Source organism: Actinia tenebrosa, unplaced genomic scaffold (genome assembly GCF_029948245.1).
Source record: "Actinia tenebrosa isolate PJP-AT-01 unplaced genomic scaffold, QUT_ActTen_1.0 PGA_scaffold17__23_contigs__length_9995812, whole genome shotgun sequence".
Classification (NCBI taxonomy): domain Eukaryota; kingdom Metazoa; phylum Cnidaria; class Anthozoa; order Actiniaria; family Actiniidae; genus Actinia; species Actinia tenebrosa.
Window position 1 is genome coordinate 3165029 of NW_028292577.1, and position 137682 is coordinate 3302710.

At 38.5% G+C, this 137682-nt stretch overlaps 4 protein-coding genes, 2 long non-coding RNA genes and 3 pseudogenes across 9 annotated transcripts; 5 read left to right on the forward strand and 4 right to left on the reverse strand.

Annotated features, from left to right (window-relative positions):
* Positions 1–9591: 9591 nt before the first annotated feature.
* Positions 9592–46188, forward strand: LOC116286589 (phosphoribosyl pyrophosphate synthase-associated protein 2). The gene is made up of 11 exons (XM_031693146.2): positions 9592–9991; positions 23291–23343; positions 28824–28890; positions 31901–31986; positions 32074–32169; positions 33256–33371; positions 35042–35097; positions 39147–39322; positions 44129–44199; positions 44295–44441; positions 45517–46188. The coding sequence occupies exons 1-11, from the start codon at positions 9915–9917 to the stop codon at positions 45673–45675; spliced, it is 1104 nt and encodes a 367-aa protein (XP_031549006.1). The 5' UTR covers positions 9592–9914; the 3' UTR covers positions 45676–46188.
* On the forward strand, positions 12362–13207 carry LOC148910228 (uncharacterized; annotated as a pseudogene).
* Positions 13345–14827, forward strand: LOC148910229 (uncharacterized). The gene is made up of 5 exons (XM_089031967.1): positions 13345–13495; positions 13781–14032; positions 14115–14286; positions 14393–14541; positions 14619–14827. Exons 1-5 carry the CDS (start codon positions 13360–13362, stop codon positions 14825–14827), a joined length of 918 nt encoding a protein of 305 aa, XP_088888093.1. The 5' UTR covers positions 13345–13359.
* On the reverse strand, positions 18189–21463 carry LOC148910230 (uncharacterized; annotated as a pseudogene).
* Positions 24569–25921, forward strand: LOC148910231 (uncharacterized; annotated as a pseudogene).
* Positions 29472–37214, reverse strand: LOC148910232 (uncharacterized). Its single transcript, XR_016120062.1, has 2 exons — positions 36616–37214; positions 29472–31155 (listed from the first exon to the last, which is right to left on the reverse strand). It is a non-coding gene; the product is annotated as an uncharacterized LOC148910232 (long non-coding RNA).
* Positions 46189–47837: 1649 nt separating the features above from the next.
* On the reverse strand, positions 47838–121308 carry LOC116286786 (putative RNA-binding protein Luc7-like 1). 3 transcript variants are annotated; one of them, XM_089031566.1, is made up of 12 exons: positions 121128–121308; positions 120573–120626; positions 113255–113349; positions 106559–106678; positions 103263–103367; positions 84089–84152; positions 83771–83850; positions 79447–79550; positions 76596–76668; positions 75630–75841; positions 48530–48571; positions 47838–48126 (listed from the first exon to the last, which is right to left on the reverse strand). In XM_089031566.1, exons 3-12 carry the CDS (start codon positions 113288–113290, stop codon positions 47907–47909), a joined length of 1056 nt encoding a protein of 351 aa, XP_088887692.1. In that variant the 5' UTR covers positions 113291–113349; positions 120573–120626; positions 121128–121308; the 3' UTR covers positions 47838–47906. The 3 variants fall into 3 exon arrangements, with proteins under 3 accessions (XP_088887692.1, XP_088887691.1, XP_088887690.1); XM_089031565.1 differs by having other exon boundaries at positions 120563–120626; XM_089031564.1 differs by lacking the exon at positions 120573–120626.
* On the forward strand, positions 51590–57056 carry LOC148910233 (uncharacterized). 2 transcript variants are annotated; one of them, XM_089031562.1, is made up of 7 exons: positions 51590–52603; positions 52746–52961; positions 53107–53252; positions 53521–54561; positions 54657–55650; positions 55725–55905; positions 55984–57056. In XM_089031562.1, the coding sequence occupies exons 1-7, from the start codon at positions 52411–52413 to the stop codon at positions 56531–56533; spliced, it is 3321 nt and encodes a 1106-aa protein (XP_088887688.1). In that variant the 5' UTR covers positions 51590–52410; the 3' UTR covers positions 56534–57056. The 2 variants fall into 2 exon arrangements, with proteins under 2 accessions (XP_088887688.1, XP_088887689.1); XM_089031563.1 differs by having other exon boundaries at positions 52468–52951.
* A 12339-nt stretch (positions 121309–133647) lies between the features above and the next one.
* On the reverse strand, positions 133648–136366 carry LOC148910234 (uncharacterized). Its single transcript, XR_016120047.1, has 3 exons — positions 136293–136366; positions 134446–134495; positions 133648–134223 (listed from the first exon to the last, which is right to left on the reverse strand). It is a non-coding gene; the product is annotated as an uncharacterized LOC148910234 (long non-coding RNA).
* Between the last annotated feature and the right edge of the window lie 1316 nt (positions 136367–137682).

Here is a 137682-nt window from a genome sequence, read left to right on the forward strand (position 1 = left end):
GCCACTTCATTGACTTTATCACAAGTGCACATATTGTACAGGACCTCCCATTCGGTAAAAGGAAGTCAAAGCTATCGTCCAGTGAAGAAATAGTTGTTCCCAATGTCATTAGGACTGTCATCCCGGCACAAATTATTCAGCAGTACGAATTGTTTTGTAGCGAAGAAGGCTTCAAGCCCATGCGACGTAGTACCCTCTACAGAATATTGGATGTGTGTTCTGCTTCAATAAGGAAATCTCTCCAAGGTTTAGATTATTTTGGAGCGCAGGGTGCCAGAGCGTTTGAAGACCTAGAGCAAGTTGTCGATTGCCTTGGAGATAGCAACGGACTGGGTTTGTCTTGGACAAAGGCAAAGAAAGAGCAATTAAAGGAAGCCAAGAGATACCTGAAGGGTGATTACAAGGTATGTCAAGAAATATATTATAATACAAACTTTTCTAATAGCCTAGTTATCTGTAGATACTTTGGGTGGGGTTTGACAGAATAAAAACAAGCAATATTTTATTGATGTTTTCATGACTAATAAACTATGTATTTTATTGTGTTTCTAATTGAATAGTATGAGAATTATCTCGTCTCCTTGCGCAATTTCACTATTCTCTGACATTTGTTCATGCAGTCGTTTTTTTCTCCTTTAGGGTTCATCTTCTTGCCAACTTTTCCCAGGGTTCCAAAGATTCTATATAAGAAATTAAGGTTCTTTATCTAATTTAAGGTTCACGTGTCCAAACGTTCCACGGTTCCAGACCACTGTCGTGTGTACGCTTTAAGTGATCCCAATGATAAGCATTACAAAGGCACGTGTGACCATACCCACAACGCAAGTTGCGATCGTTGTTCTCTTCTGGAGTCGGTCATTACAGAGATTGAAGAGAATTTGAAAGTTGTCGATTGCTTGGAAGATGAAAGGCAAGAAATGTCCTTCCTGTTCTCACAGGCAAAGCAGGATATACATGCCTGGAAATCTCATCTTCTTCGTTCTATCAATCAGGATGAATGTAGACTGGACATACTCAGAGACCTGGATCATTCTTCAGTGTTATTAGTCTCTGACTGGGCGATGAAATATATTCCTCGTAAATTTCGCGAAAGTCAGTCGGATTGCTTCGCCAAACGAGGTATTTCGTGGCACCTAGCCGTAGCTATTAGAAAGAAGGATGGAGTGATGGAGATGATGACATTTGCGCATGTATTCGAGAAGTCTATTTCCCAAGATAGCTGCGCAGTACTGTCCGTTCTGAACGATGTATTCAGACAGCTCAAAGAAATAATGCCAGAACTAAAAAACGTTCATCTGAGGCAGGACAATGCTGCCTGCTACCACAGTGCACAGACCCTTATTACCGTCCCTGAAGTCGCTAAATACAATGATGTAGAAATATCACGAATTGACTTTTCGGATCCACAGGGTGGAAAGGGCTTGTGTGACCGTAAGGCGGCCACGATTAAGTCACACATGGCGCGGTATTTAATTGCTGGACACGACCTTGAAACAGCTTTTCAAATGAAAGAGGCCATGGACTCGTCTGGCGGCGTGCAGGGGGTAAGTACAACAGTGTGTAGTCAACCTACAAACCGATTGAAGAAAGTCAACAAGTTGGAAAAAATCAGTTACATCAACAACATTCAGTTTAGCAAGACAGGACTCAAGGTTTGGAGAGCGTATAACAATGGCCTTGGGAACGAATTGCCTTGGAAGAAATTCGACATACCTGATGAAGGTGAACTACCAACAGTCGAGAGTAGGGTGTGCGGCAATGCGAAATTTGTACCCGTTAAATCCAGGAAAGCAAATTGCAAACAGCCAAAGAGTGGCACAACTAACAATTCTGACAGCAGTTCATCAGAATCCACTGAGCCCAATGACGCATGCCAAGAACCTGGTTTGTTTACTTGTCCTGAAGAAGGATGCATAAAATCGTATGTGAGGTATTCATCCCTTCAGACGCACATGGAATGCGGAAAGCACAAACGCTGTTTAGAACAGGAAACCCTTTATGACAAGGCTATCAAAGAGTACGCAACCAAGCTAGAAAGTGGTGCAAGTCAAGTTCCCGTTATTCATCAGCAAGGTACCAGCTCACATTCATCGCCATCATCTGCTCTTAAAATGGGTTGGCCGCTGAAATCTACACGTAAGCGTAAGAGATTCTCTGACAAGCAAAAAGAGTACCTTAATGCTAAGTTTCTGATAGGAGAGGCCACTGGGAAGAAAGTTGACCCATCTGATGTGTCTAGAGAAATAAGAACTGCAAAAGACATTAACGGAATGAGCTTATTTGATAGTGGCGAGTTTTTGTCTACGCAACAGCTCCGTAGTTATTTTTCCCGCATGGCTGCGAAGCGTAGTACTGTGCCGGATGAATTAGAAAGTGACGATGAAGAGGATGCCGACTTGGAAAATGAGTTACACCATGAACCCCAAGACCAGGTTCTGGCCGACATCAGTGTTCAACACTCACACCCAATTATGCATGATTCCAGTAATATTTGTGAAATGGTAATGAGCTCCAAGATCAACTCGCTTTCAATAGCCAAGTTGCAGGACATTTGTGAAGCCCTTGGCCTTTACACATCAGACATTGTTGTCAGGAGAAAGAAGCCTTACGTAGACATGCTTACCAATTTGGTCAAGGGTTGTGATTGCAACCAATAGCTAGATGATAGACCCTTCGAAATCGTAAAATATCAAGTCATGTTCCTTGATTGAAGGCTCCTTTTTCTGTGTCTAAATATTCACAAATACTAAAGGCAAAGCAACTTCAATAAATAAGAACGCTTTGACAGCCCACAGGACTCTCACTTGAACACATGATCATTCTGTATAAAAATGAGGCTAACCTTCCAGTTTTTATTTTCCGTATTTCTACTCAGCCGTTTTTCTTCTTAATAATGGAGTCACTATAAAACTGGTACTGACACTGTAAATGGTATGAAGGCAACGCCAAGAACAATTTTTGATATTTTCAAGAACTCACTTTTAGATAATTTGAGGTATTTGACCGTTCATCCATGGAATTCTGTGTATATTGGCATCGCAAAACATATGGATTATTTCGCAACCCTCCCAACCCCCCCCCCCCCCCCCCCCCCCGGCCGGTTCTGTATTTTGTATTATATATACTAGAGGAAAAAATTGAATGCGCAATATAGTGTTCTATGTTTTACTATGAATTCAAGAAAAAAAAGCAAATTGGTGTTGTACAGAACAGTTTTTTTTATTTAAAAGCATAGATTATCGGGCTTCAGATTCCTAGACTCGACATCATTGCGGAAAATAAAAATGATTATAATAATACAGATTATGTATTCCTGGGTCGATTATCTTCATTTCATAACTTTCATAGCAAGTGGGGAAAGTATATTAAACTGCTTAATTCCCAGTAGTGTCTCACGGAATTTCTCAGCTAAATTTGCATACCAGTATTTAGTTTCAAACTTTGGATATAACCTGTAACTTTTTACCATATATTTTGCAGGTCTTTCATTCATTGGGTGATATATAACTCAAATGGAAGTTTCTACGTGATCTTCGAAAGGAATTAAATAATAGCACGGCAAATAACAGTGTAAATAGCAATAGTAATGACAGTACTGTCACGGCCTGTCACGCAATATTAGAACTCATGACCGATTCCTAAAAATACGCCAAACTCAGCACTGGATTACAAAGCACGCTTGCATTTGCCCAGAAATATTTTTATATATTTAAAATCTAGTACCCTTCTGGGTTTTATTTCTAAAATTTCTTGAATTTTGAGCAAAAGGCAGTGTGACAAAAACATTTTCTAGTGTACCTCCATATTTCGTTTTGAATTTGGTAGCGTTTTCTAACGCCTTCTTTCCAAAGCAAAGATTATCCCAATTTAACTGAAATTCACGAAATACATTCACAAAGAGTCGAGTGTTTCAATGGTATAAAATAGAGGTTTGTAAGTTTCTTTTCCGAGTCACACGAGGCCGTTGAATATAGACGTTTTTGAAGGTGATTTTTTTGCGTCCACATCTAATTTCAGTTTTTTATTTTTACAAACCAACCCCACAGCATTTCTCACCTAACCATGGGTTACAAATGGTGAAAGTTTGAGCGATTTTGAATTTTTGAGCCTTGCCACAAATTTTCGATTTTGTTTGATTTTTAGGGAGACGCGCTTTTAAATACTTACACACACTTACACACACACTTACGCACACTTACACACACTTACACACACATACACACACTTACACACACTTACACACACTTACACACACTTACACACACTTACACACACTTACACACACTTACACACACTTACCACACTTACACACACTTACACACACTTACACACACACTTACACACACTTACACACACTTACACACTTACACACACTTACACACACTTACAACACACTTACACACACTTACACACACTTACACACACTACACACACTTACACACACTTACACACACTTACACACACTTACACACACTTACACACACTTACACACACTTACACACACTTACACACACTTACACACACTTACACACACTTACACACACTTACCACACTACACACACTTACACACACTTACACACACTTACACCACTTACACACACTTACACACACTTACACACACTTACACACACTTACGACACACGTACACACACTTACACACACTTACACACCACTTACACACACTTACAACACACATTACACACACTTACACCACTACAAACAACTTACACACACTTACACACACTACACACTTACACACACTTACACACACTTACACACACTTACACACACTTACACACACTTACACACACTTACACACACTTACCACCACTTACACACACTTACACACCCTTACACACACCTTACACACACTTACACACACTTACACAACACTACACACTTACACACACTTACACACACTTACCATACACACTTACACACACTTACACACACTTACACACACTTACACACGACTTAACAACCACACCTTACACACACTTACACCACTTACACACACTTACACACACTTACACAACCCTTACAACACACTTACACACCTTACACAACACTTACACACACTTACATACCACTTACACACACTTACACACACTTACACACACTTACACACACTTACACACACTTACACACACTTACACACACTTACACACACTTACACACACTTACACACACTTACACACCTTACACACACTTACACACACTTACACACACTTACACACCCTTACACACCCTTACACACCCTTACACACACTTACACACACTACACACACTTACACACACTTACACACACTTACCACACTTACAACACCACTTACACACACTTACACACACTTACACACACTTACACACCTTACACACACTTACACACACTTACACACACTTACCTACACACCTTACACACACTTACACCTACACCACTTACACACACTTACACACACTTACACACACTTACACACACTTACACACACTTACACACACTTACACACACTTACACACACTTACACACACTTACACACACTTACACACACTTACACACACTTACACACACACACACTTACACACACTTACACACACACACAAAAAAACACACTTACACACACTTAACACACACTTATACACAAAAAAAAAACTTACACCACACTTACACACACTGACACAACAACTTACACACACGTAACACACACTTACACACAACTTACACACACTTACAGCACAACTTACACACACTTACCACACTTACACACACTTACACACACTTAACACACACTTACAACACAAGCTTACACAAACTACCACACTTACACAACACTTACACACACTTAAAAACACACACTTACACACACTTACAATCACACTTACACACACTTTAACACACACTTACAAACACCACTTACACACACTTACACACACACTTACAACAATTACAACACACTTACACACTTACACACACACTTACAACACACACTTACACACACTTACACACACGTACAACCACTTACACACACTTACACACACTTACACACACATTACACACACTTACACACACTTACACACACTTACCACACTTAACACACACTTACACACACTTACACACACTTACACACCTACATCACCTGAACACACTTACACACACTTACACACACTTAACCACACTTACACACACTACACACACTTACACACCTTACACACACTTACACACACTTACACACACTTACAACACACTTACATCACCTTACACACACTTACACACACTACAACACACTTACACACACTTACACACACTTTACACACACTTACCCACCCTTCAAACACACACTTACACACACTTACACACACATTACACACTTACACACACTTACACACACTTACACACACTTACAACACACTTACACACACTTACACACACTTACACACACTTACACACAATTACACACACACTTACACACACTTACACACACTTACACACACTTACACACACTTACACACACTTACACACACACACTTACACACACTTACACACACTTACACACACTTACACACACTTACACACACTTACGCACACTTACGCACACTTACACACACTTACGCACACTTACGTACACTTACACACACTTACACACACTTACACACACTTACACACGTTTACACACCTTTAAACACGCTTAAACACATGCACACACACTAACATAAACGCATAGACGGATACCTACGCATACACACTTTCACACACATACAGAAACAATTACACACACTTAGACACACATTCACACACACTTACAAACGCTTACACAAGGACACATACGTCTACACACGTTTATACGTACATATATACAAACTTTTAAAATACTTACACACACCTACACAAACTTACACACAGTTACACTCATCCAAACACACATACACACACAAGAATACACACTTACGTACGGTTACATACGCATACAGACATACACACACATACATTAACACTTACACACACTTATGCATACTTACACACACTTACACACACGTACACACACTTGCACACATTTACATACACTTACACACACATATAGACAAACCCTTAAAGTGCTTATAAGCCTTTGCACAATATTTTCAGAATTGATTCTTTAGATAGTGGATAGTTGATTGTGAAAATATTTCGTCATTTGAATGTCAGGTCTTTAAGATACGAAGGTTTATATTCCCAATATGTTAATGATACTTAAGAGGCAATGTTTACAAGAATCGAACAAATAGTGGCAAGGGTCAAAAAATCAAATTCGCTCTTCTTTTAAAGTTAGATAGGCCATTATTAGATATTAATCCCTGGGTAGTTGGTTTTCGAAAATATTATTTTATTTTGGAGAAAACGGCCACAGAAGAGATCCGACCGAAACCCAAGCTAGAGACGCTCAAGAGGAGTGAAAATGGACAAACTTTGAACAGAGCGCGCGTAAAAAATAAACCATCTATGAGAATTTTCGAACTTTCTTCTTAATGTATCACCCTTTTTTGTTCATTGGACTGGATTTCAAACTTATTGGGAAAGGGACGAATTTTTGGCGAGGGAAAATAGAAGGCCTGTGTTTACATATGCTAATTAGTTGCCTCATAAGAAAAAACGATTTAACTATGGGCAAGTTCTCTGATTGAAATAATATTTTTGCTGCAAGTTGAGGAAGAATAGACCTTTTCAAAACTTGAATTTGGTTGAAATACATGCGAAAATCACCGACGCACACTTACAAACATTTACACACAATTAAACAAGCCTACGCACCCTTACACAATTTTACTCAGTTATACACAAATAAACACACATACACAAACACTTAAAGAAACTTACACATACTTATATACGCATGCACCCGCATGCATACACACACACATACACAAAATTACACACTATTACATACACTTACCCACACTTACACACACGTACCAAACTTACACACACTTACACACACTCACACACACTCACACACACTTACACAAATTAACACAAAGTTATACACACTTACACAAACTTAGACACAGTTACAATCACCCAAACACACATACGCACACACCAACACACACTTAAGAACGGTTACATACGGATACAGACATACACACACACATACATAAATAGTTACACACGCTTATGCATACTTACACACACTTACACACACTACACACACTACACACACTTACGCACACTTGCACACACTTACATACACTTACACACGCATATAGACAAACACTTAAACCCAATTACACACACCCAAACGAACACACACTTACGCACGGTTACATACGCATACAGACATACACACACACATACACAAACACTTACACACACTTATGCATACTTACACACACTTACACATACTTACACACACTTAATTTGTGACCCTTATTACATTTGGGTCCAGTTTTTACATTTGTGCCTTCTACAAGCCCACTTCCCCCTATTAATTTTAGAAACCCCATCCTGATAATTAATTCCAGCACGTAAGTAGGAAAGAAAGACAGAAAGAACGAAGTAAAATAAATAAAAGGTCAGCGGTTAACTCCAGTTAGCCGTATACAACTGGACCGCATACCACCGGTCAACGCTAAGCCGCATGCGGTTCATATACGATCCATCAGCCGCATTCCATGCTCATACCGTTCACGCTCAGTCTTATACGGTTCACGCTCAGCCGTATACGGTTTGACCGCTCAGCCGCATACGGTTTGAACGCTGAGCCGTATACGGTCCACGCTCAGCCGCATACGGCTGATACGGTTTGCCTATAAACGTGAGAGATCCTTACAAAACTGGGTCGACACAGACCCGATCACGGTTCAATTGGCCTTACGATCGACACGCGACCGGAGAATAACTTTAGCCGAGCTCAGGGTCGGCACGCGACCGAACAATAAATTTAGCCGAAGCAATGTTGTATAGGGAAGCTTCGGCGACTATTGTACGGAAAAACCAAGGAAAAAAATGTCTAGGCACTGACTGGTACAGCGAACCTGAGCAAATGAGGCCGAAATCTTAGATTTTCTCGCTTAAATAGGCAACTGCCGACACGGGAGCATTCATAATGCTTCTCACCTAGGAATCACACCCAGAAAGTCATGATAACATACCGCGCGTACTCGTTTCATAACCGCTTCAGGGGTGAAAATAGCCATGTGTACCTATGGATACTGATGGATAGTGATTGGATGGATAGCCATGGATACTGATGGATACTTATGTATACCTACGTATACCTATGAATACCTATGTATACCTACAAATACCTATGGATAGCCACGTATGCTGATGGATACCTATGAATAGTCATGGATAGAAATGGATACTGATGGATACTATGGATACTGATGTATACTGATGGATGCTTGTTTGTAGCTATGGATAGTCATGGATAGTAATGGATACTGATGAAAACTATGGATACTGATGTATACTGATGGATTCTGATGTATGGCTTTGGATAGTCACGGATAGCTATGGAAACTGAAGTATAGCTATGGATAGTTATGGATAACAATGGATACTGATGTATAGCTATGGATAGACATGTATAGCAATGGATACTGATGGATACCAGACCTATGGATACCTATGATGGATAAGTATCCAAAAGTATCCAGGTCCATCCCTGGCTATGTTAAACAGTTGACTACAATTACTGATCTCTGATATAATAGGCCGATTACATGGCATGTTAATATGAAGTATATACCCTTGCACGTGGTACAAATTCATTAAGTAGATTTGGGCTTCTGATACAAGCACATTTACTATTAAACAATCTATTGATTTAGGTCTTTAGGTTGATTCACTTAAATAGTAGGTGGTATACGATATCCGAGACCAAATAGGCTAGGGTTGTTTGGCAAAGAATCGTGTGTTTTGTAGAAGTAGGAAACCAAAAATGGCGGACCCTACTCAAGTTGGTCTAATTGTGTTTTCCCTGAACTCAGCTCAAGATTTATCAGAAAAGATAGCAAGGTAAGCACATTATTAACTTAGTAATTTAACAAATTGGCATTAGTTTTTTTGCGTCAACGTTGTCAAAGTAGTGTTAGGTCCACAACTTATTTTTACGAATATTTGCAGCCAATTCATTCAGAATCGCTATGTTGAAAGAATTTGGAATATGCAAATTAGCTTATATTCTGTACTTTAATATTGACTGAGTGGGAGGGCCGTATGGGAAAATATTTGGCTCGACTTGATGCTGTATGGACCTCGCGCACATACAAATGACAGACAGCCAAATATTATCATGTACACCCCGACCTAACTCAGTCAATAAGCATTTTATCATATGTCCCTAAATAAAAAAGATATTTTAAAGTGCCACTACGATGGAATTTACGAACTTTGATATTTTTACATTTTCTGAAACTTTAAGATGTATTGAATACCTAAAGTTACTGTTTTTTGTCATATTTGAGCAATAAAGTTGATTAATGCGACAAAATAAGTACTTCTTCTTTCGCCGCCATTAATTTAGAATGTTCCTGGCAGAGAGAGGCATGGTAACTAATGTATCAGCGGATATGACGTCAGTTACTCAACACAAATCTTCACATGGCTACTTCATCGTATATAAACACAGCAAATGTCAAAGTTTATATCCGAGTTTTTATTCAATTTTTATCGTTTAAAATATAATTACAGGAAGTTGGTGTGTGGTGCAACATTGCAGCAACACCGCTAAGCAATCCAAAGGAATTTCTTTGCATTCAAGTCCATTAGTGAGGTCTCTGCGTGATCAATGGCTGCGCTTCGTCAGGGCCCGTCGCGCGCGAATTTCAACCCAACAGGAAGGTTTAATATTTGCTCAGATCATTTCGAAATGAATTGTTTTGAAAGAAAAATGCATCTTGAAGGTTATCCGCGTTGGTTCCTACCATTTGGAAAAGAGGCGAAAAACCGATGGACGCTCGTTCACGACACAAGGTGAGAGTTTCGATTTTCCCGCAATTTTACGAACATGATTCGTGCTCTTTAAAAGATAGTAAATGTTCTGAGTATATGTGCTGTCCACAAAGAACTCTAAATATATGTATATATTCAAAGAACTTATAATTATTTAATTTAAAATTCACAAAGAATAATAAAATTGTTTTGGCCTTAAGATTTTGAAAGAAATAATGGAGGAGAACAAGGAGCAATCGATGTCAAGAGACAGCTTGGTAAGCAAGTTATACAAATATTATTTTCATAGAGCTCATAGTGCTCCATATTTAATTTTGAAAACCAAAAATGTAATGCAGGATTGTTTTTAGAGCTCAAGCCAAGTTTCAGATGACACTGATGTTGATGTTGATCCTGGTGCAAGGTCTGATCATGAAATGGCAACATTGTTTATTGACACTTCAACAGCTGACTGTGGCTTTCCATCATGTGTTAGTATATTTTTGAACTTCTATGAGAAATATTTCATGAATTAAAACACAGGAAAAATTTGTCCATTCCTTCATAATCAATCATTCAATATATATATATATATTTTTGCATCCCTTTTTGCAACTTTTTGCAACATTTTGTGGGAGTACTGTATTTTATTTCAGTGTTTCTCAGCTCCTGAGTACTGACCTGATAGAATACAAGCTAAACTAAAATTATATCTATTTCTTTCTTTTCTTTCTTTTTTATTTCCTCCATTTTTTGTGGTTGTTTGGACTTAAAGGAAACATCAGCTATGTCACTGGGCATTGAAGTTTCAAAAGAAAGGGAAGATTGTCAGCCTGAACAGGATACAAGTTGTGTGAGTAAAGTCACTCTGTGTTTCTCAGCTCCTGAGTATTGACCTAGTATTACAAGAGTAAAATTAAATTTATAATTTGGCTTTTTATGGACTTATAGGAAACACCCATGTCAATTCCCCTTGAAGGATCATCAGAAAAAGGAAATACTAATCAGCCTGAACTTGAAACATGTGTGAGTAAAGTGACTCAGGGTTTGTCTCTGTTATTTTAAGAGTATATTTTAAAATTAAAAACTGTTACATTAAATGTCTATCAGTTTATCTAGGTGCTTTAATTTGTTGGTGTCATTTCTTATAGATCTCATCAAACAGGTTACCAACAAACCCATGTCAAGGATGTGAACGGTTAAGAAAAGAAAAAAAAACAACTTGAGAGACAAATATGCACATTAAAAGCCAAACTGTCAAGTAATCAAGAGGAATGGGTGAAGACTTTCGGCAATCTTACTGGTATCTATTCTTATGCACATTCTCATTTCTGCATTTCAGCAAGTGAATCATAAACTTAATCATCCTTTATTTTATTCTCTCATAATTTATAGAAAATAAGCAAGACAAATCAATCCAAACTGAGAGACTAGACTTTCAAGATTCCAGTCCAGATGATCTTGTTTCAGAGTACACCAGCTATGATGATGATGATGATGATGATGATGATGATGATGATGATGATGAAGATGATGAAGAGGAAAAACCGGATTCAACCCCTGATACGCAGTATGAAGATCCCCTCTGGCATCCCACAGAAGCAGAAGAGCTCGAAGCATCATCCACTGATGACTGTCATATAGGGAGTACACGGCAAAAAAGGTATTTGAACACAGAAAACAATCAAAACAGTCATTACAAACATTGTCTAACTCTGGCTTTTTTTCAACTATGCAGGATAGATCATGAAGGAAAAAACATAAGAGATGAACCAAAGGGGATAGTTTTTCTTTCAAGGCTCTTACTTTTGTTCCAGACCTGCCACATGTGCTCCTTTCCCAATCCAAAAGTTACTGTTTCACAGATTGGTACTAAGATTTTGATTACGTCTAGCTGCTCAAAGTGCAAGAATGACCACATCTGGAACAGTCAACCAACCCTCCTTGGAAAGTTTCCAGAAGGAAATATTTTGTTTAGTTTCCCCATTCTGTGTGCTGGAGCATCAATCAACAAAGTTTTGCTGGTATTTCAGCACATGGGACTTCTAATATATCATTACCCTTCCTACTACTACCACCAGAGGCATCTCCTAGTTCCTGCCATAGTCATGTTTTGGAGGACTTATCAAGCCAAAATCCTATCAACACTGAAAGACAAGGAAGTAGTTATTGCTGGAGACGGAAGGCACGACAGCATGGGGCATTCAGCAAAATATGGCACATACACTGTATACCATATTTTGCTGCACCATTGGCCTTATTAATGTTCACATTGTACTTTTGCAGGTGCATATGACATAACACATTTTAAGAAATTACATATATGTATCTTATCAATAACAATGATTTGTACTACGTCTTTTGCTTTTTATTAGGCAAACCAATGTGGAAGCTCCTCCAATATAGAATTTCAAGGAAATCAAAAAGCATTAACAATCTTGCTGGTCACTGATATGATAATTAAGATCTTCATATCTGATAGGCATAAGTCAATTGCTAAGTGGATGAGGGTTGAATGCCCAAAGAAATGCAAAGACCTTGGAAAACCAATAATAGACCATTTTTATGATCTGTGGCACATTGGCAAAAGTAAGTCTGACAAAGCTTACATATGTTTCTCAAGAGAATAGAACAACAATTGGTATACTAATTATAAATCAAAAGGACATCTTGAGGATATGGACCACTAGATCCAAGATTTTGTAGGGGTCATGCAAATTGATACATATTGATTCATTATATCAATATTTAAATATATTTCTAATACATATAATATATTTCTATTACATATAATATTTTTTTTAATACATATAATATATTTCTAATACATATAATATATTTCTAATACATATAATTTTTTTCTTGTTGTACTAGAAATACAAAAGATTTTGATACGACTGAATAAGGAAAAAGGCTGTGAAACCATTGGGAGATGGAGAAAAGCCTGTGTACGCCATTTTTACTGGGCAGTGACATCAACAACACCTAAGCATGGTGATGTTATTATTGCCAAATTTAATTCCTTTCTGTATCATATCATAAATGTTCATAAGGACATTCCGAATAAGCTATTCAACAAGTGTGCACATGGTGTGATCAATACTCCACGCTTATGGCTAACTAAAGGTATTACTTGTCTTTAATACACTGCCTTAATGGCTTAAAGTAATTACCAACAGCAAAAATTAAATAATTATCTTTATGTCAGGTTCTGAAGCCTACTGGAAACTATGTGATGCTCTGAGTAAAACCTCACTTGTAAAAGCCATCAAACAAGCCTCACCAGTTGAACAGACCAGTTCTTTGGAAGGATACCACTCAGTAATTAACCAGTTTGCACCCAAAATGCTGGCATTTTCATATTTGGGCATGCTTAGCAGGTTAGACACAGGGCAATTTAATTTAAATGTTTGTGCTAAAAGTACAGTTAGCATGTTTATGTACTAAGTAATTATATGTAATGGCATTTTTACATTCTATTCCCAGGACTATTCTATCTGCTCTTCACTTTAATTATAACACCAATAGGGACAGCAAAGTAGATGTCAATGGACAGGCAAAACTCACAGTCCAGTATCCTAAATTCAAAGGTGTAGATGCAACTGTTCGAGAGCTGAAAGTGACACAAAATTATGGTAACAAAATTGGTTTTGAAAATATTAATGATCTCCACAATACTTACTCTATGTTTTTAATTATATACTTCTAATAGATTATGTTGCTGAAATATATGAAACTTTGATAAGTACGCCAAGAACAGAGCTAAAACAAATATCAACAGAATTAAAAAATGATGTCCCAGAATCTCTGCAAAGTATGTTAATCGAAAAACAAGAAAAAGAAGAAGCAAAGCAGAAATATTTATCCAGGAAACAAAAGGAAACTACTATTTGTCCTCCAACATGTTCAGGTGCCCAATGAATACTGTTACAAACTTTATTTCATAAAATTATAATTTAAAAGTAAGAATTGTTCAGTTCAGAAAATATGCAAGTCCCATCTTTTCTGGTCTATCAGATTCACATCACTACACTTAACAATTCATTGAAAAAGTTGTAAAAAAACAATAAAATATTTCAATTTTCAATCCCTTAAGCAAGTGTGCATGCTGATGAGATCCTTGATGCTTATATTCAAAAATATCTTTTACTTTTGACAGAAACTGAACTGCAATCACTGTTATCCAAAGCTGGTACTAGTGGCAAACAACAAAAGGCACTGCAGTGTAGGAAGTGTGGCAAGCCACTGAAAGGCCACAAGAAATTAAGGACAGTGCAACAATTCTACATAATAATAAAGTTTATTTATATAGCGCTCATATCCATGAGCATGTCCAAGGCGCTTTACAACAGGAATATATGCATATATTATATATATATGTATTTACAATATTTACAATGCTACGTATTTAAAATATTAATAAGTAAATCTAATTATAAAAGGAAAAACTTATCTTAAAAGCCTAAAGGCAATATGCATAAAAGCAGGAAATGAATCAAACAAAAGAGATCTAAATATATTTCCTATTATTAAGGAATAAAGTAAATAAATAAGGTTTAAGCTTACTTTTAAAGGAAGCAACAGTAGTACAAGAGCGAATCTCAAAAGGGAGCCTATTCCATAATCTGGGAGCAGCAAAGGAAAATGACCTGAAACCATACGTAGTACGCCTAGCTTTAGGTTCAACCAGAAGTTTGTTGGAGATAGATCGGAGAGCATAAGAAGAAGAACGATAGCACAGAAGATCAGACAGATATGTTGGGGCAAGGCCATGTAAGGCCTTGTAGGTCAGCAACAGCATCTTGAAAATTACTCTGTAGTATACTGGCAACCAGTGCAGGTCAACCAACACAGGAGTGATGTGGTCAAATTTCCTGGTGAAGGTGACAACACGAGCAGCAGAGTTCTGAATGCATTGCAGCCTCTCCACGACATATTTAGGAAGTCCATAAAGTAGAGCATTACAGTAGTCTAGTTTAGAAGAAATAAGAGCATGGATAACCGACTGAGCCGCATGAGAGGTTAAGTATTTCCTGATAGTTGACAGATTCCTCAAATGAAAGTAAGATGATTTACAGATATTGTTAACTTGGAGCTCCCCGGTCATACATAGGTCAAAAACAACTCCAAGATTAACGGCTGACATACAAGGGACAATGGTGTCGCCACAGAGAAGAATTTCCCTCAAGGAAGGACGATCTTGAAATCTAGAGTGGATGCACATAAGTTCAGTCTTATTATGGTTTAACTTTAAGCCATTGGAAAGCATGCACCTAGAGATGTCGGTTAGACATTCCTCTAACGATTGTCTAGATTGCACAAGTTTGTCATTGCCCTTAAAAGATATATAGAGCTGAGAATCATCAGCATAGAAATGATAGTTAAGATTGTGTCACTTAACAATGTCAGCCAGTGGAGAGGTGTAAAGCAAGTAAAGAATAGGGCCCAGTACGGAGCCTTGCGGAACTCCAACATCGAGATTAACAAGGCAGGATGAGCAGTCATTGATATCAACAAATTGCTTCCTGTAAGAAAGGTAGGATCTAAACCAGCTTAACACAACATCACCAATTCCAAACCGATAAGCAAGTCTATCAAGTAGAGTATCATGAACAACTGTGTCAAAGGCAGCTGACATATCAAGGAAAATAAGAATAACACAGTTGCCAGCATCAACTGATTGAAGAATGTCGTTATAGACACACACCAAAGCAGTCTCAGTGCTGTGCATAGCTTTATAAGCCGACTGGAATGAATCGTGAAGATTATGGTCCATTAGATAACTGTTTAACTGAGATGCAACAGCCTTTTCAATTAGTTTAGAGATAAACGGTAGATTAGAAACAGGACGGAAATTGGAAAAATCATCATGGTCTGCATTTGGCTTTTTGAGAATAGGTGTAAGTTTAGCAATTTTCAGAGAATCAGGAAACACACCTTGGGAAAGAGAGAGGTTGATAATATTTGTGAAAACTGGTATTAGAAGATCAAGACACTCCATCAGGAGAGAGGCAGGTATTGGGTCAAGGCTACATGACTTCGCAGTAGACCCAACCAAGCGTGAGACATCGTCAGGGCTTAAAGCTTCAAAACATCGAAAAGTAGAGGAGCAAGTAACAGTCTCTAGTTGCAACTGAGTTTGACCAGATAGAGTTTTAGAAATACCCAGTTTGATGCGTTCTATCTTATCAGAGAAGAACGGAATGAAAGAGTTAGCCAGACATGTGTCATCAGAACTAGGTGGATACTGTAAGTTCTGCTTCGGCTGAAGTAGGTTAGAGACGATCTTGAAGAGAGAGCGCTGGTCATTCTCGTTATCAGCGATCACACTGCTGAAATACTGTTGTTTGGATAAAAACAACATTCTATTGACAACTACGCATTGCCCAGAAAAACGCTCCTTGTCAGAAGCAAGTCCAGTCGACCTCCAACGACGCTCATACCTTCGTCTCAATTTCTTCTGAGAATCAATCTCAGGGGTATACCAAGGCGCCTTCTTGACGCGGATAGTAACAGCTCTACGCTTAAGCGGAGCATGAGAGTCAAGTGTAGAAGAAAGTACCTCATGATACTGCGATACCAGCATTGACAGGTCTGAATTGTCCTCAAGAACAAAGGAATCACTGATATCACATTTAAATGATTCAAGACAGACAGACTTTAAATTTCTAAGCGAGACAATTTTTTTCTTGCTTAGAGGTTTCACAAGATTTAGGTGACAAAGAACAGGAAAATGATCAGAGATAATCAAATCCGACACACGGGTGTCAGATACCAGATCGTCATCAGTACGAGTAACCATAAGATCAAGAGTATGACCACCATTAGACGTAGGGCAAAGGACGTGCTGCTTGAGGTTAAAAAACTCAAGGAGGTCAAGAAACCTCTTCCCAGTGGAATCATTGGCATCATCGATGTGGAAGTTGAAATCCCCAACGAGAAGGACAGTTTCAGGTAAAATAACAACTTTCTCAAGAAAATCAGAAAATTCAGTAAAAAATAATGAAATTGTCAAACCATTAACTTGTGAAGGAGGAGGGCGATAGATAACAAAAATAGATGTAGAAATTAATGAGTGGTTTCTCATTGTTGAGTTGTAGTTATTTATTTTCTATTTGCTTTGCAAACAATGTGTTATCTTTGACATTTCATATATTAAATCAAACTGATATCAATAGATTGACATGAATAAGAAAGATATTTTAAAAGTGGTTCATAATAAATCATATTAGTAAAATATACTAAATAATATTATAATCTTATACTTTTTATTTTTGACATGTTACTTTCTAAGATATGTTACTCCCATTACCATCATCATCTTCTTCTTCCTCTTCTTCTTCTTCATCATCATCTTCCTCATAACCTTTATGCATGTCATCAGCATTTGGGAATGCTTCTCGTATTTTGTTGTATACACAGCATGGAAGAGGAAGGCGTTGGCTGCCCCAACATATTCCCATACAAGCCTTACAAATTGTCTGTATGCAACAGAACTTAAATACCTGTAGAAGGTAGAAAAAAACAATTAAGGTCAATTAAAATTAATACCTTAAGGTATTAGGATACGAAAAATGACGATTTGCTCGAAAAAAAAAATTTTTCTGAAATTTCATAACTTTAAACTTTTGTCTTTCATATGTTAGTGAAACTTCTTGCAATATTTGATTGGAAAAACCAAAATTTTGAGACAAATCGAAATCGTGATTTTATCAAGACCGGAAATGTCCCATCGCTTGCAATAACGTTGAGTCCAAATGCTCCTTTGTCCTTGTAAAAAGATCCTACATTGCGATCGTCCAAAACAACAGATAATATGACAAGTGATGACAAAATGGAAGGCTGAAGGTGTTTTGACCAACACCATCGTGGCTCCCTGCAGCTTCCGGCTCCAAACAAAGAAACGCAATTTTCTCAAACTTTATTTGCCGCTAAAACTTCAACTTCGAAAAGCTAAAAGGCCCTTGGATTTCATTCGATTTTTCTAAAATTTGGAGAGTTTAAAAAGAAACTCATAACCCAAAAAAGGGTGTCTCCGATTTTTGAAATTTAATTTCTTTCCAAAGTTATGACCCTTTTTACTATAAACAACACTCCAAAAGCAATCGTCGAACTTTGATCAAAAATAGGGAGAGATATAAAACAGATATCAAAAATCTGGGACACCCTTTTTGAGCTTATTATCTCCTGAGTATGTTAAGACATTTTTCGCAAACATAGCTTAAAATGTATGTGTCCGTTAACGTTTTTACTGAGACATGGTCAAATTTCGCTTTGAGAACAATAACGTGAACAACAATTTAAAAAATCGTATTTTGAAGATTGCTTTATAAACTATGTTTATTCAGCTTTCAGAAAATGTATACTTTGTTTGTGTTATACTATAAAGCAAGCACGTTATTTAAGTTTGCGCGCATAGTGGTCGTAAACGTATCCTAATACCTTAAATATCATGTGTGTAAAAGTAAGCTTACATGATACCAAAAATTGGCTATTAGCTGGTAAAACAATCGTTGATACGATGTGTTATTACCTTGATTATCATCAGTTACCTTACAACTGTACTTGTAGAAGAAAAAAGAGAAAAATTGACACTTCACTTACTCAGAATTGGCAGGATTTCCTCTTCCTAATGCTGCAGTATATGAATTTTTGCCTTTTGTCTTAAAACCAATCCCTGCAACCTCGAGGACCCACTGGTCCAGGCAAACACTACTGAAGGCTTCATGGTCTGTAATGCATTCCTCCTCTTGATTGATTTCTTGCATTTTTTCTCTACATGTATCGTACTCCATACAACACCGACATTCCTCGTGTTTCACAATATGTTGTAAGGAACATTTGCTACACTTGCACTTACAAGAATATGATTGTTTTCAAGTCAAATAATGTGATATCTATGATAATGCATACATGTGCATCACACAATTAGCGAAAGCGTACTTACCAGTCAAGAACCTCGACTTCGCTGGCAAAACATCTTAAAAGTGTCTCCTCTTCTTCATTTTCGCATTCTATTTCCAATGAGTATTCTTCTACTTCTTGTTCATTTTCTATGGGATCTAATTCCGCATCCTATTCGTTGAAATCCGCCTCAAACATCGTCATAAATCTGAAGTAATCAAGTAAGCTTGAGCAAAGTGTTGAGTAACTGACGTCACAGGTCAGCGTAATATCGCAGGCTCATAGGAACACTCGGTAGCAATGGCAGACGCCAAAGTCACGTTTTTATGTCTAAATTTGAGGCACTTGTCGTTCAAAGAAAAAAGGCTTGGGCCAGCAAAATTTGGGTCTTCATAGTTTCTGAAAATGTAAAAATTATTCTAAAAACGAGACACTGAATTTCATCGTAGGGGCACTTTAAAAGTTGCAAATTTGTCAATACGATTGAAGGTTTCGAGAAGGGCCGTACGGATTCATATGGCCCTTCTCACGCCTTTTTCCTGATGGTTTTTTTAAGAGCATGCGCCAGGGCAGATACGGGTCATATGATAAATGGATATATTAATTTAGTATTTTTACACAAGCGAGCCTAGTAAATCTACCACGCTCATTGGTCACAATTTACATTTTATGCTGTTAATTCACCTACAGGTGAATATAAGGTGCATTCAGATATGCATGCTCATTTGTTGATGTGTGCTGCTTGAAGAGATAAATAAAATTTAAAAATACTAAAACAATTATTTACCTTATAATTTTTGCAAATCATTTTATATTTAGCAATTAATCCTCAAGTTCAAATGGGCTATGATCAGTCAATAGCCCATGAGGCTGAAGGCCCAATGGGCTATTGACTCATAGGCCATGAGGGCAAGAGAACTTGATGTTTAGTCAAGTTGGCCAAAGATATAGAAGCAGACAAGTTTTAGATAAGCCTGAAGCGAGATGACGTTTTACCCCCGTCTCTAGACCATAATCCTTTTCACACTGCTTTTGTTCTTTAATTATGACTATTGTTCCTATATCCTCTAAGGAATCAAAAATTTTAATATGAAAGAATTTAAAAAACTATTATGGCATAGAGTCTAGGGTAAAACCTCATCTCGCTTCAGTCTTATTAAATTCAAAATTAAAGTCAAATTTAATGTTTGGGTTTTCAAAGCTGACACTTTTCTACTAGTAGGCCACTGCTTATAGCCTAGTAGTAGCTCATCCAATCAAGGATGCTAGGGCAAAAATTGGTGGTTTTTTAGCTGTTAGAATCCGTTAATATTGGTGTTTTTTAGCCATTAGGAACTGTTTAAACTGTTACTTATCTGTTCTGTTAGGCAGCCCAAGCTGTGTTATAGACGCTGGCACGTGATCTATCAGAACACAGCATTAATTGATGACAGACCAGTAGTTGGATTTGACTATATATCTCCCTCATTTGATATATATATATATCTGACTATATATATCTACTTTGATAGATAAATATGTATCATATATGTACCTCTTATTAATTGAGTGTGAAGTCTGTACCTTAAGTTGTGGACTGAGTTTTTTCCACTGCCTTATGGCCCAAGTGCGTAGTGCGTGGGCCTTAAAAAAGTTGAAAAAACAAGGATCCATTACTTATGGTACGGACCGAGCAAACGAGGTTAATAAAATATGTATTATATGGTAAGGCATTGAGATTAAAAAGTGGTGAAGCAACAAAAAGTAAAGTTGACAGCGCATGTCAAACGAGAACTGCATTGGAAGGGCTTCCTGTACGTACCAAAAGTCATGTAGTGTTTGAGTTGCTCAAAAAGAGTAGTTTTAGTTTACTTTGAATAGTTAAAAGTTTAGTTTAAAGTTTTCTGAAATACTAGTTAACAAAAGTGAGGCTTTCTTTTGCAAAACATGTAAATGCAAAGCAAAAAAGGCATCAAAAGAAGACCTCAAGAACTCAACATGAGATTGAGAAGAAAACTGTCGTACTTCAAACTTCAAGATATTCGCAACCAAGATGAAAAAATAATACTACATCCTTTCGTTTGTTTTTCTGCCTTTTATATTGGAAATAAACTCAAAAACTCTCTCCAGAAATGAATGAGAAGCTTTGGAAAATTACAGCTCACTGAACATGAATAGTTTTCATCAATTTTCAATGTTTTGACTGTTTGAAGCAGGCCACCATATATGCACAATGGCTGAAGTCATGAAGACGGCGCACTTTCGACTCAATAAGAAAGGTACTGCCAACTCTCCTGTCTAAAAATGCATTCAAATTCAAGTGTGGATAAAATATAACTGAAAAATTGAAATACTTCTAGAGCAGATGAGCCTCGAAAATTGATTAAAATGTTAACGAAAGAAACTACTGGCTTCCTCACCAGATCAACTCAGATAACTTCAAACTTGACGTTGTAAGCTCACTGAAATAACAAATCTACGTTAATTCTACTTGTAAACCTATCTTTATTTCATTTACTGAATTAGCCGCTATTCACCACCCTTTAGTTCATAGTTTTAGTTTTATCATAGTTAGTTTTCTAGTCGTACAAAATCGCTCAACTAGTGCCCGTGTAGAGCCTTGATCGAAAGAGTTGTCGCATGTTTGAAAGAGTTATCGCTTGTTTGATAAGTTTTACATTAATTGCCAGTGACTTTCAGTTATCTTTAATTATTTATTAAAGGTTTCCCGACGATTTTCCTCCAGAAATATATTTTTTAATGAAGATTTGAATTTTTTAAAAGTTCATAAGTACGTACACTCTGTGAAACATTTCATTTTTTGGTCCGTACCGTAAGTTATGGGCCGCAAATTCACTGCAATCAAAGCACGTGAAATACCTTCCCATATAACAAACTAAGATAGATATATTTATTTATATATATATATATATATATATATATACTGTGATATGCATAAACTTTGACTCTTTTTCACAAGTATATGAAAAAATATGGGATATCCTCCCTGATATATTTTAGAAAGCCCTATAGTGATAGAAAACTAAAAAAATATCAGGGATTATATCCCATAATTTTTGATATACTTTTGATATATATACATATATATTCGACCTGGCACTCAACAAATCAGTCAAAACTTTGAGGATACAAAATCTTTGAAAAGGCTCATTAAATGATATTGTTTTCACTGTAAAAGTCCTGTAAATTCTTTGTGACCAAGGCAAATACTTCCAACAATGAAGGAATTTAATTTTTAATTTTGGCATGATTAGCTTGTGAAAAAGACATGGCTTGAATTGCTTTCTTGAACAGATAAATAACCATTGTGCTAAGAACTTATAAGGTGATTCCTGCAATGTCGCGAAATACACAACTTTCAAAATTGGGAATTCTACCTGTGCTTGCTATGCTTTGCTCACAGCAATTATTATCATTATGAATTTAAATTATTCTCTGCTCAATAACTTATAAAGCATGATGGTGTAATTGTTTTTATAGGAGACTTGGTGTCAACCTAGCACCTGTCACTGTCAAACAGTTCCAGAACAAAGGTTAGTTACAAATATAGCTAGATTTTCATATCGTGAACTAGACAAAATTAAACTCAGAATGGTTAGTTCAAAAAATATTCACACCCCTACTTCAGAAATCCAAAGGAGACTGGGGGCTTTAGATCAAGAATTCCAAAGGAGAGGGAGAGCATCTTGCACTGGAATTTCCAGAGGGGGAGGGGTTTGTTTTTCAAATATTAAAATATGAAAAAAGTGGATAAACCAGCTGATCTTTGTAGTTTCAATTGCATGGCGTGGTAGTTGTTCTAATTCAATCATAGGAGATGTTCACGATAGGGATAACTTCAATATCTTCTTTTGCACTTAGGCTGCGTTCATTATGTATCCCGCAGGGGGGGGGGGGGGGGGTCATAAAATTTTTCAGTTGTTCAAAAGGGGATGTTAAATAATTTTTGTAATGGTAGGGGGGATACTCATTTTTCTGTCAACAACAAATGACTATTAACTAACATATAAAACTCAACAAGGAATTTAATGAACAGGATAATTAATTGTACACCACTATTTAAATAACATTGTAATCTTGATCATCATCATCATCTTCAATTTCATCACTATTGTCATCATCATCATTATCATGTAAAGGAAACACGTTATAGCTATAACTTCGCCCCCAAAATTATTCAAAAATTATTCAACATCCATAAACTATGTTCCTCCCTTGTTAGAGTCCTGTATACGTGTTTCCTTTACATGCCCTACTTCCTATACGTAGATAAGGATAATCTTTAAATAAAGGACTTTAAACTTTTATTGTAAAACTTCCTGAAGAAGTCTACAAAGTTAGATGAAACGTGTAGGAGCTATAAAATAAAAAGTTTTACAACTTAGCATCCTAAATGCTGCTTACTGGTTCCTTTCAAAAAAGTTTCAAAAATTTTCAAAAAAATAGTCGTCAGGGAAGAGGAAATGGAAACCGATATTCCTCATCCAGTTCAGTATGTATCGCAATCAGAAAGACAGTCTATAGCAAGATCTCGTTAGCAGTCATCACAATGGCTTGCATAGGAATGTGTAGGTAGCAGTACGAAGAAGTGTTTGTATTTAGGTATATTATAATAATGATAATGATAATAATAATAATAATAATAATAATAATAATAAGTATGGAGCACTTAGACTTGAGCTCACAAAACAACACCCAGGATACACGATCTTGCAAGTGAACCTCATTTTGGACGCTCTTGGAGGATGGTCTAAAGAGATGGAGCCTGAGATGAAGAATATCTTTGGAGCAAGATACAAAGATGTATTACTTAGAATGCAGAAAGCGGTATTAAGCTGCACAGTGAACATTGCAAGAACATTTAAATTAATCACATCTTAAGGACATTTCAAACATTCCAAGTATTTAAACTGCATCTTAAGAACATTAATAACTGGTTTTAAGTGATTGTATATATTATTAATCCTGTCATGCTGGTAGGTTACGAAATTACGCCCTATCTAGCTTACCTAATTAGCATTCAAACGTGTTTACTGCTGATAATAAGATCAAGGTCAAGGCTGCTGTCAAACTTTACGAGAGTCCGGACCCCATGATGAGAACTGTTCTACAGTTTCAAGAAAGAGCTGCAGACAAGGGATGCTCCTCTCTCATTAGTGATGCAAAGAAATTTGCCCAAGAACTGAGAACAACTCTGAACCAAAATACCCCTGAACCGTCATGTAGCCCATTAGAAGAACCGGAGATAAAGATCAAGGGAATGCACATCAAGAAACACCTTAAGAAAGCTGTAAATGAAAAACTCGTGGGGAAGGTTGAAGATCAACATTGGCAAAGGAAGTCTACTGAAAGCAAGATGGCAGGATGATCAATTAAGTCACGAAGGTTGCTTTGCATGGCTTAACAAGTGGGTAAGCGCTCCTACCCATTGTATTGCAGGCATTATGGAATCGTACGAACAGCTAACCCCAACAAGAGTCTACACCGCCTACAAGACGGGAACAACAGACAAGAATGATGTCACATGCAGAATGTGTGGCGAGGGTTCCGAATGTCTGGCACATGTACTGGCTGGATTTCCATCTCTTGCACAGTCCAAGTACCTGGATAGACACAACGCTGCTTTGAAAGTGTTTTTCTTTGAGATGCTAAGAGATCTCAAACTGGCTGATAGTACACCCCCATGGTTTTCTGATGTCAAACCCAAACCACTCTACAAATCAACTGACGCTGAAGCATACTGGGATGTACCTGTATATGCTGACCACATGTATGTAAAATCTAATTGTGTGGGCGCGCGTTTCATCGACCACAATAACAAGAAAGTACTCATGGTGGAAATGATTGGTTAACAACCAAGAAAGAAAGACAAAGAGAAGAAGAAGAAGTATGGAGCACTTAGATTTGAGCTCACAAAACAACACCCAAGATACACGGTCTTGCAAAGTGAACCTCATTTTGGACGCTCTTGGAGGATGGTCTAAAGAGATGGAGCCTGAGATGAAGAATATCTTTGGAGCAAGATACAAAGATGTATTACTTAGAATGCAGAAAGCGGTATTAAGCTGCACAGTGAACATTGCAAGAACATTTAAATTAAACACATCTTAAGGACATTTCAAACATTCTAAGTATTTAAACTGCATCTTAAGAACATTAATAATTGGTTTTAAGTGATTGTATATATTAGTAGTCCTGTCATGCTGGTAGGTACGCCCTATCTAGCTTACCTAATTAGCATTCAAACATGTTTACTGCTGATAATAATAATAATAATAATAATAATAATAATAATTTATTAACTTATATTGCACAAGAATTAACATTGCTGTTTTCTAATGCACATTACAATCTAATAAGAAAAGATAACAATACTAAAAAAAAATAAAAATTTACATGAATAAAAACGTTAAAATTATTAAATCCCCCCCTTCCCAAACCCAGCCAAACATATATATATATAAATAAATGAATGAATAAAATAAAGATATTCAAACAAATAAAGAAAAATCTAATTAAAATATGACATCTTATAAAAATAAGACTTTAGGGCTGTCTTAAATTTGACAAGAGAAGAGATGTTGCGAATGTCCAGTGGTAGCCCATTCCAGTACAGTTTTGGAGAAGCAATGCAAAAAGATCTATCGCCAAGCATCCTTAGAGACTTGCATGTGGGATTGTTGAATGGGGGGAGGGAGGGGTACAATTTATTCCTGCTAAAGGAAGGGGGGCACAATTTTTATTGCCATTAAGTGGGGGGGATCTTCAAATTTTGGAGTATTTTTGAAATTTCCTCTGCCCCCCACCTGCGGTATACATAATGAATGCAGCCTTACTGAGATGCAAGTAAATTAGTGTGTTTTTTTTTGTTTGATTGCATTAGTAGCTTTGCATTGTATAAAGTTAACATGACTTAACAAAAACCTAAGAAATTATTTATTGCTATCCATCCCAAATCATTTACAATATGGTTAATTATAATAACACATATCATAAAATAAAGCTACCTTGAAAGACCTTTTAAACTCATATTGATTTCTGTAAATGATTGGAAGGTTACCAAAAAAAGCCTGCATAATTATCTAAGATTTGATTATAAAACATCATGAGATTAACTTCTTAAAATAATTGTAAATAGTGAAAACTAAAATCTATGTACGAAAATAGACATCAAGTCAAGAGAAAAAAAGATCAATTGTTTAATATGTAAATACCCAAGAGAAGTGATATGCAATAAAATGGATTGTGACATGAAAAGGTTGCTCTAACAGAGTATAAGTGTTTAGACTGATATACAATATTTCAAAGATTAAACAGTTGAAACGTTGCCTTTTAGTATTTTTATACAGTCCTTTGAAAAAATGTTGCTGTTTACCTGCTTCATGACTGTGCGACTAGCCCAACGGGAGTATGGGTAAAAATCACTGAAGCAATACATTTTTAGCTCATACTATAGAATATAATCAAGGAGAGCTGTATCAGCTTTAATGAATGTGTGCTTTTGCGTTCTGCGAAGTACAAAAAATAATAGCAAGTAAATAGCTACTTCTTCAGTTTTCAGGACTTGTGTCATCCGAACCACTTGCATGCAAAGATTTAACTTAAGTGCTCCTCTTTACTGGCATTTGCATTGCTACGCGGCCACCCCAGACAAAAATCGTGACGTGCACTTTGCAATAGACTGCCGTAAATCAAACAAGTTGAGGTCATTTACACACATTGGGATGGGCCCCGGATAGGCCCGGTGAGTGTGGCTCATAATACTTGTAAACAGTCGACAAGTTTTGGCGCCTTTTGAATCACACACGCGTGTAAATGGCGTCAACGTGTTTGATTGACGGCAGTCTATTGCAAAGTGTACGTCGCAATTTTTGTCTAGGGTGGCAGCGTAGCAATGCAAACGGTAAATAAGCAATTTTAAAACTGCAAATTTCTTTCTTTAATTAAAGGTCTTAAATAATGTTTTAGAAGGCTGTTGTGGGTGTTTTCAAAAGCTCAATTCCTGTGAATGTTAAGTAGTTTAAAGCAAGCAAATATATTTTCTAACATTGATAAGGGCTAACATTGTCTACCTGTGAAAATTTTTTCAAAGATTATTATTTGAGATTGTGTCTGTAAAATAATGTGTTGCCAACATTATGTGAAAATTTTGCCTGAAACTTGAATTGTTGCTTTAAAATTCAATTTTAAAGTTGCTCTATAGTAGTAATCAAGAAGATGGTACGTAGTGATATCCAGATACATCACTAGTTTAAATTACAGTGAGTTCCTTTGTGTTTATCATTGATTTAGATGTGTCACTAGACTAACCACAGGAAGCCCAACCAATAGATTTATAGTATGACTATAAATTCAATCTTTATTTTGTCCAAAACATCAGTAAGTTTTTTCATCTTTTTATTTTGTATAATTTGCCTTTTTATCATTACTGTTTTCACTAGTTTTTAGCTAGCTATCTCTTCTCTTCAGGAAGCCTACTTCACATAATTTGTTTTACAATAGGGTCCTGCTATATGAATAAAACCAATTTAAAAATGAATATAATTCTAAAGAACTAAATAAGACTCTAGTCCTCCAACAACAATTTTTCATCTTTTCACGATTTAGAATTTACTTCCTTTGGTTCTTTGTGCACCGTCACTATCACGTGATGGTAAGGTTCAACCTCAAACGCAAACCAATAAATATTCTATGGAGTTTCCAAACCATTCCACTCCATTAACTATGTCCTCAATGAGCAAAGTCCAAAACTCTAATCCAAATGAAAATTGTATTTGGTATTCGTTGGTCCAGAGATATGATTTTTCAATACCAGTCATTCAGTCATTTTGTTACTATTTTTAGAAACAAAATGGCAGACGTTTCATTATATACACACCGAACACACAATTTATTACTACTATACTATGTTTATAAAATCATGTCTTTAGACCAACGTATGTGACCTTTAATTACACTAAAATATATAATGATTAACAAGGTCAACTTTAAATAAAGTTTGATTTACTTTTAGAGACGAATGTCCAATTGGAGATGTCTGTCCGGGGTAGAGATGTGTTCATTATTCAGTCGGGACAAAGGTAATTGTGAATTACTATAAGTTTCTTTGAATTTTCTATGATATTTTATAATAAACCCATTCAACTTGCATTTTAACTGACATTTGGGTTCCTTCCCAACGCGTATGGAGTTTAGGGATGAACTGATTGCTGTAATTCAGACAACATGCCATACATACTAAAAATGTTCTCTACTATGTATATTCGCTGTCCAGCACCACAGGGAACCCATCTTGAAACATCGGTCAAAAATGTGGTTGAAAATGTGGTTGAAATTGCAATCATGCTAATTAAGACTAAAAATAACATTCTAGAATTGCCCAGATTACACAAAGTCATGAAAAAGATATATTACATCTGAACAATCAACCATTGCCAAAGAACTTTCTAGACTAGTATGTTGGTGCAATACATGTACAAGGAGTTTCAGAAAAGATAATTTATAGCTCAACTACTAGAAAGTTTTATGAAACTTATTGTATATTCTCTTTGAGTTTTCCACAAGTGAATGTTTTGATGCATGCTGCATCTTGCATGTTGCTTGAAATGTATTATTATGCACATGCAAATTATTGCATTACAGAATAAAGCATTCCGCAAAAAAAAAATCCAGACAAAAGTTAGAAAGATTCTATATTCATTGTAAAATTTTGCTTATTGGATTTGCATTGACTGTAGAGTAGTTGGGGCTTGGTATGCAATCTTTATTGAGATAGCTGTATGCATGCATATAACCAAGGGATTGGCAATTTAGTCCACTTTGGGAAGTTATTTTATTATTGGGGTAGGGGGAAAAACATTTTTGAAAAGTTTTATTTCTATGAATAGAATTTATTGGGAATCAAAATTTATTTGGAATCAAATTTTTTACCTACCGGATAAAAACAATACTGGCACATAGTTCAGGGCTTGAAGAATTCAGGGCCAGACCCAGGAATTTTAGAAGGGGGTAACTATTACAAAGGTTTACCAGGAACTCGAGAAAAAGGGGGGGGTGACTGTTACTAACAATAATTATACTGTCGTGAGAAATTTGAGGAGAAGGGGGGTGACTATAGTCACCTACTTCAACACCCACTGGATCCGCCCTTGGAGTTATGACTGCAAATTTCTCAAAAATCAGATATGGTTTAGCCTGCGTACCATTCAGCCTTTTCTTTCAAAGTCCGTATTTACGAAGAAAATTTCGAATGTGATGCAGGCTCATATAATTTTGATGCAAAAAGAAGCAATAGACCAGTTTCGAATTCAAGATTACCGCTGTGTTCCTTGATTACAGCGTCATTTTTTGCACAGGGTTAGCCTCGAGTTTGTGCAGAATATTCACGTGTTCCAGTCAAGGTCCGTTGGGTTTCAAAATGTTTGTATTGTTGAAGTTGTGCATTCTTTGCTTTACTGTTGGTATTTGTGAATATTTAAACACAGATACTAGGCTAACCCTGTGTAAATGAGTCTGTGATCAAGGAACACAGCGGTAATTTGGATATACTTTAAGTACCCAGGGAACAGTTTACCAAAGGGCGGTTTGATTGACATAATAGGAGGGTCATGAATTTCTTTCTGTCCTGAGTGAGTGAAAGAGGAAGGAGTATACAACAATTTAAAAAATTAATTCCTGTCTTTCGTTGAGGAGGCTAGTTTTGTCGGCTTTAGTAATGTAAAGCTTTTCTGTTAGGTAGAGATTACACCTTCTGGAGATGTTCTTGTATCAACTTGCTGAGGCTATCATTGACCAGTTTGTCTTGTTATTTCTCTTGTCGTCTTTTAGTTTCCAGATGTATTTTGAGAGAAACAATAGTTTCTGTTGCGTGTGTCATTGTTTGAATATACTTTCTGTCAGTCCGATGTAGTTTTTCACTGTGTTGTCTTCATCAGTCGTTACACGTGTTTTTTATACAAGGCTGGTTGAAACACAGTTGTTGTCGAGTGGGCATTGTTCTTTATTTCTGCAGTTTCATCTGTCCTAAAGGGGGGTCTGGTTGTTGATTATTTTCTTGTTATGTTGGTTGATTATGGTTGCTATGTTACCCATGCAGCTGTAACTGACTTTTACATTGTTCTTGTCGAAGATGCTGTGGAATTTGTGTCCCTGGGGGAAATGTTTCTGGATAAGGTTTAAAAAGGTTTTGTCGATGTTGGTTTGGTTTTTGCTGTATGCAGGGTTTAACCAGATTGTTTCTTTTTCTGTTATTTCTTGTTGGTGTAGAAGTATTTTGGCTTGAGGTGTATGAGAGGTTTTTGGTAAATCCGGAAACACTTCCCCCAAGGACACATAGTCTACAGCACCTTCAACAAGAACGATGTAAAAGTCAGTTAGTATATGTAATAGGACTCCATGCTGTCCAATTAAGAAATAATTGGAGGAGGAAAATTCCAATTTGGCAGTCAGAGGAATTTTTCAAGTCTAATTATTTCTTGATTGGACAGCATGAAATCCCATTACCTATTAATTATATAGCTGCCTAATTAATCCCATATCAACAAGACCTGTTTACCTATATGGGATTAATGAGAAGCTGTATAATTAAATATGTTATATGTAATATATACAGCCTTATGCAAAAACTTTGACCCTCTTGTATATGTATATTATAAGTAGTATCAAAAGTATACCAGAAATTATGGGATATCATTCCTGTTATTTTTTTTCGAGTTGTCTATCACTAGGACTTTCTGGAAAAATATCAGGGAGGATATTGCATAACGTTTGATGTACTTTTAATATACTGGTAAGTATAAACGAAGTGAAATATACAAATACAACGTGACTATCGGCATTTTTAAGTCTTCGTCAGCCATGGTTGCCATGGTTTGAATGAATGTAACGTTTTATAGTGTCAAAGTAACAAAAAAGAATTTTTACAACGTTTATAAAATGTTAAGGACTTAAAAACCTGTTGGTCACAGGTTTATCTCTTCTTGGGATTGACTGCATATACATTTATATATTATTAAACTTTCTTTTATTGAATACTAATTGGGATGAATATTACTAATCATATGTAAATTTGTGTCTATCAAAATATTTAAGTGAAAAGTCGTCATGTAATGATGCACTTATGGAGTTGCTCATTATGGCTCATACATGCAAGATTGCCTGCGCAAGAAGAATAATAGGTTTGTAAACACCAAAAGAACATGTAAAACATTACTATATTTAATTTGTTTTTCTAATATATATTTTTTAATATTTCTGTTGCCTAGGTGTTATTCCTTATCTACCTTACTCAAAACAGAGTAAAATGAATAAAAGAGGATCAATTCCTGCCAAACTTATTGCATCACTGATGTGTAAATCAGGTACAAGCAGAGAAAACATTTTTTTGGATTTAATGAACCAGATTTTCTAAATGGGATTGGACATGTTATATGCCAGCAAGATACTATTTTGCGCAAGCCATGGTTGCAAGCCATTAGTACACGTCATGAGAGCTTTGCGAAAACTTACATGCATTCTTACATAATTAACAAATAGATCAGGCTTAGCTATGTTCACTTTTCACACAACTATAGTAATCTAAAGACTTAAAAAACATAAGTGAAATCTTTGACAAGATATCAAAACGCATAACTTTACTAACTAGGCTTGAAATCATATTTCTCGAAATCAAATAGAGAGATTTCTTTCCATTTCTCAGAAGGACTATTGGAATAGTAGCACAGCACTATGACCCAAAAAAAGCTTTTCCCAAGTCCAGTAAGAAAATGTTTCGGTCACATGAACTAATTGCTTTGGATTGTTTACATTTTTGTTGCGCAAAAGTTCAGATGGCAATTATTTCAAAATGCTTCCATACAACTCTTCGAAACTTCGTTTACTTGAAGACAAACATATGAACTTTAAGAACTTTTAAACCATTTTTTAAACAAACGTCTGATTTTGCTAAAAACGGAATGTATAAAAAAATGACATGACGTCACTGTATTGCTATGGTAACTCCGATCGTGATAAATTGTAAAACATGTAAAACTTGAATGTAACTCTAAACATGTCATAATGATTTTTTTTTTTTTGAAATTAACTTAATGGCAGTGCCGCATTTCCCCTCCAAACTTCGAAGATACGCTACAAACAAAACCCAGTCGAGCCACCTTATGTAAGTCAGTTCAGGATTATTGATGACGTCACTACATCGTCACTTTTTCATTTCGGACACCCTTAGCTTGTGTAAGTTTCTGGATCTGCCAGGAATATTTCACCATTCAACTTCTCACTTTTGTAGAATTAATACTTAGCATTAAAATGCTTCAGGCATTAAGTGTAATTTAATAAATTATGAATAGTCCCCTTTTTGATAGCTTCCTTTGCTATGGAATTTTGTTTTTTATCCAATTATTGATAATTGCTACCATAATCCTGTTGCTATATGGCTTTTTTCCCCACAGGCTTAACCAGTATCATCACCATGGATCTACATTCTAAAGAGATTCAAGGCTTCTATAATGTACCTGTTGATAATTTGAGAGCATCACCTTTCATTGTGCGATACATATCAGAATCAGTAAGAAGTTTTCTTTTTTCATTTCCCCATATGAAAACTATGAAAACTGCCCAACATCCTTATTGTAATTAAAATGCTAACCAGAAAAGATGTATGAATTCAAAAATATTTGACTTAGGAAGAGTGAAGTCATTAAACCCGTGAAATAGACATTAGACTAACACACTTTAGTAGACCCTAATTCCATTGTTTTCTTTTGTGTCTATTTGGTTATTACAGGTTGACTAATAATTTCACGGGTTAAATGCCTTCACTCTAACCCCGGGGGGGGTACTCCGACAAAATTTGGGTAGGGGTGTTCCACTGGAATTCTGAAAGGGGTACCCTGTTTATGACAAAAAAACCCAAATTTGTAGACCCTGTTCATGACAAAAGATATAATTAATTGCACTGAGTTCCCTTTCAATTATCATGTCATCTAGCGTATCGTTTTGTACGACCATAATAACCAGTTTCGGTCAATACGAAAGTAGAATATGACAGGAAACTCAGGAAGAACTTGGAACTTGAGTGAAATTGCATACCCTGTTTATGACAAGGAGCTCGAAAAACCATACCCTGTTCAGCGGATCATCCCCGTATAGTCCATATATGGGAGTACCCCCCCGGGACTCTAACATTGACTTAAAATAGTTCTTTTATTGGTTAAGTGAGGGTTATCGCCTGAATCAGTAAATGACCAGTAAATCTTCTGTTCTTTCGCTAACTACCGTAGTTAGCGTGTTTTCGAGGCTACGAAACCTAAGAAACCATAAGAGGCAAATGTATAGCCAACAGATAGTATGAGCTTATAAAATCAGCAAAAATACGGTTCTAAATTTTAACAAATTCCTATGAATTATGTATACCAAAATGTTCAGGGAAGCCCAGGGTTTCCAAATCCACTTTTGCTTTTTTGAAAGGTTCTGTTTTATTTCAAGGAGAGACGATTTTCTAGCTTGACCCCGGTTATGTCATGCATTTTCTCTTGTAAAATACATCTAATAGCGTACATTCAACTCAAAAAGGACAGTGGTTTTTTTTCAATAGAATTCAATCTAAACCGTATAATGCAGTCCGTGAATAGTTGAATTTTTGGTAAACAAATACAAGATCGTATGTGAGTTGTATTTTTAGCATCATCGTCATTTTTCATGCATTTAGCTCGCGAAATCAAATTCTTATTTCCTAAACTGACTTCTCAATATTTCTTAATTGCTATATAAACAAAACACTTAATGTCTGGTCCCTCGGGAAATTAGTTTTGTTATCCCGAGAGTCTCTATGTTTCACGAGGTTTTCAATTATTACTTAATAGACCTTATTCGTGTTGTGACAATGTTTTCCCAATTCAGCGTGACAAACCTCCAGGGGATTCATTTTCTTTTGTTTTTACTCTTCGAAAAATTCATGAGTATCCCAAAGGATACGAAAGGAATAACAATGATATCCCGACAAGTCGCAAAACAATAGCTCTTCCTTCCCCCAGAGGTTTGTCACGTTGAATTGGGAAAACATTGTCACACCACGAATAAGGTCTATTGGACAGCCTGGATACCTATTTTATATACTGATTAATGTGTTGCTAGGCAGAAAGGTCGATATTAATTTTAGTCAGAAAAGAACATTTTTTTGTTTTTGACTGTTTTTTTTTTTAAATAAGTCTCTCCTTTGTGTTTATTCATTTACAGGTGCCTGATAACAGAAATGCTGTTATTGTTGCAAAAAATCCAGCTTCTGCCTACAGGTATTAATTACAGCTTTTATAATACATCTTATTCAGAGGCTTCAGCCAATCCCTGATATAGTGTGAACTTGAATGAAATTTGTATTATCTTTAGGTTTTCCTGTAATACATTTATCATGTCGGGTTCGCTCTTGGTCCCGGCTGAGATTGGAATGCAATTGCTATTTTTTCGAAAGCAGTATTAAATTTTTAAGTCAGTTTAAGAAATGTATAATAAATATATTTAAGAGTTTTAGACTACGAGGTCGAGTTTGCTATTAGTCATGAGGTGTCGAATCGCTGACTATTTGACTCGGAGAAAACGAGAGCGAGTCGTCTTAGGCCTACCCCGGGTCATTAAGTCGCCTTAAATCGCCTTAAATCGCCTTAAGTTTGATCTTTTCAGACTTATGTTTTGCATTTTTGTTTTCATTACTTCTATCATTCATGCATTCATGCATTATTTGACCACCATAACCAGAATGCTTTGCAAATTCCCTCATGAGAAAATTTTGAAAATTGATGAAATGAACAAAACAAAGGAATTCTGGTAGCAGAGGTTCATGACACCACAATGCAAATGTCCTAGCTATTATAGCAGAGCACTCATAGTCATATGAATAATAAAAAACTGGCATTAACTCGACATATAATATTATGTAAATATTTAAGACATGTCACTTAGAGTACAAACACTATAAGTGTGTAACATAAATACCACTAAATACTATTAAATTATGCTAATCCTATTGTTTTCTATTGTTTAATTAGCACTATTTACTACTGAGTAGCTATTACCAATACCTGTTTCAATATTATATTGTAAATAACTTTGAAAAATTATGGTAATAAAGCTAAATCATCATCATCATAATCATCATCAAGTGTTGCACACTTTTAGTGCTTGTACTCTATAATCATATATATAATAACAAACTGATATATACTCATAATATGAAAATAATCAGATATAATATGTAAATAATATTAAGACATATGCTATATATGAGCAGCCAGAATACCTCACTGATATAAGCTGCCATACTAAGTTTTATTTATCTCTGTTGGGTCATTTGATGTTAGATAATTTTAAAATGGATAATGTTTTAAAATTCTATAAGTCTTAATGTATAATGAAGTCAATCTTGCTAAAATATGTGGTTTTTGGTAAATAAGAATATTTGATTTTCCAACCAATATTTTTTTGACTGAGATTACTGAGGTTCTTAGAAAGTTTTTATCGCCGACCACGTCATCACTACTCCAAAATTATACAAACTATATAAAGCACTGATTCCTCTTTACGTGCATTTGATTTAAGCTTATATTTTTTGCAACTCATCTTTAAATTTGGCTCAGAAAATTTAGCTAAGTAAGCATATGTATATGAATAATGCTAGAACTTTAAGGCCTAGAAATACACATACACTTGTATACCTAGACACATTTGACTTTATTAATGAAAGCTTTTACTATGTTTGATAAATAAGACGTTCTTTACAGGCAGATCGAGAACATTCTAGAACATTATCTACTCACTTGCGAGCTAACGCCATGCAGCCATAGGAATTAAAGTCCCTTCATTCCGATCACTTTCACATTTGCATGCATCTCACCCTAGTTTATAGCTAGTCATCTCCTCCATTTTAGTGGTGTTATTACACTGACTATTGTAATGCGCTGTGAAATTCAAAGAAAACAAAGCATCCGAAAAGCCATTCTCAAAACAGTATAACATTCGCCATTTGGAAATATTTTGGCACGCAAGGAACTGTGGTTGTAATTACAACTTCTCGCCCCAGATTCTCTCTGTTGTAGGTCTTCCAAATATTGGCAGAGAGGGAGGGGTGGGTTTGGATAATATAAAAGATAGGATGTTCTTCGTCGGTAAGGACAGTAAGTTACAACGAGAAAAATTTCTCAAGTTTGGAGGAGTAGTGGCAGCCGACAAATGGGGTGACGTGACCTTTAAAGAGGGCTTGCAGAGCATGAAATTGCCCGGACTTCCAGATCAAACTGTATCAGTTTCGATGGAGTGGATCACTAGCTGCATTGCCGATAGGAAGATTCTCCCTACGGTTTCGTACGAGGCAAGAAATCAAAAGGTCCTTTGAAACCTTAGTTGCTTTAAATCGCCCTTAAAATACCCAAAATGTCATCATATTTTCTTCTTAAATCGCCTTAAAGTGTATATGACACGAAATCATTTCATCGTTTAAAATGTATAGTTTGTTAATAACAATAAATATATCTTAATAAAATTTGTTTCAAAAGCTTATTTCTTGAGATATGTGAGAAAATTAAGACCAATTTGTGACGTCATTTTGTTGACACGTACTCTAGATTCGGTAGTAATGTACTAAATATAAATTGTAATTCATACAAAATAACAACAAAAGGCATATTGTATTCTGCTTCATTTGATAGCTTACATAGTACTCTTCAAATGTTGTGAAACTGAAAAGTGTACTACCTGAAATTAAGATTCTACATTCAAACATATTTCGTGTATTTGCAACCAAATCTGGAGACTTGTAAACAAAATGACGTCACAACTTGTGCTAAATATTCTTGAATTTCTAGAGAAATACGTTTTTGAAACGAATTTAACTGTGATATTCTTATTCATGCCAATAAAATACACATTTTTAACATTAAAATTTTTTCATGTCATATACACTTTAAGTCGCCTTAAGTTGCTTTAAATTACGGCGACTTAGGGACCCGGGGTACGCCTAGTCTTATTGTTTTAGTAGAAACTTAATAACATTCTTTCTTCGATTCTATACCAGTAGTTATTCATTCGGTCGGTCGGTCAGCCAGTCAATTATGGTAATTGAACTGAGTGGAGTGCAATTTGGACCAAAATCATACGAGTGATTACAAAATTGCACGACCGCGTATGGTTTCCCCCCTATTGATTGCAAATTCCGTCTCTGACTTCATTTTTGCGTATTTACATCTACCAAGAGAATATGAAGTAAGAGAGCACATCTCCCATACATGGGCCTGTAACCATGAATGTTTTTTGAAAATCTATTTTTACCTCCGCCCGCAAGCCTGAGCTATTTTTAGTATGCGATTCCTGATTGTTCAGAATTGTAGTGACTTCGATGTGAGAGAAAAATGTTTAGTTTCCGACGAGAAAAATGTCTTCAAACTCAGTAAAAAGTTGAAATTAAACAATCATGTATTCTTCATAGACGAATTAAACAATAAACTTAACAACTGATAGAAAAGAACATCGAGAACGATCAAGTCAGGATGGTTTTCAGTATACGAACAAGCTAAAAACTGCGAAGACGCCAGGGAAGGAAACCGCGATAAAAAAATGCGATAAAAATAGCGAAGATCCTAAAGTGAAGACAGCGTAGCATTTTCGATAGTAAATAGAGTTTAAGTTCAAGTGATTATGAAGATGATGAAGTTTTTGAACTTTTGATAATTGAATTCAACAAGTTTGCTCATCGAAAATCCTCTTTCGTAAACGAGTCCAATCTACCTTCATTTTAGATGTCCATTAGATAACTTGTCATTTTGAAAACGTTGAAGTTCAAGTCAGAAGCACGTGTTCTTGGGATAAGCCAAAATTTACTGTATTTCAGTTTAGGTGGAGAATTGTGGACAACTTCGGACAACTGACATCTACAACTGCAATCAACTCCAAAAATGGGTCTCAATCGGGCGACCACTGTTTTGATTTAAAAACAAGCTTGAATGATGTTGCCTCGGCTGAGTATTTTTTACATGTGCTGTTTATGGATTTCTTCAAATACCTTTCAGAATTTCTCAAGAATTTCCTCTAACACGATTTCTCGTAAAATCGAATAAAGTTTGGTTTGTCAACTGCATGAAGCTTGCTTTGTCACTGCCGATCTATTGTGCACCCATGACGTCACTACAATCTGACCTATCAGGAATCGCATGCTAAAATAGCTCGGGCTTGCGCGCGGAGCTAAAAATAGATCTTCAAGAAACTTTCATGGGGCACAGGGATGTGCTCTCTTACTTCATTTAGTCTTGCATCTACACATCTACATTAATCACTTCACTTAATATTCCTTTGTTAGGGCAACATCGTTTGCTGAACGCCTTCGGCTAGGCATAGCTGTGATCCATGGAGAGCAAAAAGAGACAGATTACGATCAGCACGATGGTCGACAGTCCCCTCCCCCTAGGGCTCATTCGTCAACAAGTTTTTCCTTTGATATGTTCAATGAAAATGAAGCATCCCTCGATGTACCAGGTATACTATATCATTGATTGAAAATGGATGGCTGTATTGCTTCTATGCAAACCAAACAAACAGCAGACATAAAGACATAGACCGCCACCCGGGCCAACACTCAGGGTCTTAAAAAGTAAGAGTTAATTACCGAGAACGGAGGCAATAAGCCATGTAAATCGCGAGGGCCGCAGGCCCGAGGGTTGTATAGGCTTATTGCCAACGTTCGAGGTAATTAAGTATTTTATTATTAATTAATTTGCGGATACAAAAATTTCCGGATACGTGTAGACGGGACCTCAGGCCGTTAGTTTTTCTTATTGAGCATGCGCAAAATCGTGTTTACGTCATCGTATTCGAAAATTTCCACTCTGGAGACCGTTTTCGAAAATTTCCGGATACGGATACAAAAATGTCCGGATACGTGTGGACGCAACCCGTATCCGCCAAAAAGCATTTGCGGATATAAAAATTTCCGGATACAAAAATTTTCGGGTGCGTATGGACGGGGCCTCAACCACCATTATTCGGTTTTGGCCAAGAGTAAGTAGTGATTGTTTACAATAATCTGTAATAAATATTCTCTTTAATCATGTTCTATACATTTCATCTTGCTTTAACTGGTCATAGTTAATGGAGCGAAATGGTTTGGAAACTCCATATAACAAAGCTATTGTTTTGCGTTTGATGTTGAACCCTGCACAATGGACCAAAGCAAGTATGGCTGAAAATACTCATTTTCCTTATTATTTTCATGCATGAACATTTTGAAAGTGAAAACTTTCATTCGATGACCACAAACTATGCGAATGAATATTCCGCGCAGATACAGTAAAGAGGCTCTGGATAGTTTTGATCTGACACACCTAGCCGAATAGAAACGGCTACAACTTCGTCTTGAATAACTCGATCTGCAAGCACTTTTCACACAATGTCAGGAAAGGATTAGAAGGTTTCAAAAATGAAAAATTAGTTTAAAGCGGCCTTTTCATTATGACGTAATGATGACATCATAGAAATCGTTTACCGCTTATTTTCTCGAAAACTAGACCTAAACTTTCAAAGCGACTTGCACCAGTCGATAGTATTCATCAAGGCACCCAACATATTGCAATATGAAAAAAATGTATGAGAGCGTTTTCCAAATATTACGCGATGAATATTTTCACATGTTTTCATGGACTTTTACTATTATTTCCAGCGTGTCAACTTTATACCCTCAAAATTAGGACTTTAATTTAGTGGATTCAATATTTTTAGTAGCTAGAATATAGGTACGGATATAGACACTGTCCTTATTGAGTATGAATCAAATTGTGACTTTCTTTCTAACGTTATGGACTTTGTGATATAAAGCTAAATGACTCCATTTCTTGGCAAAAGCGATAGAAAATATCGATGAAAGCGGCATTCAACAAAAAATCGTCGAACGATTTTTTTCGAAATGAAGTCACTAAAAGATGTATCTTTTACAAATATTCTCCTTCAATTTCATATGCAATGCAATACCCAGAGCCTCCTTAAGTTACTAGATGATAAATAAAACATGAAAAAAGGCAATTTCCTTTTCAATAAACAATTTGTATTAATCATATAGGATTAACTAACAAATAATAAGTATTTTAGAACAAGTACTTCTGACTTGAACTTCAATGTTTTCAAAATGACAAGTTATCTAATGGACATCTAAAATGAAGATAGATTGGACTCGTTTACGAAAGTGGATTTTCGATGAGCAAACTTGTTGAATTCAATGAGTCAAAAGTTCAAAAACTTTAAGCTTGAGAGAAAATTTAGCATATACTGTTGGAATCAGTTGTTTACCAATAAAAAGAAGAGGTTTTAAGAGTATTTCTATTGTCTGTCGGGGACTTTAGAAAAGTCCTGAACGTTTAGGCGGAGCGAAAATTCAAGGTGCAAAATATAAAAGAAAGTTGTAGTTTTAATGTTCAAACGTTTTAATTAATTCACCTTTTCAATGGACAATGTCTTTTGCATAAAGTGACATACCGTATTTTGGTAAGCTATACATTAAGGTGGCTGCCTACTTTTGAACGTTCGATTTGAACCCACGATGTGCGCGGGCTCAAAATACGCTGAAAAATCTACAAGATTTTATTGAAGAACCATACGCGTTTTGAGCTTCAACAGGGCAAAACCCTCAAATTTTGCACTGGACTCTGTATTTTTTGATAGCTCATTCGAAAAAACTCATAAAAATCTAGGTTATATCAACATTTTAGGAAAAGTTTAAATCAGGAACACGTGAAAAAATAGATTTTTGTAGGGTTTTTTGTTCGACTTTATGAAATTTTTTAAGAGCACCGAAACTATAAAATATGACAAATCAATGTATCTCTCTGTCTTTTTGTCGAAAATATCCATGTATTATTGTAGAAGGATTGACTAGCCTTCGTTCGTGCAATCATATAGTCTGCAAATAACTATTATCTTATTAATCTTAATTTTTTTTCTAATCACTTCCGATGGCGCAAGTTTTACTTCAAAAGCTAGTGCGTAGGCTTCCATTAAAAGCCGATTATCTCGAAAACGAGCTCGGGACACCCTATTTTTCTTTCCAGGTTTGGAATCAGCATTAAATTTCAATTCGGAAAATCGAAGTTTTAAAAAAAGCTTAAATCAATTTCCAGAAGTAGGCAGTCACCTTAAATAATTGTGAAAAATCATTTCAGTGCCTTTTGTAGTTTTTTCCTCCAGAAATTTTTCTTCAGTACATTTCGGTGCAAATGGTTTATTCTGATTCGTGTGTAAAACAAAATACTCGTCTTTTTCATCATCTTCTTAATCACTTGAACTTAAACTCTACGATAAATGCTTTTTTCGCTGTCTTCAATGTAGGTTCTTTACTATTTTCATCCAATTTTTTGTTTCGGCCCTCAGGCCGAAACAGTCACTACATTCGGTTTGCCGGCCCATAATAGTCTCCGTGCGTGTCATTTAGCTGTCAGAGGTTTGGACCTAATCCAATCATATGCCGTTTCCATCATAAGCAATGGGAAAATGTAAAACATTTCACAATGCGGAGTATTTCGGAGAGTTGCGGTGAATCTTCTCTGAGGTAGTTGTGTAGACTATATTATGCCCTTTTGGATGACGCCATTTTTTGGAAAAAAATATATTATTGATTAACCCTACGACAATGCGTATTTTATTCCTAAGTAAGTATCTAGGTTCAAGTCGCCAAGTAGGTAAGCTATTGAAAAGTTATCCAAAAGCGTTTGTGATTGTGCGGCAAATTAAGGCAATTTGCCAGTCTCAGCTGCCTGTGAGCATAAGTTGAGAAAACTGGTGAGTTTATCTGTGTAACTAACAGTTGATACATATATATTTTGTGAAGCAAGCTTCCGATATGTTGTAGCTTCGTGCACATCTGAGGACATGTTTTTGGTATCATGCAGCTATTATTTAAACTAGGTCCTATAAACAAACAGTGCGTACTTTACAACTTTAAGATAGAAGTCTGAAATCATCAGTTTTCATTTATTAATACTCTGATGTAAAGTATAATTTCTTGGATTCGGTAATATTTTTGAAGCACCAAAAGATATAAATTTTGAGTAGATTGGTGACGGCGCACTGGTCAAAGACAAGCTTTGTATCTTTTTGTTCAAATTGAGACTTTCGCATTTTCTTCAAGCTACGATATAAGAGCTAAATACATTTACCATAAATGTCAAAGAGCAGAATGAAGGTTTAAAAAGTATCCTACATTCAACATAGCGCGTACTGTAATGCTCATGTGCCAAAATATTTTGCCTTTTGTACTCTGCTCTCTGCGATACTCAATCATTGTTTATATCTATTGTCGGATCTCTCATTCGTTCGGCGAAACGTTATGTGTATATACGTTGCCCTGTTTTCCCGATGTTTCAAAGCAAGAACCACTGTGTTTCGTCCAAGAGAATTTTATAACAAATGTTTACATCGAAATTTGCGTAAGACTTTGCAGCGTGGAAGTGTACCGCGAGATCGCTCTTGTGTATTATTTTCAAAATACAGGAGACCCCATTACCACAGAAAGACCAAAATTCTTTATTCAGCAATGCCACACAATAAATAGATAACGGGCCGAAACATCATCGCTTTCGAAGCGATATAGTCTTGTTATCGCTGTTTTCTTCCCTGGCGTCTTCGCAGTTTTTAGCTTGTTCGTATACTGAAAACCATCCTGACTCGATCTTTCTCGATGTTCTTTTCTATCAGTTGTTAAGTTTATTGTTTAATTCGTCTATGAAGAATACATGATTGTTTAATTTCAACTTTTTACTGAGTTTGAAGACATTTTTCTCGTCGGAAACTAAACATTTTTCTCTCACATCGAAGTCACTACAACTCTGAACAATCAGGAATCGCATACTAAAAATAGCTCAGGCTTGCGGGCGGAGGTAAAAATAGATTTTCAAAAAACTTTCATGGTTAGAGACCCATGTATGGGAGATGTGCTCTTTAATATTCTCTTGCTCGTGTACAGTAACATGTTTTGGAAATCGACGAGTCACATCGCGAAATTCCTTGTTACATCAACTTTATGTAAATGGAAAACAAAACCAAAAAGAAATCAAGAAGCCTTTTTTCAAAATAAACTATTACTTGTTGTGGTGGTGGTAAGGGGGGAGGGGGCAGGAATAGGTTCAGCGGATGAATTATTTTAGTGGCGCCAGATTTGGGGAAGGGGGAGGAGGCCCTCTTCCATTCGCCCTCTCCTCCCCTTGCACCCCCTCCCTCCCCAAAGCGCCCCTACGCAGGTTGAAAATCGTATGGACTCTCAAAAATTGGTTTCTTGATATAGATTTATTTTTTGTTTAGGATTTATCCCAAAGGAAAAACCTCCTATGAATGTTGTAGGCGATGTAGGAGGCAAGATTGCTATCATTGTTGTAAGTGCTATTGACCTAAAACAGATCGCCTACGTGTTTTTTGTGATAGTGTTTATCTCACTGTTTAACAGTCATACTATACGTTTTCACTATAGGACGATATCATCGATGATGCTGCAACCTTTGTAGACGCAGCTACCGTACTGCGTGAACGTGGAGCTTACAAGATTTACGTCATGGTTACACATGGACTACTATCGGGTGATGCTCCAGAACTCATCGAGGGATCAGAGATAGACGAGGTATATATAGACAATTGTTACCTATCATAGGTAATACCTGGCACCATATTCTTTTTTATTCAACTGGTTGCATCTCAGAAAACAATTCATAATCTTAATCATAGCATCTCAGAAAAAATACTCTGATCTATTATTCTGATTTCAGTATACTCACGAGGTTCATACCCTCAACTTACCACCTAATTATAGCACCTTTAGCGATTTTTGATATTTTGAGTATTTCTGCCCAATTTGTGTTTAAGGCTCCGGCATTGTTTCAAATTATAAATCGCTTTCAAATAGTATTGTTTTCGAAATATTTAAAAACCTTTAAAACGATATATAGTTTTACATGATTTTGTTTAACTTGTTGCGTAGGGAGAATCTTTAACGAAACATAACCCTTAATAGTGTGTTTGCTTTATTACCCATATTCTCCATTTTTTTTTTTTTTTTTTTTTTTTTTTTTTTTTGCCTAACTTTCTTAATCGCACCTGGGATCTTCGAGGATGAGTACTTTGCTCACACTTCAGAAAATTGGAAGAAAATCTTTATTTTATACAAAGCTGCTAGTAAATCACTTTGAAGTAATGGGAAAAAATGGACAGAAACCATTTTGATATTGTTCCAAAATATTGGGGTCGACCAAAATTCGCCGTGAGCCTTATTTTTGGACCATTTTGTTATGATAACTAACATAGCTATGTTGTTGGTTATCTTTATATCTAAGAAAATTATTTTGTCATCAACAAAACTATAAATTAGAAAGAAAAAATCTTTACTCATCAAAGTTTAGGTTGTCGCGACAAGGCTTCAAATCGCCGTTTCGCACGGAATTTTATAGGATTTTTATAGCTCGCTTTAAAATCGGAAAGGACAGGCTAATATTTGCTTACGACCTCTCTCGTAAATGCTTTCATCTCATATTATATTTTATCGATATTTTTTAATGAATCTCACGCGAAAGTGAGACAATATCAAAACCGGCATTACATTTTACGCTTTTTTACAGTTCTGCGCACTTTTAAAATGAATTGAATGATAAATAATTAATGTATGTCATAATTCATTTCTGAATCGTTCTTGTACTTTTCAGGTCGTCGTCACGAATACTGTTGCCCATGAGTCCAAGATAGCGCGGTGTAGCAAAATCAAATCAATTGACATTAGTCAGTTGTTAGCTGAAGCCATTCGCCGAATACACAACGGCGAGTCCATGGGATATCTCTTCAGAAATGTCCCATTGGAAGATTAGTGTACTGTTACCTTGATATGTATTGAAGTATGTGATTTGTGGGTCAGCCTACGGTGGCCGATACGTGTCTCTTAAAGTCAAAATGCCAGCTTACAGAAATTTAAAATGGAAACACGCTAAAGACAAATCGACGAGTTCTTAGCATATTTCATTTCGAATACTTTTGCTTTACCCCGTTTTCGTATCGGCGACTTTGACTTTGCTCACTTTCGCTCCAGCCTCTTTGACTTCGCCATTCGAGAACCGTCAGTAATAAAAAGCGCCTGTATTTGCTATGTTTCTGTGAAGTAAAAGAGAAGTGATATTTTCACCAAACGTTGAATTTCACATGAGCCTAACCTAAGGACATAAAAGTTGATCCACCGCCATTATCCATCGTCGCTTAGGCAGTATTCATTGTTTAAAGGTCATGTTTGTATATGACAGTTTAACCAGAACCATGATTTGTTTCATTGAAAGAGGCTTACAGGTCGTACATACGAACTCAATAATTAAACACGTTCAATAGCCATATTTCAGATAAAACTCCCGTGCGTCATGAACTTGCGCGAGTGCACTCTTTCCGTTTCGTATTTAAGGCGGCGAAATGCGGGACACAAAATCATGCAACTTGTCGCGCAACATTGTTGTGTTGCAAGTTGAAAATCGTCGTTGCGCGTTTTTCACCCCTAACCATCAACGAGTTCGAGTTTGCTGGAAGGTATTACCAAGTAAACAAACGTATTGTAGTTGGTTTTTCAAAAAACCGCTAAAATCCTGGGAAATCCGAGCCGGAAAACCTGTTGGCACAGCGGCGATCTCAAAAGTATGCAAATGTTAGGTCGCGGTAATTATAGTGATTGGGAACGAGGTTATTCCGGGCGAAAGACCCTTGGAAATAAATTGGGAAAAATTAATTTCCGACCTCGCTGGGAATGGAACCCACGACCTTCGGAATTGTACTATCGATGCTCTACCAGCCGAGCTAGAGGTCAGACTGAGAGCAGGCCGGGATGAAATAGATGTTAGGTCGCGGTAATTATAGTGCTTGTATTTCATAAGTGCTACGCGGTCCAAATATTCTCATCTTTGCATCATAATTATAGCGCTTGTATTTCATAAGTGCTACGCGGTCCAGATATTATCATCTTTGCATCATAATTACCGCGACCTAAGATCTATTTCATCCCGGCCTGCTCTCTGTCTGACCTCTAGCTCGGCTGGTAGAGCATCGGTAGTACAAGTCCGAAGGTCGTGGGTTCCATTCCCAGCGAGGTCGGAAATTAATTTTTTCCAATTTAATTCCAAGGGTCTTTCGCCCGGAATAACCTCGTTCACAAGCACTATAACTTATCTATATTTCTAAATCTTGCCTTTCTGACTTCATTATTGTCGGTCTTTCTTTGATTAACGGCAACAATGATTGTGGCAAGACCAAAGAAATGCGGCTTATTCACCTATTGCGCACTCTTAGTCCCAACGGGATTAATGAACGCTTTGCTTTCAACTCTTTCTTTTGTCTTTTGTTTCCTTGCCTACCTTGTTCTCACTGGTTTCTATTGTCTTATTCTATCATATAAACACTCCTTTCTACTACCTCATTCTCTTTTACTTTTACTTTTATCGTTTTTTGGTTAAAATTTGGTTGGACTGCCGGGCATTTAGCCACAGCGTATAAAAAAAGCTTATAGATTGCAAGCGCCATAACCTTTTTAAAGGGTAATACCGCTGATTGCTCGTCCCAGTTTCCATTCCCCATTCCCGGTCATTCCTCATTCTCCGTTTTAGTTACGTACATATTATTGTCATGTAAAATATTTTCGGGGGTAAAAACCTTTTCTTGACCGGAATAAAACTACATATAACCTTCTTGGTGATCGGTCACTGCAGGACAGTTGCTAAAATATTATTGGCTAAAAGATTTTTTTTTCGACACAAAAATGGGAAAGGAATTCAGTGCTCCATTGAGCAGACGTTATTGGGGAGGGAATTTCGGACCAACACTTTTGCAAAGGAGACTACAGGTACAAGTTTGTTTTAAAAAGGTTAATCCTACTATAGAGTTTCCCTATTACTATAATTCAATTTCAAGCAGTGCCAATAATCATCGATAAAGTTGAACTATTATGCAAACTGTAAATACAATGAATACACGTTATTCCAAAATAACAAAACAAAGAAGATTTTAACCTTAACTGACATTTACTTAAGCGCCTTGACATACATTTTTCAAAAAAGGATTCTAAGCGTAACTATTTAGATAATCTCTCGTTTCTCTCCTCTGTTGCGTCAATTTCTCTTTTTTTTATTTCTGAACGTGATTTTGAATGAGAGCGTGATCGAGATCGGGACATGGATCTTGAGCGCGGACCACCTCTCCGGGAACGCGATCCCGAACGAGATCGAGATTTGGAGCGCGTTCGTGATCGACTTGTTGAATGAGGACGAGGTTTCCTATCACGACTACGACTTCTGCAAGAAAAAAACAGAATTCTAAATGTTTAAGCAGTTTTAGCGGAGCACCATACCTGAGAAAAATTGGCAACCCATCGAGTCGATATTATCATCTACTACGTCACTTCCGTCCGTACATACTTACGTCCGGGTATACAACAGTTATAACGTCTTGTATAATGTTTTACCTTTTCCATTTCGTAAAAACGATATCGGCAAAATATTGGATTGCGCTTTAACATTATACAAGACGTTATAACTGGAACACCGTAAAGTCGACTGTTTGAATGACGAAATGTTGGATGTCAAATTTGAAAAATACAACAGCGTACAAATACTTGAAAGTCAAATAACATATGTCAAATAAAAACTAAGAGTTTGAATGTTGACCCCAATTGTACGCCATAAAGCACATGGTTACCTTCTTCTTGACTCTCTACTTCTCGATCGGTTATTACGACTCCTGAAATAAAAGTACATCCACATATGAGTTTCTAAAGTCGATTACCGTCATCCGGTTGGCTCAGTTGATTACAGTCAATTCAAAAAATTTTGTCGTCGACCAACTCAAGCCTACGCGACTGGACCGAAAGGAACTCTGGGTAGTAATCATTGACGCCGAGTTGACTCCATAATTTTATCTGACTAGTTATGCCTGGTTGACAGCACGAACCTTCGTAGGCGAGTGGGAAGTGTTGAAGGAGACGTTTTTTAAATGCCTTCATATATTCGAAATTGTGAACTGAATAATAAGTACTTTGTTTTTCTTTCCCTAAACCCAAAGACATGCATTTGATGGATTGTTTCTCGCCATTATTATCTTATTACTAGCGGGAACAATTTATTCAGAACGAATATTTAAACCGCTTCAGTGATTTTTACCCATATTCCTTTCGGTCCAGTCGCGTAGGCTTGAGCCGGTCGACGACAACGTTTTTTGAATTGACTGTATATAGGGAGGAGTTCAAGCACTGGCCGTAACAAAGCTCGGGCTATGAAGATAACTGAAAAAGTGATGCCTTTGTAACAATATGTACAAAGGATCAGATCTTCGATTCCTCTAATCAAAGATGTATAACCCGCAAGTCCCGTCTTTTATCACTGCTAACCCTATACATATAAAGTGATGTCGAAAAAGTTTGGTTAAGGTTTTGCAGCAAGTTGCAATGTTGCATGCCAAGCCCAAACTGCAGTATGCTGGATTCTAGTCAGGAATGGTCACAACCACATGAAATTTTAAAGCCATAACTATAAATTCCATATCTGGTGTCCGTTTCAGGCTCGCTTTGCCTGATTTCAAGCCGAGAAAAAAATTAGCATGCATAGAGTAGCATGCATTGCATGATTTCAGGCCGAGAAAAAAAGTAAGACTAATGGCAATGATAGTTTGGCAATGGAACTGCGCACGTTTTGATTGAGAACAAATGTTGAATAAAAGGAATAACTAACATTACAATATTCCTGTGACCCGAACTCAGAAAAAATTCTGAGCTCCATTTTCAAACATTTTGTCCAGATAGAACTTCCTTCTTTATCTCGTGAATGCTTAAGGTGGCTCCAATTTTGAGTTTAAACTGGATATTAATCACTAAAATCTTCGAAGCATTTATTATAAACAAAGTGAGAACTAGGTAATAGACGACTGACCAGCCTCGGTTCCATATTTAGATTCGGTGTATGGTTCTCAACACCACTCAATATCTTTGACATGTTTCGTTGTTGTCTCTCAGAGGCAACCGAATAAGGGTCAAGGCTTTTAAGACCTTTATGGCCACTCAGTTGAGCGACAATGTTGTGTGGAACACCAGCTTCCAGGAGTGTTGTGATACCAGTTTTTCGCACGGAATGGTTGGTAATTTTACCGGTTTTTGACCTCGTAAACTTCAAATCTTTTGTTACTTGAGACAGGAATTCGCCAATCTTGTTCTTTCCCATCGGTCTGTTTAGGAAGCACAGTTGATCATTTGGCTTCCTTCTATGGTTCATAGCAAGAAAAAACGGACTTTCTGGACTTTTGGCTTCTTCGGGACGCCTGTAAACAAACTGCTTATAGCAGGCCACAGGACATTTCTTGTCGCCGCTCTCATAAGCTCTTGGTGGGAAAGCTCTCTGGTGTTCATTTTCATCGCCGTGTCTGGTTTTAGTTTCTCTTTCTTGGAACCACTCTACATACTCTTCGTCATTTATTTCACCTTTCTTAAAAAGTATTTCTGCAAACTTAAGCTGTCTCGCTTCATGTCGTGCTCTATGACCAAAGTGCAAGTATTTTTGAATCATGGACTCCAAACTCGTTTTCATTAAAAATAGCATCAATATCTTTGCTTGTCAGAGGAGCAGTAGCACTTGTCTCGTTTCCTTTGCCTTCTTTTCTTAATTCTCGTCGTCTGGACATCAAGGCTTGTCTGGAAAGCTTAAACTCTTCATCTTTTAAGATGTTTAATTTTGCATTTTTATCGTCGAGGTATCGCTGGATACTTCTCGAGAAGGACGACATTGTATCATGTTCGCACAAAGTATTGTCTTTCTTTTTTGCCTTTATGGTAAAGTTGGAAAGCAGACTGTCAAGTTGGAGCGGAGGGATATTCTCAATTTCTCTTTCTTCACCACATTCTTGTAAAAAGCGCTTCAGTACGTTCATGTCATACTTAGTTTTGTTGATTGTACTTGTTTTCTGTTGTGCTCGGATGTATTTCTGTATTTCATCGTCATTGAGCAGATTTGACTCAAAATATGTCGCTTGCTGAGCCAGTTCAGTGTCAGATATCTCTTCTGGATAGTAGAATTCGCTTTCGTCGTGTTCGCTTAAATTGTCGGTCATTTTAGCTTCTTTTTAAATGAAGTTTAATGGTTACATCCGAAGAGGGCCGGACGGGTTTTGAGCAGGGCCGGACGGGTTTTTCCGGCCCGCTTACGTCAACCCGTCCGGCCCCCATCACGTGACTTTTTCCAATGGTTTTATTAGAACGCGCGAGCAGGGCCGTACGGGTCATATGATAAAAGCATACAGTCCTTTGACTAAACGTTGTCGTTGATCGGATCATCCCTACGCGCCTAGACCGAAAATGATCATGGGGATAATTACCCAGAACTTGCGTCATCCAAACTGCTCGCCAGTTTAAGAGCGACTGTCTGTAAAAATCGAGAATGGTCGGACAACTGTGAAAAATTCAATTTCTCCATACTTTGCCCAAAAGACCCTTATGGTAAACTATTTTCGAAAATAGCATTAAAAAGTTTGGCCGATTTTTATTTTTGGCGAAATTGAGAAAAGTTGAAATTCCCGTACGACGGCGTCTGGCGGCCTTCCAAATGGGTGGAAAATGAAGCATTTTTGATGATCGCTCACGACCTGACGAAAGGCCGTTGGAAACTGAAAATCCCACAACTGATTTACCTATGTTTAAGCTATCAACACATATAATTTGAGCTATAAAGACGTTTTATTTATTTTTATTTTCTTACTATGCTGAGGGCAGTTCGGAGCCGCTAGAGAAAACATTGCATTAAGGGCAAATTCAATGCAATAATTCTCCAATGCGCTATACAGTTTTACAGAAAAAATAATTTTCCCTTGAAGCCCAACTATCATAGTTAGTCACCACAAAATTTCTAACTTGGCCCGCTAAAAGCCTTACTTCTAGAGAAAGAGTTCTAAGCACTACTTTGACCTATTGTAACACAATCTCGCACTTGAGCGTTACCGAGATGATAGGCCTTAGCGGCTTCTAAAAAAATGTTCTGTGCTTATAGATGACTGTCGTATTAATTTTTGCTTGTTATTCGACAGCAGAGGTATACGTTTTATAATATTAAGATGATAATATCCGAGAATCTAGGTACTGACCTGCAACAATGGACTACAAGTTACATTCCTACAGTAACGCAATCCAATAACAACAAAGGCCTAATATGATAATTTTGCACAAAACCAATTCAAAAGAGGAAATATTGAAACAAAACTGAAACTCAAAATTATATAAAATTGATACTGCATTTATAGATAACAAAGGCCATATCCAATGTGAGTAAAAATGACAGCTGTTTGTTACGATGAAACTATTTACGTTGTTCACATTTATATTTACTAAACAAGCTTTATATCTTATGTTATGTGTGATCTTATAGTCATTACTGCATTGTCCAAGGCGTGAAGCTTGCTAGTTGTCTAGACGAGCGGCTTCGTTTGTGTCGTAAGAAATAAACGCGTGTTATGTTTGACGGCTCCATTCCACAAATATTGTGAAATAGGGAACTTTCTTACCATTGCGCGATGTCGAGCTAGCTGGTTGCTGCGTTGGTGAAATGGCTTCGTGCGGTTATTCTCTCTTGCTTCAAGATCCTACACCTTGTGGAGCAAGCTGGAGGAATACCGACAATATACAGTGTATTGCTTTGAGTGAGTGTGACAAAGACATAACGCAGCACCTCAAGACCTGTAAATTAGTGGCTGATGATTTTGTTAAAGACGAACAAACACTTCTACTTGCAAGAGCAGGTAACTGATGTTGTTTCTTTCATAACTTTCATACTTTCCGGTTCCCTGCTAGCAGAGTTCATCCACGGGAGACGCTATTAGCATGGAAACTCTACGGCAACCCCAAAAGCTAACCTTTAATCGTGTTTAATTTTAATTGAAGGAGTTTTTCAATCAGATGATTCGAATCTGTCTTTGACTATTTGTCCACACCACCGGGATGCCTGTGGTGCTCATTGGAAATGCGGGAAAGTGAGGTGTCCCATTCCAAGTGAGGTAGCTTCTCACAAGTCCTCTGCAAAAGGAGATCGTAGTGTTAACAGCAATGAGTCACAGTACATCTTCTTCATAACGAAAACATTGATCCCAGTAGGAACACGTGAGTTATAAATATGCATACTTTTTTAGTATTATCAGAATGACTATAACACCCATAATGCATTGCTAGTCAGCAATTCCGTCTATTGTCTACATTTGACAAAGTCGGGTCGTTTATATATATTATTTTTGATTATTATCAACAGTAATTTGTAAAAGATGCAAAGAGCAACTTGCCGATAAAGTGAAGGATTTCGTTGACACAACTGCTCGCAAAGGAACATCCCATGTGGATGACGCAACTGAGGGCTTCGATAACCAAGAAAGTAGTGGAGAAGAAAGCGTGCAACAGGTATGCGTATTTTGTCGTATGAAATATATGATTTAATCAGGGACATAGCGAGGTTGGGATTATGAGGAGGGGGGTGGGGGGGGGGGGGGGGGGGCGTGTATGTACCATTTTCCCGCCAAATCCACAGGAATCCCGCATGAATTAATTAAATTTTGGTGCCGAAAGCAAACTTTTTTTTTGGCGGGGGGCACGGGCCTCCCATGCCCCCTCCCTACGCCAGTGGATTTAATGCTATTTCAAATTACTTACAGTTGTACCTTTTTTGCAGGGGAGCGATAAACAGGCTTCTTCATGCGACGAGCTAGCGAAGAAAATGGAGAAGCTTGAGCTTAAAGATGAAAGCTATTTTCTGTCGCCAGGTGAAACCACCAGCACAACATCTTCCGAAAGTACCCCATCTAGAGGATATCATGAGCTTGGCCAAAGATTTAGACTGAATGCTTTTCTTGAGGAGTGTAAGTTACAACCAATTGAGAGACCTTGGCTTCAGTGGGATCAAGCAAGTGAGAGAACAAGACAACGTTATGTTCAACGGTCAGCAGAAATAGTTTCTTCTGTCCTCCATGTCATTTACCCTGGAGCTGCCATCAATTTGTGGGAGGAACTTCAAAAGTCCTCGAACATTTACAATGTTTTAGGAGCGACTTCAACTGGTTCGTCTGCCGCTAATAATAGCTATTTGGAAGCTTTAGCTGAATCCTATAAAAACGCCACCAGTTGGGATACGCGCAGACAGGTGTTGTCCATAATGACAGGTGTCGCAAGCTTTCAAGAATTGTTGCAGTATATTCCAGGATTAACACAATACCGCTACACCAGCGCGAATTTACATCGACAACAGTATGGTAGAGCAGCACCGGTGCCAAAAAAGGACGCTCCACGGCTGCGCATAGACAAACAACAGTTGGACCATTTTCTTTGTTATGTTACAAGTCCACACCTAGTGCAGGATCTCCCATTTGGAGAAACACATTTGAAGTTGTCCTCAGGCCAAATCATTCCCGTACCCAATGTCATCAGAACCATGGTGCCCCAAAGGATCGTTAACCAGTATAAGCTGTATTGTGAAGAAAAGAGCTTTGTACCCCTAAGTGACCGAACATTGCTTCGGATTCTTAATGAATGCAGCGCCTCTGTACGAAAGTCATTACAAGGACTTGATAATTTTGCCGCACAAGGTGGTAAAGCATTTGAAGACCTTCTTGATCTTTTAGACATGATTTCTTCCCTTGGTTGCGATGAGGAGAAAATAGCAAAATCGAGAGAAGCTTTGAAAGCAGGAAAATTATACCTTAAAGGGGATTACAAGGTATGTGATTACTTTCTGCTATTTGAAAGTTTAAAATCTACCTTTATAAAACATTATTTATTCAAGTGTTTTTTTCCTTTGTTTAAAAATCGTAGGTACATGTCAGCGAGGAATCCCAGATCGCTGACCATTGCAGCGTATATGCTACAAGCGATCCTTTCGACAAAACCCTGCGAAAACGATGCAAACACAAGCATGACGAGAGTTGTGAGCATTGTGAAGCTCTGGATAGTGTAATCAAGGACATAGAAGGACTAATAAGAGAAGTTTCGTTTCCAAGCAACGACGAGTTAGACGAGGCATTGTACATCCACGGTACAGCCAAACATGCAATACAGTCCTGGAAGTGCCACCAGCTAAGGTCAGTGCGTCAAGACCAAGCACGACATGACATCTTAGACACCATCAACAATAGCACCGTACTCATAATTAATGACTGGGCCATGAAGTTCATCCCCCATATGTATCGAGAATCACAAAGCGATTGGTTCGGGAAAAGGGGGATATCATGGCATATATCCGTTGTCTATCGCCGAGAACAAGGTGAGCTACAGTGGCAAGCGTTCATCCACCTAATTCAGTCTTGCAGCCAGGACAGCCCTGCTATTGTCGTCATAATGAAGCACGTTCTCCAGACCTTAAAGAACGAGCACCCCGAGATCAACAAAGCCTATTTTCGTCAAGATAATGCGGGGTGCTACCACTCCGCCACTACGATCCTCTCCTGCCCTACCATCGAAAAAGCTACTGGCATCAAAATACAAGGTATCGATTTCAGCGACCCACAAGGTGGGAAGGGAGCTGCCGACAGGTTGGCTGCGACCGCCAAGTCCCATATTCGATTATACATCAACGAGGGACATGATGTTACAACAACCCAGGAGATGAAAGACGCGCTGTTGTCACATGGTGGAATTGCTGGAGTAAGAGTTGTTGCAGTTGACAGAGTCGACGAGTCCAACCTCGTGGAACACAAAATTCCAGGAATTAGTACGTTGAACAATTACGAGTTCCGTAACGGAAAGCTTTTCGCGTGGAGAGCGTATGGCATTGGCAGTGGCAAAGTAGTAATGAAACAATTGAGGAAAGGTAATAAAATAGTTTAGATTTACACTTATAGCATAAGGTGTGCGATTTATTTCTCGTTCTTTTACAATTTATAGATTACAGTTACCAGTGGCTCGACGCGCAATTCTCCCCAGGAGACTTTAGAACAATGGCTGTGAGAACTACTAAGACGATCAAGCCTACAACGACTGAAGAAAGCACTTCTGACCCACAACAAGAAACAGCAAGCAACCTGTATTCGTGTCCAGAGGATGGCTGCGTAAAAGTCTTCCAAAGGTTTGTTATAAGGAATTGCTTCACGGTTTATTCATTTTACCCGTCAACTTATGGTGCATAATTATCTCTTCATGACAGGTACTCTAATCTTGAGCGTCACCTATCCCTGGAAAAGTGCGAGAAAATGGTTGAAAGGCAGTCTTTGTTAGATTTAGCAAAGACAAAGTACGCATTACGTTTAGAAGAGGGAGTTGGAGTCATCCCAACGCTTACGCCTACCTTGTCTGATAAGGAGGATGCTAATCACCCCGTACTTGAAGAGGGATGGTCGCTGAAGAAAGCAACCAAATCTTATCGATTTAACGAGAGTAGTATAGGGAATGGGGGTTCCAGCGCAATCTCAACACGGGCAAGACCCGTGTCAAAAATCCACCTACGGAAACGACCCCACTCCAAGTGTGGTTGGGGGCAACAGCGCAAATATGTTAGTCTATATATGGAGTGCGAAGAATGTAAGAGAACTTTTAAGAAAGAAGCGGATTTGAAAAAGCATTTGAAAATGAAGACGAAGTGTATGAGCAGTTATGATTGTGGATGTGGTAAGAAGTTTGAGACTAAGGTTAAATTGTTTTGGCATTGTCAGGACTGTGAGTACGACTACGACGACCTAAAAAGTGCTTGGTATTAGGTATAAAATATTTCCTATTATATAGATGGAATCCCAAAGCAACTTCAGCACGGTGCCAATACCCGGTAACGGTGAGATTGACGTTAGACAGTTTTGGCGTCAGTCAGAAAGGAAGGTTAAAAGGACTCTCCGAAAAGGTATAGAAGAATTAGGAGCCCTGAAAGCGAGCATAATGGTAGAAGTAAGTTTGTCAAAAGACGAGGTAATGACGACAGCAATGTTGCGATCAAAGTCGTTAGTGATATTAGAATCCACGAATCTGGATAGGTCACTCAGTGAAGCCTTAGAAGCAATAATGGAGTCGCTGTCTAACTACACGAAAGAAGGATCGGGTTGGACAGTAGAGGAGGTTGAAGGAATAGAGATAAGTATAGCCAGGTACGTACCCATACGAGGGGGGAGTTACGTACCGCTACCAACGTGGGTAGAAAGGAAGAAGGCTATTGTAAACGTGAAGAATGAAGACAATCGATGCTTTATGTGGGCAATCAGGTCTGCACTGTATCCAGCAGAGAAGGATCCCTGTAGGACAAGTAAGTATCCCACAGACGATTTAGAGTGGGATGGTGTGGAATTTCCCATGCAGTTGATAGACATCCCCATATTTGAGGAAATAAACGATCTAGCAATTAACGTTTACGGAGTCAGAGAGCAGACGATAGTACCGTTAGTTCTGTCAAAAAGTAAAGGAGAGCGCGTACATTTATTCTACCACGGCGGACACTACTCATGGGTTAAACACATTAGCAGACTATTCTACAGACATACTAAGCACAAAGGTAAAAAGTACTTCTGCGACTGCTGCTTGCTGTCATTTACATCCTTAAATACCCTAAAGAAACACGACGAGATCTGCCGCGGAGTCGAAGAAGTGGCGCAACGGATCCAGATGCCCACCAACAAAGAGCTTTCATACGCAGACCATCAAAAGCAGATGCAAGTACCTTACGTGATATATGCAGACTTCGAAGCGTTGATAACTAAGGAAGAGCAGAAACGTGGCGCCACGAATAAGGTAGGATTACACGAGATCTGCTCCTTTGGTTACATAGTAGTCAGATCAGACGGTAAAGCAAACCCTCCTGTGATTTACCGAGGTAAGAACGCAGCTAATGAGTTTCTAGAAGCATTGCGAGAAGAGGAGGGAGAGATTAGAGAACAATTAAGATGTCCAAAGAAGATGGAATTTACCAAAGAGAACCAGGAGGCTTTTAACAAGGCAAAAAAATGCCACATTTGCCAACATACGCTTCTTCAGTTTGGAAGACGGGCTAAGAAAGCGTGGGACGAAGATGGAAAGTATTTAGGAGAAGCTCATTTTAAATGCGGGAAGTATGCTAAGAAAGGTGAGAAGCCGGGAAAGCCCTCCACGCACTGCATTCACTGTCATAAAGCATTCGTTGAGGATTTCTATGTGGATAAGGTTAGGGATCACTGCCACATCACGGGTAAATACAGAGGAGCGGCTCATTGGAAATGCAATATAAACTTCAAAGTAAATCCAGACATGGAGATTCCGGTGTTCTTTCACAACCTCCGCGGTTACGACTCCCATTTGCTACTACAAGGAACAGACGGCTCCGACGTCAAATGCATACCCAACAACAAAGAGCGCTACATGTCCGTAACTGTGGGTAAGCTAAAGTTCTTAGATTCGCAGCAGTTTATGGCGGACTCCTTAGCAAACCTCGTAAAGTATAACACCAACTTTCCCATTTCCAGTCAATACGGCGCGGAAAGGAAAGGAGTGTACCCATACGAATACATGGACTCCTGGGATCGATTCAAAGAACCCCTACCACCCAAAGATCGCTTCTACAGCACCCTAAACGAGTCTGGTATAAAGGATGAGGAGTACCAGCATGCGTTAGACGTGTGGGAAAAGTACTCCTGTGAGAACATGGGGGACTACCACGACATCTACCTAAGGTCTGACGTAGTGCTGCTTGCAGATGTTTTCCAAAGCTTCAGAAAGATGGCTATGGAATATTACGGATTGGATCCCGCTAATTTCTACACGGCTCCTGGGCTCAGCTGGAGTGCTTTGTTAAAGAAGACAAATGCGCAGTTGGATCTCCTAACGGAGTACGACATGTATCGGTTTATGGAAGACGGTATTCGTGGCGGCGTATGCGGACCCAGCCGACGTTACGCCCGCGCAAACAACCCCTTAGTAGAGCACGACCCAGAGAAACCAACCACATACATTTACTACCTGGATGCGAATAACCTTTATGGTTGGGCAATGTCACAGTACCTACCTGTGAGAGACTTCGAATGGGGCCCAGTGAAGCCGATAGACTTCTACATGCAGGTAGGAAAGGAGGAAGACAAGGGTTACGTCTTAGAAGTGGATCTGGAGTACCCAGAGCACCTGCACGACGAACACAATGAGTTCCCCTTAGCACCAGAAGCGATAGAGATACCATTTAAGCAGCTAAGTCCGCTGCAGAGGGAAATGTGCCCTGGTTACAAACCGTACAGGAAACTAACTATGAACCTGATGGACAAGCGAAAGTACGTGGTGCATTACCGCAACCTGCAGTTCTACGTGCGACACGGAATGCGCGTAGAGAAGATCCACAGAGTCCTAAAATTCACGCAGGAACCCTGGATGCGCCCCTACATTGACTTTAACACGCAAAAGCGTACCGCAGCGAAAAATGACTTCGAGAAAAACCTCTTCAAACTGATGAACAACAGCGTGTTCGGAAAGACAATGGAGAACATCCGCAAGCGCGTAAGCGTAAAAATAGTCAGCACCAAAGAGGAAGCAGAAGCATACGTGTCACAGCCAGGCTTCGTTAGATACGTAGAAATGCTGAACTTCTACGTGATTCACATGAAAAGGGCAAACCTCTTACTAAACAAGCCCGTTTACACAGGCTTTACGGTGCTGGATCTATCGAAGCTGCTTATGTACGAGTTTTACTACGATAAGCTTAAGCCAAAGTACGGAGACCGCTGTCGCCTCCTGTACACAGACACCGACTCCCTAATTCTAGAAGTGCAAACGGAAGACGTTTACAAAGACTGCCTCCCCGACATAGACGAGTACGACACCAGCGGTTACCCGAAGGAGCACTTCCTTTACTCTGCGAAGAATAAGAAGGTAATTGGGAAGATGAAAGACGAAATGTTAGGAAAACCCATAGTAGAGTACGTGGGTCTGAAACCAAAGATGTACAGCGTGCTAAAGTTAGACGGCGTAGAAAAGAAAGCTAAAGGCGTAAAAAAGTATGTGGTTAAGAAGGACATTACGCACGAGTCCTACCTCAACGTATTACGAACACGCAAGGAACAGCGACATAAAATGAACAGCCTGCGCAGCTATGGTCATCAGATACATAACGTCACGCAGGAGAAGGTGTCGCTGTCTGCATTTGACGGCAAGCGATGGATGTGTGATGACGGAGTGCATACGATAGCATTCGGACATCACACGATAAGCAGTTCTTCTTTGACGAACCCACGCGTGGGACCATCATGAAGATAATACAAGATGGGCTGACCCTTCTTAGCTATCGCACTTCGGATCTGGTAAGTTTCCAAAGACCAATTAGGATCCGTAGCTCTTTTGGATCCTCCTTCTAATTCACCCGGCTCATAGAGATATCGAACCGTGACATTACCTAATTTCTTTTCATGGGGGAAGACCGCCCTCGAACTTCTGACGAAGGACTTGTGTTCCACGTGTTTCTTTTTTATGGCATCCTTGGGTTTTATTCCCGTAGCCCTGGCCGCCTCGTTGTTCAAAGCCGCGACGACCTGGGGGAGCCTCTGAGTCCATTCCCTGTTGCGTTTGGAGGGATCTTCCAGCTCTTTCCAATACTGGTACCCAAAGAGACGCTCGGCCAGGGTCTTATTGAATCTTTCGACGATGCTCTGACCCCTGTGGTACTCAGCTTTAGCTCTCCTAATCTTAGTGTCGTGGTCTTTCAGGGTCTTGGTAACCACGCCCATGAACTCCGTCCCCGCATCCACTTGCAGCAGCTTAGGCCATTTCAAGACGCGCTTATAAATCCTACCTAGGGCTTCTGCGACTTCCCCAGAATCCTTGCTGGTTATGGGTTCGGCGTCCTTATATCTGCTTGCGATATCAACTACGGTCAAAGCGTACCTATAGGTCTTTCTTCTCACCTTATCGTGCGGCAAGAAAAGCAAATCCGCCTGATGAACTTCATTGGGGGTATTTACGGTGAAGCTGGGCCTGGGAATGTACTTAGGCACGGGAAGATAAACCTGCCAGAGGGTTTGTTTTTTCAACCAGTTCTTAGCCGTTTCATCTGATACCCTGGCCGCGGTCGCGAGTTTCTTGATGGCCGACGCTCCTTTCCAATAGCCTTCAGGCCCATAGTAAATCCTTTTGAGTTTGTCCTCTACGCGGCCCATTATATGAATTCCAAAACAAGATTGATCTTACGTCCGTTAAAATCCACCGTCTTTCCGTCCACTTTAATGGTAATGTTTATGCTTTCTACCAAATTAGATAAGTCATAGCTCAAAGAAATGGGAGTGTATTCTACTGAGTCAAATGGATTACCTTTGGGCAGAAACTTGGACATAAGAGAAGACTTTTCTCCATTGTTGTAACTATGAACCAAGTCGCAATAGACTTCATAAGAGGATGCGACTTTCCATTTCACATCATATGTACTACCGCTATTTATCGTGGTACTAGTAAGGCCCAGGAGTTCTACCAATGAACTGTCCTTTAGATTGGCGCTCCCATTATTTTTCTTGAATGTCATTTCATGGGGCAATCCTGTGGTAAGAGTATATCCATGCTTTGCTAGCTCCTTAGCCAGTGTTATGGGGGTGTAATGGGAATCTGGTATTTTTGGTTTGGTGGAAGTCACGACGACAAAGCCATTAATTAAATTATACCAAGAATTGTACAAAGAGCAACTAACCAACCGAACCCTTTCCGCGCGGATGGGAGGATTCAGATAAGTAGTAAAGTTATTCTTGTCGCTTTCCAAAAAGACGATCATTATATTAGATACGCCAAAGCCACGCCTCCGGCCAGCCCTGCGACTCCTACAAAAACCAATTCATTGTCTTTTTGTTTCTTAGAAGGCTGGTAGTAATTCTTGAACTGAGGCTTTTTCATTCTAAAGTCGGGGTGTGCTTGCGCATAAAGTTTGAAGGCGTAGTCTGTGTTTTCGAAGTTCTTATCCGCCTGCATTTTGTCTTGGTAATTCTTGTCCAACCAATCCCTGTAAGCTTGTCTTTTTTTATTCCACGCCGCCACGTCCCGCTGATATTTCTCCAGCGCTAAGTCGTGTCTCTTTCTTTCGGCGGCACCGCTTTTGTCGCCTCTAACTAATCTATCCAAATATTGACCACCATAATTAGCCCCTGTAAATGCTAAAGCTGCAATGACTCCACCTGCGACTAAGCTAACCATTATACATTAGGTAGGTACTTTTCCTTCCGTAGGTAATCCTTTACCATGATAGCCCCGCCTACGGCAGCGGTCATCTTAGCAAAGTTAGCGAAGCTCTTGCTTGGGTCTTCAGTAAAGTCTTCTTTGAGCACTTTCTTACCTACCCAACCAATACCCGCAACGATGGAAGTAATGATAGCTGCCTCTTCAACAGTTTTCAACAACGCGGTCGACATTATATTACAAAGCGAGAAGGAAAATCTAGGTCGCCACGGGTGATAAATCTACTCCATTTCAGGGATCTTACTCTTTTTCGTCTCTACAGGTGCGTGATATGTTGCGGCCTCCCACTTTACTTCTGGCTTCATATTCCACCATTGTAAGTAAAGGCTGCCTGCTGCTATAGCGACTCCTACCGCGCCAATGACGTACCCAGGATTAATGGAGGATTCCTTTTCGTCCTCCACCTTTTCCTCCTTCTTTGCTTTGTTCTTCTTATTCATCTCCGCGAGCTTCTTACCGGCAGCAACTCTGCCTGGAGATTTAGCCTTGGTGATTCGTTGCTCCTCTACTTGAGGGGTTTCCTCCGCCTTCGATTCAGCTTCACTCATTTATATCTAAGGACTTGAAGGAATTGATAAGTACTTAACTAGGTACTTGAGGCGACCTGGGTAATTCCCGCGAACAACTTGACTAAGTACTTGATAAGTCACTTGCAGGTACTTGACTAGGTGCCTCAGCAAGTGCTGCCTGGAAGACCTTTTCGACTTCTCTGTCCTTCTTGAAGTCCTTCCAAGATGTTCCGAAGGAACCTAGTACCTCCTTCAAGTCGACATGCTGAGCTACGTGAAGTGCCGCAGAGGCTACTGCCATTAACTTACCGCACTTCAAAGACAACCAGCCGCAGGTTATCTTAAGTTCTTGGGATATGACATAGTCCTCGCTTATGTCCTTCCGCAGTTGCTCCACGTCGTCTATGGGCAGTGCAAGTCCAAGCAACTTAGTTGCAAGTCGGATAGCGGAGTCTGCTACGGCGTCCGTGGTCTTACTTGCAAGGGCAGCCTCGTACCTTTTATGGAACTTCTTAACCTCCTCTTCTGACAACTTATTAACCTGCTCATGGGTAAGTTCCTTGCCTATCATTTCTTTGCACTTCCCCGAAGACACAAGGATGTTGAGTTGTTCCTTGAGGTTACTTTCGTCTAGCTGCGTGGGGACTTCATCTATCAGCTGCTCAATGTCCATATACATTAGGAATCATAGATTCCAACCGTGTAGGGAAACCTCAAAGAGAAGATCATTTTGGAATGTTGGCGCGCTTTTAAATGCCGCATGTATTCATGCAACTGTTCCTTGCTTATCTCACCGCCGTAGTCGCTTAAGATGGTTTCCAGGTCAGACTTACTGGGTGTATAAAATACGACCAGGGAGCCTATGTTTTCCCTGAAGGGTTTAGAGACACTGGTAAGCTGCTGGGAAAGCAACCAAACGCTGATATTGTCGTGTCTGCCGCTGAAAGCGAGCTTCACTAATTCGGAGGTGCGCCTTTTTACGTCGTCCCCGCAGGCAATGTCATCCAGTATGAGTAAAGTCTGTGTATCTTTAGGGAATTGTTTGTGCCAAAACTTCAAATGGCTGGATAACTCGTTAGGGTCTAAGATATCTACGAAGAAGTCGTCATCTTTCGCTCCTATACCCGTCCAGGTGCGGTTATTCACGTAGGTGGGGCAAAGCAGCACTATGTAGTCAAAGCGGCATCTAAAGGGTCCTAATAGCTGCTCTACCACGAACTGGGTCTTTCCGCAGCCGGTGGGTCCTACTATCAGAGCATTGCAGGGAATATGATTCGGATCCATTATATATACAATGGACCCAGTGGAAGCAGTAAGAAGGATTGCCGCCGACGCAAAAGATAAAAGAGACACCATAGAAATGCAAAGGGAAGAGATAGGCCGGTTAAAAGAGCGCGTACAGGAATTGTACGATGAAATGTGTGGTCTGAAGCGTGCAGAACGGTTTGGCGCGCTTTTGACAATGGCGACGTGGGCTAAGGAGTCCATTAAGGACTTCATTCGGTATCCCCCATAGATATATGGACTGCATTACGTGCGAACTACCTGCTGACTGCATAATCCCTCCACCGATACCCAAACCGTGTAAAAAATACACCTGCCGTCACTGTAATAAGGTATTCTCTGAAGAAGACTTCGTTGGACATTGGTGTCCCGCGGATACTAAAGCACAAAGGACTTTAGACGACGCTCGAGAAGAGTAAGAGGTCGCAAAGAAGATCTTACTAAGCCCCAGCAAGAGGAATTAGCATAGGTCTTTCTTTTTTATTGTTATTTTGTTAAATGCTGCAAAGAGGTCTCAAGTAAGGACCTATTTTTTATTGTTATTTTGTTAAATCGAAGAATGGTTAACATGATTATCTTTTTGCTGGTTTCAACGATGATAAAGAATGATACCTCATCTCTTAATGGGGGCTTAACAAAATAACAAGAAATAATAGACCTTATCCTAAAACCCTCTTACAGGGTTTAACAAAATAACAATAAAAAATAGGTCCTATCCTAAAACCCTCTTACAGGGTTTAACAATTTAACAATAAAAAAATAAGGTATATATAATGAAGTGCGTGCAATGTGATAGAGCTTTTAGTAGCAAGCAGCGACTGCAATACCATCTTTCCAAGAAAGTCTGTCAGAAGACCATCAGCACTGTTTGCGGTGACTGCGGTAAGGAATTGTCCACAGTACAGGCCCTACGATATCACCGCGAGCATAGAGTCTGCCTTAAAGGTCATTGCCGCCGATGCGATGAACCCCTCTTCGAAGAAAACTGGCATAAATACCGCTGCCGACGTTACCACCTCGAAGAAGTCGTCTGTGAAACCCACGGCGATTTAGCAGAGCGATGTTGTCCCCTTGAAACCAGCCGGGCGCTCACGCGACGTAAGAAGGAAATAGACCAAGATTTCGTATGCTTTGACGACTACGAAGGAGTAAGATGGGAGAACCGAGAACACTGGGACGGCATCTGCGATAAATGTGGTTGTCAACGCAGCGGTCAACATATTTGGTGTTGCCTGTACGAAGGTCCCAAGCCTTTAGACCATTACCTTGCAATACGAAAAGAATGGTCTAATATATGATGTTACCTTACGTCGCAGCGTTCGCAGGAGGAGCCTTGATTACGATATCGATTGATTTCATGTCGGAAAAAATGAGGTCCGACGTAGCAGACCAATACTTAGAAGCTCATGAGGACGACTACTAATCACACAATGGATTAACCTCCGCCTTTCTTTCAACGTCGAACTTCCATCGACCGTTGACTTTACCATAGCTACGTATGTGAGTGTACTCTTCGCCTTGCAGTACGTACCGTACGCAGTCAGGAGCCCATAAGCTGTACTCTTGGCTGCCGTCTAAGAGGACCAACCTTAAGCGGTTAATGTCCTCGAAGACAACATAATTTTTTATTTTGTATGCGATGCCAGGTATTAATTCGCGCCAGTGAGTTTGTTCAAGAATCATTATATCTATGAAATATCTTTTGGTGCGTTCGTAAGGTCTCATGCGATTTGAAAGCCTTAACACACCAAGGGCAAGGTATGCGAATGCCGTCGACGTAACGGCCGATTTCCCTACAGATCAGATCGTAATCGTTGCTTACCATCGTTAAGTATCCATTCATTTCATATTGCGCCAATACCGCTTTTTGCTTGTCGGACAATACGCCGTTACCCTTTGGCGTCTTCAGTTCCAGACATAACCCATTGTATTTTTTATGGGAGTTAAGAATTAGGATGTCGGGTTGACCTGCCTGGTAGCCCTTTTGCCAGCACGTTATCCTTTTACTGGTGGTATCTTGCAATTCCCCGAGTCCAGGCGCTAATATCAGCGTAGGGTGAAACCGACGCATGTAATCTACGACTTTCTTGTGCAGGTCGAACTCGTTCTCGATCTTGAAGACCAACTTATTTGGACCATCCAACGAGTACTTTCCCGTCTTCCTTAACGTAGGTAGGACATCCTCGAAGACCCAATCTTGAAATGCCTCTGCTGTCGGTAGCTTGGAGCTAAATATTAACTGATACAAACCAGATTCCGTCACGTACAGGGATTGTGGGTGTGAACCAGAAGGGAGGCGATTCACCTCTATTCTAAATTCACTAAGCCTCTTCTTATGCTTATCCCGCACGTGAACTTTAATAGCATCTTTGGTGTCTGTATAACCTAATGCCTTTGCTACCTCTTTCGCCTTAAAGTACAGCTTGTCGCTTTGCACTAGGCATTGCAGTTTAGTTTCGTTGTTTTCGAATACGCGGAGCATATTATACGTAAGGGATATTTTTTTTATCCTTTCGCTTGGCTCAAGGAACGCGAGCCTAGTAGGCAACGCTTTTTAGCTGATTCATTTCCACGCTTAGCTGCGCGTCTGAGACTACGAAAATGTATGCATTTATCTTAGTAGTGTCGCTAGCATGTTTGGTGCGCTTGATCTCCAACGTAATGCCGTCCTGGGTATTTACCAGCCGCAATCCCTGTCCATGTAGGTCTTCGTCGTTCGTCGTGCGCATGTCGATCCACAGCGCATACTTATCCTTAAAGAATTCCTTTGGGTCAATTTGGTCGCCAAACTTACGCGCGACTTCCCGGTACATATCCGCGGGCTTTATCCCTTGTGAGTAAACCTTATTAGGCACTCCGTTGATGCTAACACCTACGTTGGTAATGTTAGGATTAAAGAACGCCTCGGAGTCGCGCAATCCTGCCGTGTATGTCTTTGCGAACAGCAACATTATCCCTGTAAGGCTGCGCCTGGGAAGGTTAATGCTTTGGTTGATGACCTCTTCGACGTTGTTCGTAAAGCTGAACGTCTTGTACATCACGACGTGATCGTAAAGGAAAGCCTTCCCGGCGCTGTATTCCATGCCAGCGCTACGTGCTAAGTCTTCGCTGTATACCGTTTCATACTGCAGCTCTAAGTTAGTAACGGAGTATGGGTGGACGGCTGAGGAACTTACGTCCTTTCCCTGTAGGATGTTCGTAGTGTCTGCTAGGGTTACTTCGAACTGCAGCTCGCTTAGCTGCCTTGGGTAGTATGCACCGTGGTTCGCGATAACTTCGAAATCTAATGGAACGACATATTTAGTACCATAAGCCGTCTTTATTTCGTCTTCTCCCGAGGCGCTGTCGGTTGCGCTTCTTACCTTGCGTATGGCTTCACTGGCGATTCCCTGCTCTATCCTTTGCGCGCGGTCAAATGCAGTCAACCATAAGTCCTTGTACGTGGTATACAAATCATACCTATTTAAGTCCAAGAGGGATTCCCCTGCGAACTTCACCCGCATCTTTGAGACAATGTTGCGGCCAAGGTCGTTGACAACGTAACGCGCGTCCGCAGTGCTTGGTTGTATTGCTAGGTCAAACCTTAGCGCCAGGGTGCCAGGAACTAAGACTAGGTTATCCGTTAGGCGGGGCACGCCTACGTACAGGGTTTCCCCTGGCTTAGCGCTGCTGGGGGTAAAGGTGACTCGGTGAAAGGTGCGTTCTGCTTTCAGTCCGCCAACCTGCTTAGGTAATACGTTGGGGTTTAACTTTGAGCTTATCATATATAATGGAAGTAGAAGGAACGGATTTTGATCCCACCACCGAAGAAGGTCAAGTCGACATTAACGACGACGAATACGAGTCTTTACTACCTAAAACCAACGACCCCACGGAATTCCGAGGTAACATGGTGCGTCGGTTTGGAAAGAGAGCCCGCGCCGGCTGGATGGCTTTCCTAGACAAATACCGCACTAAGAACCCAGGCAAACCCATACCAGAATACATAAAGCTCGATAACATCGACTTTGGTAGTAAGACGATGATGAAACCTCCTAGGAGCAAAACCGCGGAAACCAGCTTTGGTCCGGACGGCAACATCCCCGAAGCCCCCGGCGCTGCATGGCTTAGTAGGGTTCAGGAACAAATGGACGAATCCATGGAAGAAACCCCGGACGATTTTGATAGGATCAAGGAAGAATTCCCAAACTGGGATCCAAACAAAGTCCAAGTAATGTTTGACGCGGATAACGAATGGGGCAGGGAAGTCGTAGTAGCAAGGTTAAATAGGTCTAATGCTCATCCATATGTCATCAGGGACATAAATGGTAAATACTACGCAGATAAAAATATTCCTCCAACCCTTAGAAAGACATTAGGAGAACCCAACTTACCCGAAAGAATGAGAGAAAATAGTGAGAATATTGACGAAGCCGTCGAAAGAGTTAAGACCATAATGCAGCGGCAACAAAAAGGTCTTGAGGCGATAAGGGAAGTAGAAGAGCTAAAGCAAGCGATGGAGGAAAGGGAAGCAGATTACATACGGCAAAACCGACTACTCCTTGATGCTCAAAAGAGAGAACTTGACGACAAGAATCAACACATATTAGAACTTAGAGGACAAAGAGACATTTCTCTTCGCGAAAAAGACAGCGCCCAAAGGGCATTCAATCTCGCCCTGCAAGGCCTGGATATAAGCAAGGAAGAAGCCAAGGACTTACGTACCACCATAGAGGGTTCTTTGGTGGAGCGGCGGCAGTTAGTTGCTGAAATCAACATTAAAGAAGAGCAAATCCAGCAAAGAGATCAGGCCATCGAAGACCTGGAAAAAAACATATCCGAAAAGCAGGAAATAATCAATGACCAGGCGCGCCCCGAAGAAGAAAGGGAGGCAGCTCAAAAGGAAGTAGAAACCCTTCAGGAAAGAGTCGCGGAATTACAGGCGCAAAAGGACAACCTGGAAAAGGAGCTGGGGCTTACTACCAGGGAAAAGGTAAAAAGAGCCCTTTTGAAGTATGGCGTTCCGCTGGCATTTGCAGTCGCTATTAGCACCGTAGTAGGAGTTATCCTATCCGCGCTTAAGGCTACGGGCGCGGGCGTAAAGAAATTAGGCAATGGACTAACGGGCTTAGGAAAAAAGATGGCAGCCGGTCTTCCTGGGCTGCTGGGTTCGGTTGTTTCCTTAGCGCTGAAGGCCGGCGGAGAACTGCTAAAGTTTGTGGGGAATAACATTTGGATCTTAGTCGTCGCTATTGGGGTGGTACTCCTGAAGAGGATGAAGGGTTAATCTTATCCTTGTGTATTACTGGGGGCTTATCGTCGTCGGGCATCCGAGGCGTCCTCGACTGGGGATAAGTAAAGATAGTATTCGCACCGCCCTGATAATGCGGAACTAGCGGTATAGCCGTCATAGTGCTAATGGTCTTATGATTATAAACGACATTCGGGCCCCAATAGACCCCGTTTATCGAAAAGTATTGGTTGGTACCCGGCACAGAAATATCGTAACTAACCTGAAGCTTCGCATACTCGCAACTCGCTATCACGTGGAAGCTTATCGGCGCCACCGGTTCGCTGGTTTTCACTAATTCCGCCGAAAAGTGCGTTAAGCGCCTGCTGCCGCTACTTACCCCGTAGGGCTGCAGTGGCCGATCGTTCTCGTCGAGAATTCTAAACCCAACGTTAGGGGTATATCTCGTCGATATGCTAATAGTGCATATGATCAACCCTAGACCTCCAACCTTTACCCACAGCCCGGTGTCAACCCATTTATTATCGTCTGTGTAGGTCTTGTCCTCCAAAAAATGTAGAAACCAATCTTCCTTTGCGTGCGGGTTCATATATTTAAAGACTAATCACCGTAAGAGTGCTAATGGTCTTATGATTGTAAATAGTATCTCTTTGATCCTCTATGCTATTCACACAAACACTCCCGGAGTCATCTACGCGCATTTGCAGCTTTACCTTCCCATGGCAATCGGCGGCCATATGAAAAGTCCAAACCGATAAATTCTCAGCGCTGTTAGTGTTCGGCTCTACGGAGAAATGCGCGGGCTCCCTGTTGTTTGTCTTCGCGCGCATAGGCCGTAGTATGCCATTGTCATCCAGGAGCCTGAAGCCCACGTTGACGTGACTGCTTGTGCCAATGCAAATGCTACAAAGGATTAACTTCTTCCCTGAGTAGTTCAAATTCACGGACATACCTGTGACATCAACCCAAGATGCCTGGGTGTATTTTTTCTCGCCTGTGTAAGTCGTATAAACACAATCTACTCCAGTTACGTAGGGGTTGTTCATCGCCATATATAATAACTCAGACCAATGCTTGCAGCTGCTAAGCCGGCTTTTAGTAAGTCATGGTCATATTCCTCAGGTATCGCAGGCAGGACCTTCTTCGATGGTTTCTTAACTACGGGCAGCTTCGTTTCGTGTGACTTTTTTGGCTTCTCTACGAAGTGAGGAATGTTCCTAAGAGTGTCAAAGTTCACGTCGTTCACCCCAAACTTCATATCCTTAGTAGCTCGCTGCAGCTTGTTGTTATAACCCACAACGGAATTGGTGTTAATAACTAAATTACTTGGCATTAACCAACAACCAGGCGACAAAGCGTAATCCAGTCGCACTTTAGACTGCTGCACCGCTAATTGATATCTCTGCACCGACTTGGATATGTTGTTCTCTATTATTGCAGACTCAAATAAAGTTAGGAATTCTTGTTGCGTTTCCTGTGAAGCGCCTTGGGATCCAACAATGGGGTTGCGGGTATTTACCTGCGCTCCCAGGATACAGTACACGAATGCTTCAATGCTACGGTTAATCCTGGCTAGGTTCCTTAAACCTTTTCCTTTCATTAACACGAACGGATCCCAAGTGCCGGGGTAGTTTGTTTGAATTCTGGTAATTAATGAATTATTACCCTTATCGCCGCCCATATCACCGAACTCTAACTCATTACTTGGGTATTCCTGATGTCCGTAGTCAGCCGGCTTCTCACCATTGGCACCCCAAACGTAAACTATACCCAGCCCATGCGTCTTACCCTCTTTGTAACGAAAGTCTCTTTGCTGTGGTTTGAACTCATTAATTAACCTTTCCAGGGCTGCGGCGTCATATCGGTTATTCATTGGATTAAATACCCCATCTCCCGGTAGGGGCACGTTAAGCTCCTTCAACAACCTCCTTACCGTAAAGGCAACGTGAAACCGCATAAATGAAATGTGGAACATGTCCGCGGCAACACCACAGCCTTTAGTGGCAGCCCAAATAGCAAAGTTTAACTGCTGTGGCCAATACCGCATGTTGGGTCCTGCTAACCATTCCCTAGCCTCTTTACCTGACGTATGCTTCAACATCGTCTCTTTAAAGATATTCCTTACTACTACGTTAAATGATTGCTTACCCACTAAAATCTCTAGATGCGTTACCAATTTTTCAAAGTTGTTTACGCCCCCTTCAGCATCGTAAAATGGGTAATCTTCCTTGGTCATTAATAGATTCCTTGGAAAATTAGGTGCTTTATAAACGGGCTTATGAACGGGTGTTTTTGGATGTAATTTTTCCAATCCCTCTTCCAAATCCTTATTGCTGTAAACTAAGTCATTATACTCTTTGAAGTAAATCCCGTCAGATCTGCTTTCAAACTTCGAGGTTACTGCTTTGGGATACAATTTCTTAAATGCTTCCCAATTCCAGTGGCTGTTATGTGGTTGCTCCTCTATGTTATTTCCAAAAGCGTCGTACATTAGTATATAATGGATGTTATACCATCAGCACCTCCGCTTTATCCTGATTTACCTAGGGAGGGGCCTAACGAATTAAACGCCGAGAACTTCCGCTTGAATAAGGCAAATCTAATCCTCGCTTACTTGGAAGGGCAGGCAAAACACTACGAAAAAGTCCGAAAAAAGTACGTCAGAGCCCGGAGTACGCTACATAAGATTGCGATAACTTCAGGATCCATATCTGTTGTGTTAACGGGCTCCGGCGTTGCTACTTCGCTTACTGGACCGGGAATAATCGTTGGAGTTCCTTTGGCTGGCGTTGGGGCAGCCTGTGGTATTATTTCTGCTGTTGCTACGGGTATTATGAAACAGTTGTCAAGCAAAATATCAAAACACGATACAACAATAGCTCTGTCAAGGGCTAAAGTAAATACGATCACTGACCTTGTCTCAAAGGCTTTGCGTGACAGAAAGATAGACGACGTAGAATTCTCGCTTATCTTAGCCGAAGAGGAAAAGTATGAGAAATTAAAGTCGGACATAAGGAATAAAAAAACAGTCGTAAAAGATCTTTCCGAGGAATCTCGCAAAAAGATCTACCAGGAGGCAAAAGAAGAGCTTCAAAGAAAGCTTGCTCAGTAAACATCTGCTTTGAAAAGAGCGTGACGGGATTTCGTTTACATATCGAACGACAGTCTGGAAATTACGCGTAATATAAATTCAGTGAATTATTACGCGTAATATGAATTATTTGGCGAATTATTACGCGTAATACGAATTATTTGGCGAATTATTACGCGTAATATAAATTCAGCGAATTATTACGCGTAATATGAATTATTTGGCGAATTATTACGCGTAATACGAATTATTTGGCGAATTATTACGCGTAATATGAATCATTTAGCGAATTATTATGCGTAATATAAATTATTTGCATGACTTTATTTGGCAAATTATTACGCGTAATATAAATTCATCGTACGAATTACGCGTAATATGTTATTGTCGCCTCGGAATCCATCCTAACAGGGGGTGGTTGGGGTCTATTTCGTAAAATATTTCGTAAATTACGTCAGGGTAATAAGGAATATCCTTATCCAGCCGACAAAACATCCACTCGGCTCTGCTCATATCAGAAGCCTCGGGAATAGACTTACCGGTAATTTCAGACAAAAGATAGGGAATAGCTTTGTAATATTTCCCTAGTTTTAATTTTTTCAGCGTTTTCCGTAGACTTTGCGGGGTTGGCTCTTCTAAATGGTTCATAATTCTTTCCATTACTTCGTTGCCTAAATATACCGGCCGTTGACCTTGAATGTGACTCATCCAGTCTCTGAAGTATTTTATTCTCTTATATGGCGTTTTCTTACGACCTCCATTGGCGTAATACTGCTCTCTGGTAGCATTTGGTACGGCATTACGAATATTTTTACCGCACTCGTAACACTGTGCTGACGTGTCGTCTTCTATTTGCATTTTCTTACCACAACAAATATACTTATTTGGTTTAGTAGGTACAAACTTGGGTTTCAAGCACTTTACACAGAAATCATAAACAAACTCTTTACATTCTTCGCACTCCATATATAGACTAACATATTTGCGCTGTTGCCCCCAACCACACTTGGAGTGGGGTCGTTTCCGTAGGTGGATTTTTGACACGGGTCTTGCCCGTGTTGAGATTGCGCTGGAACCCCCATTCCCTATACTACTAACGAGAAACAAAGGTCTTTTCTCTTTGCAAAGTTCAAAGTCGGTGTGTCTTCTGGACATAAGGTCAGTGCAGAAGCGGTGTCAAAAGAAATGAGGAAATGTGTGGGAACAGACGGAAGGAGGATGTTTAGAGTATCAGAATTCTTGACCGCACAGCAAATTAAGGCGTTTTTCTCCAGACAAGCAGCGAAGCAAAAGAGTTCCTCAGAGGCTGATATTCTTGCTGCTCAAGAGGAGACCAACTTCAGCAACGCCCAACAAGTCATACTGTCATCTTTTCAAATTGGGCATCCCATTGCGTACGAGCAGTACGACGTATGCGCGATGGTGAAGGACGATTCTCTATATAAATTAAAGCTACCGGTTCTGAAATTAATTTGCAACAACTTTGACTTGCACCTCACTGATCCAAAGGACAGCCGAAAGAAAGCGCCCTATGTTGCCCTTTTGAAAGAAATGGTAGCAACCTGCCAGTGTTCTACTTTATAAACATTGAAGATTCTCCCTAACCCCAAACCTTCCGCCTCCTCCAACACCCCCACCGGTTTTCTTTGTTATTATTGTTAGCCACGGTTGTTTTTCGCTAAATTGATCGTGAATATTAACTCTGTCACAATAATATAGGAATTCGAAGATTAGCTAAACAAATAACACATCTACTAATCGGGACGGATATTAAGGAACTGATTACAAACAGCTAACAAACGGCTAAACAAAGGTCAGTAGCCGTACTGACTAAATTTACAATTAATTTAAAATTTGTTTGAAAATATTAGTAATCGCATTTGGCCTTTATTATTGATAAATGCAGTATGTATCATGTTCATATAATTTTGAATTTCAATTTCGTAAATAAAGACAATATTGTTAGGTTGGTTGAAGACAGCAGCGGCATTTATCAAGTAACGGCTGTCACGTATTATTGCCGTTAATATCGATTAAAATCGTTCATTTGTTTCAAATTACAAATATGCAGAGTTAAATACCTCGCTGTATTCAGTTTTGTTTCAATATTTCCTCTTTTGAATTGGTTTTGTGCAAAATTATCATATTAGGCCTTTGTTGTTATTGGATTGCGTTACTGTAGGAATGTAACTTGTAGTCCATTGTTGCAGGTCAGTACCTAGATTCTCGGATATTATCATCTTAATATTATAAAACGTATACCTCTGCTGTCGAATAACAAGCAAAAATTAATACGACAGTCATCTATAAGCACAGAACATTTTTTTAGAAGCCGCTAAGGCCTATCATCTCGGTAACGCTCAAGTGCGAGATTGTGTTACAATAGGTCAAAGTAGTGCTTAGAACTCTTTCTCTAGAAGTAAGGCTTTTAGCGGGCCAAGTTAGAAATTTTGTGGTGACTAACTATGATAGTTGGGCTTCAAGGGAAAATTATTTTTTCTGTAAAACTGTATAGCGCATTGGAGAATTATTGCATTGAATTTGCCCTTAATACAATGTTTTCTCTAGCGGCTCCGAACTGCCCTCAGCATAGTAAGAAAATAAAAATAAATAAAACGTTTTTATAGCTCAAATTATATGTGTTGATAGCTTAAACATAGGTAAATCAGTTGTGGGATTTTCAATTTCCAACGGCCTTTCGTCAGGTCGTGAGCGATCATCAAAAATGCTTCATTTTCCACCCATTTGGAAGGCCGCCAGACGCCGTCGTACGGGAATTTCAACTTTTCTCAATTTCGCCAAAAATAAAAATCGGCCAAACTTTTTAATGCTATTTTCGAAAATAGTTTACCATAAGGGTCTTTTGGGCAAAGTATGGAGAAATTGAATTTTTCACAGTTGTCCGACCATTCTCGATTTTTACAGACAGTCGCTCTTAAATCTTCGCCGTATGCTCGAGGCATGGTTTCAGCAAATTAAATGGGATCGAAAAAAGCGAGCTCAAGACGTGTTAGATAACATGTATGCGTCAGCTAGTAACTGTGAATTAATTATCCCCATGATCATTTTCGGTCTAGGCGCGTAGGGATGAAGCCGATCAAACGACAACGTTTAGTCAAAGGACTGTATACTTGCTTGCATGTGGCGAATGTGACTTTTGTCCGGAAAAACAAAAGCTAAATCCAAGCCTTTCTTGGCTTGAAATCAGAAAATTCTAGTGTGGGAGTCTGCTTATAGAGGTGATCGTTGAATAGAGCGGATTCGTTATATATTAACTATGGGAAAGAAATTTTTGGGATGCGAGCTAGTCTCAGCTTAATTGAGGTAACACTAGCCGTATAAAAGGACATTAAAAGAATTCATTGGCTATTTACAACAATAGGCGATACCCAGCAGGGACTAAGTGCACCGTAATAACAGGCTGTAAGCCTCTAAAACATATCATGTAAAGGGACACGTCACAGCACGTTCTCCCTGTTTCGGCAAATCTTCCTGGCAAAAGCTACCCGTGGCAGTGCTTTGCGACTCACCTTTCCCTGTCTCGATCTCTATGTCTTTCTCCGTTTCTTCTTCTTTCTCGACTACGTTCACGATCACGACCCCGATTACGATCACGGTCTCTGCGATCACGATCTCCGCCCTCTTTATATTTGCGTTCGCGTTCGCGTCGCTCTTTTTCACGTTCTTCCCGTCTTTGTATTCTTTCTTTTTCTTTAGCTTCTCTTTTCTTGGCAACTTCCTCCTGGAAAAAAAACATACAAGCAAACATCAGAGATGGCATCGCATATGCCCCGTTTATACTAGCGATTTTTTTGCGATTTTTTTGCGATTTTGTCCATAATAAACAATGGTAAAGAATTTACTTATAAAGTTTTTTTCAGGATACCAAGATTTTCCTAGACGAATGTCTCTTATGAAGGATTTTCATATTTCTGAAAATCGCCAGTTTAAACGGGGCTATAGGTTTGTGAGCAACAAAAGGCTTGAAGTGTATATTAAGGCGGGAAAAATTATATTTTCAAAATCACTCATATGTGAACAGTGTAGTAGTATGGCTGCAGTATTTTTGTATGTGGACTTCTCTTTTCAGAGATATAAATATTTGAAATATCAATATGCAAATGAGATGACGTAAATTCAAGAATGGGTTACATTTTGCAGTGTGATTTACGACAAGTGTTCTGAAGTGAAATAACCTAAAAGTGTACAAAGCCATATATTTCAGTCATAAGGATGATTGGCAAATGAGAAAAACAGCAGTACTTTCAACAACAGCATTTTTGTAAAATAAATTAGTCTTGAATTTACGTCATCTCATTTGCATATTGATATTTCGAATGTTTATATCTCCTAAAAGAAAACTCCTCATAAATAAAAACTGCAACCATACTACTACACTGGTCACATACAAGTGATTTTGAAAACAAATTTTTTCCCTTGATATACACTTTAATGTTAGAAAAGACTCGAATAAGTCTCATTTTTTAGCCACTTACCTGGAGCTCCTTCAGCCTATCACGAATTTTAATGAATCCCATGTGGAGCTTACCACCAAAGTGATCTGCCAGCCTAAAACAATAACAATATACATCTACTTACTGACTACAATTATTATCAAAAAAACAAATAAACAAATGAAATCAAACGAAAATGTTACTTTGAATTATAAAACTCATTAATAATTACTCGGGCTTCTTTCCGAAGAAAGGCCCGAGTTGTAAAACGCCCGTTATTATTCGTCGTATTTTCCATGTTCGTCTACAAAAAGCAGACATGCGCCAGTTAGGGACGCCTGAGACATCAAACACGCATGCGTACTTCGCTCAACTGAGCATGTGCTTAGGGTCTCGGTCTGACGTATGCAAGTACGTTTGCAAAACCGATGAGTACTGAAATTTACAAGTAATGGCTCTAATTTTGCTGTCTTCTGCGCTCAAACCACAAACAAACGCACACATCGTTCGCGGTAGACCCACACTAAAAGATGTCGAGCGTTTTCGGGACGGGTTGGACCGCGAGCATGATGCCAGAGAACACCTTCATACGAGCGAACATTTACGAGTGACCAATTTATCGTGAACAATTTATCCCGAGAACCAATTATCGTGAACTATTCATCGAGAAAAATCTATCTAGCTATACAAATAGCGAAACAACTTATAAATCTTATCCAAACTTTGACCTTACAAAGAACTCAAATGCTGAATTTCCACATGGCTTTGCTGATAAACAAAGAAAAAGAAATACTGTATACGTAAGCGAAGGCGTAAACACACCGGTATGTGACTCATAATGTGCTGTAATGTTTTCTAATCGTTTCGAAAATATATGGATTGTCTTTTTGGTTCTTATTACAATGTTTTTTATGCTGAAACTTCATTGTTTTGCTATCTCGGTGATAATAACGGCTATTACTTTACTAGCTAGCTTATGTAATTATTAACTTCAGTATTTCATGCATTGACGTTTATGTTCACAATGTTATTAGTATTTCATCGTTTAGTGACTGTGATATCTTACAGAAAACTAATAATTTGACTGTATATGTATGTAATGATGTAGAAGTGACAATAAATATTACAAAAAACACCAGATCTCGTTATTCCCAGTATGTTTATCATAATTATAGACATGTTAAGTCAAGTTCTAGTAGTAGAATGTTTACTTTAGGCAACGTAGACTCTACTTTAGTAAATATACTCATATTACAAACAGCTAAATTCGTGCTAGAATATTTTTGGAGGATTTCGGGAGTTTTCCATTTTTAATTAATTCACTCAAAAACTTTAGTCACAACAGATCAAGATCAAGATGTGCATTATTATGCTAATCTATTTAAATCATTACATAACACCACAAGAGTTACCAACAACAGTTGATGATTGTGGAGTAGGAGGTAGCTTTAGGTCTACATGATGGTACTACAGACGGAGAATTATCTATTGCAAACTACATGACCAGATTTTTGTCTGGGGTGTCTGCGTAGTAATCAAACGGCGGTTATTCACGCACTTATGCTCCTACTCTCAGTCTTCGCACATTCCAAACTAGCAGAGTTTTCTTTCATGAAGCCCGAGTTCACGCAGGTTTGCGTCTAGTTCATAATATTCATGATGACAAAACAAAGTAAAAATAACTAAGTTTGGAAATATGATAAAAGGCTTTTATTTGCATACAATTTGCTGGGCACCTCTGTGGGCACCTTATGCTTTAAATTCTCCAAGAATTATTAAGAGCCGCTGTCTGTTAATACCAAGAATCGCCGGATAGTCACGAAAAATCGAATTCTTTTTATTTTACCAATCAAACTCCTTTAGTGAACTATTTTCAAAAATAGCATCGAAAATTCCCGTACAATTTAATTTGCTTTAAAATCAAAGTTTGTCGAATTCCTCTACATGGGGCACTGTGATTAAGCGAAAGACCTGCACTTTTGTTGCGCTCGTTTACAAAACCTAAACATGGACGCTATCGACTTTTACCCACAAAAAACCCTTTAAATTTCACCGATATTTGGGTATACTGTTTTATTAAAACACTTTGCCAGATTCTGTGGAAGCGATGACGGGAGTGTGTAAATTTTACACTATTTTTAAACTCAACGAATCCAGTACATTGATTGTACATTGTACATGAATTTTTGCCTAAAACCTTGATTTTTCGAAAAATCACCTCGAAGTTGGTTAAAAAAATCGGCTCCAACTGTTTTCTTCAACTCACTTCTCAGTGGGCACACCCCTAAACCCCTATTGTATATATATATTGTATATATATATATACAATAGGGCCAAAAAAAAATGTAAAAAAATAAATAAATATCACACAAAAAATATATAATATATCATCCACACCGTGACCTCAGGACACGACTCATTTGGCGTTATTCGTAATAATAGCAGATCTTTAGATGGGGCCAGAATGTTTGAATATTTACCAACTGAAAATATCTTGATGTGTAATATATTCAATCCAAACTGGATTGGAATTCGGATGAAAAAGTCTTTCACGTGTTTGATATACAGTCCTTTGACTAAACGTTGTCGTTTGATCGGCTTCATCCCTACGCGCCTAGACAGAAAAGGATCATGGGGATAATTAATTCACAGATACTAGCTGCCGCATCTGTTATCTAACACGTCTTGAGCTCGCTTTTTTCGATCCAATTGAATTTGCTAAAACTATGCCTCGAGCATACGGCGAAGATTTAACGCTGGCGAGCAGTTTGGATGATGCAAGTTCTGGGTAATTCAGCCGTTATCCTTTTCCGTCTAGGCGCGTAGGGATGATCCGATCAACGACAACGTTTAGTCAAAGGACTGTATTAATAGCTCTTTTTAAAAGACTTACCTTCTATCATTATCATAAAGACTTAGGTAAGCAGCACACACTTCACACACACGAAGCTTCTGTTGCTGAATTGAGGTTGGAGGTAGTTTGCTCCTATAAATTTCCTAAAGTAAAGGAAAAAAGGGAAAAACTCTAAAAAGGTGAATTTTTAGACAAAAATATTATGAAAATGGTAAAGAATGGAACATGCTACACTATAATAATTCAAGTAGGCTGAAGTAGGCTGAAGTAGATTGGTAACCGCAGTCTTTCTTTCCCTCAAAGCCACGCGACAAAAACAGGAAAAAAACTCGACTAGTTAGGCTAAGGCAAACGTTGAACCTTATTACATGAGCCGAACTTAATTGTTAACTGTTCCACGAACACGATTTGAAAACCTTGAATGCCAAACTATCAATGAGTGCAAAACTATCAATAAATGCCAAACTATTACATAAGAGATACAGTTATAGATAACATAAGCACAGTTCAAGAAGACAAATTCAAGTTGTTAGGAGTCATCTTGGACAAGGATTTAATTTTCACTGACCATATATCAGCTATTTGCACCACAACAAGCAAGAAGGTAGGAATCCTAACGAGACTACGCAAGTTAATACCCATCCATGCAAAACTACAGATTTACAAGTCTGCAATCTTACCACACTTCAACTACTGCAGCTTGGTCTGGCATTTTTGCAAAGCCAGTGACAGAAGCAAATTAGAACGCATTAATCATAGAGGATTAAGGGCTGTTTACTGCGACTACGAATCATCCTATGAAGAACTATTGAAGAGAGCAAAGCTCACCACTCTGTACAATAGAAGGCTACAGAACATTGCAGTATTCATGTACAAGATCAAAAACAGACTGCTACCTCAAACTATGATTGATCTATTTAATTCTCCATCTCATAAGTATAATCTAAGGAACACAGATTTTTCTATTACTAGTTATATTACAGTTAAATACAGTCTTAGGTATTTTGGACCATACTTGTGGTCTAAGCTCAATACATCACTAAGGTCATCATCATCCCTTAAGGCTATTAGGAAGGTATTAGGAAGCTGGATCTGACCGAGCTGACAAATAAATTTTAGTATATTATATTTATATTTATATAGTCATATTTCATTCCGATAATAACGTTACATTATATTCAGATAGTCATAAATTATAATTATATATATACTCATATAGTATTTTTATTTTATTTTCATTTTATTTTTTTATGTATTTTATTTTATTTTCTTATTATTTATGTAGTGTTTAAAAAACGAGTAGGAGTGTTTTATCAGGTATAAAACACGATCTACGAGTTTTTTGAACTGCTTAAAAAACTCATGAACAATTTATAAGATTTTGGTTCAATTGGAGCCATCATACACGTCACGAACATGTATTTTTATACTTCGATAGAGATTTGACGTCACGGGCATGCGCAACCAGATTCAATAGAAGCTCCCACACGTTGGATATTGCGTGCCAAGGCAAAGACAGGCACGTTAGTCAAAGATCATTAGGGTTGACTATGACCTTGATGAAGCTCTATGTCTTCAACTAAACTTGGATGCATACTTCATCCCTGATGAAGTCATCCTCATAGTATTCGAGTGGTCTTTATATAAAGATCACATGTGTCTTTATATAAAATCACTTGAATACTAATGAAGAGGACTTTATCGGGTATAAAGGTTCATGCACGTGACGTGTATGGTGGCTCCAATTGGACCATAAGTTATGAATTATTCATGAGTGTTTTAAACTAATTTATCATTTTTGAAACCTTTAATCCTTTCCTGACATTGTGTGAAAAGCTTACAGATCGAGTTATTTAAGACGAAGTTGTAGCCGTTTCAATGCAAAGTTTAACGTGTATGAAAAACACAGCATTGAATGTTACCTTCGAATGGATCCAATTTACTCCAAAAATTGTGAATTAAGGTGTCATAAAACATTTGTCGTTTCCATGGCAACAGAACATTTGGTGACCAAATGGTTGGCGTTTTTGTGCAGATGGCTGATATCCCATTCATTATTTCAAAAAAGCTTACGTCTAAGAAACTGATTTACAGATTACATTTCAATACCATCTACAATTATCCAAATTCAACAATCTTAGATACTGTATAGCTTAAAAACGACTTTCAATCAAACCCTAGAGATTTTTTTCTCTTTGATTGCTTTTGTGCTTTCGCTACTTGTTAATGAGTGTCTGACGCTCACTCACTTGTTTAAATGAGGTCATATAATTCAATAGAAATTCGCGAATCCAATGGCCTTTCTAGGCTTACGAGGGGCTTATAGTCGGATTTTTTAAATTCGAAAACGTAAATTGTTCGACCCAGACAGACACTTTTAATGTAATTTATTTATGTTCATTTGCCATCTGTCATTACCTTCGTTTGACAGCAAATGGAAAGCGAAGGACAGTTTAACCTCTTAAGGTTTTTTAGTGCTCTTTTTTTCTGAAACTAAACATTTTGCAAGCCCTTGAAAAACGTTACCATATTTGAAGTTTGGATTGACAATGTCAGTGTTTTATTCACATCAGGTACAAAGTTCACTAGTGGTGTGATATTATAGTGAAGAAACGGCAAGTAGATTTTGAGGTATTCCAAAAACTGGAAAATTTGAAAGCCATTTTGTCCAACTTTGGGGTGACACATGTGTCTTTATATAAAATCACTTGAATACTAATGAAGAGGACTTTATCGGGTATAAAGGTTCATGCACGTGACGTGTATGGTGGCTTCAATTGGACCATAAGCTTATGAATTATTATTGAGTGTTTTAATACTATTTTTTTTTTTTAATATAATTATATATATAGTCATATAGTGCTTATTTCTTTCATTCTTTCGTTTGTTTTTTTTTTTTTTTTTTTTTTTTTTTTTAATTTATTCAATTATTTATTTAATTGATTGTAAAAAGCGAATAGAATTTGTCCATTATTTAAATATGAATATGTTAATATATAATACTTACAAAGAAGAAGGAATTATAAGAAGAAAAACTGACTAATAAGGAAAATTGAAATATATATTAAATATATAACTATGTATCTTTATCTAAAAATCTACGTTAATAAGCTAAAAATCTAAATTTATAAAATGGCGCTTTCAGCAACCTGAATGTCTAAGTCTATGTTGTTTATATCATTATAAGTTCTTTTTATAGTCCTTGAGCCTCTTAATTATTTAGCCTCTCTCCTTGATTATTTATTTAATCATTTATTTATTTATTTATCTATTTATTTTTTTCTCTCCCCGATTAGTAAGGCACTTGTGCCCGGCTAAAAGATATAGAGACATTAATAAAGTTTTTTTTTTTTATTATTCTCAATGAAACTCACGTCATGAAGTATTTAGATGTTCTTCTAGAACATTTCCAAAAATCAGTTTGGGTTATTGTATTTAGGCCCCGTCCACACATCCGGAAATTTTGGTATCCGCAAATTATTTTTTGCGGATACGAAAATGTTTGCGTCCACACGCAGCTAGTCTCCCACGCATCCATTTTTAGTGTCGGTCGTCGTCAGCGTTGCGTGACGACCGACACTAAAAATGGATGCGAGGGAGACTAACACGCAGCGTATTCGAATCGTTTTCACCGTCCACACGTATTCCTTTCCGTAAAATTTGCGGATACGGACACAAAAATTTGCGGACATGTGTGGACGCAACCCGTATCCGTAAAAAAAAATTGCGGATACAAAAATTTCCGGATACGTGTGGACGGGGCCTAATTAGGGTTCATACTAGGGTTCCTAATTAGGTATTTTAGACATATACCGTGACTGAAATCGACAAGTGTTTGTTGTTTCTGGTCGCTATTTTCTCACTGGTTTCTATTTTCATCCGAAATTTAAACCCGAAAATGCATTTCCTTTTAAAAAAATACCTTTTATGAACTTAGTTCCCCCGATAATATTTATTTGAGCATTTTCCCAGTCATTTATCTAAATCTAATTTAATTTACAATTTTTTCTACTTTAATTTAAGAGCGAAGGTCCACTAGTATATGCCCATATGGACGTATATGTCTACTCTAATTCAACCAAAGGTTTGTCAATTACTCCTAAGTTTTTGAAGCAATAATCCTGCATATCGTGTCCTGCTCGTTTATTATATTAATAAACAAAATCGATGAGTTTGTGATTATCATGGTGCATGTTTTTTACGCCTAAAATAGTAAATAAGTAAATAACTTATCTAATTTTGGTATTCAACAGTTTGCTATTAAAGAATGCATGTAGCATGGCGCAAACGTTTGTTAATGCTAAGGTCCCTTCTTACACAATCAGCAGCAACCATTCCGGTTGTGCCTTAGAAATTAACTTACCTCAGCTTGCCTCTTCTGTATTTTTAATTCATCTACCTCTTTCATTAGGGCCATTGAATCTTCAACATTACCTTCAGCACCTGGAAAAAAATAGGTTTGTTCACTAACAAGCGAATTCAACCGTAATGCTAATGCTAAATCTAATGATATAATAATTATAATATTTCTTTATTAGGGTCGTCATTAACGAGATAAAGACATGTTATGCTGCTATTGTTGTTATCGTGATTCAACAGCGAATCAAGGATAGTCATAGGTGACTTCTAGAAAGGCATCAACTTGAGTTTATTCAATACGTTAAATCAGTTGTCTTATTACCAAGTTCCTCTGCTTTAGCCAGCTTTTTACCAATTTGTTCAGCAAAGTCATGCACAGCTCTTGCCTGTAAAAAATGCATACAAGATTACTACTAGTGATTTAGTTGACTCGTATTTTAGAACTGCACATCACTACATAATAATGACTAAGTAAATATTATATAGTGATGTGCAGGTCTATAATACAAGTGGGATTATACTCCTTTATAAAGTTTTTTTTGAAAGGCTTATGAGAGGGACCGCCTATTTTCGAAGAAGAGAGGGAGTAGAAGGGGGCTTCAGTCTCCTACACAGCCGCTACTAGTGTCGTCAAGCAACGCTCACTCCGAAAATTGAAAATGATGTAATCAACATAAAATAAATAATAGTCATAATAACATTATTACACTTTTTCCTCTTGGAATTTGACTAGTTGTAAAAACCTAAGTATATATACAACGAGGCAAATAAATACTTCAACGCACAAATCGGAAATTTCAGGGGCATTGAATTGTGGGATAGGGCCCAAAGTTCAGTTGGGAATAACGTTTTTTCATAATATGGCGAATGTATCATAGTCGAGAACCAAATGCTCGATAATTCATCCTTTCAAGAGCCACAGAAAACACTGAATTTCAGAGCTTGGGAACTCGTTATAGTTATTTAAAGTGATAAAAGACATGTAAAATCCTTTTAACATGGCTGATCCAACCTTTCGATCTGGTGATATCACTAAGCGAAAAATCGATGCCTGGAAGAAATTTTTTTAAATAACGTAAGGAACTTGAAAGTAAGAAGAAAAGAAGAGATGGTTCTAGAGCATACATGTAAGTCATTATAAAACTGTACAACGAAGATTGTTATCATCTGTAGTTTACATCAGAAGGCATTTTACCTTGAAAACATACATCATATTAGCTAATTTGCATATTAAAGTTAACAATTCCATTTTTTTGCTGCTCACTAGGCTGGTATTGGTTATTATCTTTTCCTTTTTTTAAAACCATTTGACTTCTACGACGCCTGAAACTGCCTGTCAAAAATGCTCCTTATGTGAAAAAACTCATCTTTAACGATTTTGAGCAAGTTGGGCTGAATACCAGTCTAGAAACTTCACTTGTAAACAGAAAAACCTTTCGAAATCTAAAAACGTAGAGAAATCTCCAAAATTCTAATATAAAATTCTATAACCGATCAGTTCCTTGCTTTTTAGTAGAATTTGGTGTTATGGTCATTAGCAAACAATAGAATTCCCAGAGCATCAAATCGTTGGGAAACGATCAATGTTTTCTGTATTTCTCGTTCGCTTTAGACCGCTTTAAATGAGTTCAATAGTCTTGCAATTTTGTGTAATATTAGTTTAAGTTCTAATTTGTATCCTGACGTAGTTTTGAGAGAAATGATCAACGAATTTTAGAATAATGGAGGATCTAGTAAGATTGACTAGAAAACTGCGATGAAAAGTGCGCATCAAATGTTTACCCCGTCTACTGCACTATACATTTTTAAAAGTCACTAAAAGATGTATCTTTTACAAGTATTTTCCTTTAATTTCACATGCATTGAAGGGTCAAGGCAGTCAAATAAAAATAAGAACGCCCACAACTAACAGCACACAACAATGAATAACACGGAAGTCAAGCGTGAATAATCAACAAGCAGCCGTGAGCGAAAATAGTTGTGAGCGTACTTATTCTAGCCGTTTCAATGCGGCTAGGTGTGCCAGAGCAAAACTACCCAGAGCCTCCTTAATTTCCTTAGAACTTTCGTGAATTATAAAGTAAATACCAATTGTTGTTATTTTGTACATGAAATATTCGTGCCTTCAAGTAACACATGCATCAACTATTTTAGCAACAAGCTAAAATGGTCAAAATAAACCTACTCTTAACTCTTACAAACGGATATTACATTCAGGTAAGTAGTATAGGGAATGGGGGTTCCAGCGCAATCTCAACACGGGGTAAGACCCGCGTCAAAAATCCACCTACGGACGACCCCCACTCCAAGTGTGGTTGAGGGCAACAGCGCACTTAAATATGTTAGTCTATATATGGAGTGCGAAGAATGTAAGAAGTTCGTTAACGACTTTTGCATAATTTGTCTAAGACCTAAAGTTATCGTACCTAAGCCAGAACCCTTTTGGTGTTGTGGTAAGAAAATGCAAATAGAAGACGACACGTCAGCACAGTGTTACGAGTGTGGTAAGAATATTCGTAATGCCGTACCAAATGCTACCAAAGAGCAATATTACGCCAATGGAGGTCGTAAGAAAACGCCATATAAGAGATTAAAATACTTCAGGGACTGGATGAGTCATATCCAAGGTTTACATCCAATATATTTAAGCGACGAAGTAAAGAAGAAAATCATAGACCATTTAGAAGAGCCAACCCCACAAAGTCTACGGAAAACGTTGAAAAAATTAAAGCTAGGGAAATATTACAAAGCTATTCCCTATCTTTTGTCTGAAATTACCGGTAAGTCTATTCCTGAGGTTTCTGATATGACAAAAGCCGAGTGGATGTTTTGTCGGCTGGATAAGGATATTCCTTATTACCCTGACGTAATTTACGAAATATTTTACAAAATAGACCCCAACCACCCCCTGTTAGGATGGATTCCGAGGCGACAATAACATATTACGCGTAATTCATACGATGAATTTATATTACGCGTAATAATTTGCCAAATAAGGTTATGCAAATAATTCATATTACGCGTAATAATTCGCCAAATAATTCATATTACGCGTAATAATTTGCCAAATAATTCATATTACGCGTAATAATTCACTGAATTTATATTACGCGTAATTTCTAGACTGACGTTCGATATGTAAATAGAATCCCGTCACGCTCTTTTCAAAGCAGATGTTTACTGAGCAAGCTTTCTTTGAAGCTCTTCTTTCGCTTCTTGGTAGATCTTTTTGCGAGATTCCTCGGAAAGATCTTTTACGACTGTTTTTTTGTTCCTTATGTCCGACTTTAATTTCTCGTATTTGTCTTCTTCGGCCAGAATAAGCGAGAATTCTACGTCGTCTATCTTTCTGTCACGCAAAGCCTTTGAGACAAGATCGGTAATTGTATTTACTTTAGCCCTTGACAGAGCTATTGTCGTGTCATGCTTGGATATTTTCGTGGATAGCTTTTTCATAATACCCGTAGCAACAGCAGAAATAATACCACAGGTTGCCCCAACGCCGGCCAAAGGAACTCCAACAATTATTCCCGGCCCAGTAAGCGAAGTAGCAACGCCAGAGCCCGTTAACACAACAGATATGGATCCTGAAGTTATCGCAATCTTATGTAGCGTACTCCGGGCTCTGACGTACTTTTTTCGGACTTTTTCGTAGTGTTTTGTCTGCCCTTCCAAGTAAGCCAGGATTAAGTTCGCTTCGTTGAGCCTAAAGTTTTCAGCGTTTAATTCGTTAGGACCTGTATCCTTAGTGGTAGCGTGATAATTGGGAACATCTGGGTACAACTGAGGTGCTGAAGGTATAACATCCATTATATATACTAATGTACGACGCTTTTGGGAATGATATTGAGGAGCAGCCACATCACGACAACCGGGATTACTGGAACTGGAGAGCATTTAGGAAGATGTTTCCGCATGCAGACCCTAGTAAGTTTGAAAGAAGACCCGATGGGATTTACTATGAAGGCTCCAGAATGTACAGCAATGCGGACTTGGAGCCAAAGAACCCAAAACCCGAGCATAAAGAAAGGCAGCCTAATTTTCCAGAGAATTTATTACCGGCAACGGAGGATTACCCATTTTACGATAACAAAGGTGGCGCAAATGACTTTGCTAAGATGGTTACCTCCTTAGAAATCCCCGTGGGCCCTACGACTTTCAAAATAAAAGTCAGAGACATCTTTAGAGAAACTGCCATGAAACATACCTCAGGGAAAGAATCCAGAGAATGGTTATCAGGTCCCAACATGCGGTATTGGCCGCAGCAGTTAAACTTTGCTGTCTGGGCTGCTACTAAAGGATGCGGTATAGCCGCGGACATGTTCCATATTCCTTTCCTGCGATTTCATGTTGCTTTTACTATTCGTAGGATATTGTTTGAGTTAGGAGCACCGCTTCCTAGTGACACTATCTTTAAGCCGAAGGATAACAAATATGACAAAGTCGCATGGGAGCGATTAAGGAATGAGTTTAAGCTTACCAACCCTGATTTTCGCAACAAAGAGGGTGCCGCCCATGGTTTAGGAGAGACTTACACCTATGCTTCGTATGTTGGCGCCAGCATAGAAACTCCGGGTATGGGGTATCCTAGCAGATGGGAATTCTCCGACTTAGGGGGTAAAGCGTCAAAAGGTGACTTGATTTACTTCATAGAAAGCAAAGAGAAATATCCTTGGGCGCCTTTCTTTGCCGCAAAGGGCATTGGTCTAAAGAATCTCGCAAGGATTAATCGAAGCATCGAAGCCTTTGTTTACTGCATTCTAGGGGCCCAGGTTAGCACTCGCAGCCCCATCGTAGATGCCTCCGGTGCGTCGCAGGAAACGCAACAAGTATTCCTTGTCCTCTTCGAAAGCGCTGTTATCGAGAATGAGATCTCTAAGTCGGTGCAGAGATATCAACTTGCAGTGCAGCAGTCTAAAGTGCGACTGGATTACGCTTTGTCACCTGGTTGTTGGCTAATGCCAAGTAATTTGGTCATCAACGCCGATTCCGTCGTGGGTTACAACAACAAACTTCAACGAGCTACTAAGGATATGAAGTTTGGGGTGAATGACGTGAACTCTGACACTCTTAGGAACATTCCCCATTTCGTGGAGAAGCCAAAGAAGGAGCACGTAGAAAAACCATCAAAGAAGGCGCATGTAGAAAAGCCACCAAAGAAACCAGTAAAGAAGGTTACCGAGGAATATGACCATAACTTACTAAAAGCCGGTCTAGCAGCTGCAAGCATTGGTCTGAGCTATTATATATGGCGATGAACAACCCCTACGTAGCTGGAGTAGATTGCGTCTATACGACTTACACAGGCGAGAAAAAATACAACCAGGCATCTTGGGTTGATGTCACGGGCATGGCTGTAGACTTGAACTACTCAGGGAAGAAGTTAATCCTTTGTAGTATTTGCATTGGCACGAGCAGTCACGCCAACGTGGGCTTCAGGTTCCTGGATGACAATGGCATACTGCAACCTATGAGAAATAAGACAAACAACAGGGAGCCTACGCATTTCTCCGTAGAGCCCAACCCCGGCAGCGCCGAAAACATCTCGGTTTGGACTTTCCACATGGTTGCTGATTGCCACGGGAAGGTAAAGCTGCAAATGAGAGTAGACGACACGGGCGTAGTAACGATAAATAGCATACATGACCAAAGAGATCGACCTTATAATCACGCTACCATTAGCACTCTTACGGTGCTTAGCCTTTAGAAGCAAATTTATTTGCTGAAATATATGAATCCACACGCGAAGGAAGATTGGTTTCTCCATTACCTGGAGGAAAAGGAGTACGTGGGCGACAAGTGGCAAGACGCCGGATTGTGGGTGGAGGTTGGAGGCCTGGGATTGATCATGTGCACTATTTGTATTTCGGCGGGGTACTCATGCAATGCCGGTTTTAGGATCGTTGATGAGAATAACCACCCATTACCGCCATACAGGGTAAAAAGTAATACCAGACATCCAGTTCATTTTTCGTCGGAGCCCGTTCCTCCGCAAGCGGAAGACATAACGCCGGTAACTTTCCATATGATAGCTAATTGTCAATATGCAAAGCTTCAAGTTCGCCCCAGCGATGGTAACGGCCGCATACGAATAAATGCCGCCCCGACTGTTAACCCTTCGACGGATGCTACTTGGAATCATAAGCCCATTAGCACCATGAGCGTGCTGCCGCTAGTTCCGCATTATCAAGGCGGCGCGAATACTATCTTTACTTATCCCCAGTCGAGAACACCTCGGGCGCCCGACGACGATAAGCCACCAGTAATACACGAGGATAAGATTAACCCTTCATCTTCTTCAGGAGTACCACTCCAATAGCTACGACTAATATCCAAATGTTATTCCCCACAAACTTTAGCAGTTCTCCGCCGGCCCTAAGCGCCAGGCCAAGAACGCTACCCAGCAGCCCAGGAAGACCGGCTGCCATCTTTTTTCCCAAGTCCGTCAGCCCACTGCCTAATTTCTTTACGCCCGCGCCCGTAGCCTTAAGCGTGGATAGGATGACTCCTACTACGCTCGAAATAGCAACCGCAAATGCCAGCGGAATACCATACTTCACCAGAGCTCTTTTTACCTTTTCCTTGGTGGTAAGCCCCAGCTCCTTTTCCAGGTTGTCCTTTTGCGCCTGTAATTCCGCAACTCTCTCCTGAAGGGCTTCTAATTCCCTTTGGGCAGCCTCCCTTTCTTCTTCGGGACGAGTTAGGTCCGCAATTATTTCCTGCTTTTCGGATATGTTTTTTTCCAGGTCTTCGATGGCCTGAGTTTTTTGCTGGATTTGCTCTTCTTTAATGTTGATTTCAGCAACTAACTGCCGCCGCTCCACCAAAGAACCCTCTATGGTGGTTTGTAATTTCCTAACTTCCTCCTGACTCATGTTTAGGTCCTGCAGAGCAAGGCGAAAAGCCTGTCGAGCTGTATCCCTTTCATCTAAAGCCTTTTCGGCTTCTCGTTTAATTTGCAGTATGCTTTCGTCTTTACTTTGACCCAGCCGCAACAATTGTTTTTTATAGCTTGACTCCCTTTCCTTTAGCGTTTTTTCTAACGCCGCCGTCGGAGCATGTGATTTCTTAGCCTCCTCCAACTCCCTTTCTGCTTTATCCCGATCACGTAAAGCCTGATCTAAGTGTTTCGTCATTTCTTCCATTCTTACGTCTCGTTGACTAAACTTCTTCTCAGCATTAGCAAGTAGTCGACTTTGCTTTTCGTACGCCGCCTCTTTTTCTTCCAGCGCCTTTTGCAGTTCGATAGCGCGCCTTTCTAGCGCAACCTTTTCATTCAGGGTTTGCAACCTTTCTAACATGCTCCTAGTAGCCTGCTGAAAGCCTTTTAATCTTGAGACGTCGCCCCTAACGTTGCCCTCCTCATCAAAGAGGGGTTGCGGTTTTGTCCAGCGGTCTTTGTCGGGAAATCTTAAGTCTTGGACGCTTATGAGGACTTTGTTTCCCTTTTCCGTAAGCTTTACGTCGTCAGCATCAAAGTTGTCGTAGCGCTGCGTTAGCTCTTGCATTGCCCACTCTACGGTTTCCCGCGCGGCTGCTTCGTCTGTGTTTTGAAGTTCCAAGTACTCGGGGACGGGGCTGCCGCGGTTCCTTGATTGCCACATGCGATTCAAGGCTGCCTTGAAGCTTTTCCACCTATTGCCATACTTGCTTATCAAGGCCATGTCGTAGACTAGGGGCTTGGTATCCGCGTCCTTAATCCATGCGTCGTATTCTTCATCGTTAATATCGACTTGGCCTTCTTCGGTAAGGGGGTCAAAATCCGTTCCTTCTACTTCCATTATATATGATAAGCTCAAAGTTAAATCCCAACGTATTACCTAAGCAGGTTGGCGGACTGAAAGCAGAACGCACCTTTCACCGGGTCACCTTTACCCCCAGTAGCGCAAAGCCAGGGGAAACGCTGTACGTAGGCGTGCCCCGCCTAACAGATAACCTAGTGTTGGTTCCTGGCACCCTGGCGCTAAGGTTTGACCTAGCGGTGCAGTCAAGCCCCACAGATGAAAGGATTATCGTTAACAACGTGGGTCGCAACATCGTTTCTAAGATGCGCGTAAAGTTCGCCGGGGAATCCTTGCTGAACTTAAATAGGTACGATCTGTATACCACGTACAAAGACTTATGGTTGACGGCCTTTGACCGCGCGCAAAGGATAGAACAAGGAATTGGCAGTGTCATTCTACGTAAGGTCCGCACACCTACGAAAACGCAACCTACTGACGGCAGCGGAGAAACCGCAGTGGCAGACGCAAAGCGAATAAAGACCGCCTATGGTAGTAAGTATGTCATACCACTGGACTTTGAAGTAATCACGAATCACGGTGTGTATTACCCAAGACAGTTATCCGAGCTACAGTTTGAAGTAACTTTAGCAGATGCTAATAACATCATTGGTGGGCTAAGCACTGCACTTACCACAACAACCCCATACTCTATTACCAACTTAGAGCTACAGTACGAAACGGTATACAGCGAAGAGCTGGCCCGTAGCGCTGGCATGGAATACAGCTCCGGCAAGGCATTCCTTTACGACCACGTAGTGATGTATAAGACGTTCAGCTTCCTGGATAAGACGGATGAGGTTATCAACCAAAGCATTAACCTCCCCCGAAGAAGTCTCACGGGGTTGATGCTGGTGTTTGCCAAACCCTACGAAGCCGGTAAGCGCGACTCCGAGGCCTTTCACAACCCCAACATTACTAACGTCGGCGTGAATATCAACGGCGTTCCAAACAAGGTCTACTCCCAGGGGATAAAGCCCGCAGACGTGTACAGAGAGGCAATGCGCAAGTTTGGCGACCAGGTAAGTCCCGAGGAATTCTTTAAGGATAAATATGCGCTGTGGATTGATATGCGCACCATTAACGACGAAGACCTACATGGTCAAGGCCTCCGTCTAGTAAATACGCAGGATGGCATAACATTGGAGATCAAACGCACCAAGAATGCCTCCGCGGGCGACGGTGATAAAATAAACTGCTACGTCTTCGTCGTGTCTGACGCGCAGTTAAGCGTAGAAATGAACCAATTGAAAAGCGTTGCCTACTAGGACGGCTGAGGAATGAAGTCGTCAATGTTAAAATATTTCTTGAATATACAATGCTTCGCGTATTTGAAAGCAACGGTACGAAACTGCAAGTCGTGCAAGGCGATAAATTGTACTTCAAAGCAAAGGAAGTAGCGGCCGCATTGGGCTACGAACGCCCAAAAGATGCAATTAAGGTGCACGTTCGCGATAAATACAAGGTAAGGCTTAGCGAACTTAGAATGGAGGTGAATCGCCTCCCTTCCAATTCACACCCACATTCCCTGTATGTGAATGAATCCGGGTTGTATCAGTTGATATTCTCCTCGAAGATGGCAAAGGCAGAAGAATTCCAAGATTGGGTCCTCGAAGAAGTCCTACCCGCGTTGAGAAAGACGGGTAAATATGCGATGGACAAACGCTTCGACAGCCCGAATAAATTAGTTTTTAAGATAGAAAATGAAGCTGACCTGCATGCAAAGGTAGTCGATTACATGCGTAGGTTTTACCCTGAATTCATCATAGCACCAGGCCTTGGCGAGCTGCAGGATTCTGACAGCAAGCGAATAACATGCTGGCGAAAAGGCTACCAAGCCGGCCAGCCAGACCTTTTAATCCTTAACGCCCACAAGAAATACCGCGGGTTGTGTATTGAGTTGAAAACCCCAAAAGGAAACGGCGTCTTATCCGCGAAGCAATCTAAGAAAATCTCGCAGCTTGATGTAAATGGTTACCTAACTATGGTTAGCAACGATTACGACATTATCTGCCGTGCCCTGATGGATTACGCGGATGGCATTCGTATTCCCTGTAAGGGCTGTGTAAAGCGGTTTAAGTCCTACGCCACTTTGAAAACGCACCTAAAGATATTCCATAGGTATAATGAAGCTCAGCTTGACTCACTGGCGTGATCTTGCCCACGGTAAAGCATACGAAATAAAAAATTACGTCGTCTTCGAAGACATCGACCGTTTACGGTTAGTCCTCAAAGACTTAGAAGGCAAGGAATATTCCCTTTGGGCGCCGGATTGCGTGCGGTACGTAATTCAGGGCGAGGAATTCACCCACTTACGCAGCTATGGTAAGGTAAATGGCCGATGGAAGTTTGACATTGAAAGAACAGTCACTCCATCTCCTCTTTGTAGTTAAGCGCGTCTGCTAAAGTCCGCTGCGCTTTAGGATCCGCGGAGCACCAATGCCCCACAAAGGATCCTTCGGAGAATACCCTGTCGCAATGAAGGCAGGTGTATTTTTTACGCGGCTTGGGTATCGGCGGCTTACAAGGGGTAATGCAGTCGGCAGGTAGTTCGCAAGTAATACAGTCCATATATTGAAAGGGCGATTAGGAATCCTCCTAAGAAGGCGGCTGCGTAGGCTAGCATATACCTTTAAAAGGGGTTCTTATCTTTATCTATTATTATTAGATTATGCAAGCGCCCTTAAAAGGGGTCTTTATTTTTATTTATTATTATTCATTATCCTTAATAATAATGAATAAAAATAAGGATGGGATTTGAGACTCTTTGCGCAAACCCTACCTTACTATTAAAGGCCCCAAGAAATGCTATTTCAAAAGTGTCTCAGAATGTTAACAATAAGGTTAAATCTTTGTTAAGTATGTGTGGAAACTATTTCAAAGAGTGTCTCAGAATGTTGACGTTTAGGTTAAATCTTTGTTAAGACACCCCGGAAACTATTTCAAAGAGTGTCTCAGAATGTTGACGTTTAGGTTAAATCTTTGTTAAGACAGTTGAAGATATGTTCCTCTTCTCTAACACAACCACAACGATCGCACTCCTGCCTCCAATACTCCCTTTTAGTCCACGGAACGCCTTCGGCGCGTTCAAAAGAGGGGAAAGTACGGACTATCTTCTTATGGTAATCTATGCGATTCCTTAAGTAATCCTCTTTATGCGGGCAGCGACACATCAAATCCGCACATTGGTAGCAATCCACGCCTTCCAAGTCGTAAGCGCGGGAGAGAAACCTATAATCATGCGTTCTCCGGTGCGTCTGTAAACGTTGACGACTACTAAGTATCTTATTACAGAAACTACACTGTCTGGTTCGATTACAGACGCCCCTTTTCAGATGCTGCTGCATTTCGAAGGGGTTGTGGAATTCCTTATTACAGTCCTTACAAAGCCCACAAATGCGTTTATCCTGATGTCGTTGCATCTTTTGAACGGTGCTGAATTCCTTACCGCAATCCTTACAAGCGCGGCTAAGGGGTTTCTTTGTACAAACGCCGCGACGAACGTGGTATTGAAGTCTTTGTTTGGTGCTGAACACCTTCTTACACAACAAGCAGTCCATATATACTTAACAATATCTTAGCCTCCATTTAACATCCTTAACAAAGATTTAACCTAAACGTCAACATTCTGAGACACTCTTTGAAATAGTTTCCACGCATCCTTAACAAAGATTTAACCTAAACGTCAACATTCTGAGACACTCTTTGAAATAGTTTCCAGGCATCCTTAACAAAGATTTAACCTAAACGTCAACATTCTGAGACACTCTTTGAAATAGTTTCCACGCATCCTTAACAAAGATTTAACCTTATTGTCAACATTCTACAGGGGATATCGCATGAAGTCCTTAACGGACTCCTTCGCCCACGTTGCCATCGTCAGCAGGGCACCAAACCTTTCCGAGCGCTTCAAACCGCACATTTCATCGTACAACTCCTGCACGCGCTCTTTTAACCGGTCTATCTCCTCCCTTTGCATTTCTATGGTGTCTCTTTTATCTTTTGCGTCGGCGACAATTCTTTGCACTGCTTCCACTGGCTCCATATATTTTAGCGAATAAGTTTAAATATAAATGAACCCAGATCACATGCCTTGTAACGCTCTGATAGTAGGACCCACCGGCTGCGGAAAGACCCAGTTCGTGGTAGAGCAGCTATTAGGACCCTTTAGATACCGTTTCGACTACGTCGTGCTATTATGCCCCACCTACGTGAATAACCGCACCTGGACGGGCATAGGAGTGAAAGATGACGACTTCTTTGTAGATATCTTAGATCCTAACGAGTTATCCGGCCATCTTAAGTTTTGGCACAAACAATTCCCCAAGAATACGCAAACCCTCCTTATACTGGATGACATTGCCTGCGGGGACGACGTAAAAAAGCGCACCTCCGAGCTCGTTAAGCTCGCCTTCAGCGGTAGGCATGACAATATCAGCGTTTGGTTGCTCTCGCAGCAGCTTACCAGCGTCTCTAAGCCTTTTAGGGAAAACATAGGATCACTTGTCGTATTTTATACTCCGAGCAAGTCTGACCTGGAAACCATCTTAAGCGACTACGGCGGTGAGATATCCAAGGAACAGTTACACGAATACATGCGGCATTTAAAAACGCACCAACATTCCAAGATGATCTTCTCTTTGAGGTTTCCGTATTCCATTAACATATATGGACATTGAGCAGCTCTTAGATGAAGTCCCCACACAGTTAGACGAAAGTAACCTCAAGGAACAACTTAACATCCTCGTGTCTTCTGGGAAGTGTAAAGAAATGATAGGCAAGGAACTTACCCATGAACAGGTTAATAAGTTGTCGGAAGAGGAGGTTAAGAAGTTCCATAAGAGGTACGAGGCTGCCCTTGCAAGTAAGACCACGGACGCCGTAGCAGACTCCGCTATCCGACTTGCGACTAAATTGCTTGGACTTGCACTGCCTATAGACGACGTGGAGCAACTGCGGAAGGACATTAGCGAGGACTATGTCATCGCCCAAGAACTTAAGATAACCTGCGGGTGGTTGTCTTTGAAGTGCGGTAAGTTAATGGCAGTCGCCTCTGCGGCACTTCACGTAGCTCAGCACGTCGACTTGAAGGAGGTACTAGGTTCCTTCGGAACATCTTGGAAGGACTTCAAGAAGGATAGAGAAGTCGAAAAGGTCTTCCAGGCGGCACTTGCTGAGGTACCTGATCAAGTCGCCTCAAGTACTTAGTCAAGTCGTTGTCAAGTCATTGCCAAGTCATTGTCAAGTCGTCATCAAGTTACTTGTCAAGTCCTTCAAGTCCCTTAATATAAGATGAGTGGCACCGAAGAACAACCACCCGTAGGAGATACCAAGATTACCAAGGCTAAATCTCCGGGCAGAGTCGCTGCCGGAAAGAAGCTCGCGGAGATGAATAGGAAGAACAAAGCCAAAAAAGAAGGAAAGGTGGAGGAAAAAGAAGAGGAATCCTTTTGGAATCCTGGGTACGTCATTGGCGCGTTAGGAGTCGCTATAGCAGCAGGCAGCCTCTACTTACAATGGCGGGCTACGAAGCCAAAAGTAGAACCACCAACATATCACGCACCTGTGGAGCCGGCTGTTAGAAAAAGTAAGATCCCTGAAATGGAGTAGATTTATCACCCGCGGCGACCTAGATTTTCCTTCTCGCTTTGTAATATAATGTCAACCGCGTTATTGAAAACTGTTGAAGAAGCAGCTATTATTACTTCCATCGTTGCGGGTATTGGTTGGGTAGGTAAGAAAGTGCTCAAAGAAGACTTTACTGAAGACCCAAGCAAGAGCTTCGCTAACTTTGCTAAGATGACCGCTGCCGTAGGCGGGGCTATCATGGTAAAGGATTACCTACGGAAGGAAAAGTACCTGCCTAACATATAAATGGCTAGCGTGGTCGCAGGTGGAGTTATTGCAGCTTTAGCATTCACTGGAGCTAATTATGGTGGTCAGTATTTGGATAGATTAGTTAGAGGTGATCGCAGCGGAGATTTGGCCGCCGAAAGGAAAAGGCATGATTTAGCGCTGGAGAAATATCAGCGAGACGTGGCAGCTTGGAATGAAAAAAGACAAGCTTACAGGGATTGGTTGGATAAGAACTACCAAGACAAGATGCAGGCGGATAAGAACTTTGAAAACACAGACTACGCCTTTAAACTTTATGCGCAAGCACACCCCGCGGCATTGACGGGGTTAAGAAAGCCCCAGTTCAAGAATTACTACCAGCCTTCTAAGAAACAAAAAGATAGTGAGTTGGTATTCGTGGGAGTTGCAGGGCTGGCGGGAGGCGTAGCTTTGGCGTATTTAGTCTAAGTCAGCAAGCGTAGCTTACTTCTAGAAGGAAACTGTGTTTCCTGAAATATATGATCGTCTTTTTGGAAAGCGACAAGAATGACTTTACCACTTATCTGAATCCCCCCATCAAAGCCCATAAGGTTAGGCTCATAAGTTGCTCTTTGTACAATTCTTGGTATAACCTGATTAGGGGCATAGTCACTGAGCATACAGGAGGATCTAACTATCAAGCCGTATTGCTGCCCGATGGACATTACACACCAATCACACTGGCCAAGGAATTAGCAAAACACGGTTATACTCTCACCACAGGATTGCCGCACGAAATGACCCTCAAACATAATATGTCAAATTATTCAATGACTTTTGGAAAGTCTGACCCATTGGGATCTTTATTATGTGCTTCAGGCAAGACGATTACCAACACAGCCATACCTGTGAAATGGAAAGTCGCATCCTCTTACGAAGTCTATTGCGATTTAGTCAATAGTTACAGCAATGGGGAAAAGTCTTCTCTTATGTCCAAATTCCTACCTAAGGGTAATCCATTTGACCTGGTAGAATACACTCCCATTTCTTTAAGCTATGACTTGTCTAATTTAGTAGAAAGCATAAACATCACCATTAAAGTGGACGGAAAGACGGTGGATTTTAACGGACGCAAGATCAATCTTGTCCTATCCTTCGCTTGAATCGAATTTATATAATGGGCCGCGTAGAGGACAAACTCAAAAGGATTTACTATGGGCCTGAAGGCTATTGGAAAGGAGCGTCGGCCATCAAGAAACTCGCGACCGCGGCCAGGGTATCAGAAGAAACGGCTAAGAACTGGCTAAGAAAACAAACCCTCTGGCAGGTTTATCTTCCCGTGCCTAAGTACATTCCCAGGCCCAGCTTCACCGTAAATACCCCCAATGAAGTTCATCAGGCGGATTTGCTTTTCTTACCGCACGATAAGGTGAGAAAAAAGACCTATAGATACGCTTTGACCGTAGTTGATATCGCAAGCAGATACAAGGACGCCGAACCCATAACCAGCAAGGATTCTGGGGAAGTCGCAGAAGCCCTAGGTAGGATTTATAAGCGCGTCTTGAAATGGCCTAAGCTGCTGCAAGTGGATGCGGGGACAGAGTTCATGGGGGTGGTTACTAAGACCCTGAAAGACCACGACACTAAGATTAGGAGAGCCGAAGCTGAGTACCACAGGGGTCAGAGCATCGTCGAAAGATTCAATAAGACCCTGGCCGAGCGTCTCTTTGGGTACCAGTATTGGAAAGAGCTGGAAGATCCCTCCAAACGCAACAGGGAATGGACTCAGAGGCTCCCCCAGGTCGTCGCGGCTTTGAACAACGAGGCGGCCAGGGCTACGGGAATGAAACCCAGGGATGCCATAAAAAAGAAACACGTGGAACATAAGTCCTACGTCAGAAGTTCGAGGGCGGTCTTCCCCCATGAAAAAAAATTAGGTAATGTCACAGTCCGATATCTCTACGGACCGGGTGAATTAGAAGGAGGATCCAAAAGAGCTACGGATCCTAATTGGTCTTTGGAAACTTACCAGATCCGAAGCGTAATAGCTAAGAAGGGTCAGCCCATCTTGTATTATCTTCACGATGGCCCCACACGTGGGTTCGTCATGGAAGAACTGCTTATCGTGTGATGTCCGAATGCTATCGTATGCACTCCGTCATCACACATCCATCGCTTACCGTCAAATGCAGACAGTGACACCTTCTCCTGCGTGACGTTATGTATCTGATGACCATAGCTGCGCAGGCTGTTCATCTTATGCCGCTGTTCCTTGCGTGTTCGTAATACGTTGAGGTAGGACTCGTGCGTAATGTCCTTCTTAGCCACGTACTTTTTTACGCCTTTAGCTTTCTTTTCTACGCCGTCTAACTTTAGCACGCTGTACATCTTTGGTTTCAGACCCACGTACTCTACTATGGGTTTTCCTAACATTTCGTCTTTCATCTTCCCAATTACCTTCTTATTCTTCGCAGAGTAAAGGAAGTGCTCCTTCGGGTAACCGCTGGTGTCGTACTCGTCTATGTCGGGGAGGCAGTCTTTGTAAACGTCTTCCGTTTGCACTTCTAGAATTAGGGAGTCGGTGTCTGTGTACAGGAGGCGACAGCGGTCTCCGTACTTTGGCTTAAGCTTATCGTAGTAGAACTCGTACATAAGCAGCTTCGATAGATCCAGCACCGTAAAGCCTGTGTAAACGGGCTTGTTTAGTAAGAGGTTTGCCCTTTTCATGTGAATCACGTAGAAGTTCAGCATTTCTACGTATCTAACGAAGCCTGGCTGTGACACGTATGCTTCTGCTTCCTCTTTGGTGCTGACTATTTTTACGCTTACGCGCTTGCGGATGTTCTCCATTGTCTTTCCGAACACGCTGTTGTTCATCAGTTTGAAGAGGTTTTTCTCGAAGTCATTTTTCGCTGCGGTACGCTTTTGCGTGTTAAAGTCAATGTAGGGACGCATCCAGGGTTCCTGCGTGAATTTTAGGACTCTGTGGATCTTCTCTACGCGCATTCCGTGTCGCACGTAGAACTGCAGGTTGCGGTAATGTACCACATACTTCTTCTTATCCATCAGGTTCATAGTTAGTTTCCTGTACGGTTTGTAACCAGGGCACATTTGCTTTTGCAGCGGACTTAGCTGCTTAAATGGTATCTCTATCGCTTCTGGTGCTAAGGGGAACTCATTGTGTTCGTCGTGCAGGCGCTCTGGGTACTCCAGATCCACTTCTAAGACGTAACCCTTGTCTTCCTCCTTTCCTACCTGCATGTAGAAGTCTATCGGCTTCACTGGATCCCATTCGAAGTCTCTCACAGGTAGGTACTGTGACATTGCCCAACCATAAAGGTTATTCGCATCCAGGTAGTAAATGTATGTGGTTGGTTTCTCTGGGTCGTGCTCTACTAAGGGGTTGTTTGCACGGGCGTAACGTCGGCTGGGCCCGCATACGCCGCCACGAATACCGTCTTCCATAAACCGATACATGTCGTACTCCGTTAGGAGATCCAACTGCGCATTTGTCTTCTTTAACAAAGCACTCCAGCTGAGCCCAGGAGCCGTGTAGAAATTAGCGGGATCCAATCCGTAATATTCCATAGCCATCTTTCTGAAGCTTTGGAAAACATCTGCAAGCAGCACTACGTCAGACCTTAGGTAGATGTCGTGGTAGTCCCCCATGTTCTCACAGGAGTACTTTTCCCACACGTCTAACGCATGCTGGTACTCCTCATCCTTTATGCCGGACTCGTTTAGGGTGCTGTAGAAGCGATCTTTGGGTGGTAGGGACTCTTTGAATCGATCCCAGGAATCCATGTATTCGTATGGGTAGACTCCTTTCCTTTCCGCGCCATATTGACTGGAAATGGGAAAGTTGGTGTTATACTTTACGAGGTTTGCTAAGGAGTCCGCCATAAACTGCTGCGAATCTAAGAACTTTAGCTTACCCACAGTTACGGACATGTAGCGCTCTTTGTTGTTGGGTATGCATTTGACGTCGGAGCCGTCTGTTCCTTGTAGTAGCAAATGGGAGTCGTAACCGCGGAGGTTGTGAAAGAACACCGGAATCTCCATGTCTGGATTTACTTTGAAGTTTATATTGCATTTCCAATGAGCCGCTCCTCTGTATTTACCCGTGATGTGGCAGTGATCCCTAACCTTATCCACATAGAAATCCTCAACAAATGCTTTGTGGCAGTGAATGCAGTGCGTGGAGGGCTTTCCCGGCTTCTCACCTTTCTTAGCATACTTCCCGCATTTAAAATGAGCTTCTCCTAGATACTTTCCATCTTCATCCCACGCTTTCTTGGCTCGTCTTCCAAACTGAAGAAGCGTATGTTGACAAATGTGGCATTTTTTTGCCTTGTTAAAAGCCTCCTGGTTCTCTTTGGTAAATTCCATCTTCTTTGGACGTCTTAATTGTTCTCTAATCTCCCCCTCCTCTTCTCGCAATGCTTCTAGAAACTCATTAGCTGCGTTCTTACCTCGGTAAATCACAGGAGGGTTTGCTTTACCGTCTGATCTGACTACTATGTAACCAAAGGAGCAGATCTCGTGTAATCCTACCTTATTCGTGGCACCACGTTTCTGCTCTTCCTTAGTTATCAACGCTTCGAAGTCTGCATATATCACGTAAGGCACTTGCATCTGCTTTTGATGGTCTGCGTATGAAAGCTCTTTGTTGGTGGGTATCTGGATCCGTTGCGCCACTTCTTCGACTCCGCGGCAGATCTCATCGTGTTTCTTTAGGGCATTTAAGGATGTAAATGACAGCAAGCAGCAGTCGCAGAAGTACTTTTTGCCTTTGTGCTTAGTATGTCTGTAGAATAGTCTGCTAATGTGTTTAACCCATGAGTAGTGTCCGCCGTGGTAGAATAAATGTACGCGCTCTCCTTTACTTTTTGACAGAACTAACGGTACTATCGTCTGCTCTCTGACTCCGTAAACGTTAATTGCTAGATCGTTTATTTCCTCAAATATGGGGATGTCTATCAACTGCATGGGAAATTCCACACCATCCCACTCTAAATCATCTGTGGGATACTTACTTGTCCTACAGGGATCCTTCTCTGCTGGATACAGTGCAGACCTGATTGCCCACATAAAGCATCGATTGTCTTCATTCTTCACGTTTACAATAGCCTTCTTCCTTTCTACCCACGTTGGTAGCGGTACGTAACTCCCCCCTCGTATGGGTACGTACCTGGCTATACTTATCTCTATTCCTTCAACCTCCTCTACTGTCCAACCCGATCCTTCTTTCGTGTAGTTAGACAGCGACTCCATTATTGCTTCTAAGGCTTCACTGAGTGACCTATCCAGATTCGTGGATTCTAATATCACTAACGACTTTGATCGCAACATTGCTGTCGTCATTACCTCGTCTTTTGACAAACTTACTTCTACCATTATGCTCGCTTTCAGGGCTCCTAATTCTTCTATACCTTTTCGGAGAGTCCTTTTAACCTTCCTTTCTGACTGACGCCAAAACTGTCTAACGTCAATCTCACCGTTACCGGGTATTGACACCGTGCTGAAGTTGCTTTGGGATTCCATCTATATAATAGGAAATATTTTATACCTAATACCAAGCACTTTTTAGGTCGTCGTAGTCGTACTCACAGTCCTGACAATGCCAAAACAATTTAACCTTAGTCTCAAACTTCTTACCACATCCACAATCATAACTGCTCATACACTTCGTCTTCATTTTCAAATGCTTTTTCAAATCCGCTTCTTTCTTAAAAGTTCTCTTACATTCTTCGCACTCCATATATAGACTAACATATTTAAGTGCGCTGTTGCCCTCAACCACACTTGGAGTGGGGGTCGTCCGTAGGTGGATTTTTGACGCGGGTCTTACCCCGTGTTGAGATTGCGCTGGAACCCCCATTCCCTATACTACTCAGGTACCTCTTCTGAATCATCCCATTCATCTTGGGTGTCTTCTAGTCTTTTCTTGGCAATCTGGATTTTACGATCACAGTCATTGATAAATGACTTCAGGTACTCCATTTGCTATAAAGTATGAAACATTTTTAATGAACATAAAGGTAAAAACATTTCAAAATTTTTGTTTATTTTTTTTTGTTGGGATCAAATAAGACTTCTTGAATTGTTATGGCCCTTGTTAAATAATAAAATTAAGTAAAATCCATAACATACATGCAACTATTAGGATTATATTATTATACACGCAATCCCTTTTTGCTTATAACCCAAGTTACTATATTTATAGTACACTCAACAAAATTACTCGACTCTGATTGGTCGAGAGGAGTACAATTATAGCGTTAATTGTACTCCGTAGGAGTACCGAATTAAAATCGGCCGCCAAATAGACAAAGATGAACGGCGTCGCTTCGCATTTTTTACTGAAATTTTGTTGAGTGAACTATAAACAAAAAATCGCACGATCTTCTCGTACAATTTGGAATTAATAGACACTCGTAATGTTTTGAACGTTCTTTAATTGTACTCGCCTAAAGGCTCGTGCAATTACAAGAACTTTCAAAACATTACTCGTGTCTATTAATTTCCAAATTGTACTCGAGATCGTGCGATTTCCTATACTAATTATACAGCTTAAATAATCCTAATTTATAAGAACTTATATAAATAAAATATATAATATAGATGATTTAGTATGGACATCTGAGTTTCTAATTAGTATATTATCTCTGTAAGTTGGGGTAGGTCCATTATTCCTCTTGTAGAATAAGCTACATTTTCTGATCGATATTTTGTCATTAACAGGTATCCACATTAGCCTCTTGAGCATTCTTGGCATCTTTAGGTGCAAAATGTATCATCTAGGTCCTTTTGTTTCCTAATAAATATCACTCATTTTAATTGGTTCCTTCTTTCTGCATTTTTTTCAACTCAAAACTGCCCCTTTGGGGTAATTTAGACCTAATCCTGGGTAAGGTTGTTTTTGACTTTTAACTTTATGTGCAAGACCAACAGTCATTTCTCTTGGAGGTATTTCAAGATTGCCAAATTATTCACCATTTCCAATTGCAATGCCTTATGGGGAATTCCTGTAATATTTGACAGCAAGCACAATTGCATGTAGGGGAATCCGGACATGGTGGATTCCGGATTCCAAGTGCTGGATTCCGGATTCCAAGACTCTGGATTCCGGATTCCAAGACACTGGATTACGGATTCTAAGGGTCTGGATTCCGGATTCCAAAATTTTTGTATTGCAGATTCCAGATTCCATATCGTTAATTTTCAGATACTTTCTCTGAAAATTATAATTTATATACTTGTCAGTATAAGTAGAATCATCTATCAATTAAATCAGCATCTGATGACAGATATTCTTGGTGGAGATATTACCCAGTGGGGGGAGGGGGGGCTACATCGGTTCAGTCTAGGTCAAGGCGATAGCATTTGAGTGTATACTACTTTGAATTTCAAAGTAGCGGATTCCAAATTCCAAAAGGGTGGATCCCAGATTCCATTATAAACTGGATTCCGGAATCCAAGGCCTGGATTCCGGATTCCAGAGTGCTGGATTCCAGATTCCAAAGCCTAAAATTTCATGGATTCCGGATTCCCTTACATGGGGCGAATTTTACTAAAAATATAATCACATGCACCTACTGTGTACTGCCAAAATATTAGTCTCACATCATATGTAGCGATATTTACGGTTTACAAACATCAATGTCAGGAAGATCTTTTCTTGTTCAAATTTGCCAACCGTTACAACAGCTGTTTCAGTAGCCAATAGAGCTCTGGTTGGTACGTACATCAATATCAATAGAGCTCTGGTTGGTACATGCATCAATATCAATAGAGCTCTGGTTGGTACATGCATCAATATCAATAGAGCTCTGATTGGTACGTGCATCAATATCAATAGAGCTCTGGTTGGTACATGCATAAATATCAATAGAGCTCTGGTTGGTACATGCATCAATATCAATAGAGCTCTGGTTGGTACATGCATCAATTTCAATAGAGCTCTGATTGGTACGTGCATCAATATCAATAGAGCTCTGGTTGGTACGTACATCAATATCAATAGAGCTCTGGTTGGTACGTACATCAATATCAATAGAGCTCTGGTTGGTACATGCATAAATATCAATAGAGCTCTGATTGGTACGTGCATAAATATCAATAGAGCTCTGGTTGGTACGTGGATCAATATCAATAGGCGACATTGGTGTAAACATCACTATATATTTAACACTTATTCCACAAACTCAACATGCTTTTCAGAATACCCTGTAGAATTTTGAAGGTGTTTAAATATTATTTTTGGAAAACATTTTATTCAGCAAAAACAACATTTAGCATTACCTTTGATTATATAGTATCAAATCTTTTACTTCATTTTCATATGAAAGATTACTTAATGAACTTAGTAATTTATATTAAGTTTTGAAAAAAAGTAACCATGGAAAATTAATTTTTTGAATAATTAATTTCACCTTTACAGCTGATGTATATTCCTATGGTTAGGTTACACATGATCAGCTTCAAGAAAAAATAATCATAAACTCACAAAATTTAATATGGTTGGCCTATTGGGTATAAACATATTAGTAATGCTTATTTCTCAATTGACACGGTATTCTTTGTTATTCACAAGGCTTTATTTTTGTTATAACCCTCATTATAAATGCGAGGTCAATATACAGTTAGTTATTAACCCAGTTAGTAACTATATATATAGACTTCGCATTTATAATATGTGCAACATTTGATAGAAAACCTTCTCAATTGATAAATAAAATACTTAATTACCTTGAACATCAACAACAAGCCTATACATGTGGCTTATTGCCTCTGTTCTCGGTAATTAACTCTTACATAGCAGCTGCCAGAGGTGACTTCACATGCTTTCAGTTCACCCCCCTTGAGCTGCACCGCTGCTGTTCTTGCAGTGGTGATTAGCAATGAAGAGTTTTTTAAAATCTGTATTAGCTATTGAACTCTGTTTCCTTCTGTTTGGTATTTCCTCAAAACCCTATGGAGCCACCTTAGCTGCTTCTCCAGCACTCCATAGATGGGCAAAATGAATCTCAAAATTTTATTTTTTCTGTAATTCTTAGAAGCAGCTGGTCACAAGTAATGCCAACTAAATTGATTGGTTTTACCAGGCTAAATAAAAGAAATATGCCTGTATTATTACTGTATTAAATGTTTGTGAATTTTTGAAGCACAACATCATATTGTAAAATAATACTTACATCTATATCATAACCATAATCTCTCTTTTTGGAGGCTTCTACAAAGTCTGCTTTTAAAGCTGGATTGTGTATCTTTTGACAAGTGCCCAAGTCCATCTTCTGCTTTAAGATTTGGAATTTCTTATTACAACAAAAGCATAGTTATACATAAGCAAAGTATTCCTGGATAACGTACTGTACTGTTACAGTCAAACAAGCTCACGCGTTGACCCCTAGAGTCGATTAATGATTTGAATTTTCGAATTTTGATTTCATTATTCAGTTGAAATTTACAACGTCAAAAACGAAGATATGAAAATTCCAATCAACTTTAAATTCAATATACGACATTTTGATTGGTTAATCAGTGCTAACACAGCCGGAAGACCAAGAAAACATGGTGGCCAGAAATAGTCTTGGCCGTGTTTATGTGCCGGGAAGGCCTTTACCTGATATTATTCGACAGGAAATTGTTCATCTCAGCAATAGCGGATTGTCCAATAAAGCAATTTCGCGACAACTGAAAATTTCTAGTTGGGGAGTCCAGAAAATACTTCAACATTATCGACGACATGGAACTGTGTCTCCATTTCGCTCAAGGCGGGAGCGTTCCCTACAAAATTATTGATGATATCCTCCAAGTAATTGAGGCATGGAAATTACAAAACCTAGTGTGTATGCTTATGAAATAAGAGAGCGACTTCTGCTCGAAGGTATCTGTAATTTAGATGATTTACCTTCTTCATCACGAGTTGAATAATGAACTGAATTTTCATTTGAATATTGCAATATTGCATTATTCCGGTTCGTACGTATAAAAGGAATAATTGACTAATGATTTCACTAATCGAATCTAGGGGTCAACGCGTGAGCTTGTTTGACTGTAAAGGTGAAGGTGCTTGATAGTAAATCCAATCAGCCACCATTTTGTCTATAACCCAATTAATGCATTCCCGTTCTAGCCGAAAGTCAACAAATAACAGTGTGTGCTTAAAGGGGTACTAGCATGAAAATCATCCGAATTTTAATTCAGCTGAAACGTTAATGGAATAACCCTTACAGGTCTAATAATCACTGGTTGAAGTTTTTTTCTGATATTCAAATGGGAAGTATTATATTTTTACGAATTTTTATAGGAGTCTGTGACGTCATACACACAACACTAAACATTGCTCCATACGTTTCTTCATATTTTGTAATCAAACTATCTTCTAGTTTTACACTCAGTACTGAAGAAAAAATACCATAAAATGATTTTAACTATGAGTTACGTACGTTAAGGGACTGTTCATTATTTATGGGGAGGGGGGATGGTGATTGGGATAAACTGTTAGTGAAAACTTTTTTGCCCCCCGCCCCCTCCAAAATACATAAAAACTTTTTTGCCCCCCCCCCCCCCCCCCATTAAAAGTAGTAAAAACCTTACCCCCCCCCCCCCCCCCAAATTACTATAAACCCCAATGAAAGCATTTAGTCATTTCACATCATTTTTCTTACCAAATTATACTATCAATAAAAATAATAATAATTTGATTCTCTTGATCTCACAGTACGTCCAGAACGTGTGCAGACATTTGAATTGTCGATGGGAGTTGATATATGATTATCATCTTCTAGATCATCACTTTCATACAAATTCATCAAATTTTCAGCAAATTCATCTATGGCCTTTCTTTTTTCTGTGACTTTTGCTTTCTTTGTTCTGTCTCTAATAGACTTTGTACACTGTAGGTCTTGTAAGTGGGTAATATATTGCACAACATACTCCCTGTGAACAATGTACTTGTCAGCAAATTCATCTATGGCCTTTGTGTCATCGAGAGAAATGTGGCCTCCAGCAAAAGCCTTTCTAAGCTGAGCCCTCGGCATAAAGTCATCTGGCTCTCTAGGTGTGTTATCTTTGTTCATACATGGAGTATCATGTACGGATTTGTAGTGATAATTAGGAAGTTTTTCCTTGTCTGGAAATGGTCTAGGAATTCTTCCAATAACAGGACCAGTCCATTCTGTTTCGCTACAAAATCTCAATAAATACTTTGAAACATAGTGAGACAATGAAAACTTTGGATAATAGTTTTAGCCCCCCCCCCCTCCCCCAGTAGAATAAAAATTTTCCTGCCCCCCCCCTACCCCCCCATATAGAGCAGCTAAACTTTTTTTGCTCCCCCCCCCCCCCCCCACCCAATCACCATCCCCCCTCCCCATAAATAATGAACAGCCCCTTTTAGGGGCTTAATAGAATTAAAGTAAAACATGAAGTTAATTACAGTATAAAGAAATTTATGGAGCATATAATACTTTCCATTGGAAGAAAAAATTTTAACCAGCGATTATTATACCCTAAAATATTTTTCCATTGAAGTTTCAGTAAAATTCAATTTTGGAAGATTTTCGTGCTAGTCCCCCTTTAATCAAAAGACAAGAAAACAAAAGTTAACATTTAGTCCCCTACTTGCTTCAATGACATTCCATGTCTTAAAATGGTACACTTTATTGCAGGGCTCAAAATAGAAAATAAGTGTAGCCTGCCATAGAAGATAAAGGAGCATGGAAAAAGGAGGTCATTCCAGTAAATTTTGCATGCCATTTTATTATTCATATGGCAGTGCATTGCTATTTTCAACGTTCAGAAATTTCTGAACATCTCTTATCGTAATACATATATACGTCATTCAATGTTAATGTTAATGTTAATTAATTCAATGTTAATGTTCATTCAATTACAAATATCGAATGACTCTTTAGTATGTCTAGAATGTGTTCCCAAATTCATAGTTAATTGTCTTGATCCTGGGTCTGTGATCCCTAATCCCATATACCTTGTTATGATCTCGAAGTCAGATTCATATAAAAAACAATCAGAGAACAGTGGAAAAGGGTTCGCGGTAGTCTTTAATTGAACATAAGCTTAACACTTCTCTAAATAAAACTCCTAAATATACTCACTCTTACACGGATTCGGGTTTTTTAAAAATTCTTGTAAAAGATATTCAGAAATTTCTGCATCTTGATTGTTCTATATATGTTTTACGATAAGAGATGTTCAGAAATTTCTGAACGTTGAATGTCGTATATATGTATTACGATAAGAAACGTCAGAAATTTCTAAACGTTGAATGTCGTATATATGTATTACGATAAGAGATGTTCAGAAATTTCTGAAAGTTGAATGTCGTATATATGTATTACGATAAGAGATGTCAGAAATTTCTAAACGTTGAATGTCGTATATATATATTACGATAAGAAACGTCAGAAATTTCTAAACGTTGAATGTCGTATACATATATTACGATAAGAGATGTTCAGAAATTTCTGAACGTTGAATGTCGTATATATGTATTACGATAAGAGATGTTCAGAAATTTCTGAAAGTTGAATGTCGTATATATATGTATTACGGTATTAGATGTTCAGAAATTTCTCCTTTTTATAGTACATATATATTTGTTTAGAAATTTTCTGAAAATATGTATTCCCGTTTCGATGCCGTAAAACACAATATAAATCTATCGATATAGACTCAAAATTAATATATATGTAATATATATTCCCGATATTGTGATATTTAACATTTGATATGAGATAGCGAATCGACTTCTATTAAGTAGCGAATCGACCTTTTAGGTAAGTAGCGAAAGTGCAAGGTAGCGAAAAGACCGGATACCTCTAGGACATATTTATTGCTTTTGACTTGCCAAGGTTCGAGTGAGAAAAACTAAAATACCTTTACGCTTTATTAAACAAGCGACGCCGTGTTGTTTTCGTGTAATCAACAAGCTTCCTTGTCGTTTATTCTGACGCTTTCTTTTACTTAGAATCCATTAGACTTCATTCTTTTCATTAATAAAGTTAAAGGAAAAGATATGGCGCTTTGAGATGAGAGATGTCGTGTGTTGCTGAATCCGACATCTACAAAAGGGATACAAACTACTCTATGGAGACTAAAAACTTATTGGTAGCGAAAAGACTGCATGAAAAGACAGGAAAGATATTTTCACGACTTCTTAGTGACCATATACTTAACAAATACATCGTTTTAATCGCTTTACAAAATAGATTTTTACGAAGAAAATAGCGTAAAATTTCAAAAAAAAGATTTGTTTACAAAAAAGAGCGCGCGTCTGTCGTCAAACTCACGTAAACAAATTTGACCTATGCGATGATTGGCTAAAAACGCGACCTATGGCTATCTGATTGGTCCAGTTTTGACAGGTAGTGATATATCTGTACAGGCTGGCCTACAACTGGTTTATCGCATTTGTTCAACAAGAAAGGAGAATTGCTTGTAAATTTTAGCAAGAAAGCCAAAGAAAACAAGAATTTAACTGCTAGGAGAAATGAAAATTCAAATACCGAAGAGTTTGAAAAACGTTTTCAAAGTTCAGATCGTTAAATGGACATTTAACCTGTACAAACACTCAAGAAAACCAGCTTATGAAGACTTTGAATGCCAAGGAACCGAGAGACTGAAAAATAACTTGATCTTCAAAATTGGAAGAAAGCTAGCAGTGCAGTACTTGGAAAACTTGGTTTTTTTTTAGTTGAACCTGAGCTATTCTTGGTTTGTAATCAATCCCAAGAGAGCACAATAACAAAAGGGATGTCCGCCATGTTGGAAGATATAACAAAAGAATTCATTTTAAAATCTTTTGTCAAATTCTTCAAACATGGCGGCTATGACGTCTATTGCAAATGAATAATAGTAATGTAGGTAGTATTTTGTAATCGTAGTCTCGGGCTATTGGAAAACAAATTATGGTAAAAAATTACCGTAAATTAGTGTAAAATTGACGATGCTAGTTTGTAATGTAAGCTGAAGTTTCTTACAATAGATTTGTTCATTCTTGTTAGACTATGAAAAATTTTTGAAATTATTTTTTGACTTCTCTAACACCATCACGGTCAAGCAAAAAGCTTCTAGTTTTGCGAAATAAGGTCATTGCAATAGTCGCAGCACAAACAAAGACTCTTTACTCTTCGAAATGTAGTACCAATCAAATGTGCTTCAAAACGAAATATTTTCCTTTTTTATAGGAAAGACATAATTCTTGATAAAAATAAATGACTATTTTAAAGTTAAAATGTGAAAATGCTTTTAAATTGAAAAGCCGAATTCCTATGACGTAATTTCTGTTTAACTTTGTATAGAAAACATGGTTTTGACGTCATATATATGTTTCTATACTCTGATAAAACATAGCTTTTCAGCCAATCAGAGCCCGCGTTCGTGAAAATCTATCATATAATGTATTTTAAAGTCGTGCTAAACGACTCTTGGCATTGTGCGAACAGTTTAATATCAATCAAGCCATGAAATTCAATTAATTAGTGTTATGTTATGCATGTCACACTACTTATCAATTTTAACTAGCTTGCCATGACCCAACAATATGAAATGGTCCAAACTTGCCCACCGTAAATAAACCCGATGGAAGAAGTTATGTCAGTACTTCACTCATAAAATATTCATTTGCTCACCCAAATAAGCCAACTTTTTCTAAGAATTTCCTTAGAAATATCATTCAGCTTGTCTTTATTCGGGTGTGCGGGCGACTGAACCATGAGTCCGTGTGACTTGACTCCAGGCAACTGAACTCTCAGGCAACTTAACTGTAATTCATATCACTGGTTGTTTTTTAGAGCAAATCTTTGAGTTTTTGACCGAGATGGCCTTGATGGTCTGATATCGATGAAAGCCTAGTTAAGAGTTCATTGAGAAACACTTTATTTATATAGTAAGTTACACTGATTTTTCCTCAAGATTCCATCGGAATTGGTACATATTGTACTTTTGTTGTTTATTGTTTCATTGAAGATATCATTGCGTAAAGTTGACTGTTGTTAAAGTGTTCGCTGTGGCATTGAAGATTGTTGATTGCCCTTACAACATTATTTTTGTGTTCATTCAAATCAAAATTAAAATTGGAACAAAACTTTTTTATGTTTTCTATGTTTGTATATAGCATTTAATCTCACTGAATCAGTTAACATGAATGAGAATCTACAAGTAAAAATGAAATACTAGTAAGACTCCACGATTAAAGTCTACCACGTGGAATTGAAGGTCACCAACCTTATTTAATGATGGAATTTGCTAATGTCCCGATAAAAAAGCTATAGATATAAATTTCTGGCCACATGTTCTCAAAGAACATGCACATTCAATTCCACAATAGCCTGCATGTGAACTCACACATGAAGCTATCAACACCTCATCACATCCATATATGGGTAATATTGTGCTAATCTACTTGTTTTGTCAAGGAAGAGACAGAAATAAAAAGACACATTTTATGACTGGGTTGCCACAGGCAACCCAGTAAAAATGATTATTTATAGTATTATTTAGCTTGTCAGGTTTTGTGGAGGGAGAGAAACTGTAGATCCTAGAGAAAAAGCTTCAAGTCAAGGGAGAGGCCTACTATGTAATGCTGAGCCCATGCATGAAACCCAAGACCCCAGATGCAAGAGGTAAATGCACTAGTTATCAGTACAACACCCATCAAGGGCTATCAAAATGGCCATCACCCCAATTCACCTATGTTTACATAGACATGCAAAACATACCCTAGGTGGACTGCAGGAGTCCAAAATGGGATAACACTTTAACAAGCACAATAATATGTAGCATTTAAAAAGAAATCTTTAGAAATGTTATACAAAATATTATAGGACAAAGTACACCAACGTAAAAAATATACAGTTCATTATTACCGTGTTGTTGAAAAGCTCGTGTGGACAAAGCCCCATAAGATAGCTCTTGCAAACCTTTTCATTAGTAAACTTTATATCAACCTCACTGGCAGCACCTGAGAATGCAACAATGACAAAATTAAAAATCTTTTCAGGAATTCAGTAGAAGAAAGACTTTCATGGAACAAAACTTTACACAAAATCTTTAAAAATATTGTTCTAAAACCAATTTTGTCAACCTTTTCTTGTCTTTTCCAAACATGAAAGAAAAGAAAGTTTGATTATCTGAATGTCAAAGCTCTTTCCAAAATAGAAGAGGCTAATAACTTGAAAAGTTTAGTCTTGACACTTTGGTGTCAGTCTCCACAGATTCCATTACATCTAATAAATGTTAAGATGACATTTTTTGTTTTGCCTGGCATTCATCAATCTATATTGGTAATTACATGTAGTTTTACTACTTAAATGTCTATGTGAAAACATTTAAGTTTTATGCATTATTATTATTATTATTTTAGGGTTTTAAGGTAGTACCGGATCTTCAAAATTCTTCTATGAATTTTTTTTTTAATTCTGTTATTTGAAGTTCATTGTTAGGGTATTCAAATAATGAAAAAAGAGAAGGGGGTCGCCGTATTGGTTATCGAGATATAAGGCTTCAAAAAGGAGGGATTTTTCAGTTTTCCACGCGTTTTTGCCGAAAATCTGCCTCCTCTAATAAATTTGAATTACTCGAAACGATTTAACAAAGAAAAACAGAAAACGGTTTTAAACTATAACTGTTTAGTCTAGAAAACATGTCTAGATAAAAAATCCATCCAATCTTTTGAAAGTAGTGTTAAAAGTTAATTCTAGAACCGAAATTGCTTGTAATTCGGTGCAGTCATATGCGTGTGTAGTTGTAAAAATGTTGAAAATTCATGACAATTTTAACTATGAATTTTTTTCTTTCCACATTAAATCCAAAGAATATGATATCCAGCTCCGAATGAAAAGAAAAAAAATGGGGGTCACCATACTAATAGAGGAGCTATGAGTGACTAAATCCAAGTTTTTGGTCAAAAAACACAAATCCTGTCCGCACGGGATTGGGTTCTAGTACATTAACCTCCATCTGAAACATGTCAAATCGTTGTTGTAATCTCCAGAGAATCTAAGACGTATTTCGAATTGATTTTGAAAATAACATATCAAATTCATTTTTTGTTACTTTATTTTTATAAAGTTATGAATTTGTTGTTTTGAATCAAGAGTGATCAAGTCAGGCAATGAAAATCTAAGCATGTTTTTAAAACATTTCATTTTTGCCTCAAAAGTTCCATGAATTAGCAAAATACTTTGTTAAGTTATAGAAAAGGATTCAACTTCTGACATTATTTAAATCAATTTTCAAAACAGCGCAAATAAAGGGTAAAAAATGAGATGCGCGAAATGGATGCGCAGTAGCAAGGGTCCGGAACTACCTTAAGACCAATTAGTAATGTTTGAATAGTATGAGTAACCTGTTGCAAATATTCACATTGATCAAAATAAATAATGCTCAAACCGCTAACAATTTTATTACTGCCATTTGCATTGCTACGCAGCCACCCCAGACGAAAATCATGACGTGCACTTTGCAATAGACTGTCATCAATCAAACACATTGACGTCATTTACACGTGTTTGGATCGGCCCAGATAGGCCCGGTGAGTGTGGCTCATAATACTTGTAAACAATCGACAAGTTTTGGGGCCTTTTGAACCACACATGCCTGTAAATGACATCAACGTGTTTGATTGACAGCAGTCTATTGCAAAGTGCATGTCACAATTTTTGTCCGGGGTGGCCGTGTAGCAATGCAAATGGCGGTAAGGTTGGTCTCCTGTGTCAAAAAGGATGGATATTCAATGGGAAATGCAATATAGGTTATTGGGTCCTACAGAAGATTATGAATGCAGACAGGAAATATAGAGTATGTATATATAATAAATACAGCGATATGCAGAAATTCTGATCCAACCAAGTATATAGTATATAACTGTATCAGGTGCATTATGGGTAATGTACTCGCGGGATTCAAAGTGGGATTAAAAGTACCAAAGCGTTGACTGGCATTTTGTTAAAGATAAGTTACCTTTCAAAACAAACTCCGCTTGTTTCAACCAGAAAAAGAATTTTCACCCTGCCTAGGACTCGACAGTCAGCGTTATTTTCAATATAAACTGCTGTTTATTTTATGCAATTTTGATTAAAAATACAAACGGCTTTAGTGCAATGATGATTAATATTCAAACTTTCACTCTCGTGAGTGAATTTGTTTTGCATAAAACTGCAAAGCTTTTAATAGCTTGAGCCAAAAGAGAGAGAGAGAAATAAAAGAAAAAGTAACCACAAAGAATCACTTAGTTATCAGAGGAGAAGTGGAAGAATATGGCTCACTTAACTAAGAATAACCTCCGTTTATCTAGAAATTATATTCAGCCTGTTCATCAACTGAGATTTGACTGGGTTGACGCTCAATAACAATAACACGGTAGACTATGAATAAAGCAAAATATCCTATCCAGAGTAGCTCATGAACAATTTTTGTACCACTTTTGTCATAAGTCATATTACTGACTGTTTTGGTTTTGCTGTCCTTGGAGTGACTGATTGTTTTAGAAGGGCACATAGTATTATAAATAAGCGGAGAACGAGTTCAGAATTGAGTTCAGCTCAACCGAAACTTCCTAGCCTGCAGAGCAGGTGTTCTTTTGATGGGTTTGAGAGGAAGAATCAGAGTTTTGGGGTTCCTGTTTCGACCTTTGGATGGGTTTGAGAGGAAGAATCAGGGTTTTTTGGTTCCTGTTTCGACCAATGGCCCTCAAGAAAAATGGGACCTAGCAAAAAAAAGGGAACACGTGGGAAGGGGGAGGGGAAAGAAGGGAACGCCTGCCAGCATCCCTTGTTATTTTGAAGAACTCGTTCGTAGGCGAAGGAAGGCTTCTGATTGGCTCAGCTTAAATATCTTTGATGGACAGCAATCAATCATATACCGATCGTGCGTTTGGACTCATCAGGCCTGTCCCGTGATAAGGTGGACGACACCGAAGAGTTTAGATTTAGATTTATTTGAATCCAATAGCGGTTTTATTCTCAAGCTATTCGAATCATCTTGCATTCCAGGGTGTCGAAGAATACCTTTGGAAGCCGCATTCCAATTTGTGTAGGTAATATACTTTACAAAAGTTTTACTCTCTTCATCTAGAGGAATTCTAACAACGACGCTGCCATTATTAGTCTTTCGCACAACAACTTGTACTTGATAATTTCACTGTTCCTATGGCTAGTCGCCACATTCAAATATGAGGAAATATTTGCATCGTTATCCTTTTCCAACAATGGGCTTTTGTTTCCTTAATGGTATATTAATTTGGTAGCTGAGCGGCTTCTTTGCGCACGATGACTTTGAACACATGTACCTTTGTTGTCTTCAATCAATCTCCTCCTCAAGGGACTCGATTTATTTTATTCATATATCCAGTAATCTTTTGCCTTCTTTCTTAGTCTTGGATGGGGTAGAAATTCAAACAGCTTTACTGTTGACGATATTATACAATTGGCCTAACTTATTTTCTTATACTCATTTCAAATATCAGCAAGAACAATCCGCAGAGAATCTTTTCTTCTAGAAGGCTTGAACAAATTTTCAAATGACAGATATCCCTGTTTTCCTGGGTTACTTGGAACTCAAAAATTTAGTTTAAACAGCAATTACAAAATCGATAATTTTCATTTGCACTAGCTAGTGGTAATAGAAAAGCTATGAAATTTTTGAATGTTTTGACCTTTGATTGTTTATATCAGAAGTGGTCTTTTACTTCCGTTAAACTCATCTTCAATCGTGATTGGTTACTTTTTGGCATCTAGAGTTTCGATCACACATATCTAATTAGGAGGCGTTTATCAAAATAACAAAGGCTGCTGGCAGGCATTCCCTTCTTCCCCTTCCCGCCCCCTCCCCCTTCGCTTCTTTTTTGCTCGGTTTCAAGTTCGCTCGTTCCAAAGTTCCCCAAAAACCCCGGGTTTTCCCCAAACCCACAAGAACGCCTGCTTTGCAGGCTAGAAACTTTCAAGAAGAGCGATTTCAGAACTGATTTTAAACTCAACCAATTGCAAAACTTCCAATGTTTCACTTTACATCAACAAAACCATTTACAATATGATATTTTATTCTAATAGTGTAGAGGTATTAAAAAGTAAACACATATTTTCCGCCTTTTGACTTTAGCTCTGTTCATGAACAGCTCTCGGTACACCAGCCAACGCTTTGGTACTTAGCTTTGAATCCCGCGGGTCTATTACCCATAATGCACCCGATATAGTTACAGATGCATATGCTATATACTTGGTTGGATCAGAATTTCTGCATATCGCTGCATTTGCAAAAATTATGGCCGTTTCAAATATACATACAAGTATATAAAAAGTATATCAGAGACGACAGAATATCTTTCTTGATATTTTATTCAGAAAGCCCTAATAATAGACAACTCGAAACAAATATCAGGGATGATATCCCATAATTTTTGATATGCTTTTTATATACTTGTATATATATTGGAAGCAGTCATAATTTTTGCAAATGTCTGTGTATATATAGTATATATTACATATGCATATTCACATATATATATATATATATGTTAATATGTATATTATTTTATAACCCAACGATAAATTTTCACATGCTGTATTGGCTCAAATGGGAGCGAGGACGGATATTATGGATATTATAAACAAAAATTATAAGCTGAAGAGGGAATTCCACATCAAATTTTATGAGAAAACCAATATCACATGATTCAAGAAGCAATGAGTGCAATATATATGTGACCTGAACAATTTAGAAATTTCTACTATTTTACCAAGGGCGCCAGGACAGACGGATTGGGTTTAAATATGTGTGATTGTTTCAGTTATTTGTAGATTTCTAATTGAATTGATATATCTTTGTTTCTAAATGGATACTAAATAGTGTTCACTTATCTTTCCAACCAATGGTCTTTCTGGTTTGAATCAGCCGTACGCTCTGAGTATTTACTGCTGCACTATCCAATGCATTTTACGCATACTCCGTTATGCGAAGATGTGTGTCCCAGAAATAAATGTTACGTTTGTCTTTAGTTCAAAAGCTCAAAGCAATTTAAATTAAAGCATCAATTTTGACATTCTTATAAGCTCAATGAATGTTTGGAACCACTTACATATGAGTAATAATAAATATAACTCTGACTTCTTGTATAAAAAAGCGACGTTTATGAGACATTTTTATGCTTTATACGACAGCAAATACAGTTTTGTAGTCACAGTACACCGGAAGGTTCTTTTTTTGTTTCAATATTCTTTCTAAGAAAATATAAGTGTCTCTAGAGGAGCAACGAACTTTATTAATATAAGTATATGATCTTATGTTACATGCTTCACCTTGAGTAAAAGCATCAGAAGTGTTTTATGTAGGAAATGAAAAACATCTACATGCTATCGCCTTGTCAGTGATCAGCTTTTTAAACTAGATAATAACAAATACAATCATGTACACTACCAATCCCTCAGGAATCAGACTAAAGTTAATGAGCCATTGTGCTGCGTGTAATTTTGTCAAGTTTTTAGAGTGGCATAAACGTGGATGGACGGACTACACTAGTACTAGTGTACTCCGTTAACATGACATACATCTGGGCTGTACTGTAGTGACTACACTCACCCAGACGACCACAATTCACAACTTCCACATCTGGGTTAAAACTATCTACTCTCATTAAGAGTGTTTTTAATTTGGTTTTCTATGGTATTTGAAGTCATACTTTACTTTTTTTTACATTTTTGGTGATACACATCACTAATTTGCAAAGAAAATATATATCAAGCTCTTGTTTAGTTTTGCCAATCTGAACAATGGAAGAATATCTAAATTTCAAAATTTGCAGCTAACCTTGTTTAAAATACTCAAACACTATTGAATAATTTGTAGAAAATTTGCTGAGATGGTCTTGGTTGGAGAAGTCACACTGTAAATGGTAAACATTTGTGTTGTTCTGACTAAATAAATGTTTCTTTTCCAAATCATTCTCATAAACAATTAAAAGCCAACCAACAAAATCAACAACTAGTGTCATACAAGTACAATGGAAACAGCTTTCATTTACCAAAATAATTGTATTTATAGCTCCGAGACAAGAGATAATATTTCGAATCTTCTGTCAGAAATGATAAACATGTGTATTGAAGCCTAAAAAAGGTAAAGTACCTACATGTATATTTAACGTCGGTAGTTCCTTCAGTTGAAATTCAACTGCTGTCAGTGTAAGCCGACGGTGCTCACTTTACCCCCTCTCTCCATCAGTGCTCTGTTTTAAGAGTATTTAAAGCTGAAGCTACATGGATTGGAAAGAATTTGAAACAGACGTAGAGATCTTAAGGATCGAACCATGGACCTCAAGCTCTGAAGGTCGCACACTAAACAACTGAGCTACGCCGCCTCAGTTAACAGAATCCATTCCAATAAAGTCGTTGGGCTATAAAATAAATAAACCCCTTCTGGCTCACTAGAATTTTGGCTGATAATGTCCTTGGATGAGAAATGATCCTCAAAACATCACTTATGACCTCACAGCTTTGCTTCTCAGCCAATAGCTCTTATCACAGTTGAGCATGTTACTCTAACAAACCAGTGGCATTTCTATGAAAGTGACATCAAAGCGAGGCTATCAGGTCGGGCTTCGAAGCATTCACTAAGAAATTTACTACAAATGTTCAAGAGATCACTAAATTTTGATAGATATCATTGATATACAAAGTATTTTTTTTTTGTCTATTGAGCCATGCGAGTAGCTTTTTACTGTTATCAATGGTACTGTAGCAAAGCCACGATAATTCATTGCTTTCTGCCTTCAAACTACTGTTTTCAAACTACATCCAAAAGCTATATAAGGTTTGATCAAAGTTAGAAAGGCTACAAAAAACTTTGTATAACTAAGATATGTATTAAAATGTTATAGCCAGTCGAAGTTTTGTAGTAAATTCCTTAGCAAATTATCCGAAGCTCGACCGATTGGTCTCATTTTGATGCAAAGCTCATCACAATATCACTGGTTTGTCGGGGTGGCATGCTCAACTACGATAAGAGCTATTGTTCTTTTTTCAGGCCATTACTCATTGACATTATCAGCCGATTGATATCTGACAGAAAGGGGTTCACATGTATTCAGTAAATATATATACTTACAGCTATTAATCACCCAACCCAATGAACATATAGTAACTTAAATATTGAAATAATTTCGTGGAGAAATCTCCCTTACTTACGTCTACCTACTTACGACTCCACTGACTTGATCAAGAAATAATCATTGATAAGATGGCTAGCCGCCTTAGAAAGCAGTAACAGCTACAATTAATTTCATATCCCAACAAACACTTAGAATTCAAGTTGGAAACTCTTTCAATGAGAATAAATGGGCATTTTGATTGCGAAGCTGGTTTAACTTGTTGTTGTGGGCTTTTGTACAACGCGTATATGAACATCAAAACTCAATACCTACTAACCATCCCAAAAACATCACAACTTTGGTTTTACAGACATAAAAGAGTCGACATTGAACATACATTCACAGAGCTGCTAGATTTATTATTCTAAGGTTTATTCGAAAAAGAAACTGTTAGTTAGAGCTTTTGCTTGTAACCACGACTAAAATTCAGCATAAATTCTAAGTAGCTTCTAAGTTTTAATATTCGGAAATGTTCAAAAAAGCCAAAAACGTACTAGCAGCTCAGTAATCGCCACATAAAACTGCTAGTCTCGTTGATTTAGCTACTAAGATGTCCCTGCTTTACACAACCAATAATTATTTATTTAGTTGTCGTAACTCACCATCTCTTTTCGTGCCCATCAATTCATCTAACATCTTCTTCATTTGCTCTTGAGCAGTCATAATGACTGGAGAGTCCTATAAAACAGGTTCGTAGAATATAATAATCTTAAGGCTATCTATAAAATAAATCCTTCCTTTGACAAGATGGCGCTCCGAGTTGCGGATGCTATCCCATGGGTCGGCGTGACCGAAAAACGATGCAACAAAGCAGCGGTATTTCTATAATTACCATATAATACACAGGGCACCCGTGTAGTAAAAAACACCTCGCGTAGAATGTAAAATTTTAGCATTTCTTAAAATGAAAAACGCAAAGCCGTTTCTAACGCCACGGAAATCTCATCCCCCAATTCGCAAACTGTGAGTCTGGGAAGCCTTTGTTTTTATTCCATAAGTCGGTTCACTGGTCAAATAAAAAGCATTCAGTCGAGGTTGCAATGTTCAAACTTTAATAATCCTTTGAAAGCACCTTGGCGCCTCGCTTGAGCGCTTTGTGTTTGGCCAGTGAACCAATGTATGGAAAATGGTGAAATTCAGACCGGGCTTTTCTGGCTTCTTGGGACAGGGGAGGGGGGAGGGGCTTTTAAGGTCCGCCCCTGTTACTCTTTAATTACTTGGCGTATGACCACCAAATTTAGAGAGAAGAGAGAGAAGAGTAGAATGTCACAAATGAAATTAAATTACTATAGGCACTTTGGTGTCATTATGATGTAATATGACGTCATTATGACGTCATTTAATTGCTCATATTAGCTGAAACTTCCTTTATGGGATATTCTCTCCAATGCTAAATGTATAACAAAAAACTTAAATTAAAATTATAATGTCTATTAAGTTTTTAATTGCCATAAGCAGCAATTGCAGCATTCATCAGATTGTGACGTATACTGCACTAGCTTAGGTTTTTTACAGTCAGCCGAGCAATGTTCTCCTGTACGACATTATATTGCTGGTTTTAGCTGGTTTTTAATCATTCCCAAGAAAATGTAATTACAAAAGACACTGCGGTCATGTTGGATGATATAACAAAATGTACTAATGACGAATCTTTTATCAAATTCATCTGTGAAAACCATCGATATGCGGTTAATCTGCTAAGGTACGAATGTAAGGTTTGTCTTTGATAAACTTCGACAAAACTGTTATATGTTGTTTATTGTGTTTTAGCAAGACAATATTAAGTAAGCTTACTTAATATTCTTTTGGTTTTAGTTGGTGACTGTATAAACGTTGGAGCTTGATCAATAATCGAGACAATAAGTATGATCTTCAGTGATTGTGAAGTCAGGTATTTGATCGCCGACATTGCCATGGATCACTCAAGTATCTTAATAAGGCCTGGGTGAGTGGCCAAGATACCAACGTTATGGACGTTCGCAGGGAAATGAAGTTGCAATCAGAATTTTTTAAACATGGCATAAACATACCCCAACGTATTCTTGTTCAAAGAATGAATTAAAAAATGGGGGTCATCGAATTGATTTTTTAAAACAAAGAAAAACTGGGGCACCGAATCGGTTTCCGAGATATTTTGCCGTAAAGAAGTGAAAAATGGGTTTTCTTGATATTTTGCCCATCAAAACATTCGTATGATGTCATCACTATGAGCGTGCGCGCAAAAACTCATGCGTAAAGTGGCTGCGCGCGAACGATGCCCGCGAACAATATATGACATCTTGATGGTCACGTGACCAGTATAATCAATCAATCAATCAATAAACTTTATTTAAAGAGGGTAAACACGTAACAGTACTAAAAACTGACAAACCTGTGGCCCTAAAGAGAAAAATGTTTTTTTACCACTTAATTATATCCATTTTTGCACTTAATTATATGCCTATTTTGCATAATATCCTCTAAACGAGAAATGGTAGTTCAGGTGTTAGGGCAGATTCATATACATCTTATGGGGAGAAATAAAGATATGCCATAACATTTTATGTACAGATGATAATCATCACCCCATCTTAATTCAAATTATTTGGGTGCATGGAAGTGAGAATCAAGATCACATGACCACCTTACCTCAAAAATTTTCATCCTAGAATCTTAAACTTATGAAGTTATGTGGCCATGCCAATTTTGGTAAGGATTGAGAAAGAAATGACAACATAATTAAAATAAAATATATGATTCTAGCCGATGGCCTTCAACACAGGCCTTGACATACTTGAGACCAGTAAAAATTGGTCACGTGACCCTTTTTTTTTTTTTTGGCGCGACACGGCACGCCTGAGCGGATATTATAATGGCACTTTTAAACAAGATGTAGGCAAGACTGGAAGTAATAATACGAAAACAGCGGCTATATGGCCTCTGAAAATCTCAGAAAAGCTTGTTATTTAAATGTAAATGTGTTATCTAAATATAATCTGGTACGTCCAAAAGTTATGGAGTGGAGGAACGCCAAAGAAAGTTTACTACCGACAGGAAGAAAAAACATCATCATCCGGTATTTCCAAAACACCAGAATATGCTGGGTGTCAAGAGCCGGATTTGTCACGTGACCAATCAACGCCAGGGCCTTCTCTCCTCTGCGTGAGAGTGCCCTGGGAACGAGGTTGCTTATTTGAACATAAAATAAACTAAAAATATATATCTGTGTACAGCAAATATCCGTGCTAGCTAATAATCCACTCATTACAAACGTTGATGTTGAATAAAAGTTAATATATATGTTAAGGCACTGCCTAAAAGCGGAGCTCCCGACACGAAAGTCGCAGGTAGCCCAATTTGAATGAATCAGAAAGGTAAAAATTAGCCTGCGTCACATTACAGGGAGCCCAATTTAGATTAAAGTGAATGGTGAAAATAGAATCGGAAAAATTAAATAATTAATATTTTTTTAAATTCAAGATAATGTCCTCGGTAATGCGAAAGAGCAAAAAATAAATAAATAAATAAATAAATAAATAAATAAATGAAAAATGCACTAGAACATTTTTTTTTTCGCGCGCGCCTTTGTTTCCCTATATAATTTCCCTATGGTATCTGATGTTGATCTTATGTATATATATACTCTGACAAGGAAGGAAACTGCAGTCGCCATATTTGAAGAGGGTTGTCCAAAATAGACGAACTGATACGGATGGTAAAAGTTGGTTTACCATTGGTACAGTTGGTGAAAGTAATTAACATGCAAAAGTTGTGCATATCATTAACTTGTTTAATGTGTGTATACTAAATATTTACATGACGTGGTTATGAATGACGTCGTCATACGTAATCATTTAGAATATTAAGTAAAAAAGGACTTTGAAAAAATTTTTAAAAAAAAATTAGAACCCTCCCATCACCAAATATATTACCAATGGTACATTTTGGTTTTCATGGCAAGCCATGAATAAATAATCACCAACTGTATAAACTGTACCAATGGTAATACATTTGGTGAGGGGGCCCTGTCTTTGTGTCTCATTACGTATGCACACTTTACCACAGGCAACCCGATGATAAATTGGCCTACGAAGACAGGGCCCCCTCACCAAATGTATTACCATTGGTACAGTTGGTACGTTTGGTGAAAAATAGAATTGGTCACCCTGTGGTAAAGTGTGCATACGTAATGATACACAAAGACAGGGCCCCCTTCACCAAATGTATTACCATTGGTACAGTTGGTACGTTTGGTGAAAAATAGAATTGGTCACCCTGTGATAAAGTGTGCATACGTAATGAGACACAAAGACAGGGCCCCCTTCACCAAATGTATTACCATTGGTACAGTTGGTACGTTTGGTGAATTGGTCACCCTGTGGTACAATCCTGAAACAATATGGCGGTAAAAGATTGGAACAGATAGTACAGTCCAGCTAGCGAACTTGTGGCGTCGAATGTAATTATATTTGTCAATAGAATGGCTTAGAAAATGGCTAAACTACTTAGTGTTTTTTGGTATACATATAGAGTTTGAGTAAACCATGAAACATTGGCCAGTATAGGGAAGGAGTTTAAGGTAAAAGATTGTATAAGCGTGCTTCAAGAAATATAATGCTTAGATTAAAGTTTAAGCTTAACTTTATGTGGCCGTCTTCGTGTTTTTTCAAAATAAGTAAGGTCAGTAGAATCTTTGAAAGTTGGTTGTTTGCAAATCGGAAACCGATTTATCGAACTAGTTAGCCAGAGCTATAGTTAGTTTCCATATTTAAAAGCAAAATATATTTATTTATAAGATTTAGGCTTAACATTACGATCACTCATGTTTGAGCTTCATCACAGTTTTTCCCTTCATATAGGATTGCTCACTTGCTTTAAAAACCTCTGGTTTTTGAATAGAGGCTTTAAACTGACAGATCATTTCTGTTTGAGAATACCGTAGATTCCTTTTGCGATTCCTCTTATATTATCAAAACAAAAACGTGTATTTTATCCACTCTTCGGGCATGTTAAGGGTTTAGTTTGCTATAGCCCAAGATAATTGACTTCTTCGATTCATGTAAACAAAATATTAACAAAATATTACATTTATAAATTCAATTGTAAACATTTTCAATGACAAGCATTTTTTTTTGCATAGTTTATAATGAAAACTTTAAGTTATTTATTCATTTACTTATTCATTTATTTAAAATGCTTCCCATATTCTAATAATTATACAAGAAACAGCAGTATATCACTATTTTTTCTTTTACTATCAGTCTTAAAAAGGAGTAGCCATTGCATGCAGGGAACCTTGCATGCATGCGCTTTACAAGTGCCTATTTTTTAATTTAAGTGACAGTGATACTTCACTGTTAGTACTAGGATAACTTTGCCCAGTTCAGAAGTTGATTTTTTGCTGTGTCAAATCTAATTGCCTTTGAGTCCAAGTATACGCCAAGAACTACCATATGAGACAGTAGTTCTTCTGCTTAGCTCCAGAAAACGACATGTGTTTGGTTGACATATACTTGTACTAGGCTAAGAGAAACAGTGCTCAGACTCAAAGGCAATTAGATTCAAAGCAGCAAAAGTTGCACATCTGAACTGGTTATATTAGTACTAGTGACTATAAATACCCCACTATCCTTGAACCACTGCAGCAAGCAAAGGAAATACTAAAATTAATGATATTGCAATTTTTCAATAAGTTTGATCATGAGTGATCGAGCCACCAATATTTTGTGGTATTTGTGTCTCAAAATTAAGTGGTTTTTTCTTTATATTTGAGGTTAAAAAATAGGAGGATCGATTTTATTGAAAAGCATACAATATATAAAATCCATATTAGAGGCATATAATATATTTTCTCCTAACTAGTCTGAATATTATCCGGATTTTTTATTTATTTTAATTTATCCTACATGTAATCCTCCTATGTAATAATAATTCAAGATATATGAACATTATACATATGAACACTATACATATTTATCGTTTTTTTGTAAATATATACACATCTAGTTGCAAGGTTGTCATAGAGAGAAAGAACTTTTGTAATTATTTATATATAGTGAGAAAGAAATATATTAAGAAAAATATATTAATATATTCGTTTCTCACTAAATTACTGTTCTTTCTTCCTATGACATAGACTGTGAACAATCCCACTTTTCCCTTGAATTCCGCAAGCAGGTGTCTGTTGGGATTCCTGTGTATGTGCTCACGGAATTAGGAGGGAAAAGTGAGACTGTTCGCACAGTCTACCTATGACAACCTTCTTGCAACTAGGTGTATATTGCTAGTTTTTATTATAGTTTTCTTCTTTTTGCTCTCACAGAAACTGTTTCAATTTCTTCAAAATTACTTAGTATGTTACCCAAGGAGACCTCTCCAATTTTTGAGCAAAAGTACTATTATTGAAAATGTTATGCAAAAAACAAATGATGCAAGAAAGAATTGAGAAAGGAGAAAAAACAATAAGTGAGGGTTATTGGCCTGAAGCAAGGGGTTGTGTGATATAATTATTCACTGAGGGCAAAGCCTGAGGTGAATATACACATAACCACGAGCTGAAGGTGGATAACTGCCTTATTTTTACATAGCAAGGTCTTCTTAAAGACAAAAGAGGACTTACAAGGCTATGGTTTCAGAATTAATATGGATTTAGTGGACACAACAATAGAAAGCTTTTCATGGCAAGATTCCCAGTAATTTTGGAAAAAAAACACACCAAACTTTGAGAAATCATTCACTCAATCTTAAACTCAACATCAGACATTGGTCCATACATGCAACAACAACAAAAAAGGAAATATATGAATGACAGTACGGTAATGAGTGGATTGTCATTGGATTTAAAAATATATTATCCAGCAGTCAATTAATGAGGCTAGAATTGGGGCTAATTGACTTGTTTTAAAATGCAGGCTTTGAAGTTTGAGATATGTTTACAAGAAAGTTTGAAATATGTTTACGAGAAAGTTTGAGATATGTTTACGAGAAAGTGATACCATATTTATATGTAAACACTGGGTTATTTGGCAGTAAGACGATTTCTTCTTAATTCCTTTGAACATTTTGTAAATATTTAAAATGTTAAATGAAAACCTGAATTTTACCCCCGTAATAAAAGAAGTAATCGTTTGTTGAAATCTTTTAAAGTGAGCACATTAGACGTATTGAAAACGGCGCAATTATGACATAATAAGTGTAGAACATTTATTTTAGATTATGTGACACACACAGATGCGAACGAAGTAATGAAATATATCTTCGTGATTTGATATTGACATAATGGTATAAGTATACAATATTACAGAAGAGTATAAGGTTTTCCTTGCATTAATATAAAAACATTCTGACATAAGCTTTGTGATGTGAAGAAGTACACGAGCTGCAATTAACATATCACCTTCCGTCTTCTAACGACAGCCCTTTCCATAAACAAGGAGCTGCGATTAGATCTGTGATTTGAAAACGGCGCATCACATATAATGTTTTCCTACGGGATCCGTTCGTATATTTTCTCGTGTATTAGTTGTGTTCGATGAATATATGTGTCTTCGTGTTTTGAAAACGGCGCATCACACATAATAATGTTTTCCTACGGGAGCCGACGGTATATTTTATCGTTCTCGAGTACATAGTTATCTTCGATTCTTGGCGACCGCAGACAGTTCTTAACATCCACAAAATTACATATATAACATTCAAAAAATCGAGGTTAATGAATTTGTTGAGAATGTTGAGCAGAAAGATGAAGGGAAAGCACGAACGGTACCAACTGTACCAACGGTACCAATGGTAAGCCCTGAAACAGGGTGATGTGTGGTTTGTTGTCTTATGAATATTTATGTTTACCAAAGGGTGACCAGTTCTAATATGAACACGCAAGCTTTACCAAAGGGTGACCAATTGAACTGATTGACGCGTGCATCTGAATTTTGATGACATTGATAATGAATTCGTGATTCTTGCATATTAATTACTTTCACCAACTGTACCGATGGTAAACCAGCTTTTACCATCCGTATCAGTTCGTGTATTCTGGACATACATGTATTTGAACAAACAACTCACTTTAAACCACGATTTCATCGTCTTTTAAACCTTGAACTCCACAAAGAACTTGATCAAAATGATCCCTACGATGGGGGATTCATTTATTTAAAACTCTTTTGGCTCTTCCTACAAGATTTCTATGAGTGAAATTTTTCGTGCAGAAAATTTTTCGCTTGCAGAAAATTTTCTGCCATGTTATGTGCATGTTACTACCTGCGTAGGACTCGGGCGAGAACGAATTTCGACCTGACTACTCTCTCGCACAGGATTTTTGTAACGTGTACACGACCCACCACCAGCCACCCCACTGGGCTAGTTTTGTTCTTGAAAGTTCCTTGCAAAAAGTCCTCTATGGTCGACATTTTTTTACTTTTTGGGTTGGTTTTACTTTGAAAAATGAAAGATAACTACAGATAATTCAACACGATATCAAGTTTAGTGAAAATCATTATCATCATCATCATCATCATCATCATCATTATCATCATCATCATCATCATTGTTATTATTATTATTATTATTATTATTATTATTATTATTATTATTATTATTATTATTATTATTATTATTATTATTATTATTATTACATTCAGGACTCCTAAAACGAAAAGCATTAAAATTTAACATCAATTTTTGCTTACCAGCCTTCAAGATGATACAGTTTTGTCCTGAAAAAGTCCGGAAATCTCCAAAATTTCAAGTTAAATGAAAGACATCCATTGTGATTTTCACTAAACTTGAAAACTAACCAAAAAAGCAAAAAAAATGTCGACCATAGAGAATTTTGTCGAAGGATTTTTCAAGAACAAAACTAGCCCAGTGGGGTGGCTGGTGGTGGGTCGTGTACATTATAGCTCCGCTATAAAATCTTGCAACACTTGTTGAGTTTTTAATAAATTTAGAACGTTGAGTTCGCATCAGAAAAAATTTGTTAACATTTGGTCAGCTACGAATTCAAGCTTACGCCCCCTCATGTAAGCCCAATACAAATGTCTCAAAAACACGGTTTTTGAATCTTTTCTCAAAATAATGACTATCTAGGCAAAAAACAGAAGTGTATTATATGGAATAGATTGAATTCTATTGAAAAAAACCACCGTACTTTTTGAGTTGAATGTACGCTATTGGATGTATTTTACAAGAGAAAATGCATGACATAACCGGGGTTAAGCTAGAAAATCGTCTCTCCTTAAAATAAAACAGAACCTGTCAAAAAAACAGAAGTGGATTTGAATACCCTGGGCTTTCCTGAACATTTTGGTATATAATTCATAGGAATTTGTTAAAATTTAGAAACGTATTTTTGCTGATTTTATAAACTCATACTATCTGTTGGCCTATACATTCGTCTCTTATGGTTTCTTAGGTTTCGTAGCCTCGAAAACACGCTAACTTCGGTAGTTAGCTAAAGAACAGAAGATTTACGGGTCATTTAGGCAGTTTACTTGTGCTATATAACTTTACTTTTAAGAACAACCTTTTGCTTTGGAAAGAGAGGAAAAAGAGCGAAGAGAGCAAATATTCCAAATAAATGGGCAATTTTTTCCAATGGTTTACATTCCTGGAAATTATGTGAAATTCAAGTGCAATAAGAATGACATTTTAAGATTAAGACTTCTTCTTGCAGATTATTATTTCTGTATAATTTAGCTGGCAGTACGGTATACAGCTCTATAGCATATTAGCAAACTCATTAGAATTTCTAGCCCGGTTTTTGTGGCTACTGCCTCCTAGAGAGGCGAAGCCACTGTGATGCTATCGAGTCGCGTAAGTGAGTGAGTGAGTGAGTGAGTGAGTGAGTGAGTGAGTGAGTGAGTGAGTGAGTGAGTGAGTGAGTGAGTGAGTGAGTGAGTGAGTGAGTGAGTGAGTGAGTGAGTGAGTGAGTGAGTGAGTGAGTGAGTGAGTGAGTGAGTAACACCACAGGAAGCCCAAACTGATGAATGGATAAACTTCGGAACCAATCATTAAACTTCGGAGCCAATCAGGGATAAGCGACTCACGTTCTTCAATATCGATAAACTACGGAACCAATCATAGCTTGAATAACAAAATCTCGGTATTTCCGAATTGTAACCGATGTAGGGATGACGCATTTTTAAAAGCAGGATTGTTATCTTGACTGTCTTCGTTCTTCGCTGCTCGAGACTTCAAGTAAGTAAAGTGCTTTCGTAAAATCTATCAATATCATTTATCACGGCTTTCATGTAGTATTACTATACAATAAGATGAAAGGTTTTATGAGTGTTATTCCAATTTTAGGCCGATGTTTTTACCGAAAACAAAGCTGCCTGACTTCAAACAGGGCTTCAAACAATGAACTTTCTCAACCAATGAAAAGCCCTATATTGGGAAAACAAATGGCGTTTACGTAATGCCATATATCACCCTCTTCGGAGGATAATTGAGCCTCTTTGGAGGATAATTAACCCTCTTTTGAGGATAATTGTGCCCTATTGTGGGATTAGTCAGATTTTTGTCTCTATATCCTTTTATTACCATTGTTTGCCTTATCACATTGTCAAACTAATGTGGGGATCCACCTGGCTATGCCTCGACCAATATATATCTCTCTAAAATCTTTCTTTATGTATAATCAGGGCAGTAATATTATAAATATCGTTTTATTTACTTTCTTTCCCTGGTCATATCTAATATGTAAAACCTCTGATTTTTAAGGGGTACTTGAATGAAAACGCCCCGTTTTTTGAAAGCCCGAATATTTCAAATATTTGAAGATAATATGATTCAATTACTATTATGAAAGCCAGATTGACATAAATATTTGCTTCGGAACCACTTGAAGTTGAGAAACTTTGGTTTAAAAACTAAAAGAACAATAGAGTTGAGTAAATGACTTCATTTACTCTCAACTTCGATACTGATTCTGAAGAAAATATGTGTCTTGGCTACTGTTGGGGACATATGAATATGTTTAACCAACTTCCAAGTCGTTTCCAAAATCAGAATGTTTTCATCTAAGTGCCCCTTTAAACAATCCGTTTCTAAATTGGCAGTAGACACATGCGGTTTACGACCGCCTATTTTTTAACTCGTGGATACGCGAAGCGTAGAAACGAGTTTTTGTGAGGGGTTTGATTATGCAAATGTATCACTCACTCACTCACTAAGATGTTAGCAGATCGATAACTAAACGTTTGTCGATCGTCTTACGTCATCCGATCACGAATGTTACACGACACTAACAAGCACAAAGCTCTTATACCATATAGATTACTTTGATATTTATATGAGGAAACGAAATGCTGATGTTCCATGTGGATACATTTCTATCACTTGTAGACGCCGTTGGGGCCTACTGTGCATGCGCACACTCGCACATAGTTTTATCTTCGAATTATCCATATTAAAAGAGTCGAGGAAAGATGCAAGTCGAAGTAAAATTATACAATTAACGCCTGAAATAAAATTTCAATGAGTTAGACCTTTTTTTCTGATGTATTTTAAAAAAGTAAACAAAAACGCTTATTAGGTACAACGTCAACATTTCGATTTCAGAAGACTCGTAGATAGAGCCGGTTATCGAAAAAATTAATTAGAACTCAAGAAGAGAGTCTGATTTCAAGCTCTGTTGGACTTTATTCTCCATAGAAACAGCTCAAAGTCACGGCGGTATTCAGCAATAAAATCTCATAAACTCGATCGAGCGAAGTTTAATCAACAGTTATCTCGCTTAGATACGTGGATACCCCCAATTTTTTTTTCGGATTCCAGTGGCCTCTTGCGTGATTTGAAAAAAAAAAAAAATGGTTCGCAATTAGTAGGCACCAACCTTAATCAACTTAGACAGTCAGAACTTTCGTTTTTTATGGTAAGGGTCGTAACCAGGGGGGAGCACAGGTTCGGTCATCTATCTCCTTTTGCTTTAAAATTGCATGTAAATGTTTTTTGATTAAATGAAGACCACTTTCCATCTGCATATTGTAGCATTTTTAAGAATCACCCACCCATTATTCCCTTTTTATATTTCTATAGATAAGCTTAATTTATTTTAATGCTGAAGGAAATATAATACGGAGAGCATATTATGACAACAAATATTCGTCCCTTATTTAGCTTTGTAAATCTTTAACAATTCGGTTGTTTTTAACCAACTATCGTATGTTTTTCGTATAAGAAAATTGCTGCTTTGTTCGCCGGCTCCTATATCGCGGGGTACCCATCGTCAAAACAAAGAAGACTTTCATTCAATAATTTTTTATTTTATATTTTCTCTTGTTTTATATCTTTCTACAGATAATTTATTTAATTATTGAATGAAATATAAATTTACACCAAATATTCAACTGTTTATTAAGCTGTTCGAGCAAGTATGATTATACAAATGAGCTTAAATTTGTGCTGTTGAGAGATGTTATTGTATAAAGACCTACGGACTTCAAAAACATTTACAAACGCCAATTTACTTACAAGAAATTTGTCATTTTGCATTGCCTTTTGCATTATTTTCTATTTTGTGTCGGTTGTTCTTGTCAAGTTTAACTGAATGTAAACTTCGTCTCGTTCTATAAAAGACGTAATTAAAGTAAGCTTATTTTTTGCTCACCTTAACCAGTTTTCAAGTCTGTTTTTTTAGTCTTGATTTGTCCTAAATCTCCAGATTTTCTTATTTTCTTTTTTCTTTTTTTTTTTTTTTTTTTTTTTTTTTTGTTGTTGTTGTTGTTGTTGTTGTTGTTGTTGTTGTTGCAAATGAAAGTTTTTTTTGTCATCAAGATATTTTTTTCATTTATTTATATATGGAGTAGGACCATACCTACAGCCATCGAGTGCTGAAGCGCAGTATAGCAGCGCGAAGCACTTACGGTTACGCCGGAGATTTCGGCCCCGACACCGCTATCCAGAGTACATACACCTGAGTCTTTAAGCAGAGCAATCCAATCCTTCTCGACAAAAAAAAAACATACCTTAATGTGTTGCTCGATTCATGTGAACATTTGTCGTTTATAGGTTGAAAGGTTTTTGGTAAAAACAATTAGAAGGATAGAAGAAGAAGGAGAGTAAGGAAAAGAAGATAATGCGCATAAAACCTTTCACATTTTTGATATAAGTCTTGAAAAAATAAAAGAATACTAAGCCATTATGCACATGAATGTTTAACCTTTTTTGCCCCGCGCACATAAGAAGCACCATCATCGTCTTACTCATTCATTACCAAGTTACCAGAAAGATTGTCATATATGGAATTATCAATCCCTTACCTATGGTATACAACAACGTTTGATTACGTCTTCCACTGCAAGTAGTCTCAATCCTTTAATATTTGTTCTGTTTTCACCTCTCATCATACCTGTCTGTTTGTTCAAGGAAATATTGTCTTCTTTGGTCGTTTTCAAGACCCTTTTTTGTCCTGTCTGGTTATGGAGTGAATCTGCTTATGTTTGCACTACGTTTGATTCTACAAGTATCAGAACATTTAGTACTGGAAAACTGGGGCCTGCCTTGTTTTGCATTTCTTACTTTATCTACAAACCAATCCTGCATGCCTGACGTAGTTTTGAATTGGAGCCATGGATCACAAGAACACTTCTCACTCTATCATCTGGCTGATATACGAGGAGTGTTACGTAGTACTACACATCTGTTGTCTAATAACTTACGCCATCATACATTCTGTCCTATCTAACATGCATGCTGGTATTAATAACGTTGGTTTGCCTGAAAGTGATGAAGAAATTTATTACCATAATACATTAATGTTAAAAAGGTAAATTATACACCGAGAAAAGATGAAAAAACTTACTGACGTTTCGGACTCTAGTCCATCGTCGGAGTCTTTTTCATCTTTTCACGGCGTATAATTTACCTTTTTATCATAACTGTTTCATTAGAAACACCAACGCAGCTCACACTAGTTTTTATCTAGTTATCTCTTCTTACCATTACATTAATTGTATCTGCTTGGCATCTGATAATGACGACCATTTCTGCTGTAAGCCAAAAGGAAGAAAATAAGATGAAGAACCATGCAGAAAATAAAAAAAAAAAAAAAAAAAAAAGATGAGTGAAGTGAAAAGAAAACCATAGAAACATGAAACTTTCTCAGGGACCAGGTGCCAGGCCGTAAGAGAGGAGATAGAGAACATTAGGAGAAAATATCATGTTTTGAAACGTATCAAGTGAACAATAGATTTGTCATTAGCAAAATAAGTCTGCCATGGCCTTTGAAAAACATGCAATGTGATTGGATGTCTAATTTAGTGTCTTGCTTCGTGATTGGTCAAAGTAAACATCATTCCTAATGACAAACAGGATTCGTTGTCGTCTAGCTGCGGTACAAACAATACCATATATATGGCATGACGAACCATGTTGGTACCCGCGGTAGACCACAATGCACCACAAATGATAACCCACAATTATACGGTGTCTTTTCAAATCACTGAACAGGGTCAAGATTTGTATGTCAAAGAAAGGTATTACATATGCATGACTTTTGATTGTTTGTTAACAGCATACTGACAACAAATCTGACCAAAGAAAATGTCAAGAATATGTAACTTAAAAAAATACAATCGACGAGACGACGACAAAAACACTCTCCCTGTCGACTGTGTATATCGGCGTATAAATGACGTCACTGCCAAACTAACGTGTCGTGTAAAGATTGACCGGCGAAAATAAAAACATGCCCGCCGTTGGAATAAAAATATAAAACTCACGAATTATTTTGTCACTGCAATCAAGCGCTTATCAGCAACGTTTTTTCATTATTAATTTGGTGACCTGCAAATCGATAATTTCTGGAGGAAAAGTGACACATCAGTTATGCAAAGTTTCTCGATTCTGATTGGCTAACATTTTTCTCAGATCAGCTGTTGTTTCGATGGTGTCTCCTTAAACTCAACTATTGATTTCTGAATAATAGCTCAGTCATACTGACGCCATAGACTTGTGTATGACCTTTTTATTGTTTTGCTATTGGATAAAATATTAAAGGATAAAAGGGAAACTTAGTGTAGTTGATAGCTTAATGACTACTGATCCTGATGTATCCTATATGTTCTTTGTCGGTTTATTTGTTTGATTATTATTGTTTTATATTTTATTTTTTTTTTGTATTTATTTTCTGGTTTTTTGTTGTTGTTGTTGTTGTTGGTTTTTTTTGTGTTGTTGTTGTTGTTGTTGTTGCAAAAGAAAGTTTTTTTGTCATCAGGATATTTTTTTCATTTATTTATATATGGAGCAGGACCATACCTCCAAACATCAAGTGCTGAAGCGCAGTATGGCAGCGCGAAGCATTTACGGCTAGGCCGGAGATTTCGGCCCCGACACCGCTATCCAGTGACTAATCAGGAAGCTCGGTCGAAGCCTAAGGGAGAGGTTAGTCGGCCCCTAGACCGTAGATGATTAACCCCTTGCTATGATTAGCAGTGTATGTTGGTTCTGTCTGGTGGCTACCTTCCTACTGCTTTCTTAGTCCGTGTGGGAAGTGTTTTGAAACCTTTCTTGGAAAAATATACATGCGCAAAAGCTAGCTCAACATCGAACATGGAAATTTTATCATGAATATATACTCGTTAAAAAATAACTGTTATTAATCTCGTATTTTGAAGCACACACGCGCCCTTTGCATTTTATAAGAGAAATAAAATCCTTGCTTGATTTGTTATGTGTACTTATAAAGCACTTTGGTATTGGCAGATCTAGAGCACTCGAGAAATTTTCTTTTCTCGTGTTCTACCTATTCCCGCGTATAATCGTTCATTTATTTATTACCAGGTTACCTGTGTGTCATGAGATCCCAAATCCATTACCAGAAAACCATTCTTTGATGTTTGACCTGTTTTTACTCTGTAAGAGTTAATTACCGAGAACGAAGGCAATAAGTAAGAGTTATGTACCAAGTTACTTGTATGACTCATTGATTTTGTCGAAACCAAAAGACATGTCAATATTCATAAGTAATACCATGGAACGAGGGAAATTAGCGATTAAATTTCCCCAAATAACGAGGGAAAATTTGTGGAATAAAACAAAAATAGAATCTAACAAGTTTTGACACGGGAAAAGGTGTCAAATGTGCTGGGCACATTGGATACTTTGAATAGAGTAGAAGCCTATTTGGGATTAGTTATCAATTGACACGGTTTTCTTTGTTATTCATAAGGCTTTATTTTTATTACAACCCTCGTAAACAATGGACAAACTTAAAGCCCGGGGAGGGAATTGAAATGCAGCAGGGAAGAGCGGGGCTGATATGAATTAATCTGATTGGCTCATTATGAATCGAAGGTCAATATATAGTTATAAACCCGGTTTATAACTATATATTGACCTTGAATTTATAATGAGCCAATCAGATTAATTCATATCAGCCCCGCTCTTCCCTGCTGCCTGACGAGTAAACTATCTGGGGAATAATACTATTCTACAGAACTTATCTAATTAATGTTTACATTCAAAAAAACTATAGAGATATGTTTTCTAAACATTACATTATCAAATCGTTGCTAGTGCTCATAGTTTATGTGTTAAAGTTTACAACACAGTTTTTAAAATAATAATTCTTACAAACTGGGTTTTGCTTATCCTTTTCACTACATTTCTTCTTGTTTTCCTGCGATGTAGATCAGCATGGGAAACAACGGCAATGTCCCGCTTCGGTTCTTGTATCTCTAACTCATTATTTTTCTCTCCGATGTTGGCTTCTACTTCCAAACAATTTGCATTATCAAACAAAAAATCATGCAACTGCAAATTGAAAATTGGGCTCGAATGCTGAGAAAAGGTATTCGGCGTTATAAAAACTGCCTCTTCGTCACTACTCTCCAACTCCATTGCCATACAGCCACATGTGATTACGAAACCCTAAAATCTATGGTTTTCTATTATCATCTGTACTTTTGTTTAATTAGCATCATAGATTTCCAGAACATTAAAACTATGTGCCACATTACCTCTGTAGGGACTAGAGGGCATTAGTAAATCCCTTTATAATCAACTCACATTGTTCATGCTCTATAGACAACAAGGGAAATATAAAAACAAAGCGGAAAATGTTTACCCCTTTTGTATACATTCTAAACTTCCAACTGAACCACGAATATTTTTTAAAATTCTTTTTATTTTCATTATCTTAAAAGTCTAACATCAGAATATTATAGAAAACCTTCT

What these genes read in the sequence shown, in the direction of transcription:
- LOC148910229 (XM_089031967.1), top strand. Translation starts at nt 13,360, where the DNA reads ATGATAATTAAGATCTTCATATCTGATAGGCATAAGTCAATTGCTAAG. An exon ending in TCTGTGGCACATTGGCAAAA is followed by an intron (nt 13,496 to 13,780) that starts GTAAGTCTGACA and finishes TTGTTGTACTAG; the next exon opens with AAATACAAAAGATTTTGATA. An exon ending in TATTTGGGCATGCTTAGCAG is followed by an intron (nt 14,287 to 14,392) that starts GTTAGACACAGG and finishes TTCTATTCCCAG; the next exon opens with GACTATTCTATCTGCTCTTC.
- LOC116286786 (XM_089031564.1), bottom strand. Translation starts at nt 121,188, where the DNA reads ATGACTGCTCAAGAGCAAATGAAGAAGATGTTAGATGAATTGATGGGC. An exon ending in ATTATGGTTATGATATAGAT is followed by an intron (nt 103,368 to 106,558) that starts GTAAGTATTATT and finishes CATACTTTATAG; the next exon opens with CAAATGGAGTACCTGAAGTC. An exon ending in AGAGATCGAGACAGGGAAAG is followed by an intron (nt 48,572 to 75,629) that starts GTGAGTCGCAAA and finishes CTTTTATTTCAG; the next exon opens with GAGTCGTAATAACCGATCGA.
- LOC116286589 (XM_031693146.2), top strand. Translation starts at nt 9,915, where the DNA reads ATGGCGGACCCTACTCAAGTTGGTCTAATTGTGTTTTCCCTGAACTCA. An exon ending in ATTATTCAGTCGGGACAAAG is followed by an intron (nt 28,891 to 31,900) that starts GTAATTGTGAAT and finishes AAAATATTTAAG; the next exon opens with TGAAAAGTCGTCATGTAATG. An exon ending in GCAAGATTGCTATCATTGTT is followed by an intron (nt 44,200 to 44,294) that starts GTAAGTGCTATT and finishes TTTTCACTATAG; the next exon opens with GACGATATCATCGATGATGC.
- LOC148910233 (XM_089031562.1), top strand. Translation starts at nt 52,411, where the DNA reads ATGGCTTCGTGCGGTTATTCTCTCTTGCTTCAAGATCCTACACCTTGT. An exon ending in ACTTCTACTTGCAAGAGCAG is followed by an intron (nt 52,604 to 52,745) that starts GTAACTGATGTT and finishes TTTTAATTGAAG; the next exon opens with GAGTTTTTCAATCAGATGAT. An exon ending in AATGAAACAATTGAGGAAAG is followed by an intron (nt 55,651 to 55,724) that starts GTAATAAAATAG and finishes TACAATTTATAG; the next exon opens with ATTACAGTTACCAGTGGCTC.